The 144179-nt window shown below is 41.3% G+C and overlaps 1 protein-coding gene across 2 annotated transcripts; it reads right to left on the bottom strand.

The window, feature by feature from the left end:
- Positions 1-37700: 37700 nt before the first annotated feature.
- Positions 37701-136558, bottom strand: TLN2 (talin 2). Of its 2 annotated transcripts, none has more exons than XM_088519868.1 (56): positions 136396-136558; positions 135820-135917; positions 134992-135121; positions 133475-133627; positions 132244-132386; positions 130686-130813; positions 126090-126153; positions 124792-124896; positions 122687-122842; positions 121936-122037; positions 119336-119412; positions 117522-117702; positions 116449-116562; positions 115875-115983; positions 115060-115268; positions 114178-114276; positions 112586-112753; positions 111247-111541; positions 108762-108928; positions 107560-107688; positions 105856-105969; positions 104404-104517; positions 103696-103830; positions 102619-102747; positions 101922-102024; positions 99266-99474; positions 98295-98414; positions 97179-97376; positions 95362-95501; positions 91855-91948; positions 88504-88593; positions 87316-87438; positions 86628-86771; positions 86278-86439; positions 85033-85173; positions 84676-84857; positions 83452-83584; positions 81008-81109; positions 79001-79171; positions 75502-75648; positions 74642-74743; positions 72669-72788; positions 70659-70805; positions 69465-69631; positions 67305-67488; positions 66048-66173; positions 64491-64607; positions 62100-62285; positions 57218-57325; positions 53483-53588; positions 50775-50899; positions 44324-44449; positions 42224-42286; positions 41932-42114; positions 39538-39663; positions 37701-38867 (listed from the first exon to the last, which is right to left on the bottom strand). In XM_088519868.1, exons 1-56 carry the CDS (start codon positions 136529-136531, stop codon positions 38739-38741), a joined length of 7629 nt encoding a protein of 2542 aa, XP_088375994.1. In that variant the 5' UTR covers positions 136532-136558; the 3' UTR covers positions 37701-38738. The 2 variants fall into 2 exon arrangements, with proteins under 2 accessions (XP_088375994.1, XP_088376002.1); XM_088519876.1 differs by having other exon boundaries at positions 124798-124896.
- Positions 136559-144179: the final 7621 nt, after the last annotated feature.

Raw genomic sequence — 144179 nt, 5'->3', positions numbered from 1 at the left:
TGCACAATACCTATTTACATTACACCTGGCTCATACCAACACAATGAGCTACTTGCTTTCATTATCACTAAATGCATTAGCAAGCCTGAAAGAATGTGGCTGTTAGAAATCAAGGAGGATCCCACCGTGAACCTCTACTGAGAGCAAAGAATTCTTCTTCTGCAAAGTACCTGCATTTTTTTAAACCTCAAAAGCCAGAGCTGGTCTGAACTGAGATAGGAAAAAGGGAACCGAGCTGCAATACGAAACCATGATAATTAGGAGTTAGCAAACACCCTTCACACAAGCCTGTGAACTGGAGGCCCAAAAGATTCATTTTACTTGCTTAGTCAGCTGCTTAACTTCATTCCACAAGAACTACATCTCACCCGCACAAATCTTCCATCTACAAGGGCCATGTCCTCTTCTCCCTGTAAGGATCATCTATTTCCTATAATGAGCTTATTAAATACCAAGAATATCCTGAATATTTTAAAAGCAATAGTTATTTCAATGCAAATAACAAATGCATATAATTTATGAGTTACAAATGCAATCCGTTTTTTAATTAGTGACTCCCCATTGGTGAGTGACCTATGGTTTTCTTGGACCTCACTATATTTAAAAGGTTTGTCACCCAAAAGGCGTAAGTAAAGACTAGCATAATAGTCAAACATATTTTTGGACAAAAATATACTGGTGATAGAGTCAGAATGCATATTATGTTCCTGAGTCTTTCCATACACAGAGAAAGGCACAATACATGATATAGTCTTTACTATGCACGGTACTGAATTTGATTTTCTGAAGACACAGACTAATTTGCCTGCCTGCATACTGGCCTCATCAAGTCACTTCTTTCGATTCTGTGTTTCATATAAAAATAACTGATTTTACTGGTGCATGCAGTGAGCTGTTTGAGACAGACCCTCTCTCACCAGTGTTTCCGTAGCCCTGAAGTAAAAAGCCCGCTCCCCTTTGATATTGCTGAGTCCTCTGCTGGGAATTGTTAAATAAGTAACATTTGACTAATAACCTGCCAAAAAGAAAGACACTGAGAAACCTGAGCAGTGTCTTCTCGTGTGCAAGGACTCCGCACGGAAGAACTGATGAAGTCGTGCATGCATATTCGAAGGGACTCCAAGGAAAGGAAGAGCAATCAGTTTGATAATCTAGATTACAAATTAGCTGCACACGTATACCGTTCCTCTCTACTTCATCCTTGCAGCAGATTTGTTCAATTCAATTTCCATGAATGGGATTATCTGAGTTTTTATTTGTGTGAACCTACCCTATATACATCCTAATCAGAGTTGGCTGGATATGTGGAAAAGAATTAATTGTATAGGATTATTGCAATTTTGCTAAACTTCCTAAATCAGGAGCCAAATTCTTCCAAAAAATGTGAATATTAAAAAAAATCCTATTATCTGTTTAATCGAAGTAACACATTGGTGCTGGAATGCCTGCTGGACTTTGACCTTACATGACACTTTCAAGCTTTTCCCCACGCATCCCAATTTAAACAAACCACCCACCCTAAGCCTGCCAAAACCAGCGATTCTCACGCTTCCCTTTACCCTGGGAGCTGGCTCTAAGGACCTCTGGCTGCTGGGTCTCAATGAAAAGCACCATGCATTGCATAACCTGTGCTCAGACTGAAAACGGTGGCAGAACTTGCACAATAAGGGGAAACAGTGTAGGTTCCCACTGAGCGCTTTATGGCAGACCCGTCACAGCAATAAGCCCTTACTGAGAGATTCATAGACCTTTGCATGCTGAAGAATCATGTGGGTTGCGTTGCTGTTTCCACAGATTGTGAAGGGAGCTGAGACAAAAACCGGCATCCCAAATGCAAGCAGACTGTACCCTCCTGTGCCAGGGAGAGGACCTCTGCTATACCAGTGGCACGCAAGCGTGCTATCCAATATCTCCATTCATTTCCTGCTCTGGAATTGTTCGGGAGTTTTCTGCCACAGGAATTCTGCCATTTGTAATCCCAAGCATGAAGAATATGAAAGGAAGCACTTGGCTGACCATGCGGAGGGAGCTAAGAAGCAGGGAAGATGCTTTATCACATCAGAACCATGTGCTGCTGTTCTTATAATTCTCAGAAACAGTAAGAATTTGTCTCTGCATGTTGGAGACCAGTGGAGATCACCTTCTGAAAGATCTTGGACAGAGATTTGATAGAAATGTCTCAGTCTGCCATATTTATTGTTTTCATTTGCTATTCAAATTCTCTGTTTTGTCCAAAGGTGCTACAGAGTGTCTTTTTTTTTGTTGTTGTTGTTTTGTTTGTCCAAGGTGCTGCAGAGTTTCATCTCTTTTTTTACTCGGCCATGGACATAAATTCCACGGCCAAGCTTCAAAAGTAATACAGAGGCACTGACTTTTCTAGAAATAAGTGGGAGCAATTTCAGGTTCTCTTTATGAGTATGAACTATTCCTTACTATTTTGCTACCCTGGAGAAAACACAGTTCACCTTACCATGCACGAAAAACCAAAATAACAATGCACGAGAAAGACAAGGCGTACAATACTCAAATGCCTTATTCATTGCAAGCACAGTATGGGATCACTAGCTACCTCAAAAATGCCACTTTTATAGACTCCATAGCTTGCCATCAGCTGAGCTGTTCTTGTACTATCAGGAATTGTCTTGGAAAAGCCAAAAAAATAAGCAAAGTAATTTTCAAAGGTGCAAAAGTAGAGTTCGATGCTCCCCCACCTTTGACCTCCGCAGCTACTTAGAAACTTAACTGCTGCCTGAGCCCTTTCCTGGTTGTTTTATGCATGACTGTGGCTCCGTTTCCTGTCAAGTACGACACAGGCCACAGAATGTGGCTCCTTCTTATCTCTGAATAGTCAGAGCACTGCACAAATGCCCAAAAAAGACGAACCAAAAACCAAACCAAAATAAACGTGAGTGACGCTAGAGCTCTTTAGACTTTAACACTATCCTGTTCACTATTCCTTATCTGCAGCTATGCTAAACGGGTTTAATCCTCTACACTCCGAGATTTGAAAACACTCATTTCCCTCCTCCTTTTTCCTTTTGGGACTGCTCCTGCCTGCAATTCATACGTGCCAAAGCCCATTATTTCACTTCAGCCAGTATCATCTCCCTCTTGCTTCTGACTTGGCCCAGGATCTGAAATTGGTTCCTGAAGTTTTTGGAAGGAAGCTCTCAAAACATGAAGCAGGAGCAGGCATATGGGAGTGTCTGATTCCTTCTGTTCCCCATTGCAGAGAGGCAGGCACACAGCACCGCTCTGCAAACAAGCACCTACTCCACATGGTCTGTTACACTTGGCTGGGGACCCTGTGCAGCCTCCTGCATCTGCTTGCTTTTTTTTTTTTTTTCCCTCCCTATCCCATAACAGCAGGATGAGGATGGTGCTGGCCAGAAGGATTTGAGGAGAATGGTGCTGGCCTCTTTTCTGTGGTGGCCACTGATAAAACTAGAGGAAACGGCTGGAAACTGAAGCATCAAAAGTTCCGCAGAAACTTAAGGAAAGATTTCTTAACACTGAGGGTGGCAGAGCACTGGAATGGGCTGCCCAGAGAGGTTGTGGAGTCTCCTTCTCTGGAGATCTTCAAAACCCGCTTGGACGCAGCCCTGTGCCACGTGCTCTAGGTGACCCTGCGTGTGCAGGGGGTTGGACTAGATGAGCTCTAGAGGTCCATTCCAACCTTAACGATCCTATGATTCTATAATAAGACTTTTTTGGTTATTGCTGACACTGATGGTTCACCTGTGTGTGATACCCCAATACTTTGGTTGTCAGAATCACTGAGTCACATTTTGGTGTACACAGTTCTATCAAGATCACCAGAAAAATACATTTCACTTCTTTTAGGGTGGGGAGGAGGCAGGAGGAAGGCTAATGCTATGTCTATAACAGTGAAATACTGAAATGAAATACTTTGATATGTAATTCCTTTCTCAAAGTTAGCCTTCTGCATTGGGGGGTGAGGAGAGCCCACAGCTGACAAAAATACATGTCAGGATCAAAAAGTATTTCACTGCAGGCAGAAACATCACCCCTTGTCCTCTTCCCTCCCCAGCTTCTCAGCAGAGCACTTTGGTGACAACAGAACTGCATGTAAGCCTAGACCCCTAGATATAAATGTGTCTTCATCCTTCAAATGATAGGGTCACAAATTCACAAACAAAAACCCCACACGGACACCTCAGCTGCACACCAGCAGCTGCAGGAACACAATGACCAGCACTGTTTTAGATACCCTCCTCGCAGCATCGTGTTTCTTTGCTTACATCCCTGTGAATCTGCTTGGTCTGACATCAAAAGTTTAAGCTACTCGGGAGCACAAATTGCTGAGTTATTTATTCCTGATTTACTTGTTCCAGTTTTTGTGGTACTATTGCAAAATGAGCTCAGGAACCAAAATGCCAAAGTATTTGGGAGACTCACTTCTATGGAAGGAAATCACTAGGCCAGAATGGAAAACATTCCTTAGAGCACACTTGGATATGAACACTGGGGTACATGAAACACAATATAACTTGAAAAACTGTTCTCAGGAGTGGATTGTCCCCAAGTTCTAGCAGATTTGATAGGCTTTAAAATCCACCACGACATGAGAACTTGCATCTGCTTTAGAAGGAAGGCAAGAATGAAGAACATTTCAATCTCTGTCTGAGCAATCTCTGCCTTTGCTGCTGCAGAAGCTGTGAAAATCAGATTTTCTTCTGGGAATATGTGCCTTTATGTTGACACTAGCAGATAGAAATAGCTGCAAGCTGTATCAATAGCTATTTTGAGAGTGGATAGAGTCAAGCATGGTGGTATTAATTCACAAGAGCAGGAAAGGGAGGCAGCATAATTAGCCCAAATGAAATATGAGAAATCCTTCATGTAAGAAAGGCTGGACAATGTCTTGTAAGGAAAAGCTAAACCATGCGGCTTCTCACAGTGAGGTAAGATCAACAAATCCGTCTGGATTCCCAGCTCTCTGACCTCATCAGCTCTTTAAATCTCAGGGAGCTGAGAGAAAGGAAAATGTTGGTAATGTGTTGATGACATCCCTGAATATGGCCTCCTCTTTTGACTTGCTTTCCCTAGAGGTATGAAACACAAGACTCGCACTCCCTTTCTTAAAAGGAAGAAAGCTGCCTTATTGTCAATGCTTCACATTCTCATTTTTTGTTTCTCTCTTGAAGGCTGGTGTATCCAATAACTCCTGCTCCATCTCAGGGAGCAGCCTCCCAAGTAGCAGTTCAGTAGGAATTGTTAGTATAATGGCTTTTAAGTTCAGGCACTGTAACTTTAGGAGGAGGTCTTAAGCTCTTTCCTCACATTTCCCCTATTTCCTGTTTTCTTTTAGATTAGTAATGCCTGATGCTGGCTCTGCACCTCCCAGTCACAACGTGGGAACACACAAGAGGGAAAAGTCCTCGAAAAGGATGTTGAATGCGGCTGATTTGATGTTTTAGGGTTTATTTCACCATTATATTTTGTTGCTTGCTGCACTGTGCCTTGATGCGCTGTGCAGGAATCAAAATCCCACCTTATGGTTGGTGCTGCCTCAGCACACGTGGGCGAGCTCCTGCTCTCGATCTTGGCTGCTGGGTTGCAAATGAAAGCAGCGGAGGGCTGGTGCCAGGAGCGGCAGCCGCTGGCATTTGCATGTGGTTCTTCACCTCTGCTTTGCTATCAGTAAGTGCTGCAGAAAGAGGACTGAAGGAGGAGGTTAGAAAGGTAAGTCAAAAGGGAAAATATGCCTGATACACTGCTGCTTCTCAAGCCTGAGAAATGAACAGTAGCTTGGCACGACTGATGTTAACCCAACGGGCTCGCGGTCGCTGCTGTGCTCTGCCCTCCCGGCTTTCCTGGGAAGGACGGTGGGATGGAGGAGGCAGGAAGCCGAGCCCAAATCCCAGTGCTGAGAGCAGCTGTGCAGCAGCCTCAGCAGAGCGGAGAGCAGGTGGCTGGCAGCAGCTCCCCGGGGCAGGAGGAGCCGCAGAGGAGTCAGAACAGAGGTGCCCCATCTACCTCTCCCTCCTGTTGATCCCTAAGCACCAAAGGGGCAGGCACAGGGCCAGCTGCACTGACTGCATCCACAGAGTGTCCCAGGCACAGGGCTAGTGTGTGCTTTCTGATGTGCTCAGGGAGTACAGCTGGGACAGGTGTGGGTTGTACGCCACTGAAAGGGGTCTACACACCTTCTGTGCTGGCATATATTGGAGCATAGGAATTCAAATTCCTTCACCTATCTCTTAACAAATCTACTGGATTTTCTACAGGTGCCTCTGGTTTTATACCTACTTTTTTCACACTATGTTTTGTTGCAATCTTGAATGCTGAAAAACTGGGCTCTCCCTAGACTGTTCAGTAGCTCCCTGTATATTCCACCAGCTTACACTTTAGTCTGCAAAAACAACAATATGTTTTCTCTAAGGCCATCCGCTGGAAGCTGAGCCATCTCTTCCACCTGGATTTGTACAGCATCTATCACAGCGGCTTTCCCTGACCCCATTCATACAAACTGAAAAACTATTGAGAGCTCAGAAATATAGGATACAGTCCATGGAAACTGTAGGCAGAAAAATATAGTGCTCATCAAGTTGTGTGCAAATCTAGGAAAAGGTCACAGAACGACTCGATGGTTCTACCATGCATGAAATTTTCGGCACATCTATGACTCTCTTCTGCTTTGGCAATATCAGTGTAAATGGATGCCTCGAAAGATAAGCACAGAAGAGTAAAAGCAGTACAACAAATAGAAAAATCAGCTCAGCAGCATCTTCCATCCAGACTTTCAGGGGCATTATGGAAAAATCAGGATCTTTCAAGATTACCCAACACCTGCATTAAAAACATGAGCTGCCTGAGAGCAAAGTAACAGGGAGACTATGCAAACCCTTTGACATCTTGGAGAACTATTTAGGAAAAAGCTATTATAAATGCCATGTCCACTGAGCCTGTTCAGATTTGTGTTTGTCACTGCAGTAAAGAGGAATTCCCAAAGCGTTCCTGAAGATTTATGCTCTTCCTGGCACAGCGGGCTAACTGCTTGAACTACTGAACTCAGACACTCAGAAAACAATGGTAACCTGGGCACTCTGAAAACAGCCAGGAAACAGATATGGGAATATGCATAAATCTGTGATGGTACAGGAAAAATGGTTTAGAAAAAAAATAAACATAGTTATGATGGACATGCAATAAAATCATAAAGATCCTTTAAATTATTATTCTGGTACCAATTTACAGGGAATCTTACATGACATCTCTTTTACTTGAGTAATACGCACTGCCTCGCTATGCTTCCTTTCCCATCACCATTTCCCTTCTGACCTACAGGTCAATGCCTTGATGCTCTTTGTGCTGCTAAATAAATCCCATGTGGTTCCTCTCTGATGACCCATGCAGTAAAGGGTAATCATGTTATGCTGCACACCACAGAGATAAAGAGACAGTAACAAAATGTACAAGTCAAAACGGACTGTGCAGCCAGAAATCACTGCACATTATCCCTCGGGCTACACGCTAGCCCAACCCATTTAGCTCTACCAAGGGTTCCCTGTAGTGAAAGAAAAGCAGAACAGCACTCATCTTCTGCAGTCTCATCTGGCGGCAGGTTAACAGATTTATTCCACCCAAATGTACGGGTTTAGTCTCTGAAATCAGGAGGTTTTGCTGTTCTGCGCGGGGCTGTGACAGTGGCAGGGCAGAGTCATCAGCTCGGTTCCCTCGCGGCCTCGCAGCGAGCCCAGTGCGCGGGGACCCGCTCGCACACTCAGCCACTGGAGAGATTCACAAGCTGCAGCAGGAAGAACAAAAGCCCTGACTCCCAACCACCTGCCACCCCTTTCCTTGAGGGCTACGTTACTTCCAAACCCTATATTCAAAAATAGAACAAGCCAATTTAGATGGCAGAGTAATAAACGTCCTCCTTGGCCCTTGCTGCCAGGAGAGCTGGAAGGGAAGGGGAACATCCTTCTCCTCATACCCTCAGCTCCAGCTCCCCACCAGGCCTTGCAGCTCCGCCGGGATCTGCGAGGCCCCTGGCAGGACACGAACTCCCTGCTTGCCAAGGCACCTCTCGCTTGGCTGCGGTGTGACCCAGAGCACAGCGGGGCTACTGGCCACACAGGCGATTCCTGAATGCCTGCTACAAAATGAGATTTTGTGAATGCAGACACAAGCAACTGCTGTGCACAGAGAAACACCCAGCTTGATGTGGATAACTGCCCTAAACACATGGCTGGAGATGTCCCTCTAGGAAAATGAGCATGATCCTACCACACTGGAGCTTAATGCAGACACCTTTGTTTGGTCTCTAGACCAGAAAGAGATTTTTCCAGGGCAGAAAGAGCCTGTGAAGAATCAGTGGTGATCCATGGAGCAGCTCAGGTCGATCAGTGTGTGTGAATCATAACATTAAGAACACTTTGCACTTTTAACACAGAGGGGAAAAGGCATTTTGCAAATTTTGATGAGTCAGTCTGAAAACGCTTCAGGACACCACAGGCAGACACGCATGTTGTAAACTGGGGCATTTAACCACCTTTCCCAAAACAACCAAAATATCTCTGGGAAAGGAATTCAGGAGATCTGATTTGCACCCCCTGTTTCAAGTAGCCAACATGCCTCTGCTTTGCTAACATTTCACATGCAATGATACTCGGAAAAGAAACTGGAATTCCACCTGAGAAAAAAGGGGGAGAAGCAAAGAACGGCTTAATTACAAAATGGGATGAAAGAGTTCATTTATCCTGTTACACGGCACTAAAGAAATTCCAACATCATTACTAACATAACTTATAGAATATTTCAGAAAAACAAAAAGTTTGAGAACTTTTTGCATTTCTAGACTCATTTAAATGAGATCATGTTGAGAGCCACACAAAAAAAGGAGTAACAAGGGCCCGAAATGAGCTTGAAAGAAAAGAAAATATAATTTCAGAAAATAAAATATTTAGGTAATTACTTCTGAATGCTGTGTTGTGCTTGTTTCTCTCCACATGTTTCCTTTCTGCTTCTATTTGGGCCTCAAACCATAAGAGGTTTGGCAGGGGGTTCTTTAGCTCTTTCCTACCTTGGTGCACTGCCTAGCAAAACAGGTTCTCAACTTTGACCCAAACCAAACCATGAATAACCAAACAAAAAGTACGCCAAGGAAAAGGTCCTGAAAACAACTCAAATTCTTGCAGACCAAGAATAAAATCGTCTCTGGAATTTCAGGTTTAATTTGCCAGCTATTACCATACTAAGAATTATTGCATACACCTCCTGAAAAGAGGACAGACCTGTTACACCCCTAGTGATAGAATTTAGAAGTATAGCAGATTAGTAATTATTCAAATAGGTATTTGTCACGAACTATCCACAAACAGAAGCTGCTAATCTAACAGTGACACACCTTAAGAAAAATCTGTTCACACTGTGATTCACAGATGAACCATGACGCAACCTCAGCTGCTCCAGCCCCAATTCACAATGACAGTCCCAGGTACCTTGCACAAAAAGGAAAGTCTAGCAGTTGCTCCACTGTTACTTTTTCAGTTCAGGTTTGGAGTCTTTTGGTTGTCTTCAGCCTGCTTCAGGGCTCAAGGTGAACAGGCTCTTCCAGATGATGCTCCTTATTGTAGGCTTTCTAGGATTTATGAGAATTTTGACTTGTCTGCCTAAGGAAATCAACGGAAACAGATATTTGGCAATAGTTGTCTCCTACACAGACCTTAGAAGAACTCAATTACTTTATTCTAGGATGCGAAGAACATCCAAGGACGTGCAAGACAAGGCCAAGCCAGAGAAACAGAATTCTCATCAAGGGGGTTCACAATTTTTAACTTAGTGGATTCACCCAGTTTTCACCTCCTCTGAAAGTATCAACAATTGGCGCTGCTGGCACAGCTGTGTGATTTCTGAAACCCTTCCCATTTATCCTTCACAAGCTCTACAATGCAGTATTGATGTGGTTTGAATTAGACCTTCCTGATAGCATTTAAAGTACTCTTTGATGCAAAGCATGTCTTACTGATTATATTTGAAAGACATCTTGTAATTTCTCTTAGCAACATAATTGCATTTTTGATTCATCCATTTGTTTATTGGAGTTTCAATCTGCACTTGGAGTAATTGAGCTAGCAAAGAGAGTAAACAAACGCATATGTCTGCTGGAATTTAAAGGCACCACTGTGCTCAGCAACGTGCATTGCCTTCTTCATTTACTATTTGAGTTAGTCACTAACAACTGCTCCCAAGCTATAAGCTAAATCAAGATTCTGAAAAGAAAAATTAGGGGGAATTTGGATCCGTTTTAGATCCACCTTTGCCTATGTACTGCTTTCTCAGATCTGTCCTACATTTTAGGACATTCTAGGTTCCCCTCTTTTCTCTGTCCGAGACCTTTGAAGCTGGTGCTGTGCATGTAGAGCGGCCAGGTCACCAAACTGGAGTGATGACACCGACACCACCCATATGTTACTGCACAGCTGCATCCTTCCAGCCAGCCCACTCACTTTTAAGGTGGTTCAGTGCGTAGTCAGGCACCAGTATTGCCTATTTTGGTACTTTTGCTGCTATCAGTAAGGTCTTCCTCCAGCTTCTATACCACCACTATCTATTCCCCTTTCCAGCCGCAGTTTCTCCTCTACTCCTGTGTGCGGGAGCACTGCCACACTTCCCACGGGCTGGGGAGAAGAGAACTTGGCTGCTTTTGCTTTACTGCTTCCTTTCGGCAATCTCTGATGCTGCTGCTCAGCACAGAACAAGATACACCACAGCGCTGCATGCAGCACCATGCCTCCAAAATTGACATTTGAGAAAACAGAACACCACACTATCCCATTATTTTCTTTAAATTCAAGGTATATCAGAACTCAGAGATGCTAGATCCTAGGATCTAGAGATCCTAGAAGAAAATTGGCTAAAGTGTACTGAAAAGGAATGCTGACTCTGCACTGCCTTTGCTCTATAGAAGCACTCCCAAGCTCACAGTCGCATTAGATAGGGATTTGCAAGTAGCCCACTGTGCTGACTGCTTCTTGCCTTGCTTGGAGCAGTATGCTAGGAAGTACATTATGGGGCTGAGCAGCCACTATATTTGACAATCTGCCATTATCAGAAATACGCACTTCAATCTGTCATCAGCTCCTCATCTCAGCACAGAAGAAAAGTGGTCCATTGAAATTGCCACTTAGCAAGTGGAATAGTTTGATGTGTGCAACAGTCGCCAGGGTTCAGTACCTGCTGCCAGCAGAAGGTGCAAGGGAAGAGCTATAAGCAAGAGTAATTACTCTGAATATGCACAGGGTCTGTGACCGCAGAATAGCGGGAGGCGGGAATGAAGGATGGGGACAGCTTCCAATTCAGGCTGTCGGGCCTGCAAATTAACCGTTTTCCACTCTGACTCTACGCATCTTCGATCAGTACTTAAATCTTTCACTTGCCGTGAGCAAGCTGGCCTGAGCCTTAGATGGAATTTATCAGCCCCCAAAGAATGCGGTAAAGCTGCTGCTCTTTCTCCACTTGAGGCAACTGTTCTTTAAGTACTTAGCAGAAAGATGCTAAAAATCCTTAAAGAAATGCAGGAATTCAAAGCTCCAGACTAGTTTGTAACAGAGAAGAGAACACTCAGTTCTGCTGTCTAGTATTTTTTCCCCCCAAAGTATATTTTTACACTGCTAGACAAACTATACTTTGACATACAACGAGAACATGACAATTTTACTCAAGGGTCTACTAAAATGAAGTTTCACGGCCTAAGTGCTAGAAGAACGAAGAAAAAGATGCCTTTAGATGCCACTGGGTTATTCTATTTCTAGGAAACAGGCTCCCTATGCAGCCTGATGAAGCACACGGCTTCTGCTTGCTGAGTCTCACAGCAGCAAGGTAAGGGGGCTGCTCCATTCAGGGACTTGCCCAGGAAAAATCCGATCACAGGATTCCCTTCTGCTAACTAAGTGGGTCATGAGCAGAATGGGTCAGAGGAAGCCCCTGGCAGCGGCTGGGGCTATCAGGGGATGGGAATGCAGGTGCAGAGGCCACGCACAGGCTGCTTGGGTTCAGCAGAAGGACTTGGCAGGGGGCAAGCGCTGGCTGTTGTCAGGAAAAGGGACCCCCTTTTACTCCTTGGCACTAGACCCATGACAGCCACACGTACTCTGAAAACAGTCAGAACAGCCAACTTCTACCCAGATTTTAAAAGAGAAGTTTTGACTAAATAGGCCCCACCAAACAACAACATTTTTGTCTGTAACAGAGGCAGCTTTTGCAATGAAGTGACCTTTCAGAGCTGGATGCATCTATGCATCCATACAGACAGTCCCTCGTAATCCTACCAGAATAACTTCTGCCTTATCTTCACTGATATAAGCAGAGTGATGGGGGAGAGAGAGTCTGATTTAAGCTAAATACTGATTTAAACTAAGTACTGATTTATACTAAATACTGCCAAACAACCTTTCCAATAGAGTGTTTCACAACAGGGTTCTGGGGCTTCACATTCACAAGCAGATTGGAGGTATGAACATTCCACTTTGAATTGCCATATGAAAAACTCCTTATCAAAATAGGATGAACCCGAATGAAAGGAATAAGCCCTCTGCATTTCATTTTCAGAACACAAGATGCACTACCCTGCATGTGTCTGTTACAGGTTGTGTGGGTGCTTGAAAAATAGTAATAACATTTCTAAAAAATGAAAGGAAGCAGAGGATAAAGCTAATAAACTTTTTAGAAAAATGTCTGCCCCAAACCTTCCCTTTTTCCACTCTTTTCCACAGACAAAGTCTCCTTTATGCTTTGACAGCCTGTCTGTAAGAGACGTATATAAGCTTTTCGCTAGCTTGCAGAGACTGGTACGTGGCAAAATGCCACTGGGTTGGTGGGTCTGGGGGAAAGCAAGGTTGTTTTACCAATGCGACTAGACACAGTTATTTCAGAAGCAGCATTTTCTACAGCTCCAAGGTGTCTTGGAGAAGGAGGAAAAAACTTCATCTGTTCATGTGTGCAACTGTTTGTCCTCCAGGTAGATACACAGAAAGCACCTCCAGGTGCTTTCACTGAACTGCAGTAAAAGGCTGCTTGAAGACTGGATGGACAGAATAAAGTCCATTTTGGGACACTAAACAGGTGTAGCCTTTTAGTGGGCTATAGCTCATATTTACAGGGCCACTTATGCAGTACAGGAGAAGCTTGATAGGGACTTGATCTTAAGGCACTTCCCAAATAAATCCTTTGAAAAGAACAAGACCCAATGTAGAACAGTAGCTGGTGTTTCCTTCTCTGCAGTTTTCTAATTCTGTTAATTTAGTTTTGCATACTTTCAGAATCATAGTATTAATGTGATGCTAGCACCATCCTTATTAATTCAAATAAAGTTGTAATACACACTCAGGCAGAAGTTTGCTCTCCAGAGCTAAGTTGTATCTCCTTACGTCTTCCTAATGAGTGTCCTGGTTCCTGCACATACAGAAATCCACAGGAACCTTTGCCCCAGCTTTCATGGTCTTTTCAACATTTTGAAGCTTCTCAGGATACCTTTAATAGAAATTTCTTAATGTGACCTGAAGCAGAGGTTAACTTTTGAGACTCAAACACAATTTTTAAAAAACTCAGTGCTAGGAAGTGTTACAAATGGGGTTATTTGTCTGCAGTTGGTTTGTGTTAGAAAATGATTGGCAAAAGAGGAAACAGCTCAGGAGAAGACATTTGTGCTTGACTAGGATCTGGGCTTGCTCCCTGTCTCCTGCTGCCTTCCTGCCGCCTTTTATATTCTCCCCAAAAAGTAAGTTAATACATCAAACCCATGGTGGCACTTTTGAGAAAGAAAGAAAAAAAAAAAAAAAAACCCCGCACAGTTTAAACAAAATACTAGGGGTGCTTGAACCGAAAGATAGAAAACATAATTCTTACCTGCAAAAGCTGCCAGGAAAAGGTGCTGCCCTGCTTATCTGGCACGACATTGCTGATGGGGGTTTCATCCTCTCAGGCAATTTCACGTTGCTGGGAGTATGGCATTTAGTGAATTGTGTCATTTCAACAGTATGATTTCCTTAATTGGGAGAAGACAATATATCAGTACAGGTGCTGCTTTCCAAAATTGTCCCTTAAAGAACAGAGGAGTCCAAACTTTTAAAACTCATCTCCTACCACAATTTTGGGACAGTGGCACAGGAAAAGAGCAAAGGAATAAATAGTCCCTTGAGTGTGTCTGCTCCTAGGTTTCCTCCTTCAGGAGAACTCCCTTTTCTGCCTTAAATAATTAATGCCCAACAGTTAATGAGACGCCTGTTCCAGGAAGGGTCGGCAAGAGGAACAGAACCACATCCACTCAGGCCAGCCAGGTGTGAAGCTGCTGGCGGCCCTGGCCAGCTGCAGATGCCAGATGGGGCCGTGGCCTGAGCTCGCTATCCGGGGTGATCCCCCACCCCAGTGACAGCAGGCAGAGATGCTAGCCTGTTGCAGGAGCATTGGGTTGGTATTTGGGGCAGAAAAAAGCAGAAATACGCCCTCTCAAACCTCGGCTTGTTCTCCAACAGGGAGCTGCCCCATGGCAGGATAGCGCTGAACACATACTGGCTTGCCAGCCAGCTCTGCCTGCTACCCTTCAAAAGCATCTGCAGCGCCTCAGAACACATGAAATTCAAAGATAATTATGTGTGGGTCACAAGCCCAACCTGACCCCACAAGGCTGGTGCTTCTGCGTGGCAGCAGCACCAAGCCAGCCTGCTGGGGCAGCCATTTTGTGTCCTGGTGGCAGCCATTTTGTGTTCATCACCAAAAGAGCGGGAAACACTCAACGCTGGCTCCATAGCACCCAGCTTGGCCCTGCGCTGAGGAAAAGGCAGCAGGGCAGCCAAGCCGGGACACAAGGGAAACACAGCTCAGCACAGACTGCTCTGCATCTCACCTTTGTGGCCCCATCAGTCTGTCCTTTGCAGGCTCAAGACAGCTCTGCAGCCAGCAGCAAGGTAAGTCATGTTATCACATCCTCTGCAAGCTGCTTCAGGAAGAGCCTTGCCCTTGCTCCCAGAAGCATTTATTATAATTTATTATAGTGTAATGTTATTCCTAAAATCTCTATTTATGTAGAAAAGAATGGCTTTTTAGTGTCTACAGAATTACAGAGCATAAAATCTCCTGCAAAACTGAGGTAGGCTAGAGTTTTAACAATAAAATACAGTAACTTTTCATATTGCGAAGTATCATTTTACAAGCAGTTGTGCCCAATGCATGTCTGCGCCGTTTACGGACTGAGGTAAGTTATGCAGTATGAGCTATAGCATTTTTCAAAAAACAAAAAAAGCAGACTGTTCCCACGTGTCCTGCTTTGCCATGGCTCAGCACTGTTGCCCATCTTGGCAGCGACAGGGCAGTGCCGCTTTTGAGGAAACGCGGACAATCGCCTGGTCAAGGAGCACAGGGGCGCAATCTGGAAAATCCCAGAGGATCATGTGCTGTGCATGCGGACAGGCCTCCTAGACTGGGTGCCAGCAGATGGCACTCCAGAATACAGCGGCAGTGTGAAGTCCCGCCGGGGTGCCGGCGGGTCGGAGGGACGCTGCAATGTGCGTGGGCTTCCAGACCCGGCCCGCACCCAGCAGCAAATAAGCACTTTCCAAGGCTGACGTTTTTATCCATGGATCTAATTCCTCTCTCCAATTTAGGAAATCCTTGCATGTGTGCTGCATGTGACACAAGAACTCTGTCAAATAGCATTTTTAGGATTTTGTTTTAGATAAGACTGCATTTTTGAGGGGGAAACTGTGTTGTTAATAAGCAGGATTATTTCTTCCTTTTTCTTTTTTCTTTTTTTTCCCAAAAGTTTTCTTACCTCTTACTTGAGTCCCAGAAGTTGGGTTTGAGGAAATGGACCCAGAGCAGTTATGGGTTAGGAACTTTTGCTTAGTTACTTTAAAGGAAAGCGTGGTCAGTAGCCTGACATTCTTTACTAAGCTCACTGGAGAAGGTTATTCCTACTCGTTGTCTTATAAGATACATTCATTATTTCTATAGTAATTGATCATCTTTTACAGTACAGTTTTAGCTAAAACAGCAGGTAGTATCTACTCACTGGAATTTTACCTGTAGATCCTAGCAAGCATCTGCATGCAAAACCTCGTCTCTGCTCACTAATGTGGCTGAGCTGGACCCCCCTCATGCCCAGCAGCCAAGCTCCCCGCGTGGAGGACGGAATGGCTTTGAGGTGAGGCTAAGGCTACGTCTCCACAGACAGGCTATAAGCACGGAGCAAAGTCTTGTCACTCCCTAATTACCCAAGTTGCCCCTCAGTCTGCTGCCAAAAACTTTCTTCTAGTGATTAATACTTAGACTCCACACTCTGGAGAGTTTTGTCTTTCTTTTAAGACACGACTGGGGCGATATATCCACCATCCTTATGCTCTGTAGTGTTCAGAGTGCCTGAGTCATACTTCTTGCTTGTATTTCTTTGGTCTAATATGGGCAGGTAAGAAAGAAGTCTGTCAATGCCAAAAGCATTTTCCAGAACTCTCCCTGTAAGGCTTCAGACTGAATATTAAAGTCTGGGCTAAAGTCCAGGGCACTGAATCCACGGAGTTTTCATAAGCTAAATAGAAGAATTTAACAACATTTCTGTAGTTTCAAGTATATCCATAGCACCATGGGACTGAGCGTGGCACAAATCTGAAGTTATTTGAAAGGGTCAAATGCAATTTCCAGTATAAATATAGCCATGCAGTGGTTTAATAACTTAGCATTTAAATTGTGTCTGCTGAAAGCTTGGTATACAAGTTAAAAAGGCAATTTCATTTTGGTTTAAAAAATGGTTTAAATTGTTAATATCATTTCAAAATATTTTTGTGGTTTATTTTGTGGGCTTTTTTTTTTTTAAATAACCTATGGAAATAGGGTTTAATTATAAAGCTGACACATTCATACTGGTCTGTTTCCCCCGGGAAACTCAAAAAGTGAGCGTTCGTCACACGCAGCAGCTCTGGATTCCTGCCCGTGGTGATGTGAGCCTGCACAAAAAAACCTGCCATTTTCCACAGGCTTCACGTGCCAGTCATGAATGTCTTAATGATTTGGGTTTAATTACAACAACTCCAGTTGGGATAACTTTGCAGATGGCTTGTCATTCACATTGCATCTGTCCTGATTAAGGGGAGAATTGTTAGAAGGGGACTGAAGTAATTAAAAGAAAATAAAAATATTTAACTGTGAATCATACATCTATGTTTAAATCTAGGCTATCGGTTTTTGATTATATCTGTATTAATAAAACAGAAGTATATAGGAGTAATTGCAGTTCAGGGCTGCCACGGAATTAGAGAAAAGACCTTAGGAAAAGGCCAAATGAGTGAGATGCACATTTTGCAGGTGGAGAGACCAACTGGGCTGATGAAGAGGCAGGGAGAATCAAGTTGCAGCAATTGAAGGAAAGCAGGGAGGACTGGACACTGCTCCTGAAAGGACTCCAATTGCTCAGACTATGCAACAACCATGACTGTTCCTACTAAAAGGAATAGGATTGTCATTGCTAGAAAAAGCAACAAATTTAGCAAAAACTTGCTGAAATAGAACAAAAATGTTAAGCCATGTTAGACTCTGCAGAAGAGTAATACATAGAAATGGGGTGTTCTACACTAGGAAAGGAGACCTGCAAGGTAACTGCGCATATCTTGCCATGAGCAAATTGCTTGCAGAGTCACTGATCACATACCTGCAGGGGGATTAATCTTTAAGCTTTTGGTCAAAATTTCACAGAAGAAAAGTTTAAAAGTTTAACTGGATCTTGCAGTGGAGAGGAGAGGTCTGACACTTCAGTTGGAATATGACTCACTGTGGTCTAAACTTGCAGTATTCCTGTTGTTTCCTCAGGCGAGGGGGAAAATCCAGGAGAGTCTTGATTCCGATCTCAAGACATTTCATGGCAGGATGACTTCACAGGCTTCAGCTGAACTACTTCCAGTTGTGCAAGGATAAATTACTTCAGCTTTAGGGCTGAGCTGCCCATGACTTCCCAATTCTCCTACGTCCTGAATGATGCATGTTTTTTAAAACGTACACAGGCACACGCAGTAGTTGGGACATCGCTGGAGATCACTCCCACTTCAAAACAATTGGCACAGTAGAGAAAGAGTTTGCAAACAGCTGTGGCTTATTCCACCTGTGCCTTCTGCCCTCTCTGAGTGCTAAGAGATTGCCTGCCTACTTAAAGCTGCTGTTTGCCACATGCATAATTTAGTGTTTATTTTAATACAAGCGAAACAGGTACCACAAACGGCGACTCACATGATCATGAAAGGGAGCGAACAGCAAACGTGCTCAGAAGAGAAGAGCATCCTTTGATGCAATTCAGTCTTCATGAGGTAGCCAAGAGCTCAGCCCTCCGTCTCGCCCAGGATGCAGCGCGAGTGATAATTCTTGGCAGGCAGCTGCTGACGAGAGGCAAGAGCAGCAGGCTGAGCTCGCAGCCACAGTCGATCCTGGCAGATACGATTTCATAGCCATACTTGGGATTTCTCACTGGGTCCGGCTGCTCTCTCAAGCTGAATAAGGAAGCAAGAGTGAACATTGTCTCATGTTGCCCTTTTCATATTGAGAGTATTTGAAATCTCATCCTAGAAAATGACAGAACTAGTCAAAACCATGGCAAAATACTATGAGGTCGGGTTTAGCTTTGAACCTTTTTAATCTCAAACACTTCCTTTTTCTTCCTGTCTAAAATGACTTTTTTAAAAAGGTACTTTTTCTATAGAACTGAGTGAAAACACTATAAATATCAAAGCAAGTTTGTTTCAAGCCTGAAAGCTTTCCAGCCTAGCAATATAGATTACATTCGGTGTTAAACAGATATCCCCCCACTACTACTGTCGTGCAAAACTTCAGGGAAGGCAAGACTGAGGTCTCTTGAGGCCTCCTGATGTTAACATAAATACAATATTGCAGTATCAAATTCTAATGTTAAATTCCCTTTTAAAGGGCACAGTGTGCTCTTATTCATATAACTAGACACAAGTGAAAAATGTTAACTCACTTATTTCTAACATCACATTTAATAGACATTTTTAATACTTTCCTTACTTAGTAATTCTTTTAATCTTTCTGAAGGTTCATCAGGTATTCCTGCAACAGGATTTAATCGTGGCAGATATAATCTCATTTTTGCATGCATTAAGAGGCATTTTTATAAGGAATTAAAGAAGTTGATAGGCTTAATTAATTAGATTTCAGTGAATTTGCTCTGTATTGTGCAAGCTAGATATCCATACCCAACCTGGTAAATACAAAATCATGATTAAGGGAACATATTTAAGCAAGTAAGATGGTGCAAGAGTAGCAGATCTGTTGAGTAAAACAGTTGGTATTCAGGCCCACTCTTTGCATGCACTTTGGGGAGTTTTCCTTCAGACTTTCTCTAGTCTTATGTGAACTGAACAACTGTCTGTGCTCTGACCACATCTCCTGGTTTAGACTGATCTGAAAGGAACCTACTCTGTATCTCTCCAGACCACTGAACAATACAGACCAAAGCACCATGAGGTTAAGAGTGTGATTCACATAAAAGTACTATCCTGATCTGAATTAAACTGTTTGTGAAGTGCAGGCTCTGTCCCACTGAGTTGTGCAAGCGGGCGATGCATTAAGTGAAGTGCTTTTCTTCTGGTAACAGCAGAGAATGCTTCAGTACCGTTACATGTCAATATCTTGTCCAGATGAATAATTTCTTAAACACATACAACTTGATCTTCCCCTTGTGTTTAAATGCTATTTCAGGTTTATTGCTTGCTAGGAGGGCTTTAAATCATTTGAGTTTAGACTTCCTGTGATACCTGAGGCTTGTAATACCACATCATAAATGTACTCTGCTACCCATTATCTTTAGAGCTGAGAAACAGTTTTCTTTCCACTTTTTTTTTTCTTTTTCTTTATGAAATGTCTCTGACTCTTTAGTTGACTTGGTCAGTCTTTACTTTCCTGTAAATTAGAAGGGAAAATAAAATATGTAGAGCTGATGCTAAAATACCATGACATACTTCACTGGTTTACTAGGGAATAAACAAAGGACAGAGCTTGCCTTTTATAGATGCAAGTCTCTCTGCGCCAGAGTCTTATAATCTGCCTTTGCCAAAGTTTCATTACACACTCAGTGTTTACGAGCCAGTGGAATCACAGCCTCAGTTAACTTCCATCAAAAAAATAAATCTGCATTTAAGTGCCTCACCAAAAGAGATTTTCCATCATGGGGAGGCTGTCACAAAGGAATCAACTGCAACATAACATATTTTTGATGAATACAGATATTCTGACTCCTGCCAAGAGGCAATATTTGTATATAGACATTTCTGATCCAATACCTTGCTCCATCAGTGCTGAAGACAGTGGGCATAAATTCTTGTGCCTAGGGCTCACTGGAATACACAGAAAAGTGTGATTAAAGTCCCTGCTGTAGCTCAGAATGCAATAATAAAACTGGGGTTTATTGCCGTTATTGCCAGAAATATTTTTAAAAGTGCCAAGGCTGTACATTTGCACAAAAATTGCAATAGCTGTAGCTACTCAGAATTAAGTTTATTTCCTTACACCGTTTAGCAAACATTTCTTGTCCTTCTTCTCATCACCACTTTGTTTCAGATGCAGATACAACTAAGGTGGCGGTTTAAATTCAACTCTGCTTCCCAAACATAACACAGGCTTTGCCAAAACCTCAAACTGGCAGAATTTTTCAGGACAGGCAGAGAATTTTAGGGCAACCTGAACAGCTCTGTTTTCAAATGCCTCTTTCCCAGCTCCCCATATGGCTGTTTGATGGCTACCAGCAGCTGCCTGAAAGTACTGAGGTTTGGCATGTCAAGAGGCAAGTGGCAACAGGAGGCAGGATCTGGCAGGCAGTAGGATGATGTATGTTTTGGAGTGCTTCATACTGACCACTGGAATGAGCTAGCGAACAGAGCTTTAATCAAAAGCCACTAGTCTGGAGCTATTTTAAAGCTGCCTCAGCAGCTCACCTGGCAACAGCCTTACACATATGCTGTAGTATTGCAAAACATATTATCCTACTGTGCTCTGACTGTGCCCACGAAATTATGGTGATAACTACCACTGTCAGACTTCTTCTGCAGAATACTTTCACTGCTGCTGTATTTCTACCGCTGCATGCTAGCAACACCAGTATTAACCACTGGCAGTTTTTGAATATGTTACTCAAGCAGTTAAAATAGATGATATGATTAAAAAATTCTCCAAGATATCCTAAATCTGGGATAATTTATATCTCCAAATGAAGATATACAAGGCCCTTTTAAGAGTGAAAATCTTGGCCACAGTTCTAGCAAAAGAATACAGTGAGCTTTTAATACATATTTCAATTTCCAAGTGACTTGCATCATGATGTCCAACCTTGTACCTACTGTTATAGAAATTCTGCTCACTGACAAGCTTCCTGTCACTCTTTGCTCATGTCAGCTCCCCGTGCTGAGCTGAAGCCACGCGTTGCTCAAACAGCCGTAGATGGCGGTGAACATCGGCTGATTAAGTAGCCCCAAGCTCAATCTAGCCTACGGATATGAACAAGAAACAGATGTTTTTGCAGATTATTGGACATTTCTTTCAGGGTAATACGGTGATGCTGACCTTACGGTTTATATTTACGTGTCTGTTCTTGAGATCAGGCATCCATACTACCCCAGGAATAGCCACTGACTCCTGATACTGGAAACTGAGTTTCACATCCCTGTCTTGTTGGGATCAGCCAGGAGTTTGAAGCAAAGTCTCCCACATCTGAACTGAGTGCCCTAAACACAGCGCTACTAGCTTGTCATTTACTGCTAACCTTGCAGTGTCAGGTCACTAGCTGCAAAGGAGTCCTAACATGGTGAATTACAATGCATGAGAAGGGGGTGAAAACTGGAAGATGGTGATGAGCATAACTTATTAAACAACATCACAGCAAACTGGATTATTGGGAAGAAACTCCCTCTGCAGCTCTCAAGGTATTTCCAAAGGCATCCAGCTGTCCTAAGGGCTTTTCAGTATCTTTGGTGAGTGCAGAAGGACCTGGGATTTGAATGTTGTACTGTTGAGAAGGTCTACGGGGCCATCCTGTTTTTTGTTATCAAAAGGTGCTTTCGTCTGTCAAAGTAGTAGCAACTACTAAATTTGTCCCCACGCTTTTCCTTTGAACCCAGTTATCAGCATATGGGGCCTTGTGCAGATTTCATTTTTGAACTTTCTGAAGTGTGTTTTATATTTTCCCCTTCCCTTTCAAGGGCACACACTAAAAAATCAATACTGATCAAGAGCCTGGTCCCCAAAAGAGCCTACCCTTAAATGACCATTGGTGCATTTTTAACAGTTGCGCTACTGTGTTTCTCCAGATGATTAATGTTGGTGTTGGTTTCAGTCTTGGAGGCAGGAAAAGAAAAAGGGAAAAAAATAATTTTCTTACTTTGGATTCTTAGTCCAAAACATATGTTTTCTAAAAATTAATAAGCAAGGAACCACAAATGTCATGGCTTGTTTGTTGGTCCTGGGCTATCCAGGCCCCTCAGTGCAAGCAGAGAGCACACATATTCCTACAGAGGAAACTTGCATGCAGACTAACACTAACCTTTAACATTTTCATCTAGGGGATTAGGTAACTGCTGCTCTCAGTATCAGCTGTGAAGCATTTGACACCAGCAAGTGCCAGACAAAGTATGTGACTGATCTGTGGATGATAAGCCTATCTCCTCCAACAGTAGCAACTGCCTCAACCTACCCAGCACATTCCCTAGCCAATTAACATCTTAACTGCACACATGTTACCTAAAAGATCTAGAGAATTTGACAAAGGATTAGATTAGATAGGTTGACGTTATTTTTGTCAGGATCCTACTCATGTAGTATCTCCCCTCTATACAGATAGGTTTAACAGCATTATCTGGTAGGGAACTGTTGCCTCTTTTTTTTTTTTTTAATGACCAGCAGAAATAGGGACACTCCTAGGTAATAGCTATGGACTAGATTATGCCCTTATGTGAAGCTAGTAAGCATATAACATACTACGGAAAGGTCTTAGTGGAGTTGCCTAGTAGAATGGTGGTGGTCTGGGATGTCCTTTTCAATTGTGTTCTCACGCAGATGAACACACGAGTCCAGACTGGAGGCTGCTTTGAGCTCCTTCAGAAAACGCGGACAACGCACGTGTTAAATTCTAGAGATTTCTCCCTTGCAGGACATTTGCTTGGCATTGTTCCAGGTCAGATTCAGTTAACATCCCTGTAAAGCCCTCTAGGAACTGGAAACTCTAGGAACTAGATTAGTTCAAAATCAAAGCGTTGTCCATCTTTAAGTGCAGTTAATCTTGCCATTTCTGGATCTGAGGTTTATGTGCAATTATCCCATTTCACAGGCAAGGTAGGAAACAGAGAGGCTTGACTAAGGTCATGCAGGAAGCCTGTAGGAGGGTGAGGTTTGGCTAACGTTATCTCTTCTGCATGAGTCACTGTCTCCAGAGCCATACGGGAAGTTTGCCTTGACCTCTCCAGTGGGTACTGTAAGGAGACGAGGAGAGTCCCTGCTGCAAGTTCCCATTCCTACGCATGCTCCAGAGCAGTGTGAATGCATCAGGGGTAACATAAAGGGAAGAAATGAAGAGAGTTGTGTAGGAGGGTTTAGAACTTTGATCGGCTTGTTAAGATGTTACTGAAAATAGCAATGCTCTTCCTTGTAGGAAACCTAAAGATTGCAGCACTCTCACCTACCACGAGGCAGTCTGAAACCCCATGGGATGGGCAGTCCTGAGGGAGCCCACTGGGCTGCAGGAGCTTCATTGAATAAAAATAATCCTGATGCTTTTGCAGCGCCTTTGATCCTAAAACACTTCACGCACTAAAGCAGCTATGTTAAAAATCACACCTTATCCATTTCTGACATGCTGACACTTGAAGAGCTGAGCTCCAAGCCGAGCAGCATGCCACCCCGCTCCTGCTGAGGGCAGGAAATGTGGCGAGGATGAAGAATGCAATTACTCAGCCTGGAATTTGACCAGAACACCAAGAACACCACCCATCTGCTTGCAGAAAAGAAGCTCATTAGATCTCTAGTTACAAAACAGGAAAATTAAAAATCCCTCTAACACAACAAGCTTTTGATGCTTCAAGGCAAGAATTGCACGTTCTCCCTGAACACCACAGCTACTGATCACATCTCAGGGCTGACATACGGTGCATTTTGCAGCAGTGGCACCAGCCGTTCGTCTCACCCATGGGCACAAAGTACCTCGAAGGGCTGCCCAGAGCATGTCATGCTGGGTAGCACCGGACGCAACGAGGCTGCTCACAGCACTGACACCGGCTTATGCCTTCGGACTGGGAATGGACTTCTGCACTGGGAGAGCTATTACCAGAAGCTTCCCAACCCTTCAGCATCTCTGTGTAGAGGGACATAACCTTGTTCCGATTAAAGACAGCCAGAAAGACAGAAAAACAAGGCAAACTTGCAGATGTCTCTTTCACTGAAAATTCATAGTTGGCTGCAAAACAGAACAGTGGTGTAGGATAAAAAGATAGTGCTTATTAATAAACACACTTATTACTTGATTAAGAGAGAAGTACACAGAAACCAACTTAAGTTGTTCTAAGTCTCTATTTCCCCTTCAAAAGGGCTAGCATCTCTTTAAAGCTGCTTGAAAGCTTTGCAGATTGAAAGCAGAGCTCTCTAGTGCATGTCTAGCAGCACTCTGGAAACGCCAGGAGGATGCAAAAGCTCTACAACCAGATGGGGACTATGAGGAGAACTGGCCAAATATGGTACTGCTTCACCTTCCAAAACCACCTTAGGTAGTGCACGTATCTGAGCAAGTTTTCATCACTACACACAAACTGGACTATCACAGAGAACCTTCTCCATGCAGCTCAGCTCTTTACCCTACATTCTTACAGAAAAAACTACAAGCGATCCTGCTTATTTCATTTTTGTCAGCAGAGACCTGGGAAGTGCATGGTCACTAGAGCAGGTTTCTTCAGCACTGAAGTAACTGAAGCGCTGCCAGAGGCTCCATGCATTGGCACTCGGGAAGGAGCAAGTCTGTCCAGCCCAGCACCGCAGGAGGTGTCAGGGCTTTGCTGCTCGCTGCTGCTGTAGGGCAGTCACTGGCATCACAGGCAGCTGTCAAACACCATTGGGATGGACAGTGCTTCACCAGGGTTAAGTTAAAATGAGAATAGAAGAGGTGCATCACGTGGGCGTGTGGTCCACATGATGTGACAATGGAGAAAAGGGTTAATAGCTTCACTTCTGCATATGATCTGGATCTGTGCCTACCTTACCACGAGGGTTATTTGCATCTCAGAGAAGAGCTGTTCCTGACATGAGGAGTACGCAGACCTGGTGTTAGCTTTCTCCAGGTGGCCTGTGTACAGCTGAATTTCACACAGCAGCAGCTATCCAGTTAGCCCTAGCTGGAAGACTGGACACTCCTAGGGAAAAAAAAAATATTTAGAAGGAAACTTTCCCTTCTTTATACATCTAGTAGTGCAGGTTGTCTCAGCGGAGAAATTTCTACAATTTGGTTTCCTTTTCGTGATGAGAGCTGGTGAATTCTGAGCCAAACTTTGCAGGAGCAAAGAAAACCACAATAGTTCAGTTTGAGTGAGAGGGAAAGAAAGCAGCTCTCCATCATTTTGCATCCAGAGTCTCTTACCTCTACGCAAATGTGCAAAGTTCCAAGGAGATTTCATAAAGAATTCTGTTTAAGCAGAACTGCCTGCAACAATTTGAAAAGTACATTAATAGAAATGATTTTTTTTTCTTTGCCTATACTGCAGTTCAGTGTTTTGTGCCAAACTGGACTTCAAGGTGATACTTTAAGATTTTTCTTCTGTGAGCAGAATATGCACAAAGAATGTGGAGGTAGAGGAGTATTTAAATAACACGAAGCTTCAGACCCTGTTCATGGAACAGGTGGTTTTCCCAAAATCCTGTTTAGCTCCTTTTTTTATTTTTCCCCAGGTTATAGGAAAAAGTTCTCTGCCAGCATAAGAAATAACCTCTTTTCCTATGTTTTTGCACCTGATGCCTATAAGAACTGCACCTGCGGAGACTCTGGAGTGTGAGGGTGCAAGTGAAGCTCCTGGCAGGAGGAGGGGCAGGAAGGCTGCCTGCTGCTTCCTCGCTGTCCAGGGCTCTGGACAAGCCTGTGCCAGCCCTGTGCTGGAAGGAGACAACATTCATTGATGGATCTACTTAGCTCAGCTGTCTTTAGGGAATGTAAATAAAGAGAAAGCAAACAAGTTAAAAGAATGTAGCAAGAGGCAAACTAGTATTGACATTCATCCCATTTTCCAAATAATTATGTAATCATTTTATTTCAGGGCCATATGGAAGTGTTCGAGTTAACCCTTAATTTCACTCTCTGGTGGCAAAAGTGGACGCCATTGTCTACATCCAGTATGAAACAGAATTATGGCAAGAACCTCAAAGGTATAAAACAATCCATCTCTCAAGCTTGAAAGCTACAGATAAAACGGAAATTTACACAATGAAATAGAGACAATTCCTGCTTAGCACTAGTGACAAGCAGAAGGGGCATATTTTGGCAGAGGCATAAATTCCACCCAGTTCTTTGTTCTTGTGTTTCCCACCATTTGTTGAATTCTTCCCCCCACTCCATGATTTATTTAAGAGCTCTTACAGATGTTTTATATTTCTTCTGATCACAGTTAAACACTACTTACATTGTTTTTTTTAAACAATATGCAATATATAATTTTGTGTTAAGCTCCATTTTTCCAAAACCTATGTTCCCTTGTGCCTTTTGTTCTCATATGTTATCCATTATGAAAATGAATTTGTTAACCAGAAATTATTCCACAAATATTTTTAAGCTTCGTTCATTCTGTCTACCTCTATACATTTCACCTATGTTTATAGCAAAAGGGTACTACGTGGAACTGTGGTCACCAGCATATTTGCAGTTTCACAGTTGGCCCACAATAAGCTGATATTTATGAAAGACTGAGATATAATAATTCAGCCTTGCTTGCTTAAAAAGAGCCCAACAGTAGTTGTGCTGTGGGATCAGGTGATGGAGCCTAAGTAGCAGCTTTTCCAGGCATAGGACCAGCTTACATCACAAGACAGAAGTAGGAGAAATCAAAATTACTCTCTGGAGGAAAAAAAAATAAGCAAAGCAAGGAAAATGCCTATTGATTTCCACTGTCTATACGAGCAGCTGGACAGTGCAAACAGCATCAGTAGCCGTGAGCTGGCTCCAGGGAGCGTTGTCAGTCTCTGCTCTCCCCATCCAGGATGAGGTCCCAACTCCTGCACTCGGATGTATCCCAGACCCTGGCTGGAAGACGGTGTGTTTCAGACTGCTGTGCTGCCAGAAGTGCTAAAAAACCAGGGCAGTGCTGAGCAGAGGCCTGGAGCAGAATTAGCAAAGCTAATTGGGCTTGGGAGGCCCAATGGGTCTGTGAGCAACAGCTGGAAGAAAAGTACTCCAGGAACCTATCAGATTATGATGATGATTTCCTGCTTTCTTCCTTCCTCCTTCCTTTTGGTCTCTCAGCTCCTTTCAAACAAAGCCAAGTTAAGTGGTCCCAGGCACCCATATGCCAGAAACACCAGTCAGGATTGATAGAGATTGTTTCCTTTTCTCTTACATTCAATCCACATGCAAGGAAGAAATAGAAAGTGAAAAAGGCAAGTTTCACCCCAAATCACCTCCTGCAAATCAACCACTTCCTCATCAGCTCACTGCTTTCCTGTGGGCCAAGAGTAGAGGAACAGGGGCACACCAGCAGGAAACACTTCTCCGTAAAACAGCACCTGAACGCAGCTCAGCATACGGGAAGTGCCAGCACAGGTTGGCATGGCTGGGCAGTGAGGGGCTCGACAAGAGCCTCCATGCTCACAGCCAAAACATCACCAGAACGGGGGGAGATGGCCCAAGATGACAGAGCATGTCTTGTTTTGCGCCTCTACAAAGAGAGCTTTTCTCTTCTGCATTGAATCCCGTCTGTGACAGTGTTTGCGCAGCAGCTGGGAGACTACCTCGCATCCTGGGCTGCGTATCCTGCTGAAACGCTGCAGTGCAACAGGAGAGTGAAGCCATTGAATCATCCTTCAGGATTATGCAAACAATCCAGGGATAACAGATGTTATCTTGTCGCTCAGAAGAATAGGAGTTACCACCAGAGAACCTACAGCATTTCCAAGGGAAGAGGCCACCCTGCTTTGCAGTAAGGTTCAGTCATACCTGCACCCATGGGCAGTTTGCTTGTAGAAAGACTGTCCGCGAATGAGAAACTTGTCCGATGTTCTGGGAGCAAATAGGACCAAGAAGATGTGTAGAAGATGTGTACACCAGTTCTTCTCCATTTAATGTTATTCTGAGCTATTCCTCAATTATACAGCCGTAGAGTTTCTGCAAGCAGTTATTTTAAACAGTGCTTTGGGCGGGGGGGGGGGAGGGCTACTAACTCATCCGAAGAGTAGGTCTCCTGCAAACCTTAAGAGGTTATAACAAACCTTTAAGAGGTTGATGCCTACATGAGGCATTTTCCAGACCATTTTAAATGTTATCCTAGGTCCTGGTTTATACTCTTAAGAAATTCTTACCATGTGGCTTACAAGAGCAGCCGTTTATTTTGGTGGGATGAGGCAATGGCCAGTTCCCACTCAGGAAGCGCAGCGGGCTGAGCACAGTGTGAGATGAGAGGTTGAAACTCCCAAGTCAGCATTTTGTTTCCATTCCACGGAGGGTAAGATTTCAAACTGCAGAACAGTCCTTTAAGTTTTCTCTTTTATGAGGTCAGGCTTTTGTATAAGAAGAGAGGGGGATCTTTGCCAGAGTCCACACTGGGCTTGCTCTTGTTTTGATTTGTGTTCTGGTTGAGAGCTCTGTGCAGCAGGAAATGCAACTTTGAGCAGCAGCTCAGGCTTTGCTGAGAGCGAACGGGGGCTGCAGCACTGAGACCGCTCAGCAGCGGAGAGACTCCTGGCTCCAGCCTGGAGGCTGCGTCACTCACATACCCTTCCCTTCTACACAGCCCTCAGCTGCAAGTCTCCTATTTGAGCAGTGCCCAACAGGAATGAAGGAAGAGAGGAAAGAATTCTGGAGAGTTGGCCAGGCTATGAGAGAAGGTTGAAGATGCCCACATAAGCCGAGTGCGAGGCAGCGGAGAGAGGCTGTAAAACCCCAGGACTGGATGAGAGGAATCCTGTAGGATATTATATGCAACCATTTCCATTATCTTCCTTTAATTAACTGCAGTTGATCAAAGTCCATAGGGGCCTCCAGGGAAGTTTCAGAAAGTCTTTTAAAACTGTTTGGCTGGATAAGAGCACCAGAAAGTGTCCTGTAGCAAACGGTACTTGTGGGAGCAGAGAAGTGGACTGAATGAGTGGCCAGCCTGGGTGCAGCTGCAAGCTTGACTGTGGGCACAAGTCTGTGCTGGGAAGGGTGCTTTACAGATACAGCAATCAGCAGAAACGGCTCGGACACAAACTCAAGCCCTGCAAACCCATACTTTTTCCTGGCCTTGCAGCATTTCTCACACGATGCACAGCTAAGAAATACATCCTGGTGAAGTACAGTCCACCTTGAGAAAGCCCAGTGGTGCACTGGAAAAGATTTCCCTTCGCTGGAAGCTCAGAGAGGTTTTGCAGCCTGCAGTGACCTGCAAAAACATTGTTGAAATGGTTCATTTCCAATTAGGTTCTAAGTCTAACCCTGGTTCTCATCGCACACCTCAGTAACAACTTGGAGGAAATAGAGACAGGAGGGACATGAGGTCTAACCCTTATCATGAGCATATTAGACTGGTTCTAAACCTTGTCTCAAAAGCAGATGGATTTAAGGCCATCTTAGCCATACCAAATGGGCTGGTCATGAATATCTTATAGTGAATTTTCTTCTGCCTAAACCTATTCAGAACCAGCATAATTCCTCTTATGCCAACACCCCTTTGGATTTAAATAATCCCCTCTCTCCCACCTCTCTTACCTTCTTTTTGTGTAGACTCCCCCCAGACTCTAGCTAAACAAACAAAACACTTCTCTCTGATCCCAGGACAGACTCTCCTTTCCTTTCTACTTCCAAATTTCAGTGCAAAGGAGTGTTGCAATCTGACAACTCAACATTTCTCACCACAGCAGAGTTTCTGTAGAAGGGATAGAACAATCAGGAAACCAAACCAAACAAAAAGACCAACCCAGTCTCCCCCTAAAAAGTCACCAGGGCATTTGGCACCAGCCCTAGGATCAGTGCCAAGGAGTCAGCTTGGTCCCAGAGCTCCTGGGGCTCAGCAGAAGCCCTGGGGGCACAAAAGAGCTCCCAAATGGTTTGAAGCAAACAAGTGCCTCTTCCTTGGAAAAGCCAGTTGAGACAATGGGAATTTTCTGCCCATGCGAGGGCTGCCTGTGGGACTGGGGAAAGAGCTGCTAACTCGGGAGCTTTTCCCCGGGACTGTGTAGCACGTGTGGCAGCTGAGCTTCAGCAGGGCACAAGATTCCTTCTCAGGGCTGCAACATTAATAGTCTGCTTTTAGTTCAGAGGAGAACAAAACCAGAGGAATTTGATCCCAACTAGTGAACCAAAAAAATGCCAGACATTTTCTGAATGTCTGTGTTATTAGAGGACCAGCCAGGGATGAGTTATTTGTCTTCAAGCTGCACAGCTGGTAGAGTTCTAAGGAATGAAGTCACGGTGTTCAGCGTGCCCCGGCTGCAGCAGGCGTTTCTGTTTGAACTCCAAAGGTGGCCCTGACTGCAAGAAGTGCAGAAATGTCTCACCAGCCACCACCCAATTGTCTCTAAGATCAAAAGGGACTCACAGCAACATCTGAGCTTACCTCCCTTTAAAGATGATCCTGTAATTTAGCAAATGAGTCCTGCTTTCACCATCAGCAGTGTCACCACAGGTGTGACTTAGCCCTTTAACACTTGGGAAAGGTTTTTACCAGAGCTGCAGCCTGTCCCAAGAGCAGTCATATCCAGCGAGGCTGCAGCCTGTGCTGTACGAATGCCATGGTTCATCTGCACTAGTGGGGAATGACTACAGACTGTACAATCCCTCCTTGGAAGGAAAGCTCTGAATCAACTGTCCAAGGTTTCCTTTCCTACCTCAATTTATATGCTTTTAGTTATTCTCTAAGAATTTGAAGGTAGCCCAGCACCTTCTGGGTGCCAGTGCTTACCTGTTAAAGGGAACACCAAGCACATCCCCCGTGTCCTTACCTTGTTCCCCTCGCAGTGCAGCAGAGATGCAGCAGGGTCCTTCACAGCAGTTACAGACAGGCAGGAGCTGCTGCCTCGCTGTTTCGCCCTCTGCTGCTGCTCCCCTGGGGGTGTGTTTCTCCAGCACAGTTTTGACCTGTGTTGTGACATTTTGCTCCTTCTGGCCACTTTCCCAGGACTATTCAAACAACTCCCAGGCTGTGCTGGCATCTCAATTCCACAGCAATTATGAGCCCCAGAAGGTCTCAAGAGATCTTTCAGCAAAATCTGGAGAAGACTGCGTGCGCAGGCTCTCAGCTCCAGCAGGAAAGCACAGGGAACTCTCTTCACTATCGGAATAGCTCTTCCTCCGCTCCGAAGGCAGTGACTGGATCAGCACCCTTAGTCGAGGGGCAAAGAGTAGGGAACACCAGAAGGGAATACCTGCCGCCATCCTCATCTGCGGATGTTATCACTCTGCCCGGGGACTAAACACCGAGAGCTGCTGCTAGATAATACTTTTGAGAGAGGTCTGTGGGTTAAATGTTTTCTTTTTATGACTGTTACCCTTAGAATTAGAAATAAACTGCAGTTTAGGAGACATTCAGCAGATATAGAGTTTTTCCAGGTCTAGGAGGGGAGTAAGAAACTCCTTCTAAAATGAAATTTTGCACCTAGCCTCTTTTCAGATAAAAGGACCTCAGACAAACCAAAATAGGAGCAATGTGGTCTTTAATAAAATGCAATCTTGCTAATGAGTCTCCATTAAGAGCCACTTGGAAGAGATTGGAAATGACTCCTGAACAGTCAGGAAAGTTACCTAAAATCTCTGTGGCTTGGACAGACAGACTAGAGGCTCCGCAAGCATCACAGACATGTGCCCAACTTGTGGTGCCAAATTCTGTTCTTATAGGGCAGCTTCACAAGCACAAGAACTGAACCTGCTGTCACTGGGGTCAGCTGATAAATATCACTGCGGGATTTGATCTTAATTTGTAGGAGATACTGTCCCCAATTGTGGTAATAAATATCAAGACCCTGCTTTCTCCCAGGTACATGACTGCAGCTAAGCCTGCACAGCTTGACACATACTGACTTTTTTCCAAGGAAGAAAAGTCAACCACGGGCACATAAAAGCAGACAGAAACAGAGTAAGCCAAAACCAGTTACAAAAAGGGAAAATAGAAAATAGAAAAAACATTTAGCTGAAATCTCAGAAGACTAATGAGACAAAAGTTCAGTCTAGGCCTGAAGAATATACCCATTTTGCTTCCTGACATGCCCCAGTCTTAGGTCCTAAGCCAAATATTCCCACAATAACTGCCTTGCTTGAGCTTGCTGGATTTCAAATCCGGTCATCTTTAAACTGTTAGGAAAGCAATGTATTTCCCCCTGCTATAAAACAAGCAATGTTATGACACGTATATGCATTTAGCATGTGCTTGAGGGACTAAACATTTCACACCACTTTTGCCATATATGCCACTTATTTAGACACAGCTCACAATCTGCACAGAAAAAGAACTAAAACCTCAGACTAAATCTAGAGAAACTGTCCTAACATTTTTAAAATATAGTGTCACCTCGATTCTCTTGCTGTTAAAAAATGCAAACAAAAGATGGGTACTTGGAAGAGACAAAATGCTCGACCTTATATAGCTGAAGGCAAAGAATAAGTAATTGCAGACAGACACAGCAATCATGAATGTGGTGGTGCTAACGTCCAAGTCTCACATAGCTGCCGATGACTAAAGGCATTTGTCAGTAAACTTCAGAACTGGTTCTGTGGCTAAGTGGCCAGGCTGGAGGCCTCAGTGCCTCTGCATTTTCATCATATTTTGCAGGCCACTTTACTAAAGAGACCTCTTTTAATAAGTCCAAACTATTAAAGCAACCACTTCTCACATAGAAAAAGTCCGAAAAAAACTGCAGAGATAAGTAGAAGCTGGAAGGGAGTTTGGTGCCTTAGCAGAAGTGGTTAAAACATGAAGTGAAGCCAAGGCACTGAGCACAGATTCTTGCAGATTAAATTCAGCTCCAGAAGACAGGATGTTTGTCTAAAGCATTGGCAGTGAAAGACAGGGTTGTTCTTGGCGCTAATCACAATCGCTGTTTAAGTCCCTCTGCTATATAGTTACAGGGAAAGAATGCATTTGATTTCTGTGGAACTGAGTACAGAAATATTAATTCCCCCCCCCACCCCCTTAAAAACCCAAACTACTTAGTGAACTAAATAGGAATATAAATATTAACTCTTTCCTGGACAGGGTTACTACTATTGGTGCTCTGTTTAGTTCCTGGACCATAGCAACTTTATTAGCTATTAAGTTCACTGCAGCCTTCTCAGGGGCCTTGAACAAACCGGCTCCCTTCCTGCACCGCAGTTTCACCATCCAGAAAGGGAGACCCACCTGTAGTGCTTCATAAACTACAGGTGAAAAGTGCTCTCTTCTTACCTGTGGTGATCTTGCGACAGGGATTCTGGAGCAGGTGCTTTTAAGCAGCTCCAGACAGCAAAGCAGAGGGGACACGTTATCTCTAAGGGCCTGAAAATCCCTAATTTTGCATCCACTTAGCCATGCGCTAAATCCCATTGAGGTCAAGTTGAATAACTGTACTGCTGTGAGAGCACATGAAGGACTTTTTGTTTGTTTGTCTTTAAATGTATGTGCTACAGCATTTATTCCTGAATTAAGGAATAAATACCTTTTCAGTTCCAGGAGCAGGGCTGGTAAAACTATTAGTTGACAGCACATTCATAATAAAATGCAATGTATTTATTGTCAAGCTGGAAATGGTACAAGTCAGTACACACATGGGTTTATTGTGTACTAAATATTTAGTGTGCTAAATATTCAGTATTTTAAATATATATTTTAAATAATTTAGTCTAAAGCAACTAATGCTTCCATATCCTCACTGTTAAATATTGATCTAACCAAACCTGGGAGAGGAACTTCTTCAGCCTTGTTCCTCCATGGGGAACACGTGGTGGAAAGCTCCCACATCACCAGCAAGGTGACACACGCCGCTGGGGCTGGGCCCACCCCAAGGACACTGTGCGTGCACACACGGAGCTGTACTGCAGTGCAGACCAGAGCGTACATAAAAGCGAAGCAACCAACCTTCCCCCCGGAACATCCCAAATGAAAAGCAACAGAACAACCCAAAGCATCTAACATGCTCAAATCACTCATGTTTCCATCTTTTGCATACTACTTACATGTAGGTAACATACACTTACTTTTAAGGCATAATACACCAGGTAACAAGCAGAGCTTCAACCTGAATGGTCTCCTCTCTCACTTGGAAATTCTGCATTTTTCCCTGCCTTGCAGACAAACAACTTCTGCCATATTTGGCCTAGGTAGCAAAATGATCCATTTCCTGACAACCCTACAACACAAGGCACAAATACCAAAAAAAAAAAGGAATTCCTTCAAGAGATTATTGTTGGTAAACACAAAAAACACCTATTTTTCTGGCCAGAGCAGCACTACATATCAGTGTCGTCATTAGGCCCCTTTGTGCCTTTGCTTTGGGTTAAAGCTTCAATGGGAAGACGCAATGGTGGGAGTTCACTCCAGCTTGTGATGACGAAACTGCCTCGAACACAAGGTTCTTCCACTGCAACAAAATTCATTAATTGGAGATAAAACAGAAGTCTCTCGTGCTTTACTTTAAATAAGTGACATAATGGCAACTACTTTTACCCCAACAAATGAGAGAAGAAAATCTGTAGGCAGAATGGTTCGTGTTGTTGGGTGCAAACTCTGCAGTCCAGCACCCCTCAGCAGCACCTGCCCTACGCAGCGGTTAGCAGCATCCACAAGCTGCAGCAGGAGAGTCTGACACTACGGGGACTCTGTTGGCTCCAGGTAGGGAATATCAGATTCCGGGGCCTGGCCTGGTAGGAAGCAGCTGGCAGAGTGCGCAGCCAGGCTTCAGATGAGCAAGTACCAACGAGTGCCACTCAGGCTGCAGCTCCAACCTGCTCCTCCTCCTGCCCACGGCTGGTCATGGCAGTGAGACACGGCACACGCGGCCCCTGACCTAACGTGACAACTGCACGTGTTTAATTTATACCCCTGCAACTACTGAGATCTGTCAACTATGGGCAATAACTCCCCTCTAGTTAATCATGATGCAATTGCATGAGGACAGAACTTTCATAAAGGCACAAAATTATGCAAAATCATACAATAAAAACAAATTTGGGGGAGTATAAATTAGTTATGGCACATGCAATACTCCCTGGGGTGGATCTTTTACAAGTTTAGCCTGTTCAAAAAAAAAAAAAAAAAAAGGTCTACTTATGACTACTTAGGTGATGAGGTTTCTTGAATATTTATTCATCCCTTCATTAGGAATTAAATGATGAAGATGCAAAAAATCAAAGAGAAAGGAGCAGATGAAACAGAAGCCCAACCTTCAAATTCTTTTTCATAACTTGTCTTGCTTTGAGGTTTCTGATGTATGAAAAGAGAAGCTAAGAAATACAATAAGATGTTCCATTCAAATTATTATCCAGACATTTGGGTAAAATAACACTAGATTATTTGTACGCAGACAACTTTGAGGCATTTTGCTTTTAATTTGCATACAATTTCTTAAAGTGAATTCCACATGAAGAAGGGTGAGATACAACAGTGCTTGGTTATCATTTCACGAGTTAACAGAACAAAGCAAACATCTGCCCTCCTTTTAGGCAGCCTCCAGCCCTTACCCAACGTGCTGCCAGCCTCCATGCCTAATCCAAGCATGGACGAGTCCCACACTCCACAGATGTGCACACGTGGACTTCAGTGGTACTGAAAATTGTAACAGCAAGAATAAACCAAAATAGAAAGTCTTTAGATGAGTTTATAACCTCTAAACGCTTCCCAAATCAAGACCCAAAATTCACAGTAAAAAAATACTTCAATTGTTCAGCTCAACTGCTCATCTTGACTGTGGTTCCTCTGTGGAACAGCTGGTAGCTAAGGAAAAAAATAACACTTTTTGCCAAATACGATGGTGCAGTAAATCAGAAATCAAGAGACCTCAAGCTCATTGTACTGAAATGGACTTCCCAGACAACCTTATCTGGAATACGACTTGAACATACTCTCCCCTTCAACACTGATAAACTTTTCTAGCTATACAGTTTCTGCACTTGACCAGGCTTTTGGCTTCTTACAAACTGGCACATACCATCCTCACTCATGACCAATGCCAATTCCTGATTAAAATATATTACATTATTATGCCTCCAATAAAACACTGGCTTGGTATTAAGGACAGCATCATCTTTCTTCATGCTTTAAATGAGACTCCAAAAAAAAAAAAAAAAAAAAAAAAAAGGTTAAACAATGCTTGAAAGGGAAACATGAACAAAGCTGTTTTAATGATCATTCCAAAAAGAGAGATGGGAATGTGAGGCTATCCAGGTAAACAAGAGAAAAACAAGATAAAGAGCCATAAACTATAAAGCTTGACACATCAGCAAGGCAAAAGCAGCAGAAAATCCATAATGTAAGAGCTGTCTTTTTCTTAGGTCTTACAAAAAGAAAAAATGACTTGGCCTTCTACCTCAAAGTTTACAAGAAGGATTTTTTTGGTATAGAAATTCTTAACAGAGTTTCTGTGACACTGCTCACTGAATGCATTGTGTAGAGGATGAATGGAGGAAAATAAATCAAATGAATTGTGCTGAAATGGAAGCTACAGAACTCGAACGCCCGGCAGCAGTCGGCACGCGAGCTGACGCACCGCAGCACGGCGACACCTGCAATTCAGCTGGGGATTTGCTTATTTCTTCCTCTCAGCAATGTGTTTCTTCATCAAGTCTACTGAGTCTACAATATTTCTGTACCAGAGAAGACATTAACAAAAATAACAAAAACAAAACAAAAAAACCAAAAACAACTTTGTACACTTTAATATTAATTCTCTATTCATGTTTGCTATATATTTAACACTAGTGTGACAAAATATCTGATAATTATATTTCATGCATGTAGCTTAAATGAGGAATTATCACTATCTAAACTGCTAAACCTAGCACTAGAGGATTACTTTTGAGTCTACAAGACAAATATTTCTGCAACAGTGACAACTACATGGGTATGCATATAACATAAGAGGCTCAGCTGGATGTACTTGGCAGGCATCTAAATGACAGTACAGCCTTCGAAAAGACTGGAGTGGCAACATCCTTTGGCCTAAATAGACTTGACTTACTGTTTCAGAGGGCTTGAGTCAAGATGGAAGAATGTTGGGGATTATTGTTAGCAAATGTGTTTATGCAGCCAAGCAAAAAGTAAAACTTTTGCTAGTTTTTCTGTGCTTTGGATTTTTACTTTGACAAGGAGATATGTGTTACTGATTCTACCCATGTTGCTGTTGTTTAGGCCACAACAGAGATATTGAGAACGTCCAGTACCTTTCCGCAGCTGGCCAGAGACTGCTGCTCAGATTGCAGTTGCTCCTTCTCTACAATTCCTTGGTGAGTGTTATTTCCATCAATGCTAACCATGAAAACAAGTTTCCAAGTATCCAGATACTCAATTACAGGAAAGTGTAAATCACTTCCGTTTCTCCTACAATACGCACAGGTTTTAAAACAAAATGCTGAAATTAAAAGAATAATGAGTTGTGATAGTCTGCTGCTTTACTGGGAATTTCCCTTTTTCACTTAGCATACATTCTAACAGAAATCCCACAGTACAAACCAGCTAATCTCAACTAAAAAACAAAGCAAAACAAAACACAAACTATTCAGTCCAATGTCAGAGCATGTGTACGTGTGTATAATACTGTAAGAGTAGTCACACATTAGAGGTATATAATTGAAACAGCATTTTCCTTCATGAACCTGCTATTACTGAGGCAGTGACAAAGCTTCCATCTCTCTATTTTCTGAGCTCTTAAAAAATGGATATTGCCACATTTTGTGACCCTAAATACTGTACAAGCAGAAGCTTGTTGGTATCAGGTAAGGACTAATAATACTAGTGCAAACAGGTACAGACAGTTCCTCCAGTTTTGGGATGAACCAGCTATCTAATACTGAAAGAGGACAGGCAACTTCAAACTGACACTCGTGTTTCTCCACTCAGACGTGCATCCATCTCAGGCTTGGTCTTATTACAAGGGTGGGGTGGGGGGAGAGCCACCAGCTCATGAGATATTTATCACATGTATTATTTCCTGACTTTTTCTACTAATATTACAAATGTCTTATAACAAGTCAAGGAACGATGAATACCTCAAGCTTCAGGTAAATGACAATAACACTGATTTAGAACCTTTTGTAAAAAGTGAAGCATTCTCTCCTGAGATAGCAGTCAGGGAAGGAACAGGAATGATGAACTTAGCACTATACCATTAATTGATCATCATGCACCTCAGCTGACGAGATGAGAAAGAACAAGTGTTTATTGCCCTCTGCTCACCCAAAGCTACGGCAGGCAGTTTATTCAGGTAAGTGCTTGGCAGACCAGAATGTTGTCAGAGCAGTTCTCACTGTACTGTCCCCCTTTAGCTTATTTCTTTAAAAGAAAGAGAAAAAAAATAAAAAACAAGGAAAAAGGAAAAATAATCTCAGCAGGTTAACCCTCATCTTCTCTCAGCTCTGTGGGAAGAAATTTGTATTGCTGTTGGCGGATCTGAGCCAGTTTTTTCCTTGCTTCTTCCAGCTCTCTCTCTTTCTTCAGCATTTCTTCCTGGGCTGCGATGATCTAGGAGAAGAAAGAAGCATGAACTATGATGGCAAGCAACACTTTGTAAAACATTCTTTCTCCTCCATCACAGCAGCCACAGCAAGACACCAAACTTTCTCCAGAAAAGTATTAAGTATCAACAACTTCAGCAAGAATTGCTCTTTTTTTTTCTAATTCAGGCTGGTTCTCTCCATGACTGCACTATGAAGAACAGTATCATATTCCCACATGTATCTTTCAAGGGAAAAAAAAAATATCCGTGAGCAGTTTTGCCATACATCCACGATGGATTTCATAGCACAGTGCTCCCCCTTTCAGTCTGGGTGAGCAGAAATAGGATGAGCACTATGCCTTAACACAGTAAATCCGAACACTCCTTGCTGCGAGTATCCACAACACTGTCCTACATCTAGGAACAGCAGCACTGCAGGCACACAGAAATGATAAACATCAGTATCTTATTTAAGTATATTTAAGTATACTTAAAATATGTATGGAAATATTTGAAAAAACTTGTTCAAAAAAAGTATGTAACATTTTAGTTAAGTGTGATTACTGAACAGCAAGGCATCAAGTGATAAACTACTGATTTCCACCTAGCTTTATCCATTCTTCATTTCATTGCACGCTGGGCTACACCTCCGCAACGCAGCTTTTCCCTGCTTTAGCTCTTAGTGTAGGTACCAACCTGAGCAATGCCACCCACAAACTTGGTTTTGACCACAACGTCATCGTCCTCTGCTTTCCCAAATGCTGCTTTCTGCGCTGCCCTGACAAGATTGTCTGATGCTCGCTTGACAGCATTTCCTGCAGCCTTGGGAAAAAAGAAGGAATTTAATGACAACAATGCATATTTCTAACATCAGTTCCTCAGGGCATCAAAACTTTTCTGCCTTTGCTTGACTCCATAGGAAAGATTTGGATTTTTTTTTTCCCCTCCTTTTTCTTCCTTCTCCAGTGAGAAGCAAATTTATCTTTCAAAATCAATGCTGCAGAAAGGAACACGAAATTGCTATCGAAGAAGCTAGAATTAGGACTTTTCTCTCCCCTCCCCCTGCCGGGGTTTAAAATAAAACCCTGGACAAAATCCCAAATTATGTTCTGCATAATCCTGATATGCAAGTTTTATCAGTGGAAGTTCACCATGTACATAATAGCCATGATTAATATCTTCTTTCATTAAAAAAATGATGCAAATGACCCAAGTGAACAGTCACTTAAAATTTGCTTTGCTCAGTCTGGACATGATCCAAAAAGAAAGGAAATATTTCCATTTATTTTGTTAAATTTTGGGCTTTAAAGTTAAACAGACTCTAGAACAAATCAGCACTCATGGGAAATGCAGCTCAAAGGACTTCTTGGAGCTTCTGATTGTTTGTAGGGGGAAGAAGGGGAAAACCAATAAGCCCAACCTCCTGTACCTAGCCTGTTGATTAAGGCTACATGAAAACCTTTGTGCTGGTGGCAGAGCCTGCTGAAAAGCCACAGTAGATTTGGCAGGTCCACCAATAAAAAATGTGGCAAACATCAGTTTCACTGTTCATTCCGAGATGAACACAAAGCCTTGTCAAGTGGCAAAGTTCACTTTCAAAGTTTTTTTCCCAAATTCAATGCTTGGGCTTGCACAATGTTGAAACAACATCTGCCTTTTTAGAGCTTTTGGGCTTGTCTCCTTCAGCCTTCCCAACTTTTCATACTCCATGTCTTTTTAATATTTGTCTACAGTGACCAAGCACCCTGAACTTCCTGTTTCTAATTCTTGTTATACACTTAAAATTCCTCCAGCCCTATCTTGGCATTTGGGTACGGAAGCGTGGGTTGTATTACAGTCAGAGCTATCAGTTCCTGATACCCTCCCCCCAGGCCCGTGAGAAACCTGACCTACACAAATCCATTATCAAGCACTAAATCCCAGGGATAACATTGACATCACACTGTTTTCTATAAAAATAGATTTTTCATCCAGCCATGTGTACATTTATGTTTTCCTCTTAAATATTTAAACTGCTGTTATATTTTGAAAAAAGTGATTTCACTTCTGCTTGCTCAAATACTCAGCCTTATGTATTTCCATTGGCATTGATTCTACCTATCCATACACCTGTTGTCTTATGGAGGTCCACTAGTAGTGTCTGTGGAAAAGTGGGAAGTTTCTGTCTCCAAGACGCATCATGCTATTGGTATGGAAAGGAGCTGAAACAGTTTGCACGCAGCAGGCTGCAGCCAGGAGAGGCCGCAGACGTTTTGAAAACCAGTCCCCTTGAACAGGACTCCAGGGGACAACACTCACCTCAGGCAATGCTCTGTTAATTCTGTAACGCTCCAAACTAGCTCAAAGCAAAAGGCCAGTTTCATTAAAAAAAAAGTTTTGTCAGACTTGAGTTGAGGTGGTGCATCTGCTTCTGCTGAGATGCTGCCAACCTGCTTTTTTGGTCTGCCAATCATGCTCCTATTTTGGAAGTGTGCTGCCTAGACTGGCTGTCTCCCGACCCCCAGAAACGCAGGGGCAGCGCCCGCAGCCCCGCGAGGCCCTCGGCGAGTGGGGCTGAACACGCACAGAGCCGCAGGCAGCCGCACAGGGACCGGTGCGCAGCCCAGGGCAGGCTGCTTAGCTGCCCGCAGGCTCATGGCCAGGCTGGGCCCTGAAGAACCACTGTGTGGAAACCAGCTGCACTCACTTGCTATAAGTGACTGTAGAAAAACATAAGAAACGAAACCGCTAAAGCAAAAAGAAAACCTCTGCGTTCCTTCTGATAACATGCACAACTCCAATTTGTCATTAATATCACACACTGCAGTATTGCGTCAGCTCGTGTGCTCCTGTGACTGATCCTTGGTATTAATCTCAGTGTTGCACCTAGGTCAGAACGAGGTGCATGCCAGCCAACGTTTCTAACTTCCTGTGTCTTTTATTAATTATTAAATACAAAGAATAAAACAAGCAAAGTGAGGCAACCTTTAGCTGCTGCTGAATACTGATAAACACACAATCACTTCATCCTTAGTGAATGAAAGGCCTCCCAAGTCTCACAAAGCCTGTCCGGAGTCACCACGGCTTTTCAGGGATTAAGAACACGGGTACCTGTAGCCTCCTCATGGCTTCAGAGTCATGGTCAGCCTTCACTTTGCAAGCCACAAGCAACTGTGCTGTAGAAGCAGCAACTTGCTTGGCCGATGAGATGAGCTTCTCCTCGCTGGCGTGGCCTTGTACTGAGGCATTAGCTGCTTCGCAGAGGTTGCTGGTTGCAGCCGCCACCATTCTGGCCTAAGAGTTGGTTAAAAAACGTCACTGTAAATTCACACTGGATTCTCACTTCAGAGAAGGTGCTGGTTTCTCTGCTATTTTTAAGATGAACATGAAAGAAGTTACTCACAGCAGAAATAAGTCCCTGAGACCACTGTCCATCATCAGCTGCATTTGCAGGGATTGCTCCAACCTGAAAAAACAATTTGGAGCTGGCTTACAGTGAAACAGAAAACACAGTTGCTTTCTCTAGGTACTAGACAAACAGAAATCTGAGTAAAAAGACAGACTCCTGAGCCTGCCCACAGCACACAGAGACTGACCTCTCAGGAGCACAAAATCATCTGAAAAATGAATGGTGATTTGTCCTTGCAAGCACAGTCAGAGGCTCTCAGGCTTTAATACATATATTTGTGCTACCCCAAGGTTTCCGACTGCTCTGCTAAGTGAATGAGCATCCACAAAAGCTTTTCCTCCCCAATAACAGGCTTTTGTTGTTAAACTGAGTGTGCTTCCATCGCTCATCTGCCTGTTCAAGTGGTGCCCAACCTGCACCACTGATTGAACCGTCCCACTCTTGGAGCACATTTAGGGATCTGAGATTGCTGCACCTTGAGTTTCAGTCTAAGCAACAGCTGAATCAGTAGTTCTTTTTCTCTTGGCCTTAAAAATAATTTATTTCCATCTACCAACATGTTCTGGTTTGCATCATTCCTGAACTGCTTCGAATTTCTGGCATTGTGACAAAGTACAAAACAGAAAGCTCCACAGGAGAGCCACCTACAGTCTGTGTCCACTTCGGTATTTGAGGAAAGCAACTGATTTTTCCACACAGAAAACCCTTTGCTGCAAAAACTCCTGGTTACTATACAAGAGTGAAAGATACAGCAAAACACCCAAATTCAGTAAAGCAGGTTGAACAAATGTACTAATTATAGTAGGCATTATATTTGATCGATACACTTCTGATGGGCAGGCAAGTTACAGTTTTCCTTTAGCAGAGGGATTTAAGTGGTTTTTACAGGATGCAAGTGCTGTTAGTGAATGACACAAAAATGTATCAAAGGGAACACTCCCAAGAAGCTAAAACCGATACCAAGGGCTCATATCAGGATATACTGCATAATTATATTGGCGGTGGGTGTTGAAAAATGAAAAGAAAGCTACACATCATAATACAACAAAGTAAGAACAGGTCTTATCAAACAAAAGTAGCCAGCACAGTAATTGAGCTGAAGCAGTAAGGTTGGTCAAAATTGCCATTTTTTTGACTGTTTCCATAGCCACACTTCAACAGCTCATTATTATGTATTGTGCGTTACGTGTTATTAAGAAATTCTATGGTTACAGCTTATGGTTGGTCTTGTCAGTCAGTTACGTTAACGCTGTTGTAAAACAACTGCTTTGTGTTCGTGCTCAAATAAAGCACAAGCCCCAGGAATCCTAGGTGAACAGGGCAGGCGAGTCCTCCGTGACAGAGTCCGTGATGCAGCCTGCTCAGAATACAGGTTCAGATGGAATTAGAGAACAAAACCACACAGCTGTGGTCCTGTAACAAACTGCTCTCACGGGCAACGTAGCTGGTTGAGGTTCAGATTTATACTAACCGGGTGGAAAGGAGTGGGGAGGGAAGCACTGAGGGATGTGAAATACAAAGATCTGAATCCTGACAAGACCAAAAGGAAAAAGACACATGTTAGAAGCACTGCTTAGTTAGTTCCAAATATATTTAGGAGCCTGTCCACTTAAAAGTACCTAGTTTGCATGCAGGCCTGTCCCCATTGTATCAGACAACAAAACACTGACAATTAACCATGCTCTTTGCTATTCTGGTTAGAGTGGTATTATTTACTCTGACATGAGTTTACTCAAACTGTCCTGTGGGAAAATTCATTATCAGCTTGAGTCACAGCCCTTCCCAGAATATAAAGCTATTGCAAAAACAAGACAAAATAACCCAACAAAAATACTCCAGCACATCAAACCAAAAATGTCCCCTAAACTACCAAGACCCCTTCCTCCCCTGCAAAAAAAAAACAATAAAATCATCTGAAAAGCCAAATACTTGACTGTATGTGCTAAGTTTAAATGAAATGTACAGAGGCCTAAGGTCATGTAAACTGTCAAGTAATGGCAAAATTTATGGTTTAGTCATTCCCAAGCTCCTTTCCTACTGTTACCAATTTTGATATTCTTCCCTCCATTATTGTTACTTGCTGTGTTCACCCACCTTTCCCTGGGCCACCAGTTCTCTCTGGGCTGCTGAAGCCGACTTCACCAGGGCACTGGTAGCAGCTGCAATGGATTTAGCTGCTTCCAGGATCTGTTCTTCAAAATCCAGAGTCTCATCTGCTTGCTATAACCAAAAAAGGACATCACACATTATTCATTGGAAAGTGATTTCATTCATCAGTGTGGTTTCATGTTCAAGATCTGAGACATTATGCAAGCTGAGGCAAGATTCTGAAACACTAAAGGAGATTACAAAGGAGCTAAAATATCATTTTCTACAAAGGAGTTTCCTGTGGTCTAATCTGTGAGTCAACCTAAGTGGAGTTAATATTTATTTAGTAGCTGTTATGGGTGATCACATGTAAAATGGAGTATCAGACAGAAGATGCCTCAAAAAGCCTTTAACTTGCTGATACGTGACTTCCACTTTCAGAACTACATTCAGAAAAGTGCAAGTCTGAAAAGAAATCAGTACATTTATCCAAAGCTACATTTGCTAAAATACTGTCTTCCAGGACTGTTAAATTTAGTATATACCTTATAAGTACTTAAAAATACACAAAACATTAAAAAATGAATGATGTGTATTTTCCCATTCACCTGTACTAAGGAATGTAACATGGGTACCAAGCAAGTGCACAGTTCAGAGTTTTGGAATGAGCCATCATTTCAGAGAGCAGTATTGGGAAGCAGTCCAGCTCAGTCCTCTTGGAGATAGCGAGTTCCAAAGGTCTGTCTGGATCCCTTCAGTTCTCTAAACACAAGTTTCACCAAGCACGTGCCAATACAGAGATCAGCTGCTCCTAATGAGCTTTATTTCTAGTTAAAAGGCAAATGGATTGCTCCATTAAAAATAAAATTCTTCCCTGGCTTTCTAATATTTTAAACACATACAGAAAGCTCTTATCCACCTAAGCATGATTACTAGTCTCTGAATAACTAATGGAATAGACACAGAGAAATAGTTAGGATTCTTTTTCATACAAAACAAGCCAAAATAACTTATTTTGACTGTGATCAAATCATAAGCCTCACAGAATCCAATACAGTATGACCAGTGGGTACAACAGCACAACAAAACACCTTGTAAGAGGTTGGAGTTTTGAAATAGAGGTTTCTTTCAACTTATACAAGCTCAGCATTCTTGTATCAAATAACTATAGGGACAGGAGCCACGTGAATTTTGAGGAAAATACTAAATTTATAGAACTCTTTAGAGAACTTTTATTTTTAGAACTCTTACTTCAATCATGGTATCACAAAACCACCAAAGAAACCAAACTGACTAGAGGGAAATCAGTTTCCTCCAGATTTCTTTCCATTATTGAAACAGGCACTAGTGAATATGGTTCAAGTAGACTAATGACTTAAACTGGCCATCACTGAGCAATATTTTTGATGATATTTTACCTTAACAGACCATTACTGCTATCTTCCTTTTGTCCAAGGCTTCTGATTTCAAGAATTTATATAATTTTCATTGAAATTGTTATGCATTATAATTGTTCACTATGATAAAATATATTTTGCATATTCTTCAAGAGCCAGTGTTGCCAGAAATTCGAAACTTAGAGGAGTAAGCAATTCGGTATCTAGTTATTTTTTAAAGGAGCTATTTGTTCATAAAGTTTAATAAAACGCCCATGGCCACATTCTAATCTGTTAGACAGTTGCATTTGCGCCTAAGTGTTTTTCAGCTGAGAAAAAGAGCCATTTAAACTCTCACAGTAAGTGAACTAAATATTGCAGGCGAGCGCTAAGCAAATACAACAAGTCTGAAAAGGAGTACAAGGGAATCAAATGTGTGTTACTGAGAATGCTCTCATTGAGTGGCTAAATTACTGCCGTCCTGGAGCAGCAGCTAAAGCTTGGCTGGAAAATGGATAAGCGTTAGTATCTCACTAGATAACACTTTTCCTTAGCTGTACAGAATTTATTTCTTTCCATTTATATTGCACTACAGGAGGCAGGAGGAGGGAGGAGATAAATCACACCCTAGGTTTTCAAAACTTCCAAATGTTGTATTTACTGTTATCTTCTGACTGACTTCATTCATGGAGGGGGGAAAAAAAAAAAAAAAAAAGACAAAACTCCCTAAACTAAAGGTTTTTATTGACAACAGATCCCCTCTGTGAAGAATTTACTTTTAAACAAGCCACATTTGAACTGTGAAAGTTGTTTCAAACTCTCTGACAAATCCTTGCTCATCTCATCTTTCCTTGGCATAACTGGGACTGCTGAGGGAATTATGACATGCTAGGGCCGGTGGGCCATGCCGAAACGGTGCTTGGGCAGCACCGTGGAGATGTCTGCCCACCTGCACCACCTCCGAGCTCTCCTCAGCAATAAGGACGTGCCACAGCCCAGGGCTGAGCAGAGTACAAGGCCCAACAAGAGACGTGCTCGTCCCCTCATGCCCATCGCTGACAACCACATCATGAACTGTCTCGGGTTCACGCTCATCGCCAGGGCTCTCCCAACCCATCGCCGGTAACAGTTTGCCCAAACATAAAGTCAGGAGCAATGAAATGATATGTGACAAATTCACCTTATAAGATTTTAATACCCTGAGAGGGCAACTTAAGTTAATTTAAAACAACTGGATCAGTGAGACAAGCAATTAACTCCCTTCCCAAGGAGTCACAGTGAAGCTTGTCTTTCCCACAAGCTTCAACTAATAAGTTATTGACTGTGCGCGGGTATAAATGGATTGGAAAAAAGCTCACCAGAATGGATAAACTAAAATTATTAGACTAACTACAAAATCTCAAGTATAAAATTTCCTCAAAATATTGATTGCACCGTTTAATAATATAATTTCAGATGTTTTTCTACTTTCTTAAATGTAAGCACTTTCCTACACAACCTCCACGATCAGAGGTTGCACAGGTAAAGTCAGGGTCAGCTGGAACAAACAACACCCAAAGCCACTGCTAAACATTACAGGTTATTACAAAGGACAAACCTTTTTTATTTTTATTTTTTCTTTTGAAGCAGCTCTCAGATTCTATTTCACAAAGAAAAACCCAACAAGATAAGTTACTGCACTGAGCCATGGAAAACACAATAACCATTTCAATGAAAGTCAGTTTTTGGCATGACTGCCTCTCTCTATCATAAAAGGCCCTACGTAACTTAGAGATCTTGCCAAGAGCAACTCTACTTAAAGGAGCACTTCATGTATGTATTTAAAATCAGATTAGAACAAGAGTCTGCAGGAAGTCTTCTAAACCTGCTTGTGAGCGAGTGCACTCCTTCAGATGGCCTTATACTACGTTATAAACCCCCGGAGACAGGGCAGGACACTGTAGGAATATGTTTGATATATAGTTGGATTAAATAACAACCTAATATATCAAACATATCACACAGAGTCCTGCAGAAAAGGCATCCAGGTTTGATTCATCTTGGGAAAAAAAGGACAAGCTGCTGAAAGCCAACAGCAGGCTACTGTTATTGACTACTCAAGATCCTTGGTTTTGGAGGCATAAGCCTGCACAGAAGCATGAAGAAGGTACCAACAGAACAGGGTAAAATACAGCAGTGCTCTCTGGTCTTGTACCTCACCTGCAGTACCATTTTTTGTCAAGGATTTTTTCCCCCAGTATTAATCAAGTTGTAGCTTAATTAGACAAAATATTTTTTTCTTCTTCAAAAAGTTATCAAGTTTTGGGGGTTATTTTATAGCCAATAGCATATTTAGAAGTCCAGAAAAAAGGCAACATATGGCCCCATTGCAGGACATTCAACCCACTAAAAATGGAAAAGAAATAAATATTCCATGCTCAAAATACATATAACTGTTTAAAGGAAGCGTGACAGACAGAACTTGCTTAATGAACAATAAAGTTCTCACTGCTTCATGGATCATCTCCCACCTTGAACACTGAGCAGTTGTTACGTGTAGGATTAACAGCAGCCACTAGGGAGAGTCCTCAAAGTTCTTGCAAGATACAAGCTCACAAGACAGACAGGCATTAACAGGCCACCATGGGGTTGTCATTTAGAAGCAAAGTCATTTAAGAAAGAACGAAAGCTATGAACAGCGGAAAAGATCTGTGTGCTCTGCAGCCAGACTACCATGAACTAATGCAAACACAATGTGCACCATGCAGTAAAGCACGGGCACCTGTGACCAAATCTGTCTGGAGGTGACGGCTCTCAGCTGCTGAAAGTGAGGAGAGCTCACTCTACTATTTGCAACCTAAGACAGTAAGAAGGAATGTTTGGTTCAAAAATGGGAAAGAGGTGGGGAAGGGGAAAAAAATCCAGAAGTATCAAAAAGAAATCAAGACAGTGGAACTCAATCACAAATGAGCCTCCCCCTTCAACTGTTTTTTTTTTTTTTTACATTACTAGACTTACTATGTCTTAATTTTAGACGTATAGACTCAATGATTAAAAATTTCAAGTCTAAACCCAATCAGTCCTATTCACCTTTCCCCAAAATGGAAGCTCACCCAAAAATAACCAAATCATCAACTAAAGCATGGGCAGATGATGGGCTTCCTGCAGGTAGACTATTCTAAAATTAACTACTAAGGACTTCCCTATAAGTTCACTTAACAGTGATTATTGTCACCACCAACAGGAGACTAGTCAGGCTAGCAGTTTATTGTAGTGTAGAAGATAGTTATGATTGCTGCATTTTGTAGGTTGAGCATAAGAAAATCAATTGCATCCATCCAGCTGTCAGCTTAGACATTTGCACCACAACGTCACAAATGTCGTGAAAGACTTGAGCACAGGAATGAAAGAGCCTCTTCAAAGCTGAGGATGCTGCTCTGGGAGGACGGTGGAAGAGCAGGGGGTAGCACTGGTCCTGCCTACACTACAACGTCAGTAGAAAAACTGGTATTTGAAACTGCTGTGTTCCATCTACATGGTACATTTCATGCATATCACAGTCCATATTGTGACAGGGATTTAACATCCAAAGGAGGATGTAAGCATTGTTTAATTCCTGCATTAAACAAATGGATATGAATTTGCCTTTTAGAAAGTGACAAATAAATGGACCAATAAATTACAGGCAGACTGAATACTCAAATTAACATGGTAAATGAGGAGCAGGTGTGGGATCTGTATTCACTGAAAAATTACAATGGCCCGGGAGAGGCTTAGATGTTACAAGGAAAATTGTTTCATGGTTACCTGGCAACTCTCATATGTTATTGTGCAGGGATTGTATAGAAAAGGTGATGGAGGACCCTTCCCTTCACACTAAGCCTGTATCCTCTGCTCTGCAGAACCTCATTAAAAGGACCATTTTTCTTTATAAAAAATGGATGTACTTGTTAAAAAAAAATGCGGAACAAAGCATTTCTTTTTCATGAGCTAACTCATTCCCATCACCAAAAGGGGAAAAAATGTCCTCAGAAAGAGAGACCCTACCAAGAGCTATTTCATCTGATGTTCCCAAATGACAGAATATCACCTCGGCACTGAAAGCAACAATCCCACATGGAATGATTTTGAGGCCCTGCTTTTTTAAAACATGTTTCATTTACTTTACTTGGAAATTAACTTTGCATCTACAAAGCAGCTTAAGAATGTGTGCAGACACACAAACCTTTCCTGAAGTCAGCTACAAAGCTACAACATGAGTTTCAGTTTGAAGAAACAGAATTGCAGGTGACATAGAAGTTTCTTCTAAAAACCTGCCTGTTATCCCACACTGCGCCACAAGTAGCAGTTCTGTGAGACCCCGTCCTGTGTACTATACATATCCTCATAGGCAACAGCAGTGTCACATGTTCCCTTGGCACCGCTCCTGAAAATAGCTGGCCTCATTTTATATTACATACTCAGAGACACATTTGAAATGATCTGGCAATATGCAATACCACTGCATTCACAGCAAACAGGAATATATTTTCCTTCAAGAAAATTAAGGAAGAACAGCCAAGCCATGTAACTGATATGATACCAAGGCAAATACTCTTCTAAAAAGAAATTAAAAGCTGTATGTTTATTTTAGAAGATCTTAAATGTCTTTTGCATGCTGCACAATCCCTTCCCTTCCCTATTGTTGCTGCTTTCTACCACTTTGTTCCACACATTTGTATGAGAACAAAGGGCCTTCAAAAGGATTTAAAGCAAGGATCAAAGGATTTAAAGGAAGTGAGAATGACTTTTCACATCAGGAAGATGTGTTCAGAAATAGAAAAATAAATAATCAACAGTAACGATACTGTAACTGTTAAAGGCAGTTCTGTCATTTGGCTTTTCTTCCTTTACGTGTGGACAGTTCTTGAGCTAACTCACTGCCTGGAAAGCAGCTTTTCTAACCTTGTCCCTCAGGGTGAAGTCCCACCCAGGACAGCTTTAACGGAGTTTGATTCGTACCAGCACTGTGGGCAGCAGCAAGCAACCAGGCACCGCAAGGGCTCCAGCATCTTGCACAGTATGTATTAATTTCAGCAGAGTCAATGGAGATGGACACTCACCTTTGGCTTGGCTCGTGGTTTCAGCTGTTCTAACTTCTTTGCTGCAGCCTCAATTGATGCTGCAGCCCCCAGCAGCTCCGTCTCCGCGATGACTGTTGGGTCTTCGGGATCCACCCACTCCGTCCCTGAATGAGCAGAGAGGAAGACAGGAACTTCAGTGGCACTGGGAGCTGCCATTCAAACAGGGAGCTCTGCAACCGCCCCAAGGGTCACATACAGAGCGTGCACAACACAGAAAGCTCATTTCACTACCATAATGGCATAGAATGCCGTAGCCTATCCACTGAGAGCAAAATTTAAGTCAGAACAGGAAAAGTATTTAGCAAAAATATTCTGTTACGAAAGTAACTTGATTAAGGACTTGTGGAAGCAAAGTGGCTTCTAAAGGGGGTATTGTCCATGCTGGGAACAGAGCTAGCCATTACTCTGCTCTGTGTGTCAGGGGGGTTTCTGTCAGCCCTTCCTTGAGCACGTTGTACGGAAGCCTAACAGAAGGGCAGAGCGCACACGTCACACGACAACGCAGTCGCCCGCAGCACGGGTCCTGGGCTCTCCTTTTTGTCTGTGGTTCGAGATGGAGCTGGCAGGGCTTGAAGACTGCATGGCTGTTGCCAGGGTGTGACCAAAGTTCAGCAGGTCTTCGTGAGTGTTTCTGGCATCGCCCGTGACTTAAAGCAATGTACATAAAAATCAGTGCTCAGATGAAAGTCACCTCAGGTTTCGAAAGTTCCTAATGCATTGATTATTTGCAGTTTCTAAACATCATTCTCTGGGGGACAAGATTCAGAAAGCATTCCTGTTCTGGACTGAGAGAAGCAATGAAACAGCCCAAAATAAAATCAGATGGGGGAGAAAATAGAAAGAAAACTTTGGTTCATAACAACCAAGGGCAAGATGGAGACAGAAAAGGAGAAACTGTGTGGACTAGACAAAGTAAACATCAGCTAAAATATTAATTAGAATGAAGAAGCGGTGATCAGGCAGCAAATACTGCATTTTACATCAAGAGTAGCATAAACCATTTCTGAATCACTGAACTCTGAAAGAAATAATCTTGAAGACTCGTAGATAAACACTGCAGAAGCTAAAAGAGTTTCTGCTACAGGAGACCTGATGCCATGGAACTGCGAACGCAGTGAGATGGCTCATGCTGCTGGTCTCCCTGTATTTCCCATATCAAATATTGAAGTGTTACCTAAGAAAATGTCTCAGCTCAGACGGTGTGCAGGATGAAGGAATTCTATGTTAAGCCCTAATCTTGGCAGGTTATCAGGAAAAAAACTATTTTTGATACAAGCAGAGCATAAAAGCACTGAGACCCAAACTTGTAAGAGTTCCACAGCCATTTCACAAACGTGAAAACATCTATGAGATACACAAAATTCTTTCTCCCCACTGATGTATCTATAAATGATAATTAAAACAAATAGAAAACATGTTAATTTGCATGAAAAAATGTAATTTGATATTAATAAACATGAATGAAAAATACAAAAAATGAATAAATGCTGCAACCAAAGATAAGCATAATAAAAAGATTTTTGAAAAGCATTCAGGGAACAAGAAGATTTTGATATGTGCTTGGCTTGTCAGTAAATGAAAATGGAAGTTTAAAAACAAGAAATGCAGAAAAGGCTGGGGTGTTCAATAAATATACCTGACAGGGAAAAAGTATCATGTACACGACTGTCACATGATAATGAATAGTCTTATAAAACATAGAGAGAAATAATGTAAGGGATTAATAATGAATTTCTATTTCTGAAAAGAGATGAGTCAGGATTCTTTTCTGAGGAATGTGTGCTGTTTTAAGCAAAAATTAACTGAGGAAATCCTACAGCCTCCACTGCAGAGAGAATCAGACAAATGACTCCTCTGGCCTAACTTAGGAAAGAATGAGCAGAAATATGAATTTACTTGAAGTCTTTGGTGAGGGGTGGGTAAGGGGTATTATAATGTTTTATTCAAAATATTTTTCTGAAACTCAGCTGTGAGATTAGAATGCTCAGGTACCTTTTGCATGGCTATGAACACTTCTTCAGATTAAGCTTTCCAGTAAAGCTTGTACTAGATGTGCTTCAGCAGTAGCAGCTGAACGTTTGGAACGCCAGCTCAACATGTGTTTCTCTGCCTATCTGGAATTCTATAAGAATGTTACAGTCTCATTTAGAAGGCAGAATGTTAGAGTTCTGGTCCTAAGAGTTTGCCCTGATCACTGCGTAAAAATATTTACTAAAGGAGTCAGTATCTGACTGACCACACACTCTACTGAGAGCTGGGGACAACCATGTGACAAGGGAGAGGGAGTTCAGCAACGCTGCAGGAGGTTCTGCAGACGCTGCAGGAGGTTCTGCAGATGATGCAGCACAAGTCCTGCAGGAGATGAAAACGCCCCGTAATGGTACGGGCAGGGTCACATACAGAAGATGCTTGCGGAGCCTGTAATGGCTTTGGGCCTCGCTGCATGTGCACAAATAAAGGAACAGTCTTAGTGAAAGCTTTCGGTGTAAATGCATGAATATCTGGAAGATCCAGTGTTAGCAACTCATATACCACTGAACACTGGCAGAGAAATTAAAACAGTGAAATCGGATGGTACCAAGACCCCTAGAACATCACAACATTTTTGTTTTGTTTAAACAACAAGAAGAAAAGTCATCTCAGGTGTAAAAAGCGTATCACCCGCTCGGCCTGTGTGTCTGACTCACCTTTCATTGCTTCTGCTGACTGTATGAGCTCTGTTACAGCCCCAGCAACTCGCTTGGAGAAAGCGGCCAGCTGATGCTTTAGCTCAGGGGTTGGTTTTTGGAGGATCTAAAGAAAAGGAAACAAGTAATAAGAAATACTTGGCAAGGATTCTAGAGAACACTGGAAAGGAACAGGAGTTAAATGAAGATCTGATATTTCCTGCAGCAATCACTGAGAAAAGTGAGATTCACTCTCTTGCTCCTGGTAATTTTTGGTCAACTTCTAACTATAGGAGGGCAGCAAAATTCAAATAGAGTCAAACTGAACTACAGGCAAGAAGAATCCTAGGACAATAAAAACAAAACAAAACAAAAAAAACCTTATCTGGTGACTAATATTTGACACGATCCAAAGTAGACCAGGAGTCTAACACAGCCTGTTGAGGTGCTCGTTATCTACTCCAGCAGTAACACAAGAAACAGAGATGAATTTGCACCACTTCGTGCTTGGGAAAATCCTGAATCCTGAAATTCAACACTACTTACAAGAACTGCACTAAATACTGCTCAAAACGGTCCAGCTCAGACCACAGGCACTGTGTGGCTATGTGCTGCGCAACTGCTGACAACCAACCTGCAATGTTTCTTGCTCATTCAGAGAGAAGGAGAATAGAACGTGAAAAGTCTTTTCATGTTAAACTACTTGCCAATGTTCAAACTGATACCCATGTTTTTATAAAACCTAAGCAAAGGTGTAAGGTGATTTTACCGTGACTAACTTCTAAACAACTTCTTTAACTTCTGTTAATCTGCTTTCTTCTGTACCATTTAGCGATCATCCAGAATACTTTCAGATACCAAAAAATGAGTTAATGTTATACAGAATACACTGCTGGTACACACACTACGTGCACCTTGTAAAACAGTGGTCACCGTGATCTTGATGTTGCTGTAAAATTCAGACACGTCAGAACACAGATTTTAGGTGAAACTGACAAAGCAGCTCCAACTTCTGAGCAGCTGAGAGCTTCCAGAAATTCAGGATGCATCTGTCACCAGCTCCATTTTGCTTTCCCTCTAGTAGGGCGTCCCCTCCCAGCCGCAGTAAAAACCTGTAAAAACTTGTGCAGTAAAACCCAGCAACACAGAGGATCCACGGATGTTGTGGGCACTTCCTCCCTAATTACTGTCACAAAAGATGCCAGCGAAGCCTCGCTGGTAATTAATCCTCACCTTGCCAATTCACAGCGCGTAAGGTTGGAGACGGGAGTTGCCGCAGCAGAGGCACATGCATCCGCAACAGCTGAACCATCTGCTGCACTATTAACCTAATTAATGCCTCCTTTAACAACAGGTTTACAGTCAGGGCGTATCTACTGCCGAATCTTCCAGGGGAGCAGACAGCGCGCTGGGCCTTTCAGCGGGAGCCTTCCCACAGCCCAGGCTGCCCACGCTCCCCGAGTGTCCGTCAGGGCTCCAAGGGCTGGCGCTTCCCGCTCCAGCAGCTCCAGCTGCTGCACGGCGTGTGCGAGGAGACGCGGCTCCAGCGGGCGGTTCGCACCCTGCCTGGGCGCGAGGCCAGCCCACGGCTCCAGGGAAGCTGCTCCCGCACGGGAGAGCCGGAGAGCCGCAGGCCCCGCGCCGCGAGCCAGCCCCACCGCAGAGCAGAGCAGCGCACGGGAGCGCGGCCCGGCGTCCTGCCTGCGCAGGGGCACCAGCGGGGCACAGGTGGGGCTTTATACTAATTTACATTACATAAATATGCATACACTTTATATGTAACTACAGTTTATTATACTAAATTAACATCCTTAACTGGACTGCTTTGTTTTTCAGATAGACGATTAGAGGAATATTCCCCTGAGCAATCAAGTTTGTTTTATGTCACCTGGCCTCCACAGCCTCTGCACAAGGAAATGCACTAGCCTAAGAAGTCTCCGATGTTGCATCGCTGTGCCAAAGTACCACCATGTTCAAAGCAGAATGTCTGCTGAATACTGTTCTCTGGCATCTCAGTCAGGACACCCGTGCAAACCACATCCAGCCTGACAGCCAAGGACAGGACAGGAGAACTTACACTTGTATCAAAAGATACCACCTTGACTAATTACTAGAGATTTCTAATCTGAGATAATCTGTATTTCAAAGCCTTAAATGAGATAGTTTAGCACGCCCACATCTACAGCCAGACTAACAGAGATCAGGAAACATAACAATTGTCTGAGGCTAAAATCATCTTGCTGACACTTTCTTTCATCCAAAGCAAGCAAGTGTGAGTTAGGATGATAAACTAGCAAGATTGTGTACATCAAGAGAATAGCTCACTTAAACACAGAACAAGCAAACAAAACATTTGGCTCACATCCAGCCCATCTCCCTGCCACAGCTAGAATTCAGGGGAAAGAGGGCAAAAGTCTCTGAGCAGAAGTCTCTAATTTATTCAGTTCAGCACTTCTCTGAAAGTGATCTTTTTCCATGTGCTTTCCAGATCTGTTTACATTTATGGAGCATAACATAGATGTATTGCGTGTTTATGTGACTAGTTCTAGACAGGCTTTTGCAAACAGTCAAGATGCTGTTATCATTCCATCCATCTTTCTTTCCACACAAGCGTTATGCTCTTCAATACTGCTTGTAATCGGGGTCATAGGCACTTTCTCGAGCCAGCAAATATTTGGGGGAGGGGATTTTTTTCAGCAATTTCAAGCCTGATAAGTAAAGAAACTTAAGATAAGAAGGGTATCTTTCTCCAAAGAAGTGGAGCAGAAGGTGGATGCAACGAGAAAGAAAGAAAATGAGCAAAAACTGACTCGGGTCTTTGATCTCTTTGGCATGTAGTCCAAAACAAGTACCACGACCTAGTAAGGGAGACCAAATGCAAAAGCTCCCCAGAATATTTCTAAACTAAAAACGTATTAGACATCTGATGGTAAATAATTTACTATTGCACAGCACCAAGAATGTCATTAAACCGCTCAATCTTTCTTGCAGTCTTTACCTTGCTAGTGGCAAACACCCGCGTAACTATGACTTTACTCCTATTTTACCTGTATCTCAGCAAATGAATTTAATTCATTAGCCATGTTGTATTCTGAGCAGTAAATGTGACTTGTGGATATGCTGATCTGCAGCCAGTGGGTGCAAATTTCAGTTTAGGAGTCTTAAATATATCAACTTCAAGTCACTTAAAAGAAACCTTTAATAGTCCATGGAACTAAGAGCTGATCTAAGTCACCTCCAGAAATCTTGACAGTTGGAGAGTTTTTTGTGAGATGGTGCAGGCTTCATTGTCAGGCTGCCCAGCGCTGGGTACCTGCTTTTTGTTTTCCTGCGTCAGGACTGCAAAAGTCCTATGAAAAACAGTGCTTTCATGAAGAGCTCTCAGCCACATTGTTCTGGGGGACAGGCATGTCCCTAACATAGTTAATGCTTACCACAGGCTTAAGGAAAGATTGAAGCATCTATTTTTAATTCACAGGGACCATTTCCAGTTCAACACTCTTGCTGCTGAACCATTTCCAGTTCAACATTCTTGCCACTCCAGAATTCAGTCCAATATAAGTATTTCTACTCTTCTTTCTCTCTTACATTTTGAGCTGAAGTGCTGAGTCTGCTTTAATTTGTTTTTCCAAATAAACAAACCTAATCTTGAGACAATCTATTAAAAACATGTCACTAGCAGTCACTATAGAAACATCTTGGGGAGGTTTTGCTCCTTGGAAAGGATCCAAGCCGTGTACCCGGGCTGCTCCTTACCAGCAGGACGTGTTCCAGGAGCTCCAGGTAGCCCAGGGTGCACTCCGTGCCGTAGCGCAGGGCTCGCTCTCGAACATCCTCGCTCACGTCTGGGTGATACGACGCTTGCTGAGGAGGCAGAACAGCATTAACACCCCAAAACTGCTCCCAACAGAGGAAGTCAACACAAACAGAACAGCAGAAAGGAGAGGTTTCTCATCACATGCGATGACATTTGCGCCAGCCATCCCTGCTGCCAAGGCACAAGCAAACGGCTCGCGAAGCGGCAGAGCTCAGTGCACAGAGGCATTTGAAACACGTCCTCTTCTAGGCTCGCCCCCTCTCTGGGGATGCAGCAGCTCGCTCTTTCTTGAGCCCTTCATCAGTGACTCTTCTCACCAGTCAAAAATGGATACAGAAATACCAGAAAATACCGCATGTGGAAAAGGTCTTGGGGCTGGAATGGGCTCTGGGAGCACGTATACTCTGTACAACTGTGTGCATTTTGTGCTATTGTGACTCTTCTACTAGTATCAAAAATCTAAATCTTAAGTATATTTTTGCCATCCATTAAGTGGGCATTTACATCTTTCAGGTTAGAAATGTGCTAAAATGATTTTAGGTTGTAGCTTCCATAGCTTGTGCAGCCTGTCCGGAAGGAAAGGGACCAGGAATGGCCGTTTGCTCTGAAGGTCAAAGCACCGGGCTGGATGCAGGAGCTTGGCTGGTGCCTGGCACATGGTTCAACCATCCCTGTTCCCTTCTCCACTCCGCAACACAAACGGGTTTCGCTTCCTTGTACAAAGCTTTGCAAACACATGAATAGTGCTATAAGAATACACGAATATTATTGTTATACATAAAGTGGAAAAAAGGCAAAACAAACAAAAACTTACCTGCTTTTGGTTGTGTTATCTGTTAAGACATTATAAAAAGCTAATTACAGGCTTTAGCTTGATAGAAGGTTTAACACAGCAATCAGTTCTTAACACTGCGAGAGCTACGTGTTTCAATAGAGAAGAGCACCAGAGTTAGTTCTTTAACTTCCACATTGCCGGGAAGTGTAATGCTTGACACAGGCCTGACCTGTTCAACCATTTTATTCATAATAAAAGGTGAAAATCATAGCTTGCTCAAACCTTGTATTGCCCAAAATAAGCTTCCAGGTCACTGGAGACTACATTTTATTGATCATAACTGCTGGTTGCTGATAAATAAAATTTCCTTCAGCATTTCCTCTCACAACACTCTCCACCCTGCCGCAGCCTCATGTTTTCAATTGGGACTGAAGATCTTGCTGCTCATTTACCGAGGGCTCCCTTGGATGCTCCACATCCCCGGCGTGAGCCGGTTTTTGGGCTCCCTCTGCTGGGAAGCTCTCGAGGAGCAGAGTGAAAAACGCCAGGGCTCATTAGCTCTTCATCACAAGTGAGCAAAATCCAGAGAAAAAGGGAAGGGAGGAAACAGGATTCGATTCTCACTGCCTTCAGCGTATCTCCAACGAGTTTCAAAGGGCCAAATAATCCATAAGAGTTTATTTTCTGTGTTCAAACAGAGCGGAAGGCACCCAGTGGTCCATACGAATTTATTGCATGCACTCTAATACGAACTCTTCTGCACTTAAACATTACTGTTACATGTCTGTTATAGCAATTGTCTGTAAGGGAGAAATACAAACTTCTTTTCTGCTTTGCATACGCAGCCAGGGCTGGTATCAGAATACTCAGGCAGCTTTTTTAAGGTTCAGGGAATCTTAACACAAAACTATTCACTTCACAGCAGTGAAGTTTAGCAGACTGAAGAGGTCATAAATTCATTTTTAAGAGACACTTTTGTAACCTAGAAACAAAATAACATAAATCTCCTTACTAGGTAGGCTTGTAATGGAAGTTTTCCCTTTCCCAGACTTGCACAGTGTGCTGGAGCACCTCAAACTGACCCGTGTGCCCGAAGACCAAGACCCGCCTTCCTTACACGGAGGCTTCTCTTAGCTCTTAACCCTCCCTTCCTCTCTGCACGCTCTTTAGCGCTGAGGCTGCAATACCCAGCGCAGGCCCCAGTGCTTCACTGCTCCCGCTGCGCTGGAAGCGCCCTGGGGGGTCCCGCGTTTCCGCTGCCGGGAAGCTCCCCGGAGCCGCTGCTCCGCAGGCCGCGCTGCCCCCGGCTCGGCCGCTCCCGAGCGCCCAGGTGAGGGCTCATGGGGCAGAGCAAGCGCTGCCCCCTCAAGCCCCTCACCCTGTCAGAGCCTCAGGGATTGCTCGGATTAGCTCGCAGGCTTGTGATGGACCTTACATGAGCTTCTTTTCCAATAGTGGTCATTAAAAATACTGATATTATACACAGGTCAGTTCCTACATATTCATTATTTTATACAAATGGTTAATAAAGACAAAAATAGTTATCTAAAGGTCTGCTCTAATCTCCAGTAAATGTAATTACAGTGTTTCCATTGACTGTAATGAGAGCTGGCTTGGTTCATTATATCCCATGGTAATCAGTCTATTTTTTTTTTTTTTCCCCAAACGGGTATCTACTTATGAATGTTGATATAGTAATGACCTCTGTATAATCATATACAGCAGAAAGAGCACAAACATATAGACAACCATTAAGAAGTCAAATCCTTTACATGATTGCCCTTAGGCAGGCTGCAGTAAAATGGAACTTAAATTACTGACAGCAGGGAAGTCTACCATAGTTCTTTCTGTCTCACACACACACACATTTGTGTGTGTTTTAGCCTAAAGAACAACAGCTTCTGAATATTTTCCATTGCTTATTTCATGTCTAACTTCATTGTACCATGAAGGCATTGTACCATGTCAAATATCACCAAAAAAGTTGCACTGGGTTGCACAGCTTTTACAGCACAGTGAGGTGAAGACTGCTGATTCTTACCCCTGGGATTCAAGAGGCTGAGCTTGTCATGGAAATGCCACGTTCAGTAATTAGTTTTTTGAAATTAATGTTGGGGAAACTAATTCCCAAGGCAAAATTTGTAGAAGCAGGATCTTCTGAATAATATCTTATAAAAATTATTTAAAAGTTTTATTAAATGGAATAGTTATTTTGCCCTACATTCTGGTGGTGCATACAATTAGTGTTCCTCTAGACTCTTATTTCTGCTTGTCCAAAAACCACTCTTAACTTTAGGGAAATTAAAGAGCTCAGAACATATCTGTCAGAGAAAGGAGCCCTTTACTGTTCTGAACCACAGTACAGCTAGTCAGCCATTATTCTTGCATTCTCCTTACTCATTTGGATTACTGACATCCAATTCATAAAAGAATGAATAATCCAAGACAGATTCCTTTTTAATGTATTGCTACAGAGAAGTAAAATGACTCCCAGCGCCCTCCTTCCACAGGCTGCTCTGTGAAGCCTTTTGCTGACTGAGCACAAGGGCTTTTCCAGCACCCCAGAGCTCCAACGTCCACCCGGCACAAAGTTTTACCTTGTAGGTCACAAGCAAGCCATAAACTACCAATTCATTATGAAAACAACAAGTAATGTAAACATAAAATGATGAACCCTTTAATATTAAAGGTCTAAAATTAGGTATCAGGCTGTCTATTGTGTGTGCACAAATTTATATATATCACTTCCAGAAACAGACGCTTTTGTTTCTGAGGATCTGCTGCCTGTCTGGAGAGATCCGAGCAGATGTGCGCCTACCCTGACCTCTTCCCAACCACACAGGCTGCCCGCAGCGATTCCGCATCCAAAGTGATGTCTTTTGTCATCCTGTTGCACAACTACAAAGTGTTCCAGGCTCTCTCAGAAGCTTCATTTAACTGAATATTGTTAAAACACTCCTCAGGTAATTAGAGTGGTGGTTTAATTTTCCCATGCAAATGAAAGCTATTTTGGCTCTGTTGAGCTTCTGAGTTTATGGAATGGAGAGGGTAGAATGAAAACCTGAAGCAGATGAAAAGATTAAGGACTGCTAGATGCTAAAGACTCAGCAAGAAAATGAAGTCAAAATAAAATAAAAAACCAATTTATTTGTATAAAACCGATTTTAAATTATGTTAGAACTTGCATTTTCGTATGACTATGTTTGATTATCATATTAAAAAATAAAATCAACACCTTCCATCTCATTAAGAAAAGGTCATCTGGGATTGACCTAGGCAAAGATTTGAGAAAATTCACAAAATCACTCAACTCTCACACAGCGCTATTGTTTTCCTGTCATTTTCTATGCATTTAATGGTAAAAGTAAATAAATATAACTTATGAACAAAGACACTATCACTTCTTAAGACTGAAAGAATTGAGTTAATCCATATGGGATTTATAACACAACTAAAACCTTTATATCATCCAAACAAAGCCAAATGAATATTCAGCCAGTTATGTACCACATACACGCATCCTTGCACATGGAGTTTGGCTTATCTGCTTTAGGAAGTTGCCCAGTTCATGCAACTTTATAAAAGAGAGTATCAGTACAGCCAATACAATGAAAAAACAAATTTTAAAAGAGCTCAAGTCAAAAAAAAAAAAAAAAAAAAAAAAAGCAAGCTGGCGGCTTTCGTTGGGGTGGAAATGACTGCTAAACATGAGCCTGACTGTTTCTTTTCACCAATGGATTCCTAGAATATTAAAATCATATTTTTGGCAGTAGCATATTTCTCACATTCTACTGTTTGCACAGATTCTGTTCTAGTTTAATGAAAGACTGAAGAAAATAACAAATTCTCAGATCAGTTAAAACTTCTCATTTTCACCAAAATAGTATTATTGCTTTTTTGGCAGAGCACAGAAAACCCTTTCCGGTACAGATGTTACCTTGAAATCATCTAAAACTTTCTTAGCTGCAAAGTAAAACATTAATAAAAAAAAAAGAGCAGAAAGCAACACTCAAGGGATTTAGAGACGAAAAGGAAGTGTCTGTTACCTTGCAGGCTGCCAGCATGTCAGCGACTGCCTTGCGGCTCAGGTTGGCTGTCGCGATCACGTCCTCCTGCCGGCACGAGTTCCCGGCCGCCACGGCTTTGGCAGTCGCCATGGTGATGCCTTTCGTCATCCGGATCGACTCTTCGGGCGACGATGTCCTCTCTGGAACCTCGATGGACTGGAACACCTGGAAGCGAAAGCACAAGGAAATCCGAATCCCCCTCCAGTCCAAGCAGAACAACTCGACCCTTGAAACAGAGACACTGCTTCAAACGGCAGGAAATTAGAGACGTATTTGGCACAGCTCCGTATCGCTGCTGCCTGTCACGAGCTGCTCCTGACCAGCCTGCACACCGACAGGCGCCGAGGGAAGCACACGGAGAGGGTTAACCCGTTCCTCGGCCGCCTGAACGACCTGCATCGCAGAGGTTACAGGCAGCTGCCAGAGCGTTACAGTATCCAAAGCAGAAATATGCCTTGAATAACATTCTCTTTTTCATCCTGTCTCCTGCCTAGGTGGGTCAGCGACATGAGGATCCTTCCCCTGCAAAGGCTGTGCCCTGCAAGCCCTCTCTGCCAAAACCAGCCTTGGGCTGGACAGACCGAGAACATGGATAAAATACTCAAATGGCTCTTAAAGAAGTGGAAGTGGAGGAGGGCAGAGCATCATCTCTCACTCTACAGCCTCTCTTAGAAACCTAAGGATTGAACTGTGCAGGGTAAAACACGTGAAGAAACAGACACTGCAAATTACCTGACAACACAGATCGCTTCGCAATAGCTGCCTCTAACTGTGGCAACGTGCGGATAACAAGAGCTGCTTAACCTTACTTTTAAGCTCAGACTTCCTTTTCCAAAGCTTTATTCTCTATTGAGTTGTCATTCTTGTACCGTGCAGGGGCATTTCAGATGACACAAATAGTCAGGAGTGGGTTCTCCACTACACACAGACAAGCAATGTTTTGGGAGCACCTCAATCTCCTCAAGCAGGCTGGTGGTCGCCAGTCCCAATGTCTAGGCAAACATTAGCCTGATCCTTCCCATGCTCCTAATTCCTCACAAAAAAAAATGTGAAAATGTAAAGCCTGGTTAACTGCGTGAAGGCAAGTGCTCAGTGCAGCGCCCATGCAGGCTCTGGAGAGCCAGGAGCAGCAAGGACACTGCAGGGAGCCCACGCGCCGTGACGGCGGCTCCGCAGCCGGCCCCTCGCTGCGCCCGGCTCCTCCCGGGAAGGAGCTGGCACTGCAGCAACGGAGCGGGGACGGGGAAAAACCAGGAGGAGAAACGTTTCAGGAGGAGCACCGCGAGACTGGAACAACTGAGGTGATAAAGCACAACCATCCCGCTCTGTATCTAGACTGCTTCTCAATTAGGATTATGGAAATGATTTGCTCTTAGTTAGCCAGGTCTTCATGCAGAAGCACGACCATACCGTGCACTAGAATGGTAAAGTGCATTGCAGATCAGGTACTAAATGAGGAGGTTTTACTATGTGCAGACACTGCAGGACATCCCAATAATTATGCGCAGATGTTTATTTTAGTATATTTTTAATAAAAATTCTTTTCTTCCTTACAACAGCATTGCTCATGCAATGAAAAATAAATATTCTATGGAGTGCTGGACAAGGCAAAACTGTGTCAGCATAGAGGATAAAAATTCTTAATCCACAGACTATACAACAAAATATTTTCTGTTGGAGACTGTCTATGCATCTTATTTCTAAAATTTATTCTAAACAAAGAAAAAGAAAAAACAGGCTTCTTCACACACCCTTAAGTATTAATTTATGCCACCAACAAGCATACTAGGAAACACTAGCTGAAAGCAGCAGCTGGAGGTTATGCTTCTATCTTAAAGGAGAAAAACACAATAGCCAAGGCCTAGCATCTAATTTGGGAGAAGATCCCATGCTGTTTTTAATTGCTGTTCAGACAAAACATTAGATATGAAGTTACTTATCACTGGTAATATGATTTCATAAGAAAGGAAAAACAGAAGTGAGATTAAAATGCAGGTGCGATAAAGCTTTGATGAAGCTGAAGAAATATTTTCCAAGCCAGGATCAATAAAAAGTGAATAGCAATTGACTCAGAAAATAATATCAGTAGCAAAAGCTTAATGTCTAAACAACAACGAACCAGCTGCTTCCAGAATTTTACGTGGCAGCAGCATCTCAAACCTCAAGTGGGGATTGGTGACATCTGAAATTAGATAGGCTTAAGTGACATATAAGGGCACTTTCAGAGCTGATTTACAACAGGTGGCGGGGACTAAACTGCATCCAACTCACTGCAGGGCAGTAAAACAGCCCGAGAAGCCCCTGGCAGCCTGGCTTCATTTTAAGGGCACACTTTCAAAAGCTGACACGTGCAACCGGGCTGTTCTTTACCGTGAGCTCCTGCTTGATGTACTCTATTGTGGCCTCCAGAGCTCTTGTCCCTCGAGTAGCTTCATCTTCTACTGCTTTAACTGTCTTCAGAAGCGATGTTACATTTGTCACCATAACCTGAAAGAGAAAGAGGGACCAAGTGAAAAGCCACACGACTCCTTCCTCCCACTTCAGAGCCGGGGGATTTGAAGCAGGACGGCGGGCGCTGCCTGACGTTAATGCTCCGATACGGCCCAGGAGGCTCCCGAGCTCTTGTGGTGATGGGACTGAGCGGGAGCTCGGCTGCCCGCCACAGGCTGCAGGAGCTCCCCGAAGCCAGAGGAATGTAGCACAACTTGCTGCACGCTGGTGACATCTCAATGATTGTGGCAAAGGTTTTACAAAAATGAAAATTTCACAAGATCTTCCAGGGCAGATCCCTCAGATCAATTATCTTAGCATCTTTTCCTCCCACTCATCTTACACTATAGCTAGGCAGAAAAGTGAATCCAGGTACGTTATTTATTATGTTTGAGAGCCTTAACCTATATATGATCTGCAATCAGAAAAACGACTAAATAGCCTCAAATCCAGTTCAAAGCCAGAAACAGTGCAGCTGTTCCTATTAAACCCAGCAATTCAGATGCAGAAGCACCTCATTCTTTTTGTGATCACTGCCTTTCCCATACCCCAGCGTGCTGACAGATAAGCAATGCCTTCTCAGCACACTGGAGTTCTTCACAAGCCAAGCAAGACAGAAAGGGCAGCTTCCCAGCAACTAGGAATGAAAACACAGATAGCCCTTCCAAGCAGGAAGGCAAATAAGCAACTAGCTTTCCTGATGAGATCATTTTCTTAGGTCAATTTTAAGGAGAGCCTTTGCAGGGCACTGTTCTCCTCTGCTCCAAAAGCAAGAGGCCCAAGTGTCTCAAGGAGGCTACAGACACAACGAGCAGCATCTTGCAGAAAGACGAAGCCACCCAGACACCCTCATTACGGCAGAGTGCAGGGGGAGCACTGCCTAAGCCTCGTTATATGGAAAGGTTTTGTAGATGCTAAACTTCAAGATGTTTCTAAGGCAAATGCCATCATGTATCTCAGACACTGGGAAATTAAAACACGAAGAGATAAGAGGGCAAGTGCAATCAGCACAAGGTTTCAGCTCAGATGTCTATGCACTTGGAAGGCTCGTCTAGGAGAAAGGGATCAAACAGGGTCCACAGCAGCTGCTAGAGGGGAAAACACAGAACTTGTTTTTTTTTTCCTGTCATCTAAGCAGCACAACAAGAAGCTTTGCCTGAGCATGAGAACCCATCCTTGGGGACACAGGCTTGCAAAATAAGGAAGGTTGTCTTCAGAAAGATTAAACTTATTCAGCAAAAACACAAAAATCACCCACCCCAGAGCCTACAAAAACAGAGTTTTCTTGGAAACTCAGTTGCCTCTTATTATCTACCTCAGTCATCCCAGGATGCTGATGAAGATGAGCTTTCAGAAATTGCTGAAATCCAAACTTTAGATGTTTAGCAACAGTGCTGCTCCAAATACTTGCAAATAAAATGCAAGACCAGCTTTTACCTTGGCAGCCCCCTTCAGCTGGTACATGGATGGGTCATCTGCTGGTTTGCTGGCAGCTCCTTTGGTAGCACCAATGAGATCAGAAAGGGCCTTTGCAACATCCTTAATAGCATTGATCAGGACAACCTGCGGGAAAGGGAAACACAGAGGTGAGGCTCAGGCCAAGGAGGAGGTGTGGATGTGAGCCAAGGCTTTTTACAGAGCTCCTCAACAAAACTCAATGCTGGTAGGTAGAGATTGCATGATATACTAATACCCGCTGCCCCCCACCCCACTGACATATGCCACATTCTGCGAAATGAGCTGCGTTTAAAACTGTGGTATTTCAGACACAAAAACTTCCTGTATAGAAACTCAAATGCTGATTGTAGGTAGGATTTCTTTATTTCCCTCCTAGGAGCAGCAATACAAAAATTTTCTAAATAATCACAATAGCTTTAAATCCCCTCTATTCTCAGCTTTTACTTAGGAAGAAAAAAAAAAAGTGATATATGTTTTACACTTGCCTATGTTGCTATTTTAAGGAAATCTTTCCATAAAAACCAGTTTCAGCAGAGTTTTCCTGCAGAGGAATATCTTTGAAGTGCAGCTAGAATTGCACAGGTCAAACAAAACAGGATACATAACCCTTTCAGTGCTTCAAACAGACTTTTTCCAATTAATTTCCTAACACAGGCACATCTGCAACATGCTTGTCAACCTCCATTTCACCAAGACCCAGACAAGAAACAGAAGAAATATGTGGCATAATCCACACTGAAGGCTTAAGTTACTGAGTTAAATTAAAAACAATTCAGATATAGCTGCAGAAGCCCAAGAGTTCACTGATATATAAAAATAACACACATGGTGCGAGGTCAATGAATAGCTTATAACTGATGCAATCTATTTACACAAAATAGCTTTTGAAAAGAGCTCCTGACTTAATTAAAAAAAAAAGAAAAAGAAAAGAGCCAGCACAAGACACACACTTTGCCAACAGAGTCCAGCAGCAGCACACCTGCAAAATACACGGAGAAGACTTGAACAGCAGCCTGGCTAGTCCCCCTCAATACATTAGGCTCTTGATTGCATTACCAAAGAGCAGTGCCTGACTAAACCTGAAAAAATCCCCCAGGAGAGGCAACGAGCTCTGCTGGGTTGTTGGGAAGCACAACGCCCACAAAACCTTATCAAGTGAAGGCTCTCCCTAGCCCCCCGCTTCTCAACTGCCCTGGTCTCTCGAGGAGCAGCACAAAAGCCTTGGGAAGGACCCACCTGTGTTTCGGGATCATCTGAGCCCAGGCTGGCTGCTCCCAGCTTCACTACTTCTGCCAGCTGCGTGATGGTGTTGGCTGATGACTGAGCTGCTTGTGCCAGCTTGTCCTGGCTCGAGGCAGCACCAGATACCAGCAATTTGGTATCTTCAACCAAAGCTTTTGCTGTTTTCAGGATATTTTCCCTATAACAGAAAAGAGGAAGCAGGAAAGTGGAAAAAGAGAAGAGGAAAAAAACGTGGTTTTTAATGTTATCCTGACTAACAGCTACGTAAAAGGGCTGATACTAGTCATCACAACCATGGTTATTCATGGTAATCTTTGTACCACAAACCAGCTATTTTAAAACTATTTTAAAACAGTTGTGTTACGTTTCAGTGTTTCAGGCTGTAAATGCAAAGGCAGTTCAGTGAAATAACCTCTTGAAACGTAATACCCAAATAGGGCAATAAAGGTAGACTGCATTTTTATATGCAAAGATAAAGTTTGGCAATGCTGCAAGGAGACTAACTTATCAAATGTCCACCTTCACAAGTCTATTGTATGGAAAAGAAAATTAGTCATGAGGGAGGTGGGAGCAAGACAGACAAATGTACAGAAAACCTGACTATTGGAGGGATCGCTGCCCTCTGCCTCCTCCACGCTCCCAAGCTGGACAAACAAATCTAAAGCCACATTTGTGTGAAAAGAAACTGTTCTGAGTGAGCACTTCTTGATAAAAGAAGTTCACAAAAGTTACTTGGAGATTGAGAACTAGAATCTTGTTTGTATGAAGAGTCAGCCTAGAAATTAATGTCACCTGCACGAAAAGGCAGCTCCTGCCACTTTCACAGTCACTCTGTTATAGACAGACAGCCTGTAATTCCAGAGTTAAGCATTGAATTCCAGTGGAGCCACCTTAAGTAACATATTAAAGAGCTAAATGGCTCTCCAGAGCAATCACTTGAGCTTTCATTCACCTCCAGTTAGCGAAACTGCCTTTCTTTTTATACTTAAGTCTAGAAACTTGGTATCAAACACTTAACAGCTAATAATATCATTTATGTTTAAAGGAATTTTAAAGAAAAACTTAACGGTACTCAGCAGTCTATCCTAAAGTTAAATTACGTTCTTCAACATGACAAGTTTTCAAGTCTCAACTTGTTCACCTACCTCTTTCCTAAACACAAATATTTGAAGATCAAGAGAAAAAAAACGGTGCAAATTAAAATGTTCCGGAACAAGAATAAACTGCTAAATTTACACCAAACAACACGGCATTTACCGCTGGTCATACCCATTATATTTTCTAATTTTGTTTGGTTGATTTTAATTAAGTGTCCTAAAAAATATTCCTAATTCACAGTTCTTTAAAAGATGAAACTAACTGAGGCCAGTCTTCAACATCTGCCTATAAAGCAACTAAGCAGCTCATTAACCTAGTAAGGTTAAGGCAAACAAGCCCTGACTTGCTCTCCAAACAGCGTCAGCAGCCTGGTAACATCCTTGCACCTTTCCTGTTTCTTGAGCAATGGCAAGGTGGAAAATAAATATGGTCAAGCAACAACTGTGTAGGCCCAGCGGGGCTACTGAGCAACAACTCGGCGTCTTTATTGTGAAGCCCTGGGTTTTACTGCAAAGGAAGCAACAGCCACTTGCTGCAAATCTCATTATTATTAAAAATGCTGTGGAATTATTGCTATATTCCAGACGCTGCTAGAAGGAAAAACTGTGTTCTCTCTCCCAAAGGAGAAATTGTGTGGGGTGGCTGTGCCATTTCTAGCATGTGAGCATTGCTTAGTGACACAGTGCGACAGTGAAAAGCAATTCTTGGAAAAAAAAACGTGTGCTAAAGGTTCCTTTTCAGCGTCGTGGGCAGCTAGTTTTCCCTGCTGGAATGACAGTGCAGAGCAGCTTTGCAATGAGAGGGCTCCATTCCCATTGCTCCAAGTCTTGCTAAGATTCTGCAACACATCTCCTTCTGATGTTTAAAATTCCTCCTTCACACAAATAACCAATATGACATTTGTTACCCTCTGCTGATACCCCACTGATACTTCATTCCTATCCATTTATAAAGATTCCAAGAACAACAACAACAAAGCTGCAAGGGTATCCCCATGTGCCTTTGCCCCCCGCCGCGCCGTGCGCGCACTCGTCCTCCTTGAGCAGTTTCACCGACCTGTGGTCTGCAAAGGACTCGTTGTTCTCGGCGTTCAGGGTTCCAGCCGTGGCAAACATGATGGTGGTGTCCAGATCCGCAATTATCCCAGACACAGCGCTGGCCGCAGTGATACAGGCCTGAGTGCCTTTGTTTCCTGCTTGAAGGGCAGATAAAACTAAGGAAACCTGGAAACAACAGAAGGCAACATTACAATAAAGCCCCATTATCTGCTGTTGAATTAAGCTAATTCTTGCAGTGCTGATTTATATTGAAAACAATAAGTGAAATTAATTTTACAATCTTATTTTTGCAAGCTTTAATAAACCTCTTTCTCCTGCTTGTTCTCTTTGTGCATTAGTCATTTTGATTATTTTTTCCATAGTAGGCAGCCTGCTATTGGCATTTGTCATTCATGCAAGGACAGGCCTGGCACACAATACATGAGCAGATCAAAGCCTTAAATACATCTGCTCCGAGTACAAATAATGACACTCAATATCACAAGCACTCAGCTTCCCTGTACGAAAGGAAAAGCTTCCCCAGCTACAATAAATAAGAATTCCAATTACCTTGCAACACTCTGCAGAGTCAATAAGGATCTGGCTGCATTTGCTTCAGCGCCAAAATTATTTTCTCTAATTTCTGCTATTGCTTGATAACATGACCATAAGGACGAAAAACTCCTTGTGATTCAAGAGTGCCACTGAGTCAATATGAAAGAAGGTGCATCTCTACGAGCTGACACTATGGAGCTCGTGTGGTCCTGCTCCTGAGACGAGGCGAGAGCTCTCCCTTTGATGAGCACCCACCTTGCACAGAACAGGACGCCCCCACAGCGGCCGGCGCCACCGTCCCTCGCAGTGCGTTGCCACGCGGCAGCGCTACCGCGTTAAGATGCCACCGTCCCTCCACTTCCCAGGGAAGCGTTGCCGACAGCCGGGCACCACCTGGTAACCAGCTACTGCATCTAAAGGATATTTTAGGGCACGTGCACCAGGCCAGAGCACTGCCACACGTGGTAGCTTTAGGACGTCCAACAACTTTGGCTAATGAAGCTGCTGCAGGCTACACGGGGCAATGAGCGGCACGTCCTGCAATTCAGCTCGTGTAACTGCAGTACATCTGCGTTGTGCTGTACAAAACACCCGCCTCACCCACGCACACAGCGTGACCGATTTACTCGTTGGGCAACGGGGCCCGCGGGCGCCTCACCTTCTCCGTCACAGCACGAGCACATTCTATCAGCTCCCTTTTGGTGTAACTGTCCGTAGGGCAAATCTGCAGGGCTCCAGCTTTTTGTACGAGGTAAATACAGCCATGACCAAGATCCTGCACCCGCGTCCTGATCTGGAACCCTATCTAGAGGTACAGGGAAACAGACATACAGGAAAGAGAAATCAAAGCACAGTGAATAAATACAATGCAGGTTTCCAGGATTTTCAAATGGGGAAAGAGCATGCACTTGATCTACACTACTCAAATAGGGTTGAAGAATATATGACTTGGTTCATTCTTTGTAGAGTATCACATAAAAATACTCAGTTTTCTAGGACTGAGCACATACATGTGAAACAATGACCAAGACTGCCCTCTGCCTCTGGTTTATTATTAATCTTACAACACAGGCTGTGTGGTCCCTGTTCACAAACGTGCATTAGTTTTAGCACCTGCACGTACTTAGGGAAACAGTTTTCTGTTGGGATCAACAAGGAAGCAGGAATCACAGCCATTAGTTTCACAAATGGAATTATTTCTACTTCAAGCAGAAACTCACATGCAGGAGGGGTCAATGTTTAACAACATGAAGTTGAACACAAGCCGTTGCTTTGCATTTAGCAACTGGGCACCAAGACATTTGCAATACTCCAATTTTTCAGTGGTGAAATGCAACTAAGTGAAAAAAAAATTATCTGAAAGTCATTTGTCTGGATAATCTGATACATCTAGTGATGGTGAGATCCTCCCTCACCCCAGCTCTCCAAAGCTTTGTTTCGTTGTGCTCCATAACCACAGGAATTCCACTGAGAGGGTTTAACTCTGCTCAGAGCAGAACTGCAGCATCTACTGCAACCGGTTACTGCACTTGAGGCAAAGGGCAGGGATTCCTCAGTCAGCACCAGGAGCTGAAACTGAAAAGCCCCATCACCCTGAGATAGGAAGGATGCCTCAGAGCAAAAGACAACTTTGCTGCTACTGTGTCTGCAACTCACTTTCTGGACAGGAAGCTATATTGAAACTGAATTTCTAAAGCTGAATAGAGCTTTTGATGGGGAGTTTTTCTTTCTCAATCAAATAATTCTTAAAACAAAACTTAAAGCATGAAAACCCACACTTGTGCAGTAAAACTTTATTCCTTTTGTCTAATCATTGATGCTTGTTAAAAAAAAAAAATCTAATTATTCATAATAGTCCTAGCAGGAAACTTGCTCCCTGGATAATTGCTAAACATCAAGAACAGGAGGAGTTAAAAAAAAAAAAAAATCAGAAGCTAAATCTGTTTTGAATGTTCAATTTAAAGTTTTGAACATTCATGGAAAACACCTTATAGTAACACCTAATCCCTGTCCTTGCACACCCATGGGCACATGCAATGACTTCATGTCATTTTGATTTTATGCCTCCTTGAAGAGATGCAGTTTTGCTACCCCAGCCGCTCCATTCTACCCAATGAAAACAAATTCCAAGTCCTGCACATGCCTAATGCATTAAATGACGTTTTTACTGAAAACATAGATCTGAAGAGAGACATCTGTATAGCCAAACTGCACCTACGGTTTTAACCTGGATCATGGCATGGTTTCAATAAACGAGCATTAGGCCAATTAAAACTCCTTGGAGAAGCAGATGCGTTGTCCTGCCGCAGCTCCAGCGGGAGCAGCAGGAGGAGCGCGTCCCTCCGCGGCCCCCGGAGCTACCGACACGTCGGCACAGGGACACGGGGCTGGCACAGCAAGGGCAGCTCCCCTGCCCGGAGGAACATTCACTGCCCTGGCTGCAGAACCATCTCTGACGTGCTCGAGAGAAAGGACATTACCACAGGGCTCCAACTCGGTTCCCTCAGACCATGCAAGAGATGCATCAGACCTGGGGATGACTGCAGCTCTGGGAGGAGAATTTCCCTCGGGATTTTGCTCTGTATTTATTTTACTCTTTACTATGGTAAAAGACCACCACGTTGACACCAGTGTGCACACAGAACGAAGAGGTCTGAAAACTGCAGACCTCCTCGGGTTCAGCTGTAGCTGCAGCCATTCGGCCCTGGAGAGCCAAATGCCCATAGTCACTGGTCATTTGTGACGCGAGTCCTCCCAGCTCTTCGGGGTTAGTAACCGACTTAGTCATCTGAAAAAAGAACACAGGCAAAAGAAAAAGAAAATGACAGGCATGAGAATAACTTGTTAATACACTCCAGCCTAGAAGCACACTGCTTTGGGTGGCCACACCAACGAAATGAGGGAAAACACTTGCTTTTTTAAGGGATCTGACTCCTGGCAAGAATCCCATGAGCAAACTCAGGCAAACATGCTTTATTAGCGTCATGCGAGTCAGGCACTCGCAGAAGGTTGGGAGTTTCAAACAGGAGCAGTTAGAGCTGGTAATTCACTCTTCAACACAGTGGGGAATAGAGCGACTCGGCTCGGACGGGGAAGCAGCTCTCATCTGTCACAGCCCCCTGTCACTTGGGCCAGGGCCCATGGAGATGTTCTCAAAATTAATGCAGAACAAATCGCATCTTTTATAAAGATACCGGGGGTGGCAAAGGAGAAATATAGTCAGAACTACACAAAAAGCATTGGTGGAATGTCAGTATTAAAACAACCTTACTAGGAAAACCTACCTTTTAAGGATATCTCTTCTTTCCCCAATCTATGTTAGCAAAACCCATGATATGTCATCTTCAGAGCAAAACTAGTTTTGGACAAATTCCTATTGTTTGCAAATAAGCTACATCATCATTGATTGCATTATCACCAGCATTTCTTGACTGCCTTATGAAATTTTAAGCAGATCTCTATAGCAAATTATTTTACCTAACAAAGTGAGCCCCTCCCTCCCTCCTCTGAAACCCCCCAACAAAAACTACTCCCTAAACTGTTCAAAACTCAGTTATCTTAAACATCACTGAAACAAGGTAGACTTAAGTTGTTTTTTTTTTTTTTAAACCCAGCTGTATTAGAGAAATCCGAAAAACAGAAATTTGCCCTTTTAGAGTGGTCTCATAAGAACTCGATCTCAGTTCAGAGGCAAGTTAAACAACAAGCATACACTGTGAAGGGCTAATCTAAATAAATAACAAACATAGGATAAGATTTCAGTGATAATTTGAAGGACTAATCAAAACATGTTGGAGTATTTTCCTATCATTTCTCAAGACAAAAGAAGCCAAATAAAATGTACCCCAGCTTGCATTTTACTATACAGGTCTTAGAACTAAAATCCCCACCAACTTCCAAGTTAAATATCTTTTCTTTAAAACAGCAGAAAGTTGGCCAGACAGCTTTTACGTAGTGCTAGCAGACTGCTGCTTAACACAGCTAATGAAATGAGTTGATTGGCCTTTTTTCAGGCTTTAGAGGCCTCTGTTACAAAATATTCTGGCAGAGACAATCTTGTTTCAAACAGAATCAGGTTTCAGGTCAAATCAAACTTTTTGCAAAGAAAGAGGAATTATAAGCTCTACTACAACTTAGAACAGAAATCTGTCTTGAGGCCCATGCTGATGCAAGTGATAAAAGTTATGCATTGATAGCTCAAGCACTAATAATATCCTAACTTCTCTCCCTGCAAATTAACCACCATGTATTTTCACCTCTTCATAATCACATTCCTAAAAAGTGTCTTTCCATAGCACAGTGAATACCACGACATTCTGCAAAGCACAGACTTAGCCTCCTGATGGCTATCTGCTTCCATACTGGTTTTCTTGGACAAAACAGCAGACTAGAAACCTTTCTTAAAGAAAGGTTTTTGGAATACCCAGGAGACAATCCAGAGGCTGAGTGCTCCTCTTCGGGAGGGCTGCTAAGGGTCACAACTAAACCTACAAAACCAGAACCTGTCCTGTTGATCACCCCTCCCCAGAGAACCCTATGGGAAATCAATTATCAGAAGAGTGCCTGAAACACCGTGTAAAACATTTCATGTTCCTTGTGTGTGCACAACAGCTTTTACTTATATTTAGTCAAATTTCTTACCATTTCTTGTGCTGTTACAGCAATGGCTTTAGAGTATTTCACCACAGTGGTCTGATAATCCACAAACGTTCCCCTGGGCTCTGGGGGAGTCCCTTCATCCAGCTTCATGAAAATGGGAGAAATATGAAAGAAATTACCTCATAACAAGTTACTTTTACCATTTCATATTAAAACTGTATTGCATGTTCATTCTTATAAAAGATCTCTAAATACATCAAATCAGTGCACAAATATGCATGGGGAAACTCAGAAAAGACTTCACCTAATGTCAGACTGGAATACAAGTCACACAGTATTTTCAGCACAGTTTCCAAGTTCAAATTTAACTTTTTGTGCAGGTTCACACCATCTTTTGTATCACACTAATCTAAAAGTGAATGTGCAATGCTTAATGCCTTAAGAGTCAAGGAGTTTGAGATACAAAAAAACATTTTTGCAGTCCATTTCCAGTACAACACTTCTCAAAGTAGCAAAAGACTGAGGTCTCTGCCATCTTCCTTCTGCAAAACGTTTGTCCTAAAACAGACCTGTCGATCGCTTAGAAGACTAATTTAAAAGATAATTAAATATGGTGATAAGCTTTTTTTTTTTTTTTTTTTTTAAAAAAAAATACCAGTGTATTACTGAATAGAATAATCTTCCAAAACAACTCTGCCCAGTGGTGCTGCCCATTCTGGCAGAACAGAACATCCATCCCACGCAGCAGTTTCAGTTTGGAACCTGTGCTCCTTGTCCCATGCTCTTCAGATGGGCACACTGCCGTCCCCGCAGCCGGGTGAACCGGAGCAGCAGCAGCTCCCGCAGGCGCTGCCGCGCGGCCGCGTTCCCAGGCGCAAGGCGGCCCCGCGGCCCCCGCTCACCTTGCTCATGGCCTCCGCAATGGAGTCCACCATGCCCCCGACCATGCCGACCTCGCTGGCAGCCTCGTTGAGGGTGACCATCATGTCATCCACAGCCTCCTTCATGAGCTGCGCGGCCTCCGTGATGGCGTCGTGCGTGTGCGACGCCTGGAGAGCAGAGACGGGGAGAGAGGGTTTGTTAGGGACTGCTCTGGGCACAAGGCAACTCCTGCTTTGACAACACTATTAGCTGATGCAGCGACTAAAGCTCGTCCTGTTTGCTTTCTCCACAGTGATGGAGAAAACCTGGCTGAAAAAAAAGAAATGCAATATTGAATAACAAGTACTTGGGAACATATTAAGACCTTTCCCAGAACAGATGAGGAAAGTGATTAGTGTTTAACAGGAGAAATAAAGTTAGGGGAAGGCAAAAACACACTACATGGTGAAGCAACTTACTTTTATACTAAAATGAAAGTGTAGGAAATATCTTATTTTTGCATTTAAGATACACAGACACTATAAAGGCTGTACACAAGCTTGCTCAATTTGCTCAAGTTAATGCAGAAAGACAGCAAATGTCCCAGAACTTCAATAATTTTTAAGTAGTCTACTAAAAAATTGCAGTGCTAAAAGCTTTACCATTACTGTAGTATAGGGTCCAGGGTATAAAAAGTAAAATTCTATACATGCATGTTTGTGTTAATATGTAAATATACATACCCACACATATATACATATATCTACAAAGTTAGAATAATGCATAAGCAGTATGAAAGACTCTCTGGCATATCCTGGCATGTAACATGTCATGCATCTACAACCACTAGGACATTCTGCAGGAGTTAAGACACCTGAGGGCCTCTTTAATGATCCTATCTCTTGACGCAGGTAATCCGAGCAGATCATCAGTCAGTCAGCAAAACTCTGCTCTCACATTTGATTTGGAGCTCTATCAACAAGCTTATTTCACTGTTCATGTGAACCATATCATCAGCAAAAAATGAAAAGCCAGTCAGGGAAAAGAAAAAAGAAAAAAAAAAAAAAGAATATGGAACTTTAGGATGAGATTTCAAAAATAACAGCAATCAAGTAGTCTGGGTTTGATTTATCCCAGTTTCGCTCACATAAATCCAGAACCAGACAGATTTTAGATTTTAGTTTGCAATGTTCCAGGTGGGTGAAAACATAAAACTGACCCTTTTCCATCTTGAAATACTGTTTAGCTACTGAGCTGAAGCCAAAGGGAATGCAATTACTTCCCTACAAAATCCTAAATAGCTACAAGTAGAGATAATCCTAAACAGTATTTGGCTCTTGATTGTGGAAAAGGTAACGTAAAAATATCCTGGCTAAAAACATTTCAAAAGAAAAGGTTCATCAGAATAATAACCCAGCAGCAAAATAATTAAAGCCCGATCATGTTGTTTATCAGCAATTTGTACAGGACCTAAAGGTAATAAACTGCTTTGCTGTGGCAATAAAATTCTTCTACCTGTGTCTAAACTGCTGTCTTCGCTTTAAAATATTTTCCTTTTCTACTGAGACACTCACAAATCTTTCATTTCTGAGCTTCCAAACCTATCACAAGCGCAAAGATGACAGCGGAAGTTGTTGCCAGAATTACCAACATGCCCTCACAGAGCACGAGCGCAGCCATTGGCATCTCATCCTTCTCTCTCTCTCATATAAAGGCTCCTACCCTCTAGGAAAGATGACAGCATTTACATTACCATGGGATACACTGCCCATCGCCCCTGTAAGCCTCTAACAGAAAGTTTCTTCTCCATTAAAGTTGCTGCAAAATTTTTAGTTTCGCCAGTACCTGAACTCAGTGTGGCAGTTTCGTGGGAACAAAGAATTCTCTTTGCACCAAAACCCTGGCACCTGCCCATCCTGGTGGCACCGCAGTCTGCAGAGGGCACAAACCTCCCGTGTGAACATGAACCGTAAGGACCCGAGAGGCGCAGAGTTCAGATGAACTAGGCCAGATGGTCAGACAAGACATCACCATGTTAGAATCCAAAACACAACTAAGGGCCTTGCAAAGGATTTAGAATGACACCGAGGGGAACGCAGGACAACTGGGCTTTCAGAAACTGAAATTTCCTTCTCAATTGTAACGATACCAACCCTTAGCCAGGTAGCATTTCTGCTGACTCCCTTGCTGGTATTTCAATGGTGCTCAATCCACATCTTGAATCCTACTGAGGAGCCCTGCCTGGCTGGTGTGAAGGGCTGAAGCTGAGCATGTTGCACAACCTCTTCGGAGCATCCTCCTGCCTTCAGGTCACCTCTATTTGCCATAGGAAACTTTCCCTTGGTACTTGCAAGGCCCCGGATGCTGTGATGTGCAAGATGCGCAGTGCCCAGTGCACGGTAAACACAAACTACCTTCGATTAACACGGCCTGTTAATTTGGCAGGAAGAGGCAGCTGCCCCATACTTAAAGGTTTTGCAAATAGTTGCAAACTGAGAGCCATTTCACAAATAAAAAAAATCCACAAATGTCTCAGAGCGAGCATTGCTAAGGTTTATACTGCTAATAAACCTCTTCCTCTCTTCACATCGAAATAGATATTCACAAAGAGTGCAAAGATTTCAATATATGGTTGGTTGTAGGTTAAAAGGCAGGAGTGGATTTTTCAGATAACAATGTAATCCATAGGCCGGCAGCTAGGTCCAATGCACTCTGTAGGCAGACAGGGACAGCAGAGCTGCTTGCTCACAACTGCAGTGTAAACAAAATCCACATCCTCAACTGTTGCTGTGTCATCCATGCAGTGAAAGATGGAAGTGAACATTACAGCAGGTTCCCTTAACAGTTATTCTTCATTTTCTGAACTATAAAAACATTCCAGGATTTTTTCTGCCTAACTTTGAAGCTATCTAACAATTCCTCTCTCCTCTGCTCCCTCCCAAACAGTCTGTTTCTGCTCAAAGCTAAGCCATTTCATAGGCTGTTGCAGAGGAACAAGAAAGGAAAGAATTTCCACAGCTTCTGATGATTTCATATTGCAATGGTCCTTTACAAAACATAATGATGCCCAATAAAAATTTGTCTATTCCTTAGCAGGAAGCAACGAATTACACTAAAATATATTTTGACAATTGTCTCCTTTATAAAAAAAAAAAAAAAGTTTTACTTTTTGCTTTCAAGACATGTAAATACTATGAGAACCAACGTCTACTTACACTTTTCTCTGTATTGCATGCACTTTGACCCTGCCCATTTACTCAAGCTGTCATCCATTAAAAACCTCTTCACTATTTTCCACAGCAGTCAGAATTACTTAGCTCCTTGTAATCTGAATTCTTCTTTTCTATTAATAGAAAACCTTCTAAGCCTTTAATTTCTGTGAGTGGATTTCAGAAAATGATTTTAGTTACCAGCATCAGAAAATAACATATCTGCTTGTGAAAACACAATCTTAATGCACAGTATTTCCACTCTAAAATGGTAGGAATCATTTCAGGTCAGTTTCTCTAACGACCCATTTGTTACACACACTGATTATACCTTGGGGTTTCCTCCTCCTTCCTTGGCTGCATATAACATCTGTAAGGCAGATTCTGCCAGCGTCTTGCTCTGGTCCAGCACTGTCATCTGTTGCTGATGATCTAATGTTTTGGATGCCACACCGACGGCAGCTAAAACCAAGGGTTCAAAGTAACTTGACAGCTGCGTAACCTAAGAAAGCAGAGACAACAAAAGGTTTTAATCCAGTTACTTTACAAAAGGGAGTGGAATGTTATTCCCCAGTTAACATCAAGCAGTGGGTTAGCTCAAGTAGTGCAGTTTCCTAATGCCTCAAAGCTGTATGAAACTTCATTTATTAACATATTCCTACGTGATTCTGTGACTCCTCAGCTTCAAATGCTGTAATATAGCAATGTTTATCCCTTCAGACGGAAACAATTGAAGACATGAGACTCGATGTCAGATGAAATTATTTTCAAGCTGTTAAGAAATCACACAGTATTTAAGGGCCTAAAGCTGCGTCCAAAGGAGGGATTTCTCAGCCTTCCTTGTTGACAGACAACGGACTGGACAGGATCTGGAGTCTTCTGTGGCACACCAGGCTAACCTCCGAAAGCCTCCAAGCCAGGTTCCAGCGCAGACCCGAACAGGTCTCTAAGGCGCACGAGGCTCCCGAAAGGAGGTTTTCCAGAGAAAGGACATCTTTGTTCAGTTCATGACATAGGTTAAAGCATTTGCAATATCTAAAGACACAGTCCTACCAGCAAGTTAATGTTGCTGGAATTTAGTCTTCAGAAATGTGTGCAGTCAGTCTCTGTTTTCCTAAGTTTCTCATCTAACTTACAGTTCTACTGCAGAAATATCTGCTTCCAGCTATAAACTTAGTGAAAGAAAATAGTAGTTTTAGTAGCATGAAATTCTTACAGTGTACTTGTCTGAAGTGTCATCTATAAAACTTTTTGTTTCCTGTATTAAATACAAAAGAATTAAGCTTAACACCTTCTGCAGGCTCTAAGACATATTACATTGGGCTGATTGTTCCAGAACATGCAAAAATAGTCAAGCACTGGTGTACCCATAACCTCAGTAATTAAAATGTTGATGCATTTGCAGGGGCTATAAAGACACTTTAGAAGGCCCATCTGCCAAGGGAAAACAACAGTACTTAAAGCCAAAAGTTGCTGAGTTTTTCTAATTGAAATGTTCAATCCATCTATATGGCTACAGGGATAACTAAGAAACAGTAAAATTTCAAGATTGAAAGTTTTTTTTAGCAAGCCTTCTTTTGCCATTTTATTTTCTTAAGAATTAAAAAGAAAATAAAATGAAATAAATAAAGTGTATGGAATGATTTCACAAATAAGATCTTTTGAACTGTATCAAAGGAAATAGTGGGAATCATACCTTCTGAATCAGGCAAAAAAAAAAAGTAGACTTAACAAGTCTATGCTGATGTGCTCTATGTGCTTTGATCTAGAAATATCAAATATATGCAGAGCGGGACCACGACTATCTAACCTTGTGCATCTCACCAATTCTGCAAAGGCTCCAGGGACAGGTAAACCATGTATCCAAACCACAAGCAGTTGATGCAGTACCAAATAACTGTTGGCTATCCAAAGCTAAGGAGAGCTACATTTCTTAGTAGATCCGGCACTGCTTACATGGCTGTGAAGTGCACTGACTTTTCTGCACATGACCCTTGACTGATTTTTAGTGAAAGAAGACCTGGCATTTGTGAAGAGAGCATTACTGCCTCTCGGGCTTCCTGCTCTCCTTGGCACACTGCTGCTCTCTCACATGCAGGTCTCTACTGGTCTCTACAGTCTTTCATTGATCTTACATTGAAAATCTCTTTCTTATGGTCCCTAAAATATGCAGATTTATTTGGTCTCCTCTCCAAACATTTGGAAATTCCAGATCTTTCTTCCTTTCACATGTTTTCTTCTGCTCCTTCATAAGAGGTGAGTAAACTACTAAACCATGGTCTCCCCTAGCATTCAACTGCCCAAGACTCCAGAGAGCTTTGGAAAGGTAGGACTGTACCTTGTGCCCAAGCTGAGCTGCCTCTCCGCGAGCTGCTGTAGCTATGGGATCAATAAGGTGGCCGATTTCCTGAACCACCGACGTCAGCTGCTCCTGTAAAGCCTGATATAAAGACAAACAGTCAGTTCTTACCATAACTGTTCGTTTATTAAGTTACATCACACCATAGTCACCCTCAGACCAAACAAGCCACACTACAACATGATGCAGAAATCCAAGCTACTGAGTTCACAAGCTTGTCCTGTTCCCACGCACCCTGTTTCAGCCACAGGAGCCCTAACAGAGGCCTGCAGCACTGCGGGTTTACAAGGCAAGCCAGGGAGGGAAGCAGGGACCATGACGGCTCCCTGCCACCGCAGCCCGTGGTGGCCATGCGGGAACAGGAACCGTCCCTCTCAGCAACGTGTCGGCCCCCTCCCAACAAACCAACCCCCTTGCTTCTATTCTTGCCCTGTGCTGGTCAGAAGAACCAAAGGAGCTCCAATTGAAACACAAACAAGCATTTTCAAAGCAAACACAGCACAAGAGCAGAAGCTCTGCTGTGCCCTGGGAAGCCAGCAGCAGAAAGTCATTGATACAAAAGGGAAAGGATCTAAGCGCAAGAGACGAGCACCAACATCCTGAACGCAGTCTGAGGGACACAGGGATAAGGAAAGCAGAACATTGGGCCTGTTTTCATATAAATACTGGCTTTTAATCCAAAGGAAGTTAATGTCGTGGCAGCCAGGATTTAGCGCATTCTCCTGCAAGGGAAGGCTGTGGAGCAGGAGGGGAGAAGTTTTCTGGCACTTGGTTGTATTTATATACTGCTTTATAAATAGCTTAGTACCTTAATTAGTGCTTGTTGCAGAACAGCACTATGTCCAGAATGAAATGATTGAAGTAGAAAAGCACTACATGCATTAAACATTTTCTGTGGTAACTTATTTTGTATCATTTCATTTAGTCTAAGATGTTTCTAATATGCAGTATTACAGCCCAAATAAACCACTGGAATACATAAATATGGATGTGACTTCAAGAAGCACCAGAACAAAAAAACACTGAATACCAAACACAATCTGCCCTCCAGTTGCTCGCTGTTCACAGGCACTCTGCCCTAATGGCCATTACTGCGACAGGGGAAAGCTGAAGTAGCACAGAATTAGCCTAAGTTCCCACCAGACAGGGACTGGTGCTGATTTTCCTATGAACATACATCAACAAGAGCTCAAGAGTTCATTTATTGAACAAAAAAAATAGCTATTAATAAAAATTAAAAAAACACTGAAACTTAAATCACCAGACTTCAAGTAACAGATTAACTTGAAAAACATCCCAATTCCTGTGCAGTCCTGGAAATCTAAGCCAGGGAAACATGAAACATTTGTCAGCCACGTGAGAAAAGGCAGCCACAGCGACAGGTAGGTGGTGTTTGGAATTTAAAAATGTCATCTCTGTATTTGGCAAGTGATTCTGGAATCTTTGAGGACTGCATTCTCCCTAACCCTCTCACTCTGTGTTAACATGGAAAGAGACATTTGACCACTTTGGAATAGCAATCAGAACTTGGACATCAATTTAAAAGCCAAATCCCCCTAACAAATCCACAAATATGTATTAAACAGCACTAAGTGGCCTCAGCTGACTCTTTCCACTAGAGAAGAGAAAATACTGGAATATTTACACAAAGTATTGGAAAAAAAGAAAAGGCAAAATAATGAAGGAGTTTCATTCCAACTTTCCTGCTAGTAATTTGAGATAATTTTCTCCTGATGACTATAGCTTCTTCATGTATGAGGAAAAAAAGACTACTGTTAATATTTTAAGAAAATTTTCTCATTAGAACTATCATTTATTAAAATGCTCAGTACCTGCTACAAGTAACTACAGTAGCTTTTTGCTCATGAATATATTCAACACTTACAGATTTCTTATCTTTGCATTGCTCTTTCTGCTTTACCATTTCTGCTTTCTAAATTACAGCAATTCATTGAAGAACACTTTTTTTTTTTCCTAATGAAGCAAAATAATTTTAGAGTAGTGTCATTAGGCCTGCTCTGAGGAGCTACAACATTAAATCTTCTCATAAATTGTTAAGAAAACAATCTCTCCTACTCTGCTTATGGTTTTCTTGTTCATTAGTCTCTCCTGCACCTGAGAATCTTTTCTCCCCTCCGCCATTTTCAGGAAGCTTCACTTTTCACTTTGGAAAAAGCCAAGACAAAACTAGAGTGTAAACATTTCTAGCTCCCAGCTACCTCCTTCCCAGCGTGGCTCTCATCTACAGCCTGCGTTAGCTGCACAGAACTGACCAGAGAAACCCTCCTAGCAGCAGCTTTTGTTTCCCAAAGCAAGGTGCTTTGCCTGGGAAGTGGTCAGAGAGCCTGTTTGTGCCCTAGAGCTGTCGCTGGAGAGGAAAGCGGCAGAATCCGCTCCGCCGGCCGCGGGGCCACGTCCCTTACTTCAACGGAGATGTCGTCCCTGGTGGCCAGGTTCTGGCTGACAGCGGCCAGCGAGGCCTGCTCAATGTCCCGGATGCATCTGTTGATCCCGTCGATGGAGTAATCGCATTCCCGTTGGCCTGGGGCCTTGTCCCTAGAACAGAGGGGCAATTTCAGCGTGCAGGGAAGGTGGCCGGCCCCTTCCACGGCTCCTGAACCGACCCTACGCAAAGCAGGAGCAGGAGGGCAGCGCGGAGCAGCGTCAGTGCTGCGGGACTGCGGGTACCTGGACACACATGGAAGACTCCAAACCCTCTGCAAAAATCAGTGCTAGGCTTGGAGAAAAAGGGAGTGAAGAAAATATCAGCTGTCTCCAAGGATTATGCGATCAAGTTAACCGTCTTGGGAGAAAACAAAGAAGCAAACAATAAAAAGACCCCACACGTCCCAACCTCCTCAGGATGGTCAAGAGATCAGCCACAAAGCAGGTCGGAATAAAAGAGCAATAGAGATGTCAGGAAAAAAAGTATCCCATACTGTGAGACAGAGAAAATATCCCACACTGTGTGACAGAGTTTCTCAGAAGACAAATCCTTAGGGATTTTATTTCACCCTCAGTCCCTGGTATCTTCTAAGAGAATTAGTTTTTGGATAATTGGTCCTGACATGCAGTTGCTTTGATAATCATTATCAAAGCTAATGAAACCCTAACAGCTTTTAGTGCATTGTTTTCATAACATTTTGAGTTGATTTATATTAGGAGGTTGAATAAGCAACAAAAAAAATTGAATGAGGAGACACACAGTGTGGTCTTCAGAAATATTCACATTTTGCAACAGTATTCTTTTAACTAAACAGAGAAAAACATAGTAAAGAATAAGGTAGCAAAGTTATTTTATATGGTATATGACCTAAATTTACTCTCCCACATTCTAGATATTGGTAAGTTTAGCTTTAAACTGAAACAAAAAGGAAGGGAGTAGGGAAGGAGAAGAGAACACAATCAAAAACCATCTTACACCACAGAACTGTACAGTCCTCGATTCTGATTAAACACTCAGTGTAACTGGTGAGACCTTGTGTATCACCGAACATAACTAATTCCCATTAGTTGGGAAAGCAAGCAAACCAACAAAGCAGTATGGGCAATATGGTACTATTATTTATTTTCCCTTTATTGAATCAGCTGTTCATCTACTGCAACTTAAACACGGATACAAAAAAACGCTTGCTACAGAGGCATACCTGATGGAGGTGATGAGACTCTTGATGGAATCGGAGACAGTGTGGGAATGACCAGCTAGCACGGACCACGTCGGAGGGTCTTTGGGATTGATAGCCAGAGAACGAGCCGTTTTGATCAGTAAAGAGGAACTCTCCAACATGGTTTTAGCAGAAACTAGAATTGGCTCCTGGGCTCGTGATCCCTGCAACGAGTGAAGCAAGACGAGCAGTTTCAAACTAGGTTTCATAGAAAACACTCCAAATCATGGGACTACCAAATCCTAATAAAGATTTCAGGCTATTTTACACACAGATGCACACACATGCAATTTCAATGCTTTTAAACTTTTTGGATGTGGAAGGACAACACCTGCCTACCTCAGTACTGATCTGTGCAGGTATACTGACAAATTCTGGATTTGAAGCAAATGCTGTCAGATTTTCCACAGCCTCAATCAAGGGGGCAGTAGCAATTCTGCACTTGTTGCGATTATCTTCAGAGAAGTCACCATCTAGAGCCTAGAAAGGAAGTCAGAATTAAGCTCTGAACAGGCTGCTTTAGAAAACTGAAGGAATTCTTTAAATTTTTAAAATGCTGTATGTTTATAACATTTGAGAATGGAAAGTTCCTCCAGATGCTGAAAAGCATTTCCTTACTTAACTGCCTGTTTCTTTACTCAGATGATTATTGACCTCAAACTTAAAACAGCTGCCCTGTTACACAAGACTAAATAAACATTTAAAATAATTGGACTCTGATAACTCTCATAAATCACGTCTCGATACCTCACACTCCAAGGAGCTGAGGCGGCTGGCAAACTGATTCTTTCTTGTAGGTTTAGTTTTTTAGGCTAGACTGTTAACTTTCTAGTCTCATTTTCACACAAGTGAGCTAATCTCTTCCATAATCTCATCGGAAAGACTGCAATATGAGGGACCTTCGTATAGCATCAAAACAGATCTTTCCTGTCCAAATAGCACAGCTATTTTAAAGAATGTTGTGGCAGATCAGCTAATGATATGCAGAGAGATTCAGATTTCTTAGTTTTGCGTGCCTTTGAAAATATCATTATTGCTTGCAAGAGAAAAACCTTGTCCTACCAGAATGCAGGCAGGCATATGGGAAATAAAAGATCACCATTAAAAAGAATATATTAAACAGCAGTAATTTAAAGCCACTTCTGGTCTGTTTTGACTGATAAATATGGTAAAGCTGTCAGAAATAGCTCCATAAACTCTCCGTACTGAGCAATCAAACTGATGTTAAAGTGGCCGTTTCAGCATGTAGAAGCACCACTAAAGAGTCTTCAGTTGCAGGCTCATCAAGCTATATTGGCACAACATTGTCTTACACTCCATGGGCTGGCTGCCTCTCCTGCTATTAGCACGGCCTGATTCTTTCCATTTTGACTACACCCATTCTGAGCGGGGGCAGTTACACCACTGATTGTTTTTGAAGGTCTGAAATGGAAAATATTATAATTTTGTTGGTTTTTAAATTCATTCCACAATGGGTAAAAAGACACTGTTAACCATTCTGATTCTGTCTCAACAGAAAACAACACAAAACAAAAATAACACCCCCAAAACAAAGAATGGAGCACAACTAGAACACCTGTGTACCTTGATGGTTTTAACCAGGTTGGCAGTACTGTTTGCAACTTCCTTGGCAGACTGCACGAAGTGTCTCTTGGCAACAGGATTCGCCGTCTTGGACGAAGCAATCCGACAAGCATTGCACAGCGCAGAGGTATGTTTGGCCACGATTGTGGCAGCTGATAATACCTGTAAACACACATGGTACAAAAGAGGCATGGGACAGTCAGAGGGAGCGTGATAGTTGCTATAGTCTAGCTGTGGAAAATCTCAGTTCAAGGCCATGGAACAGTTTCAAACCTAGTCTCCCTTTGCTTGGTTCACTGACACGAAGCTCCCCTAAGAGCGAAGGCCTCACTGTAGCCCTCTTGAATTACCTGTGATGGGCTGCTTGCTGGATCCACCAAGTTCTGGCAAGCCATCTGGATTGCTTGATTTGCTCTGGCAAATTGAATTGGGTCAACCAGGCCCTGCTGACCAGCCTGACTGTTGGGATCTGAAATGCCAACCAAGTAAGCAGCCTAGAAACGGAGAAAGGAAGAAAAAATATTAAGAATGGTTATATCCACCTCAAATCTTTGCTAAGCCTGCCATGTGTCATTGCACATAGCCAAAGATTTTCAAGAAGTCATACTGAAAAGTACTATTAAAATATTTCTGGTAGTAAATGCCCAGAATCCTCTGAGAACAAGCATGATAGCAGTTAAAGTTGTGAAATCTGATTAGCTGAAACAGAATTGCCCACTGTTTCTTTAGGCAGCTGGTATCCCCAGAAAAGTTATTTTCCGCTAGGATAGCCCAGAAAGAGCTTTGCTGATAACTACCATCAAATATTTAGTTACTGGATTAGACCCAGTTGGGAGTGGGTCAAACTTAAGTCAAACTTGGTCAAACTTAAGCAGAAAACAAATTTTACTTCTCTTCATTACTCTGCTTCATATCTTAAAAAAAACCCAATAGCCTCCTTCCTGCACTTCTCACCACACATAATCCTTAACATGATACAAGCAGGATAAACATATATATCAAATATATATACTTACTTTACAGATTTCAGTAGCTTACCTGAGCTGCTGCCTCTGTAAGACCACAAAGAGCTTTTGATGCAACCCCAACGCATTCGCCAAAGACTAAAAGATCCCCAGTCTTGGCATTCTGGGAAATGCCTGCCATTGATTCTCCAAGAACCTCAGAAAGTAAAAAGCAAAGTAAATTGCACAATAAGCCTTTCTCTAGGTCAAGGGCAAGTGATTTTTGGTCCTGGAGCTACTTCTGGTCCACAAGCCTATTTGCCTTGGCTTCCGGAAATTTTAGCCAAGTGACACGGTTACTAAATCAGGCAGATAGCTCCATGTGGAGTTAAGGATAATATATGCAGATCAAAACTGCATCAAAGTGCCAAGCATAAATACAGTTACAGATTAGCCAGGCACGAGGGTAGAGAAAGTACTCACTAGTACTGCTGTTATGCAAAAATCAGGCATACTGCTTATCTGCAGAGCACTGACAGCTTTCAACACATCCTGGATCTGCTTTGCCCCCAAACTCAATGAAACTCAATAAAAAATAAGCTGCATCTAGTTTGCTGGAACCATCTGAAAATTAGAAAGCACGTTAAATTTTGAAGTATCTTCTCACTGAATGCTCTTTTCTTTCCTCAAAAAAAAATAGTCTGACTGCAGTATGGCACCAAAACAAGATGACAGGCATATTCTCATGCACTAAGCATTCTTTTCGTATTAGAGAAGGAAAGGAAGAATTTGAGACAACTCCAACACACTGAATAATAAAGAAACCAAAAGCAAAGCTTCAAAGTAAGATGTATGGCACTGTTTAAAAATAGCATAACATATTTCACGGAAATCTGCTAGTGTGCTGAAATATCTGGACTGCTCAGACTTTCTCCAAGCTGTTTCACAAAGAATACAATGATATTTCATTGCCAAGGCTCCCATCTACACGTCGGGCATTTCTAACATGGCTGTAGTCAAAACATATCGTGACAGTAGGACACAGTGTGTGATGGGGGAAAGCTCTGCCAGAAAGCATGTTACCAAGACAAAGAGCCCTCCCAAGCAAACAAATTAAGAGAGATCCATTAGAGATCCATCTTGGGCTGAGTTTTCCTAAGGAACAGAGCATGCTGTCTAAACACACCGTGCTGGGCTTCCAACGTGTTTTGCATGCATATGCAAACTCCAAACAATGAGAATGTACTTCAAAGTTGGCACAGGAGGAGGGAAAGGAAATTACCTTGGAGTTTTCCATTACACCCTCAATACAATCAAAATATGAGAGGTCGCTCACAGGTTCATTGGGATTATCCAGCATTCCCTTAACTGTCTGAAAAGAAAAAATGCCTCAATTATTACCAGAGCCTAAAACACAGAACTCATCAAATTACCCATACAGTCACAAACGCCTCGATGACGACAGTGAACTCTTTCCTACAAATGAACACGTATCAGCAAGCAAACTGTCCAGTCACTGAGAGCAGACACAGAAAGCAAGGTGCTATAAATGAAATGCTATAGTTAAATCAACTGGACTCCAGTAACCATTTATTTGTGGGGTATAAACCTGTTGGAAAACATTTTTCACCAATGTCTAAGCTAATGTGGTTTACACTGTTGTCGAGTGACACAGAGTCAACTGGTGAAGATTGGCTGACATGAGAAACTTGATTTTGTGCCAGTTCTGAACAGCCTAATACATATTTGCAGCAAGAATTAAAATGTTATAAACAGAGGCAGAAACGATAAAAAACCACCTGGCCCCTTTTGTTGAGTGCTGCCTAGAGACACGCAGAACTCCCAAGGCAAACTCCAGGACTCCATCTGCCTGCCTCTCCCTGCTGTCAGCACCAGCCACTCACACAGCTCCCTCTGCCAAAAAGGTAAAGGTACAAATTTAATGCCTTTTTCTGAGGTGAAGTGAATCAAATCCCAAAGTAAAATTAGGTCATATAATTGCTGAGAAGAATCCTGGCATTTAGATAAACAAGAATGTGGAAAGCTGCAAAACAGAGCAGACTTCTACGCTTAAAGAAAATGCAAAGAGACTTTTTCCAAGCGCAGAGAAATAAAGCTCACCAAATATCAGGCGAAAAAGATTTTACTTTGGAGTCTTCCAGCAAGTAAGATACTGTAAGAACAAGGAGATATGAGGAAGAGGTCATATCTCGCAAACAGTGTCCAGTTGCTTCCCATCTGCTTCTCAGATCTCAGATTTTGCCACAGCTCTTCACTGCTTCATCCTTACGTAATAGCTTGTAAACAAGGGATGTCCCAGCAACATTTACACTATGCTGGAGATTGAAGCCCTCCAAATGCAAGGAAAGGGCACAGGAAAACACAACCCAGCCCAGTTTTAAACTGCCAGTTAAAATACAGTTGCTGCTCCTCCAGCACCATTGTTAATTCTTTCAGGTGAAGTTCTGGGAAACTGTAGGTCGCTGAACCACACAGGAAGTCCCTGGATTCCCTGGGGACCAGACACGAAGGTCCTCTCAAATCAAAGCACCTTTGCAGAGTCTGCAGACAAGGCCACAGCAGCCCAACAAAGCTCCTAGGCACAGCTCAAAAACTATTTGGGTTGAAGAGTTAGACTCATGTTCAAAAAAGCCCAAATTATCCTGGAATGCACTGAAATGTCCTTGCTACCCTTTCCATGCCAAAGGGCAGAAACAAACTGCCTGAGAGCTCTTTAATGCTACATAAACAGGACAGGGTTACTACAAGATGAGAGAAGAGAAGGAGAAAAGGCTACACCTGCCCCTGTCAGCACATATACTCTTGTCCAGGTGTCACCATGTTCACTTGAGGACCTAGTGCTGCACCAGTACTTATGGAGATACTAACAAGCCCGGTATTTCGGAAAATACTCCAAGAAATACTTGCTGAGTATTTGCAAATAGGCACATTCCAGAACAGCAAACTACTAGAACATATATTCTACGATGCACAAAGGACTGAAATCTAATATAAGTATCACTCCTTTCTACTGACTTGATTTTAAAAGAATATTAACTACACCTTCCTTCTGAATTAAAAGCACATAACTGGATTTAACTTCCTTAACCTCCATTAAAGCATGCCAGTTCCAAATCTCCTGGCCCTGAGACACAGTAGGATATTTGGAATTACTGAACCTCCCCATCAAATTCATTTTGACAGCCCTGTCTCTCCTCTCTTCTATCAGAAAAAAAAGAAGAAAAAAAAAAAAAAGGGCATGCTTCTTGTCGACATGAAATGCATAAAACCATTTGACTTTCTGTTTGATACTTGATTATTTACTGAAGACATTTTGCTAAGCATGAACATCAAGCCTTGGGGATCTGCAACTTGGACGTGTTTTTATTTCCTCTCGTGCACAGGATGCAATCTCTGAGCAGGCAGAAAGGTGCCTCGCGAGGGTGGCAAAACCCGGCCCTGCTCCACCAAAGGGCTCTTTGGTGCCAACGGGGCTGAGCGCAGCTGTGACTTCACTGAGAGCTGCCATTAGGGCTGACCTTGCTGGTGAGCCAGTGCAACCCCAGTAGCTCCATGAGGAGGAAATTGCCAGCACAGGTTCACAGGCTAGACAGAAACCTGGCATTTCTAACAGAACCATCCAAGAAGCTTGGTTTCAACCAGGACTGCCAGCATATAAGGCTAGGTGACAGATTCATTTTGGCATGAAGAAACAAAGATGGAATAAAGGCAGTTAAAAATTCTTAAACATTTTAAAGCAACAGTCAGTATTAAACAAACATGCAGAAAGCTGTGCCACAATTCATGAGCTGGACCTTACCCTTCCTTCTGCAATATCTGCCCCTTCACACTCATTCCTTTGTGACAGGTAGCATTGACTAATTCAAAGACCCAAATAGCTGTTTTTCTAACTGAACACTTACCCAACACTATTAGGGGACAACACTTCATTCATGGTGAAGTAAACATGCAAGTCACTTTTTGATGTTTAGACCTGAGAGTAAATACCAAGCATTGAGTTTAAAGATGCTACTTCCCATTATGCTAAGCAGCAGTCTATTGAGAGGCAAAACCTCAGAAGCACAGGAGAACCTGCTACCCCCTCTATCCAACCAGCCAAGCAGGCTCATCCCTCACCAGAACTGAACTTGTAAATACTATACTGACAGATACTTCACATCAGCGTGGCTGTCACAAAATGAACATAGGGCAAAAAATGAAATGAGAAAGACACAGGAGTGGCAGGATAAAATGTGATAAACACTATCGTGGAGTCAGAGGGCATTGACAAGATGCTATAAGCAGAAAATCATTCAAGACATTGGAGCACTCTCCAGTGCATTGCCAGTCCTCAAATGTCCATCCTCCTCCTTTCCTTTTTAATTAACAGTAAGTGCGAATAACAATATATTTTGAAGAGAATAGATGAGGACAGAGCAGCGCAATATCTTCCAGCCAAAACCACAAGATTTTCAGAGATTTTTTTATGCCTAACTTGTATGCAAAATAAAACTTCTGACATAGATACTAAGCAAGAAGAAAATGACAACAGCTAATCAGACAATGAAAACAGACGGGGAAAAGCCCATCTTTGGTCCATTTTAATTCACTAGAACTTTTGAAACAGAAGTACCTCTAGTTCCCGGAGCGCGTTGTCACATTCCTTCTGCCCGGGTGCTTGCTGGGTGCACAGGGTGATGAGCTGGTTTATACTCTCAGTGACGGCTCTGAGGAGGGTGGAGGAAAAAGAAAGGTATTTTTGAAGTTAAGCAATTTATTTCAGCTTTTATCTCACTAACTGTCTGCTGCAGTAAGCTTTCAAGCTCTGATACTTTACTTTTCTATTAGTGATCCATAATTACTGAAGTGAAGATCTCCTCCTTCATAACCCTTACAGGAAAAGCACAAAAGAAAACCTAACCCTCATTGCGGTGTTTGATAATGATCTACACCTGAAAACCTAACCCCTCAGTGCTAAAAAATAAATAAATAAATAAATAAATAAATAAATAATAAAAAAATACTACTAGAAATTACTACTTAGTATGTAACAAACAAGCTTAATCTCAGAGCAATACTTGTGTAGTCCAGTCATATAACTTACTAGCTAAAATGATATTTATGACATCAAGAATATTCAATTTCTTCTGGTCTGATATCAACCAAATGATTTATTAACTAGCAGCAAAGAACATAATGATTATTTCTTTTAGTGTCTTTTATGCTCAAACTGCCTGAAAGTAGAGGAATATTATATAACCTTTTCATGAGGTGCTGTGTCTTGTCTGACATATTCTGCATACACAGAGGGCTTTTGTATTACTAATAGTTTAGGTAGTAATGGGGAAAGACTCAAAGTATATGGGATGGTTTCTCAATTACAATTTCTCTTCTACACCCCAAAGCAAATATATTTTCCTATTAATATTTAATTTTAAATAGATGGAGCATTGTAAAGTTGCTATATACACAGAATCGAAGACCAATGCAATACCAGATTACTGGTTTAAAAACAACAAAACAAAACAAACAAAAAACCCCAAAATCTTCAAGCACACCCACTTACATCACCTAATCCTTCCAGAAAAAAAAAAAAACGTAAGTTTCATGTATGAGACACCTTGTTCAGACATTCTGGAACCTTTCTCACTTAATGCCAAGCATGGCAGAACAGGTTGCTATTTTGTTCTAAGGCCCATTTTTCTTGCCTCTAAGCAGCAGGCACATCTTTGTGCAAAGTCTGGACCATCTTCTGATGATTTTAACCTCCCTCCATCACTTAAAAGGTGCCACCAGCACCTTTTTGAGTCTTACTGCACTTGACTCACAGTGAATCAAATTTGAAGATGCAATAACCCAGCAAAAGCCCTTAGATCTGGCTATGCTTCTCCACAGCACATGGCTTCAACATACCACCAATGCACAGGATGGATTCTGGCTCTCCCAAACCTCATGGTGATTTCCAGGCATTAGAAAATTTTCATAGCATTTAGAATTATTAAGAGATGAGAGAATCTAGCTCTTCTGCCAACTTCCAGAGAAATTTAATGCAAAATTATCTTGTTCTCTGTTGATTTTTACCAAAGGCAGAAAATGCAAGCTGCCTCAGAGAATATTAATGATGAAAATAGCTGATAATTGGCTTGAGTTGTCAGCTCTGCAGAAAACACAAATTAGTCTCATGAATATTACTATTCAGCAGGTACCTGAATTAACCTGATGTGCACTTTTTTTCCCCCCTCAATATTTGGAAGCAGTAGAATACAGAAGCTGACTCCAAAACACCCTCCCCAAGAGTAAGAGAGACTGCTAGGATTCCAAAAACCACATTTGTTTTCCTCAAATAACAAAACTTGGATCTGTACTGCAGATTTTTAGAGGTCAGCAATAAGGGCTCTAGAAGGAGAAATGGGTAGGACTGCTGAAAAGGGCAAGACCCTCAATTAAAATTGCAGTGCAGAGGGGAAGAAGACAAGACAAGAAGATTAATCACAACCCAATAAAAGATTATAGAAAAATGAGAAGATAAACCTCTGCATAAGAGACGCAGAGGAAGCGGGACAGCTTTTTAAAATTTTCTCAGAAAAGAGTATAAAAATACTTGACCCTGAGCATCTCAGAGCAGAGCCTTGCCAGGCTCTTCAGAACCGCTGCATTTGCGGCACACAGAGGACTTCAGAAGGGAGATGAAGGTTCTCGTTAGTGTCTTACGCACGCACACAGAAGTGAGGCAGTAACTATTTTTCTTTGTTATCTATTGGCCACATAACTCACATGCGGATGTGCACGCACGCCTGAGCACTGTGGCAGAAGGGAAGACCTCAAGGATGTCCCCAGGAGCCTCATTCCTACTAAACGTGTCTCTGGACTGACAGCAGCCTGGCAGACACTCGCAGCAACCAGCTGTGCTGGAGACACAACCTTCCTTCAGGCTCCGGAGCAACGGGGGGCTCCGCATGGAGCGCAGGAATCCGCAGCAGCCTGGGCTGGCCCCACGACACAGCTAAGGCAATGCCTTCATTTCAAGCAATGCACCTTTGAACACTTAGATTTTTTGCTAGAAACCTGCTTACTTGGGGAGAGAAAACAGGGATGTCTGAATACGTTTTTTTCTTATTAGACAAATTGAGTAGCATATTTTATCAAATGACCATTTATTAGAAGAATGTATTTATTAAACAAATATTTCTTCCTAAAAGAGGGATGATTACAGACTAAATGGCCATCAGCTGCATAACCTTTAAGGAAGTAGGTCTTCTCTTACACTCCAGGCCAATCTTTGTTGAGGAATAACATTTTCAATGACAGTTTTACAGGTGACATACAAATCTCATCTCAAATGTACATCTATTTAAATGTTGAGATTTCTAGGTGTGAATGCCTAGCTGTCCTTTAATGTCCTCTTCTGGTTTGATATTTTAACATTTAAAGGCTTTGATAAATGAGTAAATAGTTCCTTTTGTTAAAAAAGGAATCATGAAAAGGATTTGAGAAAGTGAAGTAAAGAACTATTCAGTTACACATACACAAATATATTAATGAGGTCATATTTTTTCAAATAAACCCAAGGTATCCTGGCTGAGAAACAGGGCTCTTGGAATGAGATTCAGGGCATGCTTGACAAAATCCTTAGAGAGTATCTTTCTCCAAATAAACATAGCACCTAAACCTTTCAAAGCAGGATCAAGCAGGACGCACACACTGTTGGCAAAAAGTAATCACAACATGATTTTTAAGCACAACATATATAAGAAAATTATTCAATTTTTTTCTATGTTTGGAAGTGAAAGGCTAGTATTGCACTAGTATTTTATACTGCATTATCAGAACACATAAAGGGGAAAAAAATAGACAAAGCACTAGGGTGAAGAAGAAACAGAAGCCGTCCCTTTCAAAAAAACATAGCAAATCTTCATCTGATGTTTATTTATACAGAGTATAATAAGTTAAGCCAGATAGGAAGCTATTGCAAAAATAAGGAACTTTCCTGGTATCCAATTTAATTTAAAAGTAGTAGTGGTTCCAAACACACATTTACCTGTCAGTATCAAAAGAAAACATAAATACATTATAAATATTGCAGAGGTAATTTGTAAAGCAAACACCTTAAGAAAACCTAAAGCAAGCAACACATCTTTACCTTGCAGCTGCTGCTAAGAGATTCTTGGCATTAGGAGCTCCAGGGTCAACAGAGAGAGACTTGGCAGCCAGTAACAGCTTGCTGGAAGCCATAGAGATGTTCTTGAGGTTACCTATCACTTGTATCTGGTCCTCTTTGGTCTGGAAAGCCACAGCAACATAACAATAACTGCAGAGTTTGCAATAAAGGGAGAGTGCTAAAATTTCCTGAGTTGCTTTGGAAACCCAGTTTGTTCATCCACCTGAAGCTGTCAGTTCTGCACATCACAGAAGGGTCCTGGCCAAACTGCTGCCCATCCAGACAGGTGCCTCTAGCTCCATTCACACAGCAGAAACAGAAACCCACATAACAAAGAGCTTGATTTCTAACAATAATAGCATTCACAAAGGAGCAAGGGGAAAATTTAACTACTTGCTGAACAATGCTCTTGTTGTCCAGACTCTCATGTGTCTCTGCCTGGCACAACTGGCCCACGTTATTCAGCGTGTAGTGTCTGTATTCCAGCATCTCTGGTAACCCACAAGCACTCCTGTATCTAACAGATTACTTGCAGTGAAAGATCCCTCATGAGATTCCTTTATTCCATGAAAAAGGAGTTTCTATAACCTGGCTCTGAGAAGCATTGATTTGGACATTCTATTACTCATCCGTTTTAAGTCATTCCTTGAAATGGAGACCCTCATCCATGTAAAATTACAGGAGAGCACTGCATGATCATGGCAAACAGCTGACACTAAATTCTTCTGTCAACAACCTGTAAAAGAGTCAGTTCCTTTTACCATCTGTTCAGGTTCTTATGTAAAGGCATTGCATTTTACTCAGTTGACAGGGATAGGCCTTTATCTCTATTTCCATTCTGCTTTTCCCTCTGCTGCATTCTCCTTAGATCACTGGGCCATCCAAAACACCCAACATTGCTTCTGTTCTGGATTGGACACAGACAGGAAGCGTCCTCTGCTCAAAGTGCAGCCATTAATAATGGAAATGTTTTAATCCACTGTGTGAGCAGGATATGCAAATTCCTAAAGGCCACAAGGCCATGAGCAGAATTCTCTTTTCAAGTAGCTTTTTACAGTTTCACATCTACCTTTGTCTTCATGGAGCAGCCTCATAAACTAAAGTTCTAAGACTAAGGCCTGTGGCTAAAGAGATAGCCAGTCCTCCAAGTCTTATACAACTTCAGAGAATCAGCTCATGTTTGTTGCCTACTTCACTTTATGGATCTGAGCCTGAAAGATCTGGTGCAATCAGCAGTCATTGCATGACCTCTCAGCCCTGTTCTGTCTACAAAGCATTTGCTTTATAGGGACACTTTGTAACCAACTTTCAGACCTGCTGGCTAGTATTTCTTTTGGCAACCACTGTGCCGAGTTCTGCAAGTTCTTACTAAGCAGCACAAAACAGGCAATTTGCAGATTTTTCTTTTCCTAAAAGTGCTCCTAGATCACCTTATACATGACCTTTGATTATATATGCTATCCTTTGTTATTTGAAATCACCCACCGAACAGCAGCACTGTAATTCTGTACACCTACACTCAACTGAGATATGGAGATAGCAGCATCTTCAAAATAAAAAAGGAAACAGGGGCATAAAGCCACATTTCTGAGTGGGACGAGGAATAAACTCCAGTATCTCATATCAAATGGAAATAGCGAGGTGATTTCTCTTTATTCCAGAGAGTCAGGTCAGGGATGTTAGAAACAGTCATCTATTACCCATCGTTTCTGGACAGACTTGCAGACTAACACATCGTACCATACTCCCTAGATAGGCCTTGCCCCAGTTAGCACAATAAACAAACAAACAAAAATTACTTGCGCTTGGCCAGCCATTTCAATACCAGCATCAAGGAATTCATCAAAATCATCACTGAATTTTCCAGAGGCTGCAGCCAATTCTCCGCTTTGGCCCCGCGTAGCATGGACAACTTCTCCTGCCGACTGGTTCAGATCTGCCGCAGCCTGGTTCAGTTCACTCTGAGCTTCTTGGAAAGACTTGGAACTTGGTGGTAGCTATGAGAGAACAGGAACTGCCTTTTAAGGGCTTCATGACTGGAGAGTTCAAAGCAGCTCAAGAACACTAATGCAATACAGCAAGGAGCTCCCATACATGCCACATACAGAGCACTGCATCTGCACTGCTCTCAACCAGAAACCTACACAACACTGAGCTTAGTCCTGCTGTAAGCAGGAAGAGAAACATACAACTAGAACTCAGCTGATCCTTTGATTTCAAAGAGGAAGTTTTCAAGGGACAGACAAGGTGACAGCTGTTTTATGGTTCAGCTATGAAACCTGAAGTGATGAACATTGAAGAGAAAAAACTTGTTCTCCAAGCAAGCATTCATTCAAGTTTCCCAGAACAATGCAAGAGTATCAGCAGTTGTTCTATGATTACAAACTCAGTCCTGACCCAATTTGACTGAAGGCCTTCCACAAACATGTCAAAATAAAATTCCTCCTTCATTTGCAGAATAGCAGGATCACGTGTAGGTGAAGATTACGTTGTTCAAAACAAAGCTTTCAGGGCAAATTACCAGTGCACAATGGGTTTTTGTGACACAGATGCAGTGAAACAGAAACATAACACTCTATAGCTTTGTACAAAATTACTATAGATGCACCTTTCTGAACACTCTAATATTCCTTTGACTGGATCAACAGAGTGGGTAACAATTTTCATGGTGGAATCGTGGCATGGCTGGCATTTCCAAAAGACAAACTAATGGTGGTCTAAAACAACTTAAACACTGCTCTTCCTAAGATCTAACTTATGCAGATCTCTCCATGAATAGTAGAGCATGTGAGCCTGAGATACGGCTTCTATACAAAACTTACACGAAGTAAACTTAAAGCACATTTGCTATTGAATAATTAACAGACTTGATTTTCATTTCTCTCAAATTATTTGTACATTAAAAGACATCTCACCGAATCAACAAGCAGTTTCTTGCTGGATTCTCCAATACTCTTCAAAGCCACATCCACATCCTTTTGTCCCGGTAGACAATTCACACAGTTATTTAGTGAGTGAGACACTGCCTTTGCCACCTACAACAAAAGTAAAATATAACCAGACTGAGAACAGCCTAAGTAGTCATTGATATAACCAAAGGCACATCCTGTAGCTGGGCACTTGAAAATTTTGACCAACAAGGCCATTTTTAAGTCTTTGGACTTCCCTGGTTTGCTCACCTCTAGTCTAGCAGTTGTCTTCTGTCATGTTTACCTATTTGATACTACAGTCTTGGCAGGGCTGCTTCAAGACTGCTGCTGGTACATGGGAAAAAGGCTGCAGTGTTGCAGCTAAGGAAATTCCCCTAATCACTGGGCCCCTAAAAAATTAACCATACCCTAACTGGAAAAAACCTTTGTATGCAGCTTTTTTCAAAGTCCTGACCCTTTTATTTAAAATCACTCTCTCCTCCTGACAATTTGTTTAAAATACAGAGCTCTTCAAACAAGTTAAATAAAAACAAAACACAACTCTTCCTACTGTCTTTAGAGGCACTGGTTTCACCTGCATAGAAAAGTTGATGAGTTACAGCTCACACTTTGAATATGTGATTTAGTAATGTTGAGTTTAACAGTTCCATTTTGCAGTCTAGCAGTTCACTCTACAAATATTTTGTAGAGTAAAAGCACTAATAAAGTACATCTAAGTTCTTTATTTCCCTAAGATATAAGAACACAGCTCAGCACCAGTTGCATTATTTGGCATAAGCATCAACTGAGACTTGTTGGAAAGACCAGACAACCTCTGATATTCTACATCTCTGATATTCAAGCTCTGTTTTCTGTTTTTCTCGAGTTCAGGCCTTTTTTCTCTAGTTCAGGCCTTTTGTTCTAAGTAGTCTCAGGGGGTCTTCCATAATCCACAAGCCGCTTGTATCACAGCTCACCTGGGCTAGTCTCTGCTGACTGTCTGCATCCCCCGGCGCAGCCAGGGCCTGCTTGGCCTCCTGGATGAGCATGGCAGAGCCCTCCATGACATCTCGCGCTGAGTCCAGCATCGCATGGGCTGCCACGGGGTCTGTAGTAGATGCTGCAACGCCCCGTGCTGCCTGAGCCAACGTCTTCAGGGCCTGAGCAGTTTCTCTGGCAGCAACCCCTGTGTTCAGATTTCACCAAAGACTGTTAGCATCCCCAGAAACACCATCCTTTCATTTTTATCACAGCTGAATTTGCAGGTATTGATCCCATTTCAGCATAACATTTCAAATGCAGTTTAAACCACCACCTTTGAATGTGAACATGTTTGAAACACAAAGTATCATTTAGCCAGAGAAATGCCTGTAATAAAGCCATAACATAAATATACTCTAAAGAGAACTTTCCAGGGCAGTTCTAAATCGCTGAACAGATCTTATAGTGAAGCAGGAGGAAAGGATAAACTTTTTTAAAAGTATATGAGAAAGTTATATTCCAAGCTATGGGTGAAGATGATAGTTTCCACAAACCACATGTGGCTTCAGAGCTGCAGCATCTCTGCCACTTCTGAAAAGGTGACTTAGGAATTAAAAAAAAAAAAAAAAAAAAAAAAAAAAAAAAAAACTGTGTAGTTACAGCTCAAGTTCAAGTAACCAAAAAATTAAAAATAGATCTTTAACCAGCTCCATATACCTCAACTTTACGCTGAGTAGAACCAAATGAAAATAAATGAATGAAGCCACAGAGATGTGATCAATATGTTTTTGTGGTCTGTCCAGCTAATGTTATACGATGTACATCAACTCTAGAGCTAAGGCCTCTGATCGTATGAGCAATGGATACGCAATTCCTCTGTTGAAATTTAATTCAGACCTTGATGAAATCCAATATAAAACGTCCCCATAGAAGATATTTATAAGTCAATAAAATAGTAGACAGTCTATTCTATCAGATACTCCTTTAAAGTAGGTGTCACATTTTAGGGGACGATAATGTTGAAATCATGCTATTCCTAGCAAAACAGAAGTATCTAAAAGGCTTGTTGACTGTAGGATGTTACAAATATTTAAAAAGCTGGGTGAGTGCAACCAAAAACAAATTACCCAGTTACCAGGTTACTGAGTTGCATTATAACACACAAGCCTTTCACTTTTCATTATCTTCTAAATTTTCTGCATTTAAAAAAATGCTCAGGTAGTATGAACTGCAAAGTGACAGTATATGCCAAAGCAAAGAGAAGCTGAACAGAAACAGCATAGCACCCAGGTTGCTCAATAACAGCTTTTGTATTTTATAAACCAACACGAGCTCTCTGTAACCTCGATTCAAGCAAAATTTCAGGAACGATACCCACATATTCTTTTCTCTATTTATTGCATTAATAGTCATCTTTTAAGCATGGCTTAGTTCTTAGTTTGTAATAGTGTTAGAGTAGAAAAAATGTCTAATTGCTTTACTTTCAATTAAGTGCTGGTTATATCCTCTACAATCGTTTACGACACAAAGTGAAAAGCAACTTCAAATGGCAGTGCAGACAAAAGGGAATTATTAAGCAGCAAAGATAAACTGCAAAGATGTTATCACTGAGAAATAGCAGAATGGGACACACCACCTACAATCACTCAGGGCTTGCTTGAGCATGAGAAGGTTTCCATTTAACAAGATAGTAATGAGTACTGAAAAAGAGTATTCTGCAGTTGAATAACAACTCGTTAGTTCTTAAGATTTCCTGACTGAACAGCTCTTGTAGCTTGATGTTAAGAGAGCTACTAACTTCAATGACTAGGTATCAGATTTGAGTATTTGTATCCCTTCCCAGGTATCCAGTGCTAACTTCTGTGTAATGCACAGAAATGTGTTATGCCATCTTAATCCAACTGCACCTGCTTCAAGTGAAAGCAACTGTCAGTTATGCAGCCTTGATGCAATTATATCAAATGAAATGATAATTGCTGTCACATGTTTTATCAGTAATATCAAGAAATTTCTAATGCAGCATCTTCACTGCTTCTGCTTCCTACAGAAAGGAGGTGGAATATGTTATAATCCAAGTATAAACCTTCTCCCTCCACACAAGAAACATTTTCATAAGCAGTTCTTTTCTGTTGCTAAAAAACATAGGTATGAAAACCAAGGCAACTCCTAAAAAGGACAAGGACACATTCCCTATGGGCTTTAATCTAAACCATGCAAATATGATAGAGTCAGACAGACTGGCTGTGTTGTAACATCTAAAAATGTTTCACATCACCAAAGCATCCATAGTGTCTTAAAACACAAGATGCAAGCATATCCCAAGGACTGGTTTAACCTTCCAAGAGAACATGGCAACATTTTCAGTGGCACTGACCTTTAAAATTGCATTACATTTTAATTCTGTCCTTCACAGAGAGTTTTGATGGTGTGCATTTTCAAAAACAACAGATGTCTCAATCCATCCCAATTATACACATACAGCAGACTGCAACACTTTACATTAGCAATTTTTAGCAACTTGCAAAATACACTATCTGCATAAAAATCAGGAAGCAAGCAATTCCATGATTTAGGTAGCCCAGGGCAAGAAAACCTTCTAATGAATATACTGTGGGAAGCAGATTTTCTCAGACATTAGGAATAGAACAGTACCTGTGTAGTGCTCATTGCCTTGAGCAGCGCAAGTTAACAACTGGGCCATTGACGAGCCAACAGCTTTTGATGTACTACCCAGATCCTGAGCACATTTCTCAAGCTGTAAAAATGGTAAAGGACAAAATTCTATGTTTAAGCTCCAGTACAGAACACTTTCCTTTTAAGCGGTGTGAAAAAAATTCCCTACTTTCCCCCAAACAAGATTTCACCCCAGCTGCTGAAATACACAGACACACAGACCCTCCGGTTCTCTGAAAGCTGATTATCAATGCCTTTCACATCCTGGCTGAAATAAAATCAAATATCTGCTTGTGTGAAAAACAAATCAAATCCTCCTCCCTAAACTACATTTTAAAACTAACAACAGAAAACCTTACCCAAACATGAATGAAGGGAGAAGGAAGTTTTGGTCAAATTAAATATTTCAGTGTCTAAGGTTAACAAAGTTTATGGTTCTCTTTATCATAATAATTTCCTAGTCAAAAAGGAAAGAGACTTTGAAACAGGAGACTAATGCAATATGGAAGGAGGTCCTGCTGTCTTACATGTTCCTGTGTCATTCCAAAATGACTATTAGTCCTCCTGACTGGTATTGCTTGAAACATTTACTTTTTTTTTTTTTTTTTTTTTCTTAAACAGTTAACATTATAGGACTTTGTATTTGCTTTTAAAGAAACTGTTCTTTATCAATCACCGTTTCTCCTGGAAGAGGTTTTAACTGTCCATCCACAGCTGCCATCTTCGCATCTTGTAGTTCATTTTTCAGTGTCTGGACTGTGTTCAAAGCAGAATCAATTTCCATGGGGCCACACGCTTCATGAGCCTATGTAGAAATCAGATCAACAGAACAGTCACCATCTGTAAGCCTTTTCTACTACCAAAAATTGTAAATGCTTCAGATATGATCTGTCAAACATCATCTAACATGACAGTGCTTCTCATGACTTCGAGAGCACCTGAAGTGTTACCCATCATAGATTACAAATTTCCACACAATCTTCTTAGTTGTGAGTAGACTAACACATGGTTAAGAGCCACCAAACCAACGAGCAATACTTAGCTTCTGTGCTTGCACCTTCATATTAGACTGTTCAGGTACAGAGAAAGTAGAATTACTGCAGCCTAGATTTCATCTTTGAAAAACAGCCTAGGTATAAGGAATAAACTGCTCACAGGCTTTTGATAAGCCAGCTACACAAACATCTGTACCTAAGCTAGCATTAAAAGTCAGCTCAGGTGTGCTAACATATGCCCAAATCCTGGATTTGGCTGTCAGCGTGCACCAGGAGAGAGATTTTTCACAGCTTTTTGTCCCTTCTTTTAATACTACACAAGTTTTAGAAATGTGTGTCAAACATGACTACTTCCCTGAGAACTGGAGCAGCTCTGCAGTGTGCTATCACCCACTGGACCATGGTAGAGAGATTGGGCTTCTCCCAAGCCAAGCACATACAGGAGGAAAACCTCCTTTCCCTGCCTCTACCTTCAGATATAAGAGCTTTGATGGGCTGGTTAGCGCCTGTCTTCCCCCAGTCATTCTGATATAGCGAGGACAGCACAGGATTTTCAGGTTTCTTGACACTTCTTTCTCTCCTTTCAATTATAACAACAGAATCCACTTGGAACTCAGAGCAAACTAAGCACAGAAAGAGATACTGCGCAACAAACGCTGCCTAAGCATGACCATTCCCTTGGGAAAAGAGCCCGAGAAGACCAAGCCATGGCCATGAGCTTGGCCCATTTGCTCTATCTATTGGAACTTGTTACCTACCTTTTGGGAGGCCGTTCGTAGCTCAGCTAAGCTGGTGGCAAGATTCTTTGCACACTGACTTAGCTGCATTGCTGCTGCTTGATCAGTCACTGTGGGGACAGCAGCTTTAGCAGATGCCACCATCTTACTTCCAGGCTGTTCAAAAAGGAGAAAGAAACAATTCTGGTTTTAATATCTTACTCTTTAAATGAGGCTTAGGATTGAAGGAATAATCGGTCAGAAAACGTCTGTCTTTCCCATTCACCCAACCACCAGGAGGCCTCTACACCTTCTGTAACAACCAGCTCATGCGCTTGTTTGCCCATTAACCACGCACTTCAAGCTCCCACTCTGTTCATTCCCTTGCCGCCCCCTGTCACGATCCCCATCCCAGTGTCACAGCAAAAACTATTTGTGCTTTACTACTTCAAAGGTACACTTCCCCAGAGGAGGAATGCCACTGCCATGAATGTTGTTTTTCATATCCTTCAGTTTTCTTATTACTTATATCCACCATTTTGTTACGTTTTACTCTCCACAGCTTCAACACACTTGAGCCATCTGACCCGAGAAACTAGATTTTCATTATTAATTGCAAGCCGCAGATAAGGAACCTATTTAAGCAGTTCTCAAGAGCTCTCTGCTTATTTACCATAAAGAAAAACATACAGCATTCATTAAATGCCTTTTGCTCCAAAGGAATCTACTACAGTGGATGATTAACCTCACCTGAAGAAAGTTCTGGCTGGAATTTATCAGAGCTAGCTGGGCACTGAGGTCTTCTGCCTGAGCTTGACTTCCTCTTACCCCCTGCACCAACTGAGGAATGTGATCTGCAACATTCTGCAGGAAACAAAGGAAACAGCTTTAAGCAGATAAACCACCCCCAGTCCCCAGAGTAAAGCCCCCACCCTTCCTTAAAACCAGGCCAGACGACTCACAGCTACAATACCCTTGTGCCTGCACTGAATTTGTTTAGGATTGCACGGAAACGAATTAATATGAGCGGATTTTTGAGAGGCCTTCCACTGCTGCTTAGAAATCTTTATTCATGGTACCCATTAGTTTAAAAACTATGACAGTCAAGATTCTTCCATAAAATTATGTTGGCATGAAGCATTTTTATTCAGTGATTGCCTTTCCATGTTCAAATGCCAGTAGTAGAAGTATAAGCAGCTTAGATTTTCAAGGCAATGTCTAGCTTTCAGAAAAATATTGTCTTTTATACTCAGTACCTCAGCCTACTTGTCCTTCACCTCTAACAATATGAAGTTTAGAGTATGCCTACAACATTCAGAAATGCCTGTCATCAAAAGGTCATTCTGAAACTGCCCCAACTCCAGCTTACAAAACTAGTCCGTCCACTTGACAGTAACATTAGCTCACGAAGCAAACCTGATTTCTACCCCCCACCCCGCCCCCAAATTCCAGAAGTGTTTATTGCACCTTCTCTATTGCCTAATAAATCAGCATCCAGGTCAAGTTATAATGATTTATAATCAATACAGTAAATAAGCTTCATTATTATTATTCATGCTAAAATATCAACTGCCTAGAACACATTCCTGAGATATGCTTGAGCTACATTTTTTTTTCAAAATTTCTTAGGAACACGACGAAAATATTGCATACTTCTTTTTGTGGAACATTTAGACGTTTATTCTGCAACAGCCCTCAGTGCCATTTCACTGCATAAATCATGCAATAGGTCCTTCTCATGATCACAGAGCTGGTCCCATGCACTGATGCCCAAAGCTGTGCACTGATTTCTTGTCACTGAACCAATTCCTGTGCAACTGCATCCACCTGCCCAGTGCTTCCAGCTTAGCATCCATTTACAGTATTGTGCACTAATCTGCAGCACAGCTTTTGCCTGCAGGATTTGCCTCAGGTAAACCAGTTTGTATTCTACATGTAAATGCAAAGCTATGTATGTCTGCCAATCCCTTCCAGTAAGGGCATTTGAAACAGGCACATACTCAATAGCTTAGCTTTTCAAACCTCCCCAATGAGTAATATATGGAAATTATGGATAAAACAATAAATGCTTTACAAAATACATACTGGCTAATAGCTTTAAATCTCCCTTGAGATCAAACGATACAGATCACAGAACGTGATCTTCGGTTTCCCATAAAGTTGGTTCCCGAGCTATTTGCCAGCAGGTTGCGATGCACTTACCTTGCAGCTCTGCACGAGCTGCTGGTGGGCTGCAGCATTCTTATTGGAAACAGCTGCGTTCTGGGAAGCTGCGATGGTCTGAGTGGCAGCAGCTGCTGCTTGCTTAGCTGCAATCTTGGGAGAGAGAACAAACAGAACACTAGCTGACAAAATGTCCAAGTAATTCAGAGAAAGAAATAGGTAACATGGAAATTAATAACTAACAAACTAAAACTATTTTTTTTTTGCCCTTTATTAATTTGTCTTAAAAAAAGCTCAGGGTCACTGCTATTGAAGATGAAAATGGAAAATACTCTACAGGCTGAACATAGTTACCCATCTCAACCCTAACAATAATATAGGGAAAAAAAACACCAGGAACCACAAAGATTCTAAGCTATTCATCCTTAATAACATGGTTTGGCAATATTACCAAAAGATGTCAATTTGACAAAGCAGAAATCTCTAATGAATTACCTCCTTCAAAAGGAGACCAGAAGAAGTAGGCCAAGAACATTTAGTGACTTATACTGCAACAGGAGCAGCACTGACTAAAGAATCAAGGGAGTCCAGGCTTTCTTCTACTGAGGTTGTTCTTAGGAAGGAAAGATATAAAAATGATGTTCTACTGGTACCGCTAAGCCTCAAAGCACTAACAAGACCCTGTTCAAATATCTAGGAGTTTCATCATCAATCTCTCCCTATCACAAAATTAAATATTCAATAATTTATCAAATACTTTCCAACATGTTGCGCAATACTGCTCTTTAGCTGGCCCACCAGATAGACAGAACGAAAATGAGGTTTATCTTCATCATTACATGCATCCCCACATTGAATCCAAACAAAAAGAAACCTTTCTGAAGTATTTTTTCCATTTAGTTATGAAACTAGATATACATATAATAAATATATACTGCATATAATATATACAGTATAATAGTATATTAATTACTGTTATTCATTTTCCAAAATGCTTATGATGCTATGTCTTAGATAGAATAGATTTGATAACGATCTTCTAGAAAATGGTTATCTACTTTGGTTATCTACTTTGGTCATGCCTCATTTCACTAGAAACATTTTATGATTATTGTAAAAGCACAGTTGAAAACTGTGAATTCTGAAAGGGTCTTTTTATCTATTTTTTTTTTTAATCCCCTCTGTATTTTAATTTAAAACAGGAATTTGAAACTTTCACCAGACGAACTAAATTTTATCTTTAATGAATAGTAAACTGCCTTTTTTGCCCTTGGCTGTGCCACCAGCTATTATGTATCTTTTCACTTTTGTTTCTGCTTCTTTGATTCTCTGAATAATTTAACAGTTTAATTGAATATAGTGCAATTTAACATAACTTTGCAGGGTAATTTATATGAAACTCTTAATACATAGTAGTAAAAACACCAAAGGATATTTTGTGTAAAGGACAGATTCTAGATAATTTAAAACACTAGTGAAGCAGCAGCCCTCAGCTGTTTTAACTTCATGACTAACCCACCAAATTCCTTCCAACTAAAATGCTTTAATCAGTTCAACTTAATCAGCGATAGAAATTCCTCAGTTTTTCTGATCTGAGAACTGCATTATCACACATTAGCACCTCACAAATTCCAAGCCTATTACACAAGATGCAGTTTAATTGCTTGAAATTCAATTGCTTGCAATTATCTATGGATATTATCAAGTAAACTGAAAAAAATATCACAGGATCTAGGTTCCAACCTCTAATCTGTTGACTATTTTCTTCTTGATAGCGTTCTGTGCAGCAGCATTTGTGGCAACCCGCAGTCCCTCTGCTGCTTCTCTCAGACGCTGCTGTTGATCCTCATTTTCAGGATTTGCGGCAGCTCCCTACATAAAAATTTCAAAGCAAAGCCATAAGACCTCAGAAGTTGTTCCTGGAGATAATATAGAAGAATGCGAGAGCCTTAGTCCCAGATTATCTCTATTATATCTGCCTTTATTTTCTTTATATTTATTTTTATATTTATTTTCTTTAACTGAAGTTAGAATGAAAAAGATTAAACTATCAAAACAACTCGGGGCAGAAGACGTATTGCTAGTGCAGACTGTAGCTGTACACACCAAGCAGTTTTAGAAACAGTATTGAACTTACAGTCCATATCTGAAGGCTGTTTCTCTCTACCTTCTCCAACAACAGGCATTACAAGGCTACTACAATTAGGTACTCTGGAAAATAGGTGTCCCCCTTCCACTATGTTCTGTATTCATATAATCATTTCTTTAAATTTAATATGCCTTTCAGTAACTGTAATTTAATGTCTGTGATTTGACCCAACACTTTTTCTTCATTTGAAGTCTCAGAAAGTACTGGAAAGAATATGCTCTGTAAAGCGCCTTCTGAAGGCCCAGGAGATTGTCTGGCCCTGATAAAAGGAGGAAGGGGAAAAAGAAAAAAAAAAAAAAAAAGCAAGATCTGGGAAACTATTCAAAGAATATATTCCTACCCAGTGGTTTTTAAATAGCTTTTTAAGCATAAAAAGGAGATAGATGACTAGATAGATTCCCCTCTGGCAAGAGCAGACAAAAGAAGCAGACATGGAGAAGACTTCCCAGATGGAAGAAGCTATTCCCAGGGCAGATAGGCTGCATTGCCTGAAGGGGAAGGGGGCTTGGAGGGAAGCGGAAGAAAGCAGAGTTTGTTACTGCTTCTGCTAGTTGTATGGCAATTCATTGTTGGTTTTGAATTGAAAGACTAGCACAAAATTTTGCACCACAGTAGTCAGGTGGGTGGTAATTACCCTCAAAAATAATGCAGAAAAAGAAAAAAATCCAAACAGATAGGATTTTTTGAAGATATGCAAGTTAACTACAATAAGAAAAAAATGTCTCCAATACGAGCAAAATAGCTGCCCTGTTGTCTAATTCTACAGTAGCGGGCTGGCAGCTCAGTCTCCCGGTACCTTTGCAGCTTCAACCATGCGGGCTGTGGAATCTGCCAGGAGCTTCGCGGCAGCCAGGAGCTTCTTGGAGTTGTCCATGTCGATCTCCGCTTCGGCGTCCGACCTCATGGCATTGACCAGGTCTGACGTGGCCTGCGCCAGCACCCTGGCCTGCCGCACCATTTCACCTGCAGTAAGAACAGTTACATTCTCCTCTGTGCATTTCAGTTTTGGTTTAAAAGTCAAATGAAAATAAGGTTATCCTTGCTACAATGTTCTTTTGGATCAAAATGGATTGCTAAATTGTTCATGGTTTAGAAGCTTTATAAACAAAATCTTGGATGACAGCATATTTGAGAGAAACAGATGTGCTGGAGATGGAAGAAATAGAGTATTTTTATTCTAGATACCAAGATAAAACCCCCAAAATAATGCTGCTCCGAAGTAATTTTACAAATTTAGTTCCAGAAAGGCCTGGCCCAGTAACGACCAAGTTTTGCTTTCAGATTACAGCAGAGATTTCACTTCTTCAATAAAAATTACTATCTTTTACCTCTTCTTGAATCTTCCTGAGGTTCTTGTGGGGAAATATTTTGCATCTAACAACATAAACTAGATCAAGAGCTCTGTCAAGAATGACCTAGCACTAGTTAGACTTTTTCAGACTAAAATAAGGGTTAAGTTATTGAAGCCCAGTGCTGCTCACGCTCAAACAGAGACCAAACAGCAATGCCTAAGTGGATACATACTATTTTTAGGGCAAATTCATTTGATCAGCTTAACATTCACTTGAACTCCCTCACAACACATTTAAACCATTAAAGCCTTCACCTTTCTGCAGGTTAGCCAAGCAGGCAGCAGGTGTTTGAGTTAAAGGCCAATTAAATGCTCTCCAAAGTAATTATTGATAGGAAGGGAAAAAAAATATAAAACTTTCATATATTGTTCGCAAATTATCTTGGGGGCTTTGGAACTGAATGGCTCTGACTGGGCTCCTTTGCTCAGACATAAGCAAAAAGTTTACTGGCTGTTACCAGCTATTCCCTAACCTGTAATTTTGCATTACATTTCTTTAACAAAAAACACACTAAACAAAACAAAAAAAACACAACATTAGCTAACCAAGCAACCACTCTAAGCAGTTCCCCTGGCATAATACACTTGAATACCTCTTGCTGAAATATTACACCATCAAATCAAAGAGAAAGAATAACCCACTTGGGCAACATTACAGCAGAAATATCACAAGCCCAAGTGTCTTTGAATTCAAAACAGCTTTGAGTTTGACCCACTACAAGGCAGCAATAAATTAGAAACACCAGCTGGAATTTGAATGGCTTCTGAGAAACAGCAAGCACAGCACAACAAGATATTCAGCTGAACAGAAAATAAATGCTATCTACAGCTCCATCCTTTACTGCTTCCTTCTGTACAGATGCTGAATGATTTATAAATAACAGTGAAATATATAAACTTGATTACTATTTATACGTACAAGAAAGCATGTTACTTAAGTTCCTTCCAACAGCTACAAAGCTTTAGAAATCTTCCCATAACTGCTATCTGGAAAATTAAGATTGGCTTAACAAGTAACACTCCTGTGCATTTCTTAAAAACCTTAACCTCTCTGATTTCTCTCTCTCTTTCTTTTTTTTTTTTTTTAGAACAACACACATAAGTGTAAAGACAATTCCATAGGAAAAGACTAGCTGGTTCATATTTTGACTGTAACATGAATGTAAATACTTAATTTCTTGTTTTTATGTTCATGTATCACAACAAAAAGGGGTGGGAAAGGAGACTGCAAAGCCACACTATTTCCAAGGTAAGAGAACTGGATTTAAATGAACTCATTTTAAACTTGATAAGAAATGTCCTGATTTCCAAGTTGTTACTCCCCTTTTGTATCGTTGATAATTCATAATATGCAAATCTATTGATACTTCACTATTCTAATTAATCGCCTAGTTCTTTACTAACTTTACTTCACATTGGGTTAGTTAAATATCAGGCATCTCAAATGTGGTTGGTTCTAGAAGGTGAACTTTTAGAAATGTCACTGGAAAGAGACAAATGTGAAGTTTCAAAAATCACAACATAAAATCCAAGCATCAAAGTCACAATTCATGCAATACTATTATTGGTAGATAAATAATATTAATAAAATTGATCACTGGAGAAATAGTTGCTTCTGGATCTGTCTTCATATTTAAAAATAAGATATTTCTATAATTTCTTGATGAAATACTGCAGTGGAACAGACAATAAAATACTAGATTGATTCTTCTACATAATATTAAAATAAATATTCTGTGAATATCTGTTATTTAGCCCACGATTAGTGTATTTTCCTGTTTTAATATTATGGTTTGAATGACTAACTCTGGGGACTGTTTCCTAGGAGCACAGCACACGACAATATTTTTTGGATCTGCGTTATTTGAAACTTTCACATCTCTGGAATCCTGGGGTTCACCCAAAGCTTCCATCCATTAGAGAGACTCACCGGCATCTCCCATGGAGCTGAAAATGCTCTCGGTGACACACATGATGGTGTCCGTAGCCTGGTCGTAGCGGCCGATGGGCTCTCCGCGGCTCGCGAACTGGCGGACGTGCTGCAGGAGGTCGCTGAGGGCCTGGCTCACCACGCTGGCCGCCGCGCTGACCTGCTTCAGCAGCTCAGGGTCGTCGGTGGCCGCCTGGCAGGCCCGCACGCAGTTCTCCACGGAACGGTCCACCAGCTTCCCTGCCTCGATCAGCTGTTCCTGGCACACTGGAGAGCTGATAGTGGGACTCACAACCTTTATAGAGAAGGGATGCACAGTATTTAGAAGAGGCTTAACTCAGAATTTCCTAAATACTAGCAGAGTTACTGTTATTCTTCCTGTTTCAGTTTAACGTTTTCCCTAGATGGAAACCCTAGAGTATTTAAAGAAGTTCTACTGAGCTTTCCATTACTACATGTAGCATCAGACACCTAAACTAGGCATTTGGGCACCGATATAGTAATTTTAGTCTTAATTTAGATGCTCAGATCAGAGATCTCCCCAACCCATTTCATGCTTTTGCCAGCAGCTACTGAACTCCGCTAACACTGGACAGTGGTTCTGAAAGGCACAGAACAAACCTACCCAAAGTAGCTATGTCCATTGGCACACTTCTGTATCCTGGAACTCCAAAGTAACATAAAATTGTAATGGGAATAGGTTTGTAAAGCAAATTTTTATCAGTCTCTGTTTGTTTAAATAATGCTTAGCAAAAGGAAATGCCAGTTTGGCGCAAGACAAAAAAGCTGTGTAACCTACAGGTGTCAGTTAGGAACAGTCCTCTCCCATTTTGTTCAGGCACATCCAGGGCAACATGATAGCTGTGCACATCTTACGGGAAAAGGACGTGCCACCGAGTGTTTCTTCCTGACCCAAAAAAATTCACTAACAGTAAGAATATCAAGCCACAAAAATAAGCATTCATACATATTCATCACAAAAAACCCTTTTTGCCAAAGCTATAAAGGGGGAAGTATTGAAAAAAAATACCTAAAATTGGCAATTAATTTCAATATAATCCTTTGGGATGTTTACAGATGTTGAATACCAAACCATAATTAACCCTACGAAAATTGACCTTAGACACAACAAATGGGAACTGTTTCTTTTTTAAAATTGAAATCAATAGATTTTTCCCAAGCTAAAAAGGTCACACTTACAGGTGACAGAAGTTTACTTACCAATAGTTTTAGTACTACATAAATGCAGAGCCAGGCTACCAAAGTATATTGCCCAAGACTGCTGGAAGACGGAATGCACACCCAAGATGATGCCTTGCTGCTACACTGCCAGCCTTACCTTGGCACAAGCCACGAGCTGAGAGGTGGAGAGCGCGCACTGCGTGGCAGCAGCAATGACCCTGTTCTGCAGCACGGTATCCTCAGCCACCTGTGCCACGTTCTTGGCCTTCAGCACTAACATGGCAGCAGCATTTGCAACAGCTTTGGCCAGACTCATCAGAACATCCTGATAGAACAAAGGGAAAACAAAAAAAAAAAAAAAAGCAAAACACAGTAGCTATGTTAGCTAACAGGGCTATTAATCAGAAAACACTGCTATTCAAGACAAAAAGCAACAACAACAAAATGCACACACATTGCTCTATTGACTTTAACATAACCGAGTGAGTATTGAATTGACTAGGCTTCTATAAAGAAACCATGTCCCAGATTTCAACATGTATCCCTCAACTTCTTGAGCATGCACCATTACTGCAAAAAGCTTGTGGACTTCACTCCTAAATACACACTAAATATCTGCAGTAAGGATTAAAACCTTGAAGAGCAAAAAGATAACTGAGGGCAGACAGCATTTGAGTTAATATATACAGCAACAGTAGCTGTATATATGAAGCCACCATTTTGAAAAGATGCGGATTTCAGCCAAATTATTGGCATGTTCATGGCACAAATATAGCATGATAAACTACTGCTCCAATATATAACCCGTAATAGTTCCTAATTCCAAAATATTCTCTCCTCTTACAGAAACACATCTACCTGTTACTGAGTAGGCACTCAACAATGACATCTGAACATAACATTAAAACATCTCACGGTGCACTGTAACAGTACATGCTGTTGAAATTATCTGCCTTTCTCAATAAAAGACTGTAAAGATACACTTAACTAGAATTTTGTCTTCATATCAGAAATAAAACTCAACGTCACTATTTAGCAAGCTAAATTTTTGTTTTGTTTTTAGAAATGAAGGCCAGACAAACCATCGTAATTCAAATGGGAACTCTGAAGAAGCTTGCAAACAGCATTACTCATGGATAAAATGCTTAAAATTTCCCCTGAGTACATTCCAGAGATCCACCTGTTGCTGTAAATTACTTCCCTTTCGTTTTGCCTTCTAAGGCAAACCTGTTCTTGACATTGACTGGAAAAAGTCCAGATGTTTCTAATAGAGCATTTAAGGACAATGGTTTTAAATTGCCAAAGTGTAACTGTGCTATTAAGCCATGTAAGCATTATGCTTTGATAATAATATGAATCTTAAAAAATAATGTGGCAACACAGTAACTTTTTTTCTAAATTTACAAAAAGTTTGAATAGAGTAGAATTTGAATAGCAGGAATCTGAGCAGTGTGCAAATAGCATAAACCATGCATTTTGAACAGAGAAGATAATATGGCAAACAGCTCTCCAAGAAGGAAGGAACCATCTTTATGGCACTGAATAAAGCAGGGGTTCCTATGAGATTATTTGCATTATTTTGTGATACTGTAATAAAAAGCACTTTTGTAACAGGTTAGCCTCCATTATCATTAAGCAATATAAAATCTAGCATTTCCTAACACCACTTCAGGAGGTCTTATTTTTATGTAGGGGCTTCTTCATGACAAAACTGCACAATTCTCAGTAAACAACCGCTCCCCTCCTTACCTGGAACCTTTCATCTGTTTCATTCTCTCCAATTTGCCTGAGGAGTTCCCCGCTAGCTTGCCCGATGCTTCCAGCTGCTGTCAAAACTGTCTGTCGAGGCTGCAAAAATGCAATGGTGAAACAAATTAAATTAAAACACACACACACCTACCTATCTTTTACTTGACTTCCAGATTTCCTCGAGGAACTTGTGCATCAGTATGACAAAAACCAAACAACCCCATCCCTCAAAACACCATCACCACACACACCCAAACAGCACTGCACATATAGTATCAAGCAATAGAAATTTGTAAAGCTGCTTTTTTTCTTTTCCATATACATGGAAACTACATGGGTTTCATCTTCAGTGCTCCTAAAAAGTGAGAAGAATGCAGAAGAACTTTATAATAAACATTTTTGCAGTAGCTCAAGAGAAAGAATGCATAACGGACAGCCAACCAATTTGTAAAAGAAGCAGATATCATATTCTTTAACCAAAATACATGAAGAAATTTAAGGTAAATTGACTGTTGGCGCTAACTCACATCAAAGTAACAAGATAGTCATGTCAGCTTCCCAATTTCTGGAAAACTAGCTTATTTTCTCATCTCTTTATATGCTAAAACATACAGCAAATAGACGAAAAATCAGCAACAAATATCTGTTAACTTGTGATTGAATAATAGTAATTTTTAAAAATGTTTTTTAAAAGAATACAGCATCAAAATAACTCCAATTATTAAACTCTGCTTATAATGTAGAGCACTCCACTATTCCACTATATATACAGATAAAAAGAAGTCAAAAAAACCCAGCTTGCACTGAGGACATTATGCAGGCTTGAGATGTCTTGGTGCAATCCACATCATGCATTTCAGAAAGAAAGTTTCACGCTCTCACCTCTCCCGAAGTAGGTTGTACAGCTTTCAGCAAGTCTGAGACAGCACCAGCCAGTGTTCGAGCAGCTTTCAGGAGATCTTCTCCACTTCCAACTTCATCATCCATGAGGGCAGCAAGCAGTTTCACACCTTTAGACATCTCAGTGAGGTTTGAAGAGATGGTTGTAATTGCACATCCCACAGCAGTGTAGTCAGTGTCAACTGGGTCACCTGCAGAGTAAATTGTTTTTATGAGCAGCAAGGTTCAGAGACTTAAAAAAAAAAAAAAAAAAAAAAAGCCACCACAACCTGCAGTCTAGTGAGACACCAACAGGTACATTTGAAGATGGTCAAACAATATCTAAGTAACTTAAGTATCATTTTTAAATTTATAGTCTAACATTTTTCCAGTCTCTGTATATACTAAATGTCAATACTAAAGCAACACTAAAGCAACTAAAAGTAACACAGTATTAACCCCTTTATGCCACTTCAAAGTCTTTCAACTCATTTTTTGCACAAAAACATTTGTGATCTTTCTCTAAATAACGGCCTGATTAATTATATTTTATTTGCAATAACCTTGTAAAATTTCTACTTTGGTGAATAAACTACAATTTCTTGGTCAATCATACTTCCTCTAGTGTTAGAGATGATAAATTGAGGATTTAAACTGTGATTGGGAGAATCTGTAGGCTTGTTCCACAAATCACTGTACTTAACTACCGCGGTATTTGAAAGAAAATTTATCCCCAGCCTTCTCACAGTCAGTTTCTATGTTACTTAGCCTGACTAATGTGTCAGAGTCTCCTAGAGAGAACTTCCTTTTAAATTTACCTGCTGTAAGGTTAACAACAGATGCAGTTCCTGCAGTAATAGCATCAACCTGCGAGTGTATTTCATGTTTTGATTCATCAACCTTGTTCTGAACCCATACTCTTGATGCCTGAAAAGCAACAAAACAAAAAGACAAAAAATAACAAAGCTTAGGAGTATTAAGAACTGCAATGAGGTCCTGTAAGTTAGGATCATATATAAAATGCTTCACAAACTTCTACAGGTGAAATAACGGACAGAAACCCATCCTTTGCAGTTAAATATAACAGCAAACAGTTTCTCTTGCAGAACCCTCACTACACAATTGCTCTTGTAGTTCAACAGCTGCCCTTTAAGATGAATGCCCTAAAGACAGTGCATCCAAGAAGGCTAAAGATTTCTGACTACCAGTTCCCATGAACTGATGCACACGTGTGCATGAACAAATACCTTAAAACAAGCAAAGATTCTTCTTTTTTAAATCCTATTTAAAAAGCCATAGAGATACTACTTGACAGCCAGGTACAATAACCCACCGGTTTGAAAAACACCCCAATGCCTAAGACACATTTTCATGAGGACTAGGTAAACTCACCATGTCCTGTCCTAGAGGTGGTAGGTTATCAACTTCACTGAGGTCGGCCTGTGCCTGCTGAACAGCATGCATACTGGTGTTTATGGTCCCCATCAAAGCCTGCTGAGCTGAGGTCTGAAAGGCAGAACAGGGGAACAGGTGTGTGCCATGTTGCAGCCAGCATGTCTGGTAGCTATTACACTGATGTTAAGAGGCAGGGAGTTACAAACACATCAATCTATTTTAAATATCTAGGCTTTCCCCAGCAGCTTCATCCTGTGCTATGAAGAAAGCAAAGCTCGCTTCAACACTCCTCTCATGTTCTTGTCCTTGCATATGCCATTTTTCATTCCTTTAGTCTTGCACACATGTACGAGATTATGAACTTTCACTGACCAAACCAGGCCCAGGCATGTACTAAAGTACCAAGCTGCCTACCTGGCCTGTGTCCTAGGAATAAGAATATGCATAATGAATTTATTCAGAGGATACCATTATTGATTTCCTGGAACACAACAGTCTACAGATATTATCAAAGACAGTTCTAAAACTAAACTGCCATCAATAGGAATAAGCCAACAGAAAACTGAAGGATTTTAGGCAAAGCAGGAGGGCCATTACACAAACTACATCTCCACTGGCATGACATGAGCTTCAGCATTGATTATATTCCCTACAGACCCTCTAGCTAATTGACAGTCTCAAGTTAAAGGACAAAAATAAGCATCAATTTTAAATCTGCCTGAACACTATAGAGAACTGCGCTGGTGGCAGGCAAAACATCAGTTTTTTTCTTAAGCTGCCTTGCTTTCACTGATCCTGTTCTAATAACAGTTTAATGACTTTATGAAGCAAAGGGAAGGCTGAAAGAGCCATTTTAAAGGCATGAAGAGAGAGAGGGAGAGAGAGAAAATAAGTCAAAATGAGATACCCTAAAAATTTCAGGGATGCTCAAAACGTGTTCAGCAGGACAACCAGGCAGCCACACACTACACTATCCTCTTGTTATTAGCAACATGGATACCCTGCTGCCATTTACTGCATGTGGCACAGGCCACTTTCAAAAGCTCCTACAAAACAAGAAGGTTCCTCACAAGTGGGGGCATGTGTCCTCTGTGCATCTGCCCGAGCGTGACCTGCTGCTGGGGCGAGGGCATCATGCCAACGTTGAAAGTCTCCGGGCCGCTGGAGCCCGAGCGCATGACAGCCGGGAGCGCCACGGAGCCGTGCTCCACCTTCCCGGTTCGGTTGAACTGCTGCTGCAAGATCGTCGATCTAAAAGAGTCACAGAAAACACAGCACAATTAATCAGCTCCGGCAAATTAACTCCTAACGGCTATTCTTCTTTTAAATGCTATTTCAGAATATGCATAAAAGCTGGGGAACTGTGAGAAGTCTTTATCTAATCATTTTATAACAGCATTTTGGAAAAGTTAAATTTGAGGCTTTTAACAGATCAAATTTCATAACAGTAACGAACAGGCAGTGAAAAAAGAAGCAACACAATTTTGGTGAACATGGTACAATAGCTTTGCCCCTCTAAGATGCCTGGCAGAGACAGAGCTGGATGAAGATTTATGGCGTAACAGACTGCTCTGTTTCAATCGCACTGTTAAGCTGATCAGTAAAATATAGAAGGACAGACACTTTGGAAATGTCTATGCAAGCAATTCCCAGATATGGAATAAAAACGGATGTTCTTCCTTCATCTCACACACACTAATCTAAAAGCCTGGAAATCTATCAGATAATGGACTGGGAAGGGTGTTCTCAAGCATAATAAAGTTATTGTTATCCACGGTCATGAACTGCTTTGCCAGCTGTCCTGTTCATATTTAAATACAGTACAGGCTTTAACAGCTAGAAGTGTTGGCAGGAATTCTGGCTTTCACAGCAATAATGCGTTACAGAAAAAGAGTAATTTCAGTTATGGAAAAATCTTTGTATTTATCTTGTTTGGGGTTTTTCTGCACAGGACTTCAGTAAGAGTATGGAAGCAATTTGGAAAGGGTAGTGTCAAAAGGAAGCTCATCTGACACATGTGATCCATCAAAAGTTAAAATTTCACATAAGGCCACATTAAATACCTAACCAGCCCATCTCCGGTAAACCATATGCTTAGCAGTAAATCAAATACTTTCACACGCACACACACCACAGACATTGTCATCCTTAGAGTTCAAAGAAGAGCCCCAAAGAAGGGGCTCATTACAGCTCAAACTACCCTAAAACTGTTTATATTCTTTCACTGCACAGAAAGATTTAATATTCTTTTTCAAGATTACAGTTCTGCTTTTTGCAGCTCGCCAGCAACTCTGTTAATCTCCTATTAGAACCACCAATGAAATCACAGCCCAACCTAGTAGTGCCAAAATCTCATCTTTGCCCACAGCACCTTTCTGACCAGCTTATCTAGAGTGGCTTGGTGTACTGAACCAGCAGTGTGCATGACAATGCCATTAAACTGCTAAGACTCAAATTCCTTTGGAAGACATGGGCTTAGCAAACAAACAACTGAGATCTCATAGACTTAAGTGTTTGCACAAAGACCAAGCTGATAAAATATTCTCAACTCTGCAATCTTTTTTCCTTCCTTCATTTTATTAGATTATAGCCAGAGTTCCATTATTCAGGGGTCAAGTTACCATGAAAATACACATTTGCCCTAACAAGTAATTTTAAGACAGAAAAGCATGCTCTTCTATCCCAGAATGAACCTGGAAGTCTGCAAAACTGCCTGGACAAAGCACCTTTTTCTGCTAAATTATTCTACAAGGGAAATAAATAATTTTTAAAATTCACTCTTCAAAGTAATAACTGTACTACTTCACTTGAGGAAAAAGACTACCACAGCTAAAAGGTGTCACGCTTACATAAAAGGGCATTTCCTCCTGTTGTATACACTCACTTCTTAGGTGAAACAGATTCTTCCAACATGGTTGATTCCTCATCTCCTTCAAGGCCAAATCTATCTTTACTCTGTTTCTGGAGAAGAAAAAAGAAAAAAAGAAAAAAGTAGACACTATGCTTATTTTTTTTTCCATTCCTTCCAGCATTGCATTGATATTTATCAAAAATCTAGTCAAATGATCTTGCTCAATGCTGAACACTACCTTTGGGCAGGATGTGAAATGTGACCTCTGCCTCAGAAGAGGTGCATGTCAGCATCACTATATGCCCTGGAAGATGAAGTGTCTAAAGAAAAAAGTCTATTGCAGTTGCCAAGGGTAGCAAATCCAGGGCTCTTCTGAACAACACTATGGAAAATAATGCTGAGATACCCTCTTTACTTTCCAGAAGAGCATTAGGGAGTTAAGCAGCACTGCCAAACCCAGGCACAGGTATGGCACGTTCATCTGTTCCCTGCTCTGTTCCAACTCAGGAATGGGGCTGGACTGAAATTTAGCTCACTAGAACTCAATTATAAATCTCCTTCAGCATCTCAAAGTATTACTACCTACATCTACCTGCCACTGAAAAGCTCCCTGAAAGACAATAAATGTAACACTATATCAAAGTTATTTTATCACAGTTACTTCAGACTTCTGGGTAGTCCAGACATCGGACTTCTTGAAGCAGTTTTTTATGCTGGAATAAGGAAGGAAAAATTTCAAGTCTAAACCACTAGACACAGCAAGAGGGAAATCCCCGGAGAGGGACTCCGCTTGCTATTTTATATGACTTGCAGTCTGAATATTCAGCATGCAGAACTAGAGAGACATTCCCTATGACCTCAGACACATTTAATAAGAGCTCCTCTCACACATCCATGCATGTCCACCAACTTTACCCAGAAAAAATCCTTACCATTTAATTTGAGTTTATGCATAAACTGAAAACACCTACTCCTAATCAGTACTGCATCTGACTTCCATATTAACACATCGTAAAAAAAAAAAAAAATAGCTAAATTACAAAAGACAAAAGCTACTTAAAGAGTTCTCCATCTACTGCCCAATGATATATCACTAAAGTTGTAGGACAAGATTTCCTTAACACCAAAATACCTCAGCAGGAAAAAAAAAGGGATCCCAATTCACAACAGAACAAATGAGCTAAGAACTTTCAGAACACACTTAGAACAAACGTTATGCAACTGAGAGCAACGAACCACAGCTTAAGGCATGTGGCACAGTGCTAACTTGAACTTGACAGCTGGAAACTGCATGCTTCTCATATGAGTCAGGAAGCATCAGGGGTGTTTATTACTTAACCTGTTCCTACTTCATTCATTTTGAAACTAGCTGTGTCAGCAGATTGTAAGGAAGAAATCAAAGGATTGGCTTGAGAATGGAAATACGCACATCTGTATTTTATCAACATAGAAAGACTGCTTTACTTTGGAATTAGACAGGGAAGCCGCTAGTGAAATTATTTCTAAACTATCTATGGAAAGCTGTAGGTTATTTAACATGCATTATTATCTGGGACTGAAACAGTAGGTGCTCTGAAGAACTTCAGCAATCTACCCTCAGCCTCCAGTTTCACCCAACTTCATGTCACATCCCAGTCTGTTCTCAGGAACAAACGCAATATTTATTCTACTAGGCTGCCTAGTTTGCCGTCACTTCTTTACTATGAAGAATTCATTACAATAGATGACGTTAATTTGTTTAAACCTTAGTAAAGTAAAAATTTATCGGAAACAAGCAGTTATCCAAAACATTACACTGTATAAACATGCTCAAGCAGATGGCCAAGCTCTGTGCTTAACGACAAAAGCTGGTATTATCTGTTATCAAGCTTATTCCTTTGTGAATATTTTGAATATTGGAGGTGCATATCAGCCTTTCCTGCTTGGCACACTTCAAAAAAAAAAAGTTTAAAGATAGCCTAGTGCTTTTATAAACACTTATTTTCCTCTATCTAGAAAAATGAAACACATCTCTCTGCTTTACTGATCATAGTATTTCTTAGGCAATACTATGACTTATTTCCAAAGTTTTTCCAAAATACTTCTTTCAGCTTTGTTGCATACATACATAAGCCTCAAGGCAATTATATGATAACGTTTAATGCAGTTCAACCTACTGCTTCCATAGAAGCTCTTCCTCCCGCCTCATTCACCATTTCAGTTCCCAGCTTAAGATCCTTAGTTGAAGAGACAGCTTTAGGCTACTCCCTGGATACACATTCAGGCAGCACCTCCCCTGCCCGAGCATGCTAGACTGAGCCCGACCCACACTATTATTAACAGCCTGGATTTTTTATTCCATAAATAATCACTTAGATCAATCTAAAAGAGATATTATTTATACCTAAAAATACCCAAATTGTTTATACCTAAAAATAAATTATTTACCTGAATTTTTTCATTAAATTTAGGTTAAATAATTACCTAAATTTAGGTATAAAAATACCTAAATTATTTATACGTAAAAATAAATTACACGAAACCATAAAATACAGAATTAATTTCACAACACATTGTACGCATTGTAATTTTTCCACTTCTGTGTTTATTTTCCTGATTTTACTGCGTTTTTATTAAATGTCATCTTAATATACCTTCTTCAGGATGATATCAATGTAACCTGCAATTAGTTGAGAGATCTGTTCTCCTTCAGTGGTCTGTACTGAGTAATAGCTTTCCTGATACTCGCCAAAATCCTGGAGGTGAAAAAAGAAAAATTAACCCTTTGGAAGTAGAAAGTAAATAAATTGAGTGAAAAAAAATGGAGAAAGAAAATTAAAGATCTAAACTTTATTTTGCTTTTATTGTAACCGACAGTCAGTGAGACTATTCCAAGATCATATGGTGAATAAAAGATGCTTTTTACTGCAGCTTCATCATAATCGTATAGACTGAAATGCCTAAGGACCCAAAGATACCTAATCTGACTGTCACACAGTCACTGGATGATGGAGAACTTTTCAAAAACTTCTTCTAAAGTGTAACCATTCACATCACTAATAATGTGCATCCAGTTTCCAAAGTGCTTCTTCAATCAGCTTCCAACCACAGAATCTGGCTTTACCAACAGTGAAGAACCCTTTCATATATGAGATGATTTCCTTATAATGGGCCAAATAAGCTACAAAACCCACTGTGTACACGCAAGTTCTTTAAATTCATGATTGTAAGAGGCTTGCATGATCCATCTAGCTTCATTTATGCTCATAACCTGCACATGCAAGTGTCCTAAGGTCTTAATAAGGATGGCTTTCCTAGCTATATAGTGGTTGGGCACAGAACACATTTCAGCTGTGATTTGGAGAACAGCTCTCTCCTCCTTCCAAGCAGAGAGAGGCAAATTACCAGAGTGAAGCTTTTGGGGGAGGCAGCCCAGCGTTTCACAGTTGTCAGTGGCCATTCCTGCAACACCTCCTTGGTCTTCTCATCCACGCGCATCACTGAGTCTTTGGTGACCCCCAGCAAACGAGGAACCAGCTTGTTTTTGCCTTTCATTTTTTCCTATAACAGAACATGAGGGATTGTTTTACATTCAGATGGAGCATGCCAGAGGAGAAAGGAAAAAACATGAGGGAATATACTGGAGAAGGAGAGAGAGAGGGGAAAAGAAAAAAAAAAGAAGCAAATGATTTTCAAGAATTGTATTGACACTAAGATCTGAGATATGCCAAACACCTGCAATTAATTACTTTATTATCATTCATCTTAATAAATACACCACTGGGAGAAGATGACAACACAGAAACAGCAGTGGACTATAGTTTCTAAAGCGACTCTTATGTCAGTTATTAGCACTATTGAGCACAAAGAAATGAAAACCAAAAAAGCTGATCAGCAGGTTAATGAATTACACGAGCAAGTTAAAAACCCCACAATCTCAGCAAAGCAACACAGTATGTACTGAAATTAAGAACTAGCTACAGGTCCTTGGCAACAAATCCCAACATCACAAGGCACAGTGCTCGTGCAGTCCTGGAATGCTAGTATTTAAGACATCAGAGATCCAGAGTTAGTGTTTTTGCTTAGAGTAAGCTCACATCATTACTCTTCTGACATAATTAACATTCAATACGTTTTTATCTCAATGACAATAAACTCAAGCTAGGTATAACTCAAATACTTCACTTGTACAGAAATATAGTACATTAGGAAAGTGCAGTTACTACCTTTTAAATTGATCTAAGTCACTGTTTACTAAGCTACAAAGTAGCTATTGCATATGGCAGCACAGTTGGGCAAGATTTGTATATTCAAAATTGAATTTGTATATTGAAAAAATGCAACTGCATTGGATCTTTATTAGTTGGGAAGAAACTCCCCTTCCTCTTCTACACCTTGCAAAAAGAGGGATTTTAAGGAGAGAAGTTTAGGAAGTTGGTTAAAAAAGCCACGATAACAGACTTTCTGCAGATGGGCAAGAACAGGACAGAATCAGTCTTGAGGCTGCCAGATGCTGTTGCTTAGTGTCCTGAGCACTACACCCCTCAGCCTCTCAAGGCTGGGAGAAAAGAAGGTGATCTTCTGACAAGGTAATACTTAATAAATGCAGCTACTCCAAAAAGGTACCTGGTCAACAACATATATTGTCTGAAGGGGGTATTGGCTTATGATACTGAAAAACAGCACAGCTTTGGATAGGCTTGAAAAGATTCATCACCTCCAGTTTGCTGGAGCTCAACAGCTCTTTTGGAAAGTTGAGACTGCTTTCACCATTAAGGGTGACAAAAAGACAATTTCATTTGAAGGAAGCAAAAGGAAAGGTCATTCTTTCAGGATGAATGGTATTCTTGGGAGATTTTTCACTGAATTTGCATCCTCATTTGCTTCATTAGAATTTGTGGGTGAATAAATATTTTGGGAGAAAGAGACTTACTTACTGACATTCAGCTAACTATAAAGACCTAACACCATAACTTTGGAAGAGTGAAAATCTGGTTAAGTTTATTCTTTTATTCCATCTCAATGGTAACTGAATATTCAGACAGTAATACTTCGTCTCGTCCAGTTTTCCCAGCAGAATGCCAGTTTCTGGGTACCAAGCTTTGGCCATTTTTTTCTTTTTGGTTTGGTTGTTTGTTTTTAAACTCCTTTAAGATCACCAAGGCCTTCTCTCACTAAGGGCTAGGAGAAATTAATCATACAGCTGATGATCTTGTCAGATGCAGTTTCCACATGCAGCAGATTACAAGGTTTTTGTGAACCTTTTCACAAATAATGTTCTTGGACAGTAAACAACAGTGTTAATTTAGAAAATAAAATCACAGCAGATGCCAGAGTGTCTTTCTGGAATTCAACATGACAGGAACCTAAACTGAAATTATCATTTTGTCCCATGTAGTAAATTCCAAACACGGTTTTCAGGAAGAAGCCTGAAAAAAACTATTTGACATTTTGCTTAGGAGAGATCTAAAGTAATCAAGCATACATATGGCCAGCAAAATCCACATTACCTTAACAAGGAAAAAGGACACGCCGTAGGTCCGCAGGGAACGTGCTAGCTTCACATACTTCACTTTGGCTTCTATTTCAGTCATCTCACCACAGTTTTTGTGCTCCTGTAACAAGAGTTAAGTATGTGACAATAGCAAGTCTGCATCCCATAATTCCTCACACTCAGAAGACACGAAAAACCTGCCTGAAAGGAACAGTTCTTTAACCATCATGAGAGCAGCAAAGAGCCCAAAGGAGCCATTGCAGATGAAGAAAAATCACCTGACAAATTCAATAATTTTATAACTTAAGAAAATGGCAAGTGTTTTTCCAAAAGACAGCTTGCTGCTTCTGCCTTGCTGCTACTGTGCCTTTGCCCAGCTTCTGTGCAGTCACTGACGAATTTCTTGTCCATGTGCTGATGGCAACATTGAAACTACCTGTGCATATTTCACATGGGCAAAGCCACATGCTCTGAATCTCATACTTGGAAATGAATGAGTAAAATATTTTTTGCTGCAACTGCAACATTATCACCACCAACAACCGAACATATACAAGGAAGTGCTAGACAATCTTATCTTCAAGTCAAGGAGACAAACTACAGGTAGAACAGACTTGCTGAGACACAGCATTCCTAGACAGAGTGTAAGAGTCAAAAGAAAGTACTTGCTGTTCAACTTATAAAACCCCAAATGAAGATCACAGGTCACTGGAATGTTCTTCCAGAAACTGTATAACTTGGTTTCAGCTGTTGACCTCAAAAATTTCCTGTTTACATTGCCAACTTTTTACCTCTCAGTACTGACATTTAACTCGGCTAAGACCATTTTCATCAGAATTACTATGCTCCATGCTCAACTGCTTCAGACTTTTACAACGTGGTGTGTGCCAGGCACATCACATACTGAGGAATACTGAACTCCATTATTTGAAGCTCATGCTTAAACAATGAATGCATGAAGGGCTCTGTGGAAGAAATTAAACTGATTTTCCTAAATGTACTTCTATTGCAGTAGAAATAAAGAGCCTTATATAACAACACAATAGAATGTGGTCTTAACAACACTGAATATTCGCTCACTCTCCTTCAGAATAAAGTGAATAATCCTTAGGGAAAAAAAAAGGATCAAGATAACAAATCCAGTGAAGAAAGAAAAGCTAACAGATTTCTTATATCTTACCTTCTGAACGTGTAGTCAGGTACACATACAAAGTACACATATATGTGCAAAATACTGCCTCTGAAAGAGCACTCATGTTTTTCTTACAAAGAAAAGGAAATGAAACAATTGATTTTTTTTAGCTTCATAATTACCTGAAATATTCTCTTTTCAGCCCCTCTTTGTTTAGTATATTCTTTAGGCAGGAACTCTTTCAGACTAGGGGAAAAAAAGGACACGCTAGTTAATGGTGCTTTCATGAAGAAGGATGCTTTCTACACTCCTTTATCAGCACTAAATCCCCCATGCTTCCTAAAATAGGCATAAAATACCTATTCAGTGAAACAAAACTGTGACTGACTAAGTAGGGTAAAGTCAAGAGGATAACTGGCCTAATTAAGAGAAACATTTTGGCTATATCCTCATATGCTATCTCTTCATGTTTTGAAAAATCATCAAAAGTAAATAAGAGCTGGGACACTTTCCATCATTAAACCGTATGATGTATTTCAGCACTCCAAGGGTTTGCATCCATTTCCAAACGCACTTACTACGGCCAGGGGGAAGAAGGGGGAATCCAAACTTGAGCCAGTTCTGTGTCCGAATCCAGACACTGTTATTACTTTCCAGTAGCACTCTGATTTATGGACGTGCAGGACAGATACTCCTTCCCCTCACTTTTCCAAGAAATGTTAGTACAATGTTATGTACCGAAAAAATGCAAAGCCAGTAAGTGGGCACTTAATACCAGTCACTATCTCGAAAACAAAGTAATAAATAATCAGTCTTAATTTTTGCAGCACTCAGATAGTAAGGTCTCAGAATACAGAATACACTAAGTCTCTATGATAGATTCGGGTCAGCGTGCATCCTTTAATGCCTCACAACATTGTCCAGCTGTACCTCCCTGCTGTGTAAAAAAACAAGCAATTTATCTTGGCCAAACATCACCTCAACTTCAAGATATATCAGCATCATCTTTAATGGATGACAGCTCTTTTCTGAGCAGCATCTTCCCATCTGCAACACTTGAGTTGGATGAAAGGATGTCATATATATTCTGAAGTTCATATTTAGCTTTAAGTGAATTGTATTTCATAAATTTTGGGATGCTCACTCTTGAGTTCAATATAAAACGATAGAATTCTCCAGCTCAAAGAACTGCCCTCTCCTGATTCCCCTCTTTGGAGAACTGAGAATAGCAGCAGAAGGAATGACATGAGAATCTCCTCATTTTGATTTATTCAGTGCACAAGCACATTATTAACACAGAGAGCTTTGGCTTCCTACTACTGTGGAGAGCTAGACAGAGTTTTGAGAATAGCTTCTACTCTGAATTTTTAAACAAGAGAGGTTAAAAAAGTCCAGCCTGTTTTATTTTGTTTCTGCAGACAACAGACAAAATAATTCAAAGAGTAAGTCGGGGTTTTGTGCTTTCTTCAGAAATACTTCCAGTCATGAGATCATTCACTTGGTTTGTTCCATAGCTCTAGCAATATAAATAAAAGCATGAGCAAGAGATCTTGCTAATGATTCTTCCAATGTCCAAGTAATTATGGTTTACTAATACTTGATGAAGTCCCTTCTCAGGTCTTTCTTACATGAGACAGAAGTGTGCAGGGGAGAAGTTGGGAAGCCAAACTGGCTTTGTATACAAGGATTGAATACGCCTTATTAGTCTGGAAACTGTTGCGTCTATTCAGAATTTAGTTTAGTTCACTTAGTACAGTTTAGTTAAATTCACTTCCAAGGCTAACAAAAAATAAACAGTTAAACTCTGTTTAACTCTGTAAAACAGATTTATGCATAAGAATGCAAGTTTAACCAACACTTTGAACTCTCATCTTTTATTAACAGGAGTTAATTTTTTTTGATATTCCTATGTAAAAAAAAAAAAAAAAAAGCTATCAGATTCCTTTAAGTATGCCTGCCTATCTTATTAACCAACACATATTTCTTTAAAAGCAGACTGCCAAACAAATCTTACTTGGAGCAGGAAAAGATAAGAAAACAAAGTGTCTCTTACTGCACTAAGCATCAGCCCTTACTTGTTCTTCCCAACAAGGCTGGCAGTTAGAACTGATACTTTTCCCTTTTATAATCTTCCATTTATCAACCTGTAAAAACATATGAGCCACCACCACGAGAAAGGTAAAGTACTAGCTGTAAACAGACTCCAAAGTTACTTTAATACCTATAATCAAGACATTTTCATTTACTTTGCAACAAATAGTTTTACTTTTTTAACACCTTGTTTAAAGGAGCTGGCAAGACTACCTGGAATATATTATTGATTTAGCCTTATTTCTTTAATTATACAACACCGCATTGGACAATGAATTTATTTCAAATTATCTAATGGGAACAGTGTCTATGCAACTTGATCCAGCTTGAGTTTGCTCCTTTAGCTCTTCAAAACTTTTTATTATACTTGTGGCACTATTTTAACTGTTTTTCATTACCATAAATGTATATCCGAGTGTTCCTGGAAAGCATAAGACATGAGTTAGCATAAGAGACTGGATAAAAGTGAGCTGATTACTGAACATCCTTGGAAATAAAAAGCAAGCGTCAATAGTTCTAGCCACCCCTTTCTTATCTACATATATACAGTAAGATTTCTTGAATAGATATTTTTTCATCTTCAAATTTAAACAGCTCCTCTGTAGATGCAATTCAAAAATGTAAGCCTCCTCCATGCTCTTCCTCGTAGAGCTATTGGCAATTTGATAGGCTAGAACCCTCACAATTTACTTTGGCATGAGCTTCTAGGATATTCCAACAGCCAATATTGAAGTGTTAATAAGATGCATTCAATAATCTTCACCTATGCCAAGAATCATCTATCAGTGACAAAAAGCCAAGACTAAAAAAATTGTCCATATAAATATACTGCAAACAAGGAAAACTAAGCTATTTTAAAACAGTGCTAAAAAGGCAACAACCCTATTTTGCTCCAAGATGTTTTCTGTATGAGCAGATGGATTATCTTTAAGGAGTCTGCTGTGCACTGAGATTCCAGCAGTGAGTAGACACTTCTCAACCATATTTTAAATGGAACTATCACATAAAGTTTATGTTGAAAATAACTATTTCCATGCTTGACCAGAAGCAAAGTTCTTCCAAAGAATAAGAAATAATTGGATGAAATCTGTGTAAAAGTGCCCCTCAATTTTTAAGAGCCTATGAAAACCACCAGTGAAATGTTTTCTGAAAAGAAGCATTTTCAAAAAATCTGCATTTCACACAACATTAGCTTGTCATGAGGTAATAGTCTTAATGGTTTGCTGTTGAAATATGTTTTTTGGAAGAGTAGCAGAGGGAGAAAGGAAGAATAAATATTTAGTGGACAAATCCCAGAGAAAGGTGGTTGCACAACCAGCCACAGTCCAGGAAAATGAGCATCAGGAATGCACTGAGGCTGCTGCAATGGTGTCAGTAGCTCTATCAGAAAAGGCTCCCAGGCCACTCTGCATCAAGAGATGACAAAGAAAAGCAGATCATTCTAATTGAAACTGAAGCAAGTGTCTGCATACGTGATTTGTTCGCATAACTGAGCAAAATTGAACAGCTGCTTCAGGGAACTCCTTCAATAACAATGTGTTTTGAACAACCAAGCTTGCAGCAATGCATGCTCCAAAACACGTCACCGTCTTAAAATGATTCCCTGAGGTGCAGACTCAGGCTCATCAAGCTAAGTATCCAGGAGTCAGCACCCAGCACCCACTATGGATTTACGCAACAGAACAAAAACCAAATATGCACCCAGTTTTGTGCATCTTTAAGTTTCTGTGAGCTTCCCATAAAGCCAATACTTGACTGACTGGTCAGTAAATAGCTTTTACTTCCTTCATTTCCTTTCTCAAACTCCTGTCTTCTGTTCATTTTATCTCAGGTCAACTAAAATGGGAATAGTCAAAATTGCTAGAGAGATGGTATATCTAAACGCAACTTGCTCTGCTGAGGACATACAAGTAGGTATGCCCATGGAGGGGAAGGCTGCACTACCTGCAGGCAGGCTTCTGCCTGTGCTGGAGACAAAGAACACGGTTCTAGATCTTCCTTTTTGCAATGTCAGGAGACAACGAATGTGTTTGATTAATGTCACTAACAAAAAAGCCTGGAAAATTTAGCCTCTGCGCACAGTAATACAAATATTACTTGACTAACTAATACCTTTCTATTCACATGCTCTTCTAGCAAATCAAGCATCTGTCGCACATAACTAATTTATGCTTAATTCACAGACTGCAGTACTAAATGAAGGCAAAAGCAGAATTCAAAGCAAGGAGAGAACCCCATTTCTCCAAAGCAACTGAGGCACAATAAACTTGTTCAGCACACTCTCAAGTTTAAACAACAATGACCAACATGCAGCTCTTAAGCTTTTGCGTAGCTCAGGGCAGTCCCCATGCAGGAACTCACATGACAGAATGGGGCAGCACTGAAGCGGTGGAAGCTACTGGGTAACCTCAGCCCTCAGAGTTCTAGCATGGCCAACAGCACCATGTGGTCAAGGAACCCAGATGCACCTAACTGGCACCCCTGGGGCAGAGCGAGCCATATGTTGCCTACAAACCACTGCCAAAGGTTCCTTCAGCAGCTGAGATTGCTGATTTATGCAAATAAAGCTCCTGCAAAAAACACAGATCCAGCTACCTCTGCTTTATACACTAAACTGTGTCTATGCTTAGTGACACCAGGTTGCAGTGAAGAGACACCCAAATTCATAAGTTAGCAAAAGTGTTTACTCTAAAAATCCGGGTTTGTGTTTGTGTTCTACATGAGGTCCAAACTGGATCTGTGCTTGAAAGCCTCCAAACTCACAGGCCTTCTCAAAGGAGACAGGATGGGAGCCATTCAGAATGTCATCACGAGCCTGTAAGAGGTAAACAAAGACACGTCAGTGACAACTGTTACATCTCTGAAATTTGGACATATGCCAATAAACAAGCAACATCTCTTCCTGCCTGAGTATCTTTGTTACTCCACTGTGGACATGTTTATGCCTAAAAATAAAAGCTAGATTCTTTTCTGGGGAATATCTAGAGACTTACTGAAAGCCTGACGGTGCTAGCTTTTGTCATCCAAGTACCCAACACACATTTCCTTTATTATGTGTATCTGTAATACACGAAGTATATACACACATTCACATTTATATATGTATATTTAAGTATATATAGGCATATACACATGCACACACAAACTAGTAGATATTTAACTACATAACTAGTAGGTTAAATAGAAATAGTAAGATAGAAATAGCAAAAGGAAAAGGTGAGCAACATTTTCCTTTCTTTTGTTTAAATTTAGTACTCATAGAAGATGATTTTATAGCTCTGGAAACAGAAGTCTCTTCTATTCATACAGCAAAGAATGTGGAATGACAATATTAATGCATACTACCATATCAGCAAACTAAAGAAAATACCTAAACAAGAAAAAGGTTCATTCTGATACAAATTTAGTGAATTCATAGAAAAAAAAAAAAAAAAAGGCCAGCTTTGTTGTACCTTAGACTTTTAAAATACAACTTATAGTAATTCTATCTGCATCAGCTGGAAGTGTAACAATTGAAGGTCCTATTAACTTTTTCAGTTACTTCCCCCTTTATTTTTTCAAACTTTAGTTTAAAGTTCAAAGCCTACAGTTTTCAGGCTGCACTGGAGCTTGCTGCACCAGATGCTACTGTTGAAGAGCATCTTCTGCAGAAACACTCCCAGCCTGGCTAGGGTACCACATCCCCAGCATCTTGGTGAATCTAGGCGGGCTCCTGCTGCATCCCGTGATGTGGCCCAGTTTGAACATTACACCTGCCTGTCTTGTACTATCTGGCTTGAACACTGAAGAGGAGCTGGGGAAGAGGCTCTCCAACTGACCATGGAGAAAGGGGAAAGGATCAACACAGAAAGCTGGCTGCAGGTCTATGAGGAGATAAAACATTACAGAGAAAGTATCACCTACAGAAAATTGCCATCCCAAATTCCTGAAACTCCTACCCAAAGTCCGGGTAGATGCATTCACGAATTTTAAGGAAGCCACAACAAGGGGCACCACAGTAAGTGGATCTTTATTTGATTCTGCATTCTTGTGCTTGAAGTACTTGATTAAAAGGAAAGCTTCTGTATTGTCAGATGTTCTTGGAAGAATAGACATAGAATAATAGCACACCCAGAACCAGAGTCTAGAAGATGGAGTATTTCAGCAAAGGAGGAGTCAGATATTCAGCATTATTTTTCTTCTAATGGATCTACATAAGTTTGCCCAGACAAGGCAGAACAGGTACCACTGCTCCACAGTACATACCTGAACATAAAGCAAGTTCAGCTGAACAGGATCTCTTGAATCTACATTCTGGTCCGAATAAAAGAATTTTCTCCTTAATAGCAGTGTTTCATTCTCATCAACTCCTTGCTCTCTAAATGTTCGACTGTGATCTAGCCAGTTTACTGCAACAAAACCACAGACAAGTTATGTTAAATATGCAGTGTTGCCAATGCTCCTCATAGAATCATAGAACGCTTAGGGTTGGAAGGGACCTCTAGAGCTCATCTAGTCCAACCCCCCTGCACACGCAGGGTCACCTAGAGCACGTGGCACAGGGCTGCGTCCAAGCGGGTTTGGAAGATCTCCAGAGAAGGAGACTCCATAACCTCTCTGGGCAGCCTGTTCCAGTGCTCTGCCACCCTCCCTGTCAAGAAATTTTTCCTTAAGTTCCTGTGGAACTTTTGGTGCTTCAGTTGTGAAGATCAGGTAACGATGAGCATTTCCACTGCTGCTTTCATTTATGTTTCTAGTCCTCAGTGAAGAGAGTTGCTATAAATCAGATTTTAAGTAATAGCATCATTGACAAATACAAATTTACTACAGCATGGTACCTCACGAATACTGTTGAAGGAATAGTTACAGTAACATTTAATTAAAATGTTGAAAGATGCATTGTAAAACAACTTAAGAAATATCTTTCCTCCTAAAAGTGCCAATTCTTTTGTTCACATAGTAATACCTGAACACATTTTAAAACACCCTATCATAGCAAGGTTAGCACCTAATGTAAAACGCATCATTGTTCTGATGACACTTTATAAAAACAAACCAAATATTGTTTTAGTTCTGCAACAACTTCTGTTTATATTTAAAAAGTATACCTTCAAAGACAAAACTACTTTTTGTTGACTTTCAGCATTAAGCTTGAAATAAGAAGGCATCAATAGTTTTATATCCTACTTTTATGAAGGAAAAAGGAAATCAGTAAGGAAAAGAGCTTCCCCTCCCACCTATCAGCCCTTCCATCCACCAAAAGAAGCGCACAAAGAAAATTTCAAGTGACATGCTGACTTCCTCAGCAAGAAGCAACAAATGGTCCATTTAACTATACTTGAAAATAATCTGTGGAAAATGACATTACAAATACATCGGTGCAAAATACAAGAAAGGACTGAGAAATATTAAAGAAAAAAAGCATTCCCATACATTTTCTTACATAATTCTGTGGAAAAATATTTGTCCAACAATTATCTTGGAATATACCACTTACAATCATCATCTGTATGAAGCTTTGCCTTCAACTTTTCCATTTTTCTTTCATCACGCAACAATGTCCTATCTTTCTTAAGTGTCCCTGTGTTCTCTTCTTTCTTCTCTTCAATGCTTTCCTGGATTAAGGAATATTCTTCATAATTTGTTATTCCTGCAAGTATAAATAAATCCAGCCTTTATGATATTGAAAATGTAATACACTTCAAGGATGGATGAAATATTCTTTTCCTTAATAGTAAAAATATCCAGATGAAAGACTGAAACAGTAAGGGGAAAAGGATTCCTAAAACATTCTACAACTTCTGCATTCATGATCCACTGTCTAGTGTTTGACATAATCCTTCCAAATTACCATTACTTTCTTGTATTTGTCACTTTTAGAAAGATACTTTTTTTTTTTGTTTTGTTATCTTCCGAGAGAAGCTGCAAGATTAAGACAATGAGGCATTTTAAATCAGCAGTAAATCGTGGGATGCAGACATGCCAGGCTAATATTACTTCTCAGAAACCAGGTAACTTCAGTTTGCCCAGTAGATGTAGAAAAAAAATAGCAGAACACAGTGAAGGAGAACATGTAAAGAATCTCCTTCTTTAGGGCTTTAAAACTGTCAGCTCTTTCTATGAATTTTACATGAAGCCAATTTGAAAGTCAGTTCAAAGCCTCCAGCCTACGTGCTACGTTGCTCTCATTTCTTTGCTCTGCTTGCTCGCTCTGTTGTTCAGTAAAGCATGATCATGTTATACAGGGAAGCAAATGAAACGCTTGCCTACATGACCACATTCACGAAAATTAGTTAAATTAATTTTTAAAGTAAATTAGTTACAGCACATTAGAACCCTGCATAGAAGCATTTGCTCAGAATTAAAATGGACTAATTTCAATTTAGCTTAATTCACTTTCCAAGTAAATTAATCTAAATTAAGGCCACTTGAATTTAAAAGAGAATTGAGCAAAGGTTTAAGATGATTTAAACTAATCCATGGTGAATACATGTTTATCGTTAAATTTGTATTAGTTTTCCAAAATCTCTATTCAGATAAATAAAAAGACAGACTATAACCAACGTGACACATTTTAGACCAGATGCTCTGGATGATTTCCATATTCAGTTTCACAAAGAATGTAGTGTTGTGGTCAGATCTATAAATTATAACAACATGAAACCCTATGTTTAGGTTTATTTTCAATATTAACAGCTTTTTCCTTTTGTCACTGCAATTAGGTTTAGTGTTAATTCTCTACTACACAGCACAAAAGCATATGTAGAACCAGCAAAACTGAAAGTTACAAGCATCAGATAAAGTTATCTGCTGTATACTTAAATAGTTTACAATGTAGCTAAATGTTCTACTAACTTTTATGAGAAAGCCTAGACAACAGCTTTTAGAAAAGTCTTTGATAAATATTGATTGATAAATAAACAAACAAAAAAGGATCTCATTTTTTAATCCAGAATACACATTGAGGATGCGAATACAGCAGAAAAAAATTGTATATGTAGGTCTCAAACTCACCTATCCTGCTGCAAATGGTAACCAGCAATTCACCCACTGTTTTAGAATCATCCACCATGACTGTTTTCACTGAACCATCTAACATCCGTATTTTCTGAGGTCTCTGTTTCTTTTTGTACTCCAATATATCCTAGGGAGTAAACAAAACTGTTTCTAAATGTTTTTGATAAACAACACAAAACCACCCACTACAGTAGAGGACTGAAGCACTGTTCCTCTTATTTCATTCAGTCGCCCCCCTCCATGAATACGTTGGGTTTTGTTGCGTTGTTTTGTTTTGCATAATATAAGTAAACTTATTCAAGTAAGAGACTTAGAAGTGACTCCTTGTAGTTCTCCCAGACTCTTGAACAATGACAATGTCATTTTTCATACAGTTTTCTTAGTCAGCAAGACAGAAACAGACAGGATAGCTCACAGCATGTGTGCTGCAGAAGTGATTTAGCATGTGAAGCAGCTACGTGGACTGCAGTGGGAGCTTTGACCAGTAATTTTTAAATGCACGTGTAAGACAGCCACATTCCAGGCACGTTCAAATCCGCTATGCCTCAGCAACTATCTGGGATACAGAAAGAATAATCCCTATACAAGAAAAATTAAGCTGAACCACTTCTCGGCACTACTCAGAAGCGCAGCGTTGGCTGTAGATGACAGACAGGGAGTACAACAAACTCGTGTCTTAGTTCCTTTATTAGTTTATTTTATTTAGAACTGATATTGCCACATCTGACACACCCAGTGCAACAACTGCTTCTGCACCCCTCCTCCCTCTCCAGCCAAGTTCTCTAAAAATAAAGGTTGATGAGAAACAACAAACTTGCCCCCTACCCCATTTCTCAGCATGTAATAATCCAGCGTTCTTCCAGCCTCCAACCATATACCTTTTCGAGGATCTTCATCTGACAAGAACAATCCGTAGTCAGAGGCTGTGGAACAAAAGAGAAAATTGGACTTTCATGGCAGAAAAAGAAGCGGAGGAAGAGAGGGAGAAATTCCATCTAATAAAATCAGCATGGCCACTACATTTTGAGGTTATGCTTCCACTTCATCCACCTTCCATTCTTCAACTTAAGTAAAAATACTTAAGTGTTAGTTGCAGGTGAGGTGGGAATTGCCTTTCAGACAATTCATGTAAAAAGTCACCATTTCACCAAAGTTCTTTTTGCAGGAAAAACCGCTTTCCCAAACTAAAAAGAAGGTAATTATCTCTAGTTGCTTACAGATACATATGCACTCTACATGCAACTCCAAAGAACTTTGATTTATATTACTAATAAATAATACCTCCCAGACTGCCTAGTAGATGGACAAACAGAACACTAGTAGAGTAAAAAGACCCACAGGTCTGTCTCTCTATTTTCAGTTCAACCAGTTAGGTAACAGAGAACTAATTCAGGGACCCACCTTGCCCGGTCTGAGCCTCCGGCACTCGCTCCCGAATGACTCTGCAGGCATCGTACACCGCGGTGGATGGTTCAAACTGCATCGTCTTCACCACGTTGCACTGGCGGACACAGATCTTTAAGGAAAGGGCCACCATGGTGCCAAATCTCACGAGCTCCTACTAAAGTACCTGAAAAGGCAGAAACGACATTCTCTCTCTGATTTAGGCTTTTAATGTTTTAAGAGACTCAAATTTTTATGAAAGGAATTTCGGTGAGACAATTCTGCAATTCTGTATAAAGTCACATTATCATCAAGCTAGAAAATATCCAAAACAGCTATTTTTCTTGGCATATTGGAAGCTCATTTTTGGAAGGGGGCGTGTACACCTTCTTGAAAATTAACATTTTGTCTGAAGTCTGTCAAAATGCTGCATGAGGAACACAATGGGCTTTCCAGGTATACAGCCAAGAACAAGTCATTCACCTCTCTCATTTTCATGACAGAAAAGCAACTACAATTTTCATTAATTTCAGTCTTCAATACCAAACATCTAATAACAAATCATAGGTCAAACTTTCAGTAATTATGCAAGACTGATTTCAGAAATGTTAATATTTCCTCCTCTTTTTCAGTGCCAGACACATTAAAGAAAAGGGCAGAAGGAAAAGGGGACAGATGGCTTTCCAGGGAAAGAGACAACATATTTACAAACTGGGAAGTAGAGAAAGTTTCCTTGAGAAAAAGGACTTGCCCCCTTCTTGCCTCTCCCACCTTTGTGTTAGAACATTTAGACTAACTGGTAGCTATAAACAACCTAGAGTAACTACTTAAGCAAAAGCAGAACTTTCTTAATACAAAACGTCTTTTCTAAAGATTGTGGAGTGCGTAATACCATGTGTTTTTTCCCTCCAAGTCTCCACATGGATCCCTAGATGTTTTTTATCCTGTTGTGCAGCCATCCAAAGCTTCAACTCCAAGCTATTTTTTAGTTCTATTCTAACTCTGAAACTTCATCAAATGCGACAGCTCTTGTCTCCAGAGCAGGGAGCTCCAGCTGCTTTTTGTTTTGCTTCTTTTTGCGGATGGTCTGGGTTTCATCTCCGAGCCTCCCCTTGCTGCTGTGACACGCCAAACTGCTCCTCCACCCCTGACTTTCCACATTGATCTCCAGCAACTCTTCACAACTCCTGATAAAATCTCCTCTACAAAAATCTGTTGTGCATATTTTAGATAGGAAAACTTAGGAGATGCCAAGGACTGATTAACAGATAATAATTTAAGCAGGACAAAATACTATTAATTTTAAGCACAAATTTAAAGCCTAATTATACATTGTTTTATGGCATAGTATTATTTAACAAAATCCCTGTAAGGAATAGTAGGGAACCGTGGTTTACATTCCATTAATGGTGAAAAACAAGCAAACAAAACAAAAGCCCCAGCACACACCAAAGCACAGAGCTCAATGATCAAACACTTTCCAAGGCCCCAAACACAGATCATGTCTCTACCAATAAAGCTAAGAGGCAGCTCTGGCTCTCAGATGTCATCCTCCCCCGAGCAGGGCTGCAGGACAGCCCATCCATCTGCCTCCCAGCCACCAAGCCATCCTACCTACCTAATATTTCATCATCTTTCCAAGACTTTTCTCTCTACCAATATGAAACCCTAGAGAAGCTCACAGTGACAGATTATGAAAGCATTACTTGACAAAAGCAAGACAACAACTTTATCTGGAAAAGGAGGGGAAAATGAGAAAACACATAAAGAACATCAATGCATACACCTCAAGGCTTCCCAAATCTTTCAGCACTTGTTAAAAAATGATTATTTCGAACCAGTCATTCTACCTGAAGGTCAAGTGAATAAATTACAATCTCCCCCTACTATGAAATACCATTTTCTAAAAGATCGGCATCTTTCAAAAGTAATCATTCAGAACAGCACCTGAACAAAATACATGCCAAAAAAAAAAAACACCTGACTGCAGTATTTCCACATTCCACAGATATTTACCACAACCAGTTTCAGTTTGATACTTTACCATTCACACACAAGCAAAATACACTATGAAAACAAAATATCCTAAGAAAACACAGTTTGGAACAATTTTTCACCATGCAGAGTGGTCTCAGCAAGAACTGTGTTGACATGTGTGCACACATGTGCAACTGTTAAAAACACCAAGAAGTTTGGCTCACTAAGCAGCCCGAGAGCAGCTCTGAAAGCAGCCCGGCCCGGCTGCTCACACAGCAGTGCTGGCCACGGGGCCGCCTGGCTGCTGGCCAGCATGAAGAGCCAAGTCACCAGCCCGGCTCCTGCCGCGCTCATCCTGGCAACAAGCTGGGCCCGGGCCAACGTGCCGCAACCCTCCGACTCTCCCTCCTTGCCGTTTACTTCTCTTATCAAGAGCAAGTGAGATAGAGTGACAGCAAGAAACAGGTAAGTTCGAGAGAGAGGGTTTTAGAGTGACAGCAAGAAACAGGTAAGTTCAAGAGAGAGGGTTTTCCGCCTCCTCTTTAGTTTCTAACCCACCTGAAGGTGGGTCCAGCAGGCCATTCCCAGCATGTGCTGCACTTGAGTCAATGATCTTGTCCATTAAGATGGCAAAATGAACATCCCTTTTCCTGGAAGCTCAGGAGCTCCCAGGAATGAACAGCTGCCTAACTTTCAGTATGAATGACTTTGGGCAAACAGAAACAGCCATTCAACACATTCAACAGTTGTTCAAAACACACAAACAACACAAAAAGCAACCAACCAGCCCCACATCCTTGGAAAGGCCTGGAAAGAAAACGTCCCCTCTCTGCCCTCTCGCACACGAAAGAGCGACGCAGATGCCTCAATCTCTACACTCTGGTGTTATAGTCCAATGCTTGTAAGAGTCGTGCACACATAGGACAGCCCTTTCCAACAGACCTAACTAGCCTTCTTGCTTCGACTTAAAAATAGGATCCATTTTAAACATTATTCTAACGAAATGATCAACTTTTCTTGATAAGGAACGCTAGACAAATGATTGAACAGTCATAAATTAGCACATACAATGAAAGTTTTACAGCACGCACCCTTCACTACCAGCACCGCCAAGAACACATCTCACATAAGTTAGTGATACAACACTATTTGTTGCTTACAGATGAATTTTTAAATATCAAGCCCTTTAACACTTCTTCATTAAGAGAAATTTTCTGAAATTCCTTAGGAAAAAATATTTACAAAGCTGAACAGCTACTCATCTCTTCAAAAGAAAACAGTTTCAAGAAAACAGAAGAAATGAAAAAAATGTTTTCTTAGCTGAAGAGATAAATATTTTCAGATCTCAGCATTCTCTATTTGCCCTGAGATTAAAGTTTTAAAGGCTTCTCTAATGATTTAATTATTCTATAAGAAATAAACCAGAAACAATAAATTTAACAAGGAAAGGCAAGTCACAGGATAATAAATCAAAAAAAACTAACATATAATCATTAACTCTTTCAGAAATATCATCAATGTCCAAGCACACCATCCTTGCATCAGCTGCACTGAGACTTCAGTAACAATTGCTTTTTTTCCTGGTACCTGTCCAGAGGAGCTAAGCAAAACTACCCAAAACCCAACAGGACTCCCTGTGGTGATGATCATTTTGACTCTTACCATACTGCCTTTCTTCACTTCTGCGTCCTAATAGGGATTTCCACACAGTTTGGACTACTGCAGTAATAAATGAAGAGCCTTTGCATAGTTTTACTCTACAAGCTTGCCTTCTTCCATATAACTCACCGCTTTCCTGGTGAGAGACTTCAAAATAATTAAGCACTCAGTAGGAACTCTAATTTTTAGATGAGCATCCAGGAGCGATTCATCGGGCAAATGCCTGAGGCGCAGCGCTGTGCCACGCACAGAACAGCCATGAGTAAAGCCTTTGAGCTGAGGAAACATCGACCCCCCTAGAGTTCCAGTTGAACCAGATGCTGCGGAAAACCACCAAATAAAGACAAAAAGCAGCATTTGGAATTTTAAGTTAGTGCAAATTAACCTTGCATGGTTTGAGTGTGCCAGTGACAACACAACTAAGGAGCGTCTAATACAGGTGTGTAAAAATACTTCAGGCTTTTTCTCCCTAGAAAAAATACTTCTGGGTATTTGGATACATATCCTAATTTGCCTGGGCAAAGTTTTATTCCAGCACTCACCAAGTCAAGGCCAACCTGCTCAATTCACTCAATGCTTTGAAGAGCTGCTTGTCAGGGCTTTGTGCACACCTTTTTGCAAGGAAGAACCGAGGGGGCTGCACCACACATCTCTAGTCTCATGGGAAACTGCTCAGTGTTTCTGCCTCAGGCAGCCAAAAAGGCTCTGTAGGGAAACAAACAGCACCACGGGAAGACTCAAGAATCCTTGGCTAGTGGTGAACTGCCTGCCTCTGGAATAAATACTGAAGATTGAAGGCAAACCAGGCCCTTTGCCAGCCAGATTCTTAAAAACACCTTCCATAAAAGCAGGAAAAATTAGATGTTACCTTTAGTGAACTCTCCTATTTTAAAAGCCTTGTGGATGGATGACATCCATACTGATTGAGTCTGGGCTATCCCTAGTTAGAAAGCTTTTGTTTTTGGGCAGGCTCACAAGTAAATGTAGAATCAGTGAGGAATCCACACTAATTTGGAAGCTTACAGGTCAGATGAATGTGATAGGTGTGAGCTTTAGATAACAGATCTGCTAGCTACAACCTGCCACACAAGGTCCCCTTCAGATTAACTGTTACAATAAATTACAAATGTGACAGCCCAAATCTGCTGGACTAGAATAGGCAAGCAAAGTATTATCAAGCTAAAAGCATGCAGTAAGATAGGAGAACAGCTTATGACATGCATTGAAACAAAGTTGGAAGAGAAACCACTTAGTAAACACTGACCTCCCCAGTAATTTGCACATGCACAAGGTATTATTTGTACCCTTCCTATGCGAACACGCAGGGGGTTGATTCCTGGTGGGGCAGTGACATGGTCTACATCTTTTCAACTGCAATACTAAAGAAACAAAAAAATGTTTTTTATGATTTGTTTAATGATAGAAAGCAAAGCAGTGTTCATTCTCATATTTCACACCTTGCAAATAAAGTGTTTTAACTAAGTATATCATCCAAAATAACTGAATAACTGCATTTCTACACTAGGCAAGCATCAAACAGCTAACGCTAACACTGTCAAATACAGATGACACGCACCCTGTTAAAGCAGAGTTTCAACTGACACTATTATGGTTAAATGTAAATCTCTGCTATGATTTAAGCAGAGGTTTGTCTCCCTGGAGATATTTCTTAACTGGTTCATTTAGGCTTGAGCAAACAGAAATCTAGGTCATGAGATTCCAGTCTAGAAGCTTGCATATGCGCATGCTAGCATAGTCAAAGCTAAATATTTTTATACTAGATTGAATTTGTAACAAGATCCAGTGGGTCAGAAGTTATGTATTCTCAGCATTCCCACCATTTAGATGCTGGTGCAGGGCATGTGATACTTGAACACATCACCTGGTTTACAACATGTCAAAGGTTTCCTTACTGGTCCAGTGGATGGCAAGAATTCAAGAATGCAAGCCCTGTTGTACTAACTACATTTTGTTCTGCCAGAAATTTTGAATTTCAATGGAAGTGTAATCCCTCAAAGTCGAGAAGGACAGGACCACAATGTGGACACTTGGACAGATGATTGCTCAGACATAACTTGATTAACAAATCACCAATGGCAATTGAAGGAGTTGATCAGTGCTACTCTTAGCAACACATCAATTTTATATGATGACACTGTCAAAGGTCACACCATATTCTTCCAAGGAAGTCTGCCTTCTCTCTGCTACTCTACAACTGCCCATGTGTAGCTCATCTGAAGCAAGAAGCATTCACTCAAAGGTGCCTACAAAAGAGGTGCTACTCATATGCTGCTTAGATTTAGACAAACTCACTGGTCATTTGTGGGTTCCAGACCTGCAACATATTAGTAAGGACTTCAGCATCGGTTCCTTGATGGAAAACACACTCAAAATCTCATCACAGATGCTGTGCTTTGCCAGTCCCGAGAAGTGTGTGCAGAGGTGCTTCAGGGAGAACTTTATCACTGCTGCCCAAAGATTATGCTTGGGAACTGTGGAGCAGCAGTTGTGCTGGCAGCAAGTTGAGGAGGGAGCAGCAGGACACGCTCCTCCAGCAGTCAGCAAGCACAACCCCAGCTTGCCTCAAATTAGCTTGAGGATGAATCCAGCAACAGTAAACCAATGCACCAAAAGCTGGTGTTATAAATGGCAGCAGAGGTACAGATTAAGGGCCCAGGTCCAAAACTCTGGCAACATCAGGCACAGTGCAGTGCCTAGAACAGCTAGACAGAGCCTTCGAAGCTTAAACAAACCCCCCAGAGCTTCCTTTCATCAGCTGCAACGCAACAAACAAGACAGTACTGCACAGAATATTGTTTATTTTACATTCATAAGAAACTGAGACAGTTGAAATCAAAAAAGTTTTAATACTCCCTCCAAGAAAATCACTATGCAACCATAATGCCTACATATACACTAAAAGGTCTGATAAGCTAGTTCACATTTAAAGTCCTCAAGAACCCCAGAAAAATAGTGTTTATCCGTAGTTTTTAAAAAAAGGCATTAAATCACTTGGAATACAAGTAAAACAAAGGTGTCAGACTGAACTAGGTCAAGTTTAGGAATTCTCTTGCAAAAGTTTTAGCAGTTAATTCTACTCTTGTCTGTTTACACCTAATCACACAGCAACAATATCCATTTTACTAATTACCCACCAAGAAAGTATCCTCAAGCAGAAAGTTTGGTAAGAGACCAAACTAAACAGTTCTTATTAAGAATTACATAGAAGGCATCCAGTTTACTAGTAAGTTTCAACCACAGTTTATTTTTCAAAAATATCCAAAGGTATATTTGCAAAGTAACTCACGTGAAAATATCTTCATAAAGGAATATGAATTATAAGGGAGCACTGGAGAAGAACCATTGCTCCCAACAGAGCCCAAATAGCTTTTGGTTAAATGAAACAAACAGCTTGATTGGAGATTAGGCTGATGAGCAAGAGTCTCCAGGCAATGAGTAAAGTCTTTGGAGGGATCTTTCCTCCAAGGCATTTGTTCCTATTCGGTGAGAACACTGCAGGAAAATGGGGAACATGATGGTCTGTGGTAATCATAAGACATGAGTCAACATCCTTTTGCCAGGTTCTTCTCCAAATGAAATGCTTCCAAGACTGAGACAAGCCCTTTTATGAGGGTGCTTGGAAGGATAGTAATAAAGATGCTCACAGATGCCAACAGTGTAATTAAAACAGTATCAGAGAACCAAAAGTGGATTTTTTTTGAAGAAAACATAACAGTGCCTGCAAAGTTTACTTAGGTGTATCATGAGAGATGAAACTTGCTTAGAGTGAAATACGTACACATGCAGTTTCAAAAAAAACATTTTCTGATTTCTAGTGGTTTAAGAGTAGGCAGCTAAGTTAAATAGGATAAAAAGGATAAGTGAAGATAATATTTTCTTTTCTGTTAAACAGTTAAGCCGAGGCAAACAGATTTTCCAGAGCAGCAGATTTACGTATTTTAATTATTTCACCCACAGATTTTAATTCACACTGACAATGGTAATAGCTTGAACTACCAAGTGGGCTGTTAAACTCAGGCTTGCAGAGTTCTGCATATTTGCTCCATTTTAATGATGAAATGCTACAGTCTTTGAAGGGAGTTTACTAAGCTTCTGCATCTGGATTTGCTGCCTTTGAGTAGTCACTTCAATGCTTCATTTTATTG

Source organism: Tinamus guttatus, unplaced genomic scaffold (assembly GCF_059628265.1).
Source record: "Tinamus guttatus ecotype Peru unplaced genomic scaffold, ASM5962826v1 Tinamus_guttatus_pri_ptg000004l, whole genome shotgun sequence".
NCBI lineage: Eukaryota > Metazoa > Chordata > Aves > Tinamiformes > Tinamidae > Tinamus > Tinamus guttatus.
This window is presented reverse-complemented; position numbering and strand designations above follow the sequence as displayed.

Excerpts from the sequence above, each read along its gene's own strand:
- TLN2 (XM_088519868.1), bottom strand. The coding sequence starts at position 136,531 with ATGGTGGCCCTTTCCTTAAAGATCTGTGTCCGCCAGTGCAACGTGGTG. Across the intron at positions 124,897-126,089 it reads CTGAAAAGAGAATATTTCAG|GAGCACAAAAACTGTGGTGA; the intron begins GTAATTATGAAG and ends CTCTTGTTACAG. Across the intron at positions 122,038-122,686 it reads CCCCCAAAAGCTTCACTCTG|GATTTTGGCGAGTATCAGGA; the intron begins GTAATTTGCCTC and ends TTTCACCTCCAG.